The 114111-nt window shown below is 40.0% G+C and overlaps 2 protein-coding genes across 4 annotated transcripts; one reads left to right on the top strand and one right to left on the bottom strand.

The window, feature by feature from the left end:
* The first annotated feature begins 3316 nt into the window (after positions 1-3316).
* Positions 3317-16747, top strand: OXNAD1 (oxidoreductase NAD-binding domain containing 1). Of its 3 annotated transcripts, XM_009873284.1 has the most exons (8): positions 3323-3480; positions 3747-3810; positions 5956-6062; positions 9449-9590; positions 12595-12631; positions 12737-12837; positions 15680-15788; positions 16373-16747. In XM_009873284.1, exons 1-8 carry the CDS (start codon positions 3350-3352, stop codon positions 16525-16527), a joined length of 846 nt encoding a protein of 281 aa, XP_009871586.1. In that variant the 5' UTR covers positions 3323-3349; the 3' UTR covers positions 16528-16747. The 3 variants fall into 3 exon arrangements, 2 of the variants coding, with proteins under 2 accessions (XP_009871585.1, XP_009871586.1); XM_009873283.1 differs by having other exon boundaries at positions 3321-3480; positions 12595-12837; positions 16373-16736; XR_717844.1 differs by lacking the exon at positions 3747-3810 and having other exon boundaries at positions 3317-3480; positions 12595-12837.
* A 6860-nt stretch (positions 16748-23607) lies between these two features.
* RFTN1 (raftlin, lipid raft linker 1) lies at positions 23608-105002 on the bottom strand. The gene is made up of 9 exons (XM_009873285.1): positions 104845-105002; positions 76221-76407; positions 64012-64120; positions 49954-50368; positions 45755-45958; positions 38953-39068; positions 28720-28823; positions 27273-27354; positions 23608-24048 (listed from the first exon to the last, which is right to left on the bottom strand). The coding sequence occupies exons 1-9, from the start codon at positions 104987-104989 to the stop codon at positions 23608-23610; spliced, it is 1803 nt and encodes a 600-aa protein (XP_009871587.1). The 5' UTR covers positions 104990-105002.
* Positions 105003-114111: the final 9109 nt, after the last annotated feature.

Below are 114111 nucleotides of genomic sequence, written 5' to 3'. Positions count from 1 at the left end.
CCCAAGGGTCTTTTCCAACCTGAATTCTTCTGTGATTCTATGATTCTCGGAGGGCAAGGAACTGCCAGAGCGCTGGGTGAGACAAGAAAGTCGCAGAGATGACAGATGGCAGAGATGCTGCTCACATTTTTTTAAAGGCTTATGTGTGGTAGAAGTGAACCAGGACTCATTAAAAGAGATTTTGGAATTTATTACAGAGTAGGAATAACAGCTGATTTTTATTGTGATTTTTGGGATTGGAAAGTGGTTGATGATGGTGTAAATGGAACAAGTATCTTGAACTGCCATTTGAGAGTTGTTTTTGACTTGGCGTAGAGTCTCAGTTGTAAGATAGTTTGTATTAATAGGATCTTTCAGCTCTCACTTCAAAGTTGTAGCTGCTACACTAAAATAAAGCTGACGTTTACTTCCAGTATTATGTATTGATACAGAATTTTTGGGTGGTTGGTTGTTTATTTACATTTTCAGAACTGACCGTATTTGCTTTCTAAAGTGGTAGCAATGAAAATAAGAACGATACCGGCTATGATTGTCAACCTTAGCAGCAGAATTAAACCAAGTTAGTAAAATAAACAGTTGAGAATCTTTGATTTAAAAGTGAGGACACTTGTTTTACCAGCAGGTGTCGCTGTGCTTAGTGGCAATTCATGGCAGAAACCGTTTTGAAGGAGGTGAAGCGATTTTGGAAAAAAAACCCCAAACCTAAAAAATATTAAATCTTTGTTCTCAGTCCTTGGCCTCTGAAGCAAAGTATCAGACTTTATGTGGTTCATTTGGATGTTGTGGTGATTTAAAGTCAGCTACTGGAAAAAACAGCTTACATAAGCATGTCCACTTTCAAACAGCCTTCATTGTCACTTTGATTTAGTTAATGTGGTAGAGTGAAAAGCTTGAAAACATGTATAAAAAAGCAAGAAGCCTAAAGAAGGGACTGTAGATGATTATAACTAACATACACTATCCAAAAGACTCCGCATCATTACATGACCTCATAAATTTGAATAATGCAATGATTTTTGAGCATTCTGAGTTTACAGACTGAACATGCTGAGGTAGAAGAATGTGACTGATTTATTAGGTGTGTTACTTCATCTTCCTATATTATTTTAAGATAGTTAACACTTTTGTTATCATTACCTTCTAGTGCTGAAGTATTTTGTTTAAATGGAGTACTCTGTGTACAATGTAGCAAAAAATTGCTCACTGATGGTACAAGAGTTTTAAAGAATTCCAGTTTGAAAAGTTGCAAGCTGCTGTGGAATTAAATTCTAAGAAGCTATTTAAAATTACAGATGGCTAAAAGCTGCAGGAGGTATTTCTTACGCTCGAAACCGGGCATTTTGAGTAGTTACAGTAAATGTATTCCATTTCTCATCAGCCTAATTTATAAAAGCTCTGCTTCCCGTTGGTACAAGAATACAAACAGGACAGATTGCCAAGTGACCAGCCAATGCAGCTGTCTGTGAAAGCCTAGAGAGTCTAGGCTTGATTAGTTAAACAAGCTGGGTTGTTGCCATTTCAAAGGATTCAAAATAAAAAGCAAAACCATTTTGAAAATAAATTGCGTGCCTTAAAAGAATGGAGGAGATGTAAATGTAAGTAAAAGATTAAGAATGCTTTCAAAAAGCAATGGACTGCATCATAGAAATAATATAATTTGATAGGTGATGATAGCATGACAGGGAGTTGCATCAATCCATTTTAGGAAAGACAAAGGTGGATTTATCAGTAAGGAGGAATACCTCTTGGCTCACTGTGAACCTGTTCCTACACTTTGTAAATGAAGTGCATTTCTGACTTATTTTGAATATTGTACGTGTCAGTTTCTCTCGCTCTGCCATAGCTCCATTCGAGCCTGTGGTTTTGAAGCTTCACACCATGTAGTGCCTGTGAGTGTCTGCTACTTGTTTAACTGCCCAGAGATGTAAGTAGTAGGTAGGATGTATGGAAGTATGAGGGGTCTATGTGGCTTTAAATAACCCTGTAAACAAACAGTTTTATTTAATGGCTACAAAATTTTCCAACCAGAACCCTTTCTTTACCAGTAGAAAGGGACAGCATGTTCAGCGTTTGGTCTTCTTGCAAACATCAACACTGCTTGAGCATTTAAAATCACAGATATGTTGGTTGGGAGGGACTTCTAGTCGTAGTCGGAGGGTCATCTTGTCCAAGCTCCTGCTTGGAGCAGGACTGTTGCTAGCATTGGATTAAGCTGGTCCTAGCTGTAGACCTTTGTACTTCTTTAAGTCCATGAGATTTCAGGTTTCCATTCCTGGTGTTTCTCAGTCTCTTTTTTAGTGAAGCACTCCCAGTCAGCATGTCACCCATCCCTCTCATTTAGTATAATGCACAAGTTTGCTGATGGTACCTTCTGTCTCATCATCCAAGTTAGTGATAAATTTATCAAACTGTATCAGCCCCAATAGCAACCCCAGGGTACTCCTGCTGTTACTAGCCTGCAGCTCAAACAACTTGAAGCCATCAAGTCTTCAACCACTCCAGCAGGCCACCTGGCCTCAGCTTCCCAGTGTGTGTGCTATGGGGGGCGATGCCAAAAGCCACAGGACAGTCAGGGTGTATTGTACCCACTGCTGTCCTCTCAGCTGCATGACCAGATGTTTCATCACAGTAGGCATTAAAATTTATCAAACGTATTTTGTCCTTGGTAAATCTGTGTTCAGTCTCCCTAATTACTTTCTTAGCTTTCACACGGGGAAGGGGACAAGCTCTGAGCAGTTTATTCTAGAGACTGAAGTGGTGCTGACTGGACCTAAGTGCTTATGGCTGCCTCTTTTAAAAATGACCATGCATTAGTCTTTATTTCTAGTCAACTGAAGACTTTGTCCAATAATTGGTTTTTGTAGGTAACAGGCAGTTGCCTCACAAGCATGTCAGCTGTGTCTCTTAGCAACCCTGAGTGTCACCCCTCTGGCTCGGTGTGCTTGAGACCATCCAGCTTCTCTCAGCATTTGCTGGCCCCACTCCTACTTATCCCTCTTCCCAGACGCGACTGGTAGACGCCGAGGTCTGGACTGTGCCTGTGTCATCTAAGGCAATAAAGGTGTTGAGTGCTTCTGCCTTTTCCATATCATTTGTGACAAGGTAGTTTTCCCCTTCAGTCGATGGATGCACATTTTCACTGAACTTTATGATACTTTCATGCTTTTAAAATTCCTTCTTGCTACCTTATATGTCTATTGCTAGTTTTAGCTCCAGCTGAGCTTTGGCCTTTCTGATTTAAGAGAAATAAAGGGTGGGAGCAAGACGTGTCAAGCAGTGACTGTTTTCTTTAGCAAATATTTATATGGATTTTTCAGGAGCTGGTGATTCTGCAGACGGCCCAGTCATCATGGCTCATGCTACTGTTTGTGTGGGATTTACTCTTTCTCAATTACTGAGAGGTGCGAGCAGAATATTTCCCACTCCTTCTGCATCGGTGGGTTTGAGGCACTCTGCTTTTTGTTACTGCACAGCAAACGGGTAGGTTAGCCACATATAAAAACTTTTTTTTTTTTTTTTAAAGATAATGTCATAGTAACACTGTCAAACTGAAGCTGACAAATTCTTACAGATCTATAAATACTTATTTAGCTCCCAATCATGTATTTATATTTGATTCTTATTTAGGCTTAAGTCATCTGTTGTCTGGATTACACTGGTAAATTGTTATGTTAATAGAAATTCGTATCAGTAAGGGACAGTAGCACAGCTGTTAAAAGGACAATTATCTTTTCTTTTTGTTGCAGCACAATAAAATCAAAAAGGAAAATGGATCATCTAGAGAGGACAGCAAATAATTTTCGCCAGGAGGTTGGTGTTCTGTTCTTTAGGATGTTTGGTTTTTTTGGTTGGTTTTTTTTTGTGTGTCAAGAAACTGGATAATTGTATTTGATTCTTAGACTGAATTTTGTCTTCTACTAGAGTCTGTTTTACTTCTTCTCATTTTTCATATTTGATATTGTTATAAGACATGGAACTCTGTTAAGGCCTGAGGAAGAGAAGGAAGCTGTATGGGAGACGTGAAAGAGCGAGGCTCAGTCCTTGCTACTGTAAATTCTCTGCATATCAGAGGATTAAGCTGTTTCTTTTTTTTAATGTTTGATTTATTCTTTGTTACTTGATTTCTGACCACTTTAAAATCAGTTTATTTTAAATCCATGGCTTGGTTTAAATTCCGTCTGATCAGCAGTTGGCTTCCCTCAGTCTGTGTTGCCTTATTTGGCCATTTCAGTCCTGTAGAAAGATGAAAGAATCGTAGGTCTGTGTTGCGTTAGTGTGCGTGCTCCACAACATCCATCGCCTGTTGAAGAGTGGCCAGGGGAAGGACCAGGGCAAGAAAAAGTGCCTAACACTGTCTGGAAATACAGGGGCAAAGCAGGAGTCCTGTGTCCTCCTCCCTCTCACTGCAGCCTTGCTCTGGGTCAGCTGGATACTCTAGTGATGGTCCAAAAAACCAGCTGAATGTCTGTGATCTCCCTGACTCAAATTCTAGTTTTGTACTAACTTCACACAGATTAAGAATTAAATGTTCAGTACTCTGTCAGATGTATGAAGAGAAGAACAAGTTAGGGAGTGTGCTGAAAAGAAGGGAATGAAGAAGGTCCAAACTTAATGTCCATTTCCTGCACTTAAGGTTTTTCCATCAGAACAACTATTTAACTCATGTGTCTGACATTTCTGTTGTTAACTTAAGAGAGATTGCATTTCCAATATTGTCAGCTAAAGCTGAAAAGAAGTGTACGCTACTTTATTTTAAATTGGCAAATGTCCTGCTGTTTAATGGGACAGTGGACGTGTTCAGTCGTTGCTTTATGAATAAATTAATTTCCTGACATGTGTTTTAAATTAGAGCATAGTCGCTTAAAGTTTTTAATTTTTTTTTATCTGTTTGATCTTACACAAATGAGAAATGGTAGAGTTGTGGTGGGATTATTAGTATTTCCTAGTGTGGTGAATGACATCAGCATTTTTAACACAGTAAAATCTGTATATTGGCCTGTGTAGAAAGAAATGCCTCATATATTTTCTTTGTAGGGGAGAAAGGTTAAAAATTATACGTCAGAAATACATGAAGAGCAAGGGCAGGGAGGAGAGAGAATGAAAATCCACATTGTACCGATAGACATGGAGAAGTTTAAGTGGAAACCTCCTCCCCAATGGTCCTGTTGCAAAATGTGCTTTTTATTTAGAAAAGTATTGTTTATTTTTTATATCTTTTTTTAAATTCTCTTTACAAGGGGTATCAACTATAGCTCTAACATCCCCTCCCATCTGGCTGCCAAACAAAAATGTTTTCTGTTAACTGGCAGTGAATGCTGGTGGTGCAGTTTCCCTGTGCTCATAGATCACGGATGTGGTCAGATGGGTACGTGCCTAAAAGCAGTAACACAAGGCTTGTTGGTTTCTTTTCATTAATGCCTTATGCATTAATGCATAATCTTTCAGTAATGCATTTAATTACTTAAATAGAACAGATCCAGAATTCTCCCTGGGACATCAAGAGCAGCTGATCTTTTAGGAGTTTCCTTTGTGGGTCTTTGTATCAGAGATCTTTTTACTTTGTTGCTGAAAGATACAGGAGTATTTGCCATGTAGAGATGTTGAAAGAATCTGAAAAGTGGTAACCAGCAACTGTTATGTTCCCTTCAACTGAAATACAATTCCAACAAACAGTGACAGGCAAGGTGGACTGTAAGTAGAAAGCCATTTCCCCATTCAGTGACTATGTGAGTGAATTCATTTTTGTTTCTCTACCCCAGTGAAAAAGATATTGCTGCTTTAGGTAATAAAATACCACAGATGACATGCGAAGCCATAGGTGTCTTGTACACAGATTCTCGAGTGCTTTTGCTGCAAATGATCTCTGCATAGCATAACATAACATAACATAACATAACATAACATAACATAACATAACATAACATAACATAACAAACATCTCTTTTCCTTTTGTAGGTAATTTCACAAGCAAAAGTGTGTGGAATCACCAACGAATCTGAGACAGTCAAAAGACTTCGTCTGGCTATTGCAAATAAAGATTTTACTTTCAAAGCAGGACAGTGGTAAGATCTTCTGGTATTTGAGGGGAAAATTACTACCACAAGTGCACTGCAAGGAGATGTTAAAAGGACTCTGATACTTGAGCCTTGGGAAAAAAAGTTATTTTACATCATGTGATATTTTATTATTGGGTGCTCTGTCAAATAGCTGATATTTGGGATGAATTTAAAATAGCCATTATTAAATATACTAATATTAATTTTTAAAGGGCAAGAATGGGTATTCTTTAAATGTAGTTTGATCATTTCTGTATTTTCCTCTGGTTTATGTATACTACATTGTTTCCTCAGGAGTACTTTGAAGTACACCGCACTTTATTCCGCAGCCTGTCTTTACTGTCTTTATTTACTTTTTTGGTTACACTGGAGACAAGACTGCTGATTTGCAAGTTACTTATTTTTAGTTTATAATTAAATCAGAATTACATGTTAACTGTTATTTCTTCCTCTCTAAGTTTCCACTCTGAAAATTAATCCTGTTAAGTCAGATTAATATATAAATATAGATACGCAAACATGAAAATAACAAAAAACATTGCGTTATTAAGCTTTTGAAATAATTAGTTGGTTGTTTAAGCAACCTTACAGCTTTTTTTCCCAGGGAACTAGTGAATTTTCATGCTTGTCTACCTTCCTTGTTAAAAATACTTCAACTCAATCACTGTTTTATTTTTCCTCTTACAAATTAGTTTAAATCTCTGAGTAGTTGCTTTTGGCATTGGGCATTTAAATGTTCTTAAACTTTTTATTGGCTTAGGCCATCTGAAAGCGGTTTTGCTGGAATCAAAGTATAGCTGCTACGGTATTAACAGCGTATGTTACTCATGTAGTGTTAATACGCTGGCTTTTAAATTTAGAACCAGAACACAAGATGCTGATTGCAATAATTTGTTTGTGGAGTAATTTGCTGCAGTTTTTGCACATGTGCAGTGACTCATATGGAATTCTTGCTTGCCAGTACTTGGAAAGTGCATTTACCCTCCAAAAATGTTTTAGAAATTATCATGCTGAAAACTGAAAGCTTTAATTATAATTACTCTTCTTCATTTTCTTCTTCCTTGGAAGTATTCTAATGCTATTGTAAGGTATACAACAACTTTTCTCTTCTTGTAGCTATAAACTGGTTGCATTTTTTTGATGAGTAATACAAAACACCAGGCCTCAATTTCCTGAATAGAAAAGGCTAACTTGTTAGAATTTGCTCTAGTAAGATGTTACAGCCAAAGACTGCCACTAAAATGTATATGTTTTTTGAAAGTGCTCTAATTATCACGTTTTTCAGAAGCAAAAATTTGTTTTGCAAGCATGCTGGCAGATACTGGCCTTTCTCTGACTTCAATTAATAACGAAGAGACTTGTTGCTGTTACTTGTGCATTGAGGTTTATGAATGTTAGAAATACTTTGAAGAAGTAGCTTTATGGTTTTAATGTTCCTGATCCCTTCCTCCAGCAATTGCTAATTGTTCTTTTCTTGAAGATTTGGCTTAGGTAGCCTTTAAAAGGAGGGAAATGAAAAACCACCTTAAGATGTCTCGTTTACATCTTTTTACACCTCTCCTTGTTGTGAGTTTCTTTTGGTGGTTATCTACTTTTCTTTCCCCTAAAACTGCCCCTTCTGCTTAGTCTGTTGCAGATGGCATTTCTTCAGGAGTCCCCTTACGCACAGCTGACCAAGCCATCAGAAATATAAACCAGTCCACTATAACAGTATACTGTGGCCTGAAATCTCTCATAATTGGGAAAGAAATACTAACACAGAAAGAAGGGAATGCCTACGTTAGTACTTTAGAAGGGTAAAACCTACATTTGATTGAGTTTGGGTTTGTATGTATGTTTCCCCACCAGGAGCAAATGTTTCCCTTCTGCGTCAAGGAGAACAATTTGACTTGAATGTGATTGTTACTACACAGCATAAATGTAATATTATTTTTGTTGTTAATGTAAGTTGTAAGGTTATTTTCCACCAGAGGGTGGTAAAGAGCTTTAGTAGTGCCTTGAGGTGTTCTTTGCTACAATAAATGCTGCATTACAAGAGTCCTTGTCTCTGATCTCTGAGGTCCTTACTGCCAGGAGAGGTGAGTCCTGGGGTCCGTGGGGCTGCAGGAGCTGAGGACAGTGAAATAAGCCCTCTCAACTTTTTTTGGTTGTTGGCCTTTCATTTGCAGTTAGATACCTTTGTACACCATTACGTTTGTTAGCATAAAGTTAGAAATTATATCACTATAGCATTGTATATATGACTTCAAGAGAAAGAGGGCATATTTTTCCTTCAAGGGTGAAGCTTTGTGGGAAGTAAGCAGGCAAGGTTTTTTCTTTGAAAAATATCGAACCATTCCAAGTGCTTATCCCTCAATATTTTGTGATGTTTGTGAAGAATACGACCTTGCTGTTTAAAGAGACTATCTGCAGTGGAAGCCAGTCTGTATTTCTTGTTGCATTCTCACTGGACTAATGCTGAGCCAGCCTAAGTCAGGCTTGAGTTAAATACCTGACATTGCTTACCGCTATAGTTACTTCCTAAGGGGAACAGCACAATTAGTTTTAAACAGTAGTTTTCTTCTGGAATACAGGGATTTTATTGTGTGCCATGGAAATTTGAAATATTTAAAGCTTAATGCAACACAGAGGAGTTTAAATGTTAGATCATAAGTCCATTTCTTTTTCTGATACTATTTGGAGTATCAAAGCCTTACTTTTACAAAAATGTAGCTGATGTGTAGTAACGGCTTGCCTTCCATACTCCTGGTGTTGCAAAAGCTTAGCCATGTGTTACCTTCTAATCTGTAGAAACCCATGTGTCGTTTAAGTTTAAAAAAATTGTAGCAATTCAAGTTCATCTCAGCTAGGAAGTGGTATCTGCCACCAGAGGGCACTGCAGTTCCAGAGGTAAAGCAGTATCTGCCTCTAGTTCACAGGAGAAATTTTTTACAGATTTTGGATTTACTTTAGATATTTCATCTTCTCAGGAAAAGAAAGGATTTAATCGAAAGTCACTTCTCTAAAATTAGTTTCCCAATCTTCTTATATTTGAAAATTGAAGAGCCCATCAAAGGGACCAAAAAGAATGGGATTTAAGCCACTCTATCAGACCATATTGTGTTTTTAATACGTAAATAATTTATTTAAACACTCCAAATTCTAGTCTGTAGTAAAATGTCTAAAAACTGACTGGCCTAAAAAACTTGTAGTTTAACAAAAGTGGCACGTTTCTAGATGAAAATAATTCTACTCAAGATTAAGTCCTTTTCTGGAAAAGTTGTGTCATAAAAATGAAGATGTCTTTGTAAAGGAGGAACAATTGACACAAAGACAGCTGTTTTGGTTATCACTTTCCATGTTTGGGGTTGCTGGGATTTTTAAAAAACTTTTTGTTTCTGGTTTATTTTTAGGGTTGATTTCTTTATTCCTGGAGTATCTGTAGTTGGGGGATTCTCAATATGTTCAAGCCCTGGCCTGCTGGAAAGAGAAAGAATCCTAGAGCTGGCAGTTAAGCACACTGCTCATCCTCCTGCTCACTGGATTCACACTGAGGTAAATGACATTAACTGTGAGATCTATGTTTTGGTTTTTATTTTTCTCTGTGTTGAGGAGGTAGAAGAGGGTGATGTGTGTGATCTCAGACCACTTTTTGCTGTTGAGTGCAAAACTGCTGTTGAATTGTTCAGCCATTTTTAGTACAATGTAAATCTTAAGACCTTTTGTGCAGTAAGGCTCTGAAATTGATGTTTAGGTGGCAATACGGGTATTGTGGTCTTCTGACTCCACTCGAGCTTGGTGGACTTACAGTGATATTGTATCTGGTTCATGTAAGGATTCTCATTGCTTTGGAATATGAACTGAAAAATGTTGAAAAGCCCCTGTTGTATCTTGTGTCCCTGTGAACAGGCTGTGTTGCACATTACCAAGTTACACCTGAGAACCTGCTATATCATTCCTGGCCATTTCTACAAATATAAACTGAGAATCATTGTCAGATAAATGTAAGTCTAGATTATTGAGGGGGAGCAAATGGAGATATTTAGATCAGTTTTCCTGAAATGATAAAACAATAGAATACTTTAGAATTTAGAATACTTTAGAATTTCTGCAGTATTCTTTTAAATGTGCAATATTTTTTTAATAACGACATCACCATTTTTGCTGCATTAAGAATGACGGCTGACACTTTGGCCTCTTGTAGTGTTTTGTTCATCCATTTGCCCCGTTTTAGTTATAGTCAGAAAATTCCCATTTCTGCTGCTGATCATATTTCATAAATCATCTGTCCTATCAACTTCTTTTCACAACCCCCAGTGATCCATCCTATTTGTTACTCTCTGCCTGGTGGCTGCAACGTGGCTGCAAAGTTTAAATTGACAGATTCTTCTAGGTTTACAAATAGTGCAGTTTTGTTCAGTGGCCAACAGTTACGGTAAAGACTGATGCAGATTTGCAAGAATTGGGAATATGCAAAATGATGCTAATCTAGTAGTTAGCATGTGACCATCCATGGTATTTTAATTGGTGTCGTATCAAGTTATCTCCATTGGAACATAAACAAAATAACCCTCTTGACATGTGTGTAGAACTTGCAGTGCATGTGCCAGCGGACCATCTGAGCACAGTGTGATCTGTAGCTTTAGCAAAACACAGCCTTTTCTTTAGAAAAATGTGTATGTATCGATTGCTTCATTTCTGTGCAGAAGCTGTTTCAATGCTGTATTTACAAACTAGGCTAAAGGACAACACTTTGTCACTGTATTACACCAGAATGTTGTGGGCTTATTTGTGAATGCTGATTTCTGGTGTCCATGCCATGGCTAAAGCACTGAAATAGGTGGGAGACTGCTGGTTAAAATCGATGCTTCCAGTGTCCTATGTTCAATCTTGAAGAGCTATAGCTGGTTAAGGAGGCAGATTAGATGATAATGAGATTGTTTCTCCCTAAAAATGCTAATTTCCACAAAGAATATTATATTCCATGTCCTCCTCCTGCCTCATGAATCTGGAACACTCCTGAATTCATGCATCTCTAAAACAGGGTAAAACATGTTGGGAAATCTTGGTGGTGTAGAGTGAAAAGGGAGAAATTAGTTTCAGGTTATGAATACTGATCATCTTACGCTGTAATTAAGAGATAATCATAGAACCATAGAATGTGTGGGGTTGGAAGGGACCTCTAAATGTCATCTACTCCAACCCCCTGCCGTGAGCAGGGACATTTTCAGTTAGATCAGGGTGCCCAGAACCCCGTCAAGCCTGACCTTGAATGTCTCCAGCGATGGGGCTTCCACCACCATTCTCGGCAATCTGTGCCAGTGTTTCGCCACCCTCATTGTAAAGAATTTCTTCCTAATATCTAATCTAAATCTACCCTGCTCTAGTTTAAAACCAGTGCCCCTTGTCCTGTTGCTACATGCCCAGGCTGGACGGGGCTTTGAGCAACCTGGTCTAGTGGGAGGTGTCCCGTCCCAGTGCGGGGGGTTGGAACTAGATGATCTTTAAGGTCCTTTCCAACCCAAACCATTCTGTGATCCCTCCTGGTGTTTAGACCTTTGCTTACTATATGGTTGTCATTGATGAAAATAATTTTGGTTCAGTTTTTGCTTCCTGATACCAAAAGGGTTTTTTGGAGGAAGCATTTTTATTCTGTGATTAACTGCTAATTTTTTAACAGTTCTTGTAGCTTTTTTTTCCCCACCTTCCTTGGTTTCCCTAAGCCTTTTGTTTTATCTTTCACAGCCTATATACGGTCTGAAATGAGTTCTCTTTTCTGCTCCTATTTGCTCTGTTAGCTTGCAGTGATGTGGGAGAACTCGCCTGACTTCTCTGTGCTGCTGTTTCAACCTTCATACCAAGATGCTGTACTAGTTTACCAAGAAAATACTCAGATGTGCCTTTTTTGTTGTTGCAGATTTGGTTTTCACATATCAAAGAACAATGCTTAGGCAAATTTCTCTTAAGAAGTAATTTCTTATGTACAAATGAAGGAGAGAGAAGGTTTTCCCCTGCTTTTTCTTCTGCAACTCTGAAGTAGCAAACACAGGAAAACATTCTTGTGGCTACTTGCTTTACTTCAGGGGTTTTGTTATTTTTTTAGGAATGGGGATGGAAAAACCCTCTGGGTCAGTGCAACTCATTTTGACTTCCTTCTGTGACCTCATAGCCAGGCCTCTTTGGACTTGAGACTGGATTTGGGTAGAAGTGTGATCTCACATGTTAATCCTGGGTTTTCACGACCACATACTGCTGTCAAAAAACTCTTGCATGAATCATTCTTCTTTCAGCTCTTAGGGAGGCAGGAAGGGGCAGTCACTATCCTGGCTTATCAGGAGACTGAGACTTCTGAGAATAGAACTAGATCTCTAGAGACACTGAAACAGATCACCTCTGCTAGCTGGAAACTGTGCATTTATTTTAAAGTACTTCAGTTTTCCCTCACTGGTCAATAAAAGTAAAAAAATGCAGCCCAGCAAGTCTTGTGACTGTGGTGCAAGAAGAATATTTCAATTTTTGGTTTTAGTTTTGAAATTAAATATCTTGTTTTCCATCCTAGTGTACTCTTGACTCAGAAGTGGCTCTTCGAGTGGGAGGTGATTTCTTCTTTGATCCTCAGCCTGGTGACTCCCCTGTAAAACTAGTGCTGATAGCAGGGGGTGTTGGAATTAACCCATTGTTTTCTATACTGCTGCATATAGCAGATCTTCATGGATACCAAGAGGGTAAAGGAAATGGATACAAAATGGGAACAGTGAAGCTGTACTACAGTGCAAAAAAGACAAGCGAACTCTTATTTAAGGTAAAGTTGTTTTTTTAAAAAAATATAGATCTCAGATACTCAGCATTAGAGTATCATTTTGTTGCCAAATTCCAGTGTCTGTGCAAGACACTGCATCAGGAGAGGCAGAAGTCACTTCCTGCCTTCAATTCCATGTGTTTCGTTAAGTACTTACACCAGTATATAAATTAAGGCCGTTACTGGACATACCTCGTCTCAGTGACTTCACTGCTAAGTCCGTTAGCTCTAAATGGTTACGTTTGACTATAATCTCACAAGAACATCATAGTGTGCTTAAGGTTATATATACTATGATAGATGTGTGTTATACACCCACTAACAGTGTGCGTAATGCTATATGCTGTAATAGTGTAAGCACATAGTCTCGGTATAGATTGTATTGAGCAATTATATCCAAAGCAAGAGCAATTACATCCAAAGGAAATACTTTCCAAAATAGTATGGGAGCTTTATTGATAATACATTAGTTATTATTGGGCACTAGTGTATGAGTGAAGGATGTGTAACCACTTGTGAAATTACTTGTGTTGTACTTCATCAACATTTACTTAGCAGTTAAAGATCAGTTGTCAAACTCAGCCAGTAAGGGTCACTGAACACATTTTAGGATCCAATTAGCACAGCTTCTGTAAAGAAGCATCCCTAATGATTTAGGATTCTTTGAAGTACCGAATGCTTTTGATTGTAAGATAAAGATGAAAATCTGTCATGATTCTAGAAATTGCATATAGGATCCATCACTAGTTTTTCTTCTGTACTTCTACCGTATTTCTAGATATGAAGAGGTTTGCTTTCTTTGAAAAGCCATTTGTTTGTTGCTAGAAGCAGAATAATAATCTGGAGCTTACCTACTCCTGTATTTGGCCAACTCCTAACCTCCCAGTCTGTTCTAAGGGCACACAATTCTTGTCAGTGTAGGAGCTGGCAGTTCCCGAGTTTCACTTCAGCAGTGTTATGACAGCAGAGCTTTTGCATTAGAGCTCCTGGGACGGAGGAGAACACAATGATATGTCACAGAGCTTAAAATATATCCCTTCCCTTCATTCTTCACGTGTCCCTCAAATCCAGAACATGTACATGAAAATTCTTTGCTTCTGTGCAGAGGATTGAGAAAATAGGGTCAGTGGAGGCTTTATGCTGTTGGGAGCTGCCTCTGTACGAGTCCCTGTGAGGAACCGCTGGGTGGTCGGGACTGGTTTGGAGGCCCCTTCCCTGAAGCAGCAGCAGCTCTCTGTAGCCTGACAGGGACAAAGGATGACAATAATGCAACTGGTCTCACCCTCGTTTTGGACGTGCTCTCGTTTCTTAGGCAGATGCGGTGCTTTTGAAAATCTTGTCATTTAAAATAGTCTTGTAATTTAAAATAGCCTTAAGGATACAGTGTTAGAGTCATGAAAGCTAACATACTAACTCTGGTACTTCAAGATGCCAGTGAGCTGGGTCTTCCTGCCCTCGTGAGGTTGGAAACCGTGACCCATATTTCCGTAGTGTGGCTGGGCCGCTGGCGATAGGTCTTCCCCCTTAGTCTGTGTTGCTCAGCTGTGTGCCTGACTGTGTACACAAACTCACTGGGCTGCAGCAAGCCCTCTCAGCGGCTGAAATTCTCCTTCATTCAGTTAAAAGAGAGCCTGTCTCTTCCCTGAGTGTACTAGAAAATAGTAGTTTGGTGGCTGATGTCACATGTATGATATTTGCCACTTTGTGTCCGTGCCAGTGAATTACAGTGATAAGGTTACAAGTAGGTGAAGGACTGCAGGATTATTTAAGCAGGTGAAGTCCTGCCTTTAGGGATGCTTTCTGCCCTGGCCCTAGGACTTCAACACACCAGGCCACGACCAGTTTCAGAAGTGCTATCAAACCATACGTGGTTCCATGTGAAGGGGACAGACGTTGACAGTCGCGTCCAGAACCACGAGAGCAGCCGGCGCCAGAGCTCGCAGTGGGTTAGCACACAGCAGCGCTGCCCGTGCTGCTCTCAGGCAATCAGAAAGCAGAATCTGCCTGGGTTGTGTTTGTTTGGTTTTTTTAAGCAGCCCATGGCTGACTATTCAGTGTCCTAACTAGTTAGTAAGCCAACATGTAACAAAATGAGCTGATTTATCTATTCACAGAATAGAAATTATTATTTCAGAATATTTTAAGAGAGAATTTCCAGTGTCTCTTCCAGCAGTGAAAACCCCAAATAGTACAGAATCTAGACAGTAACCAAATCTTAGTTTCAGAGCTAATTACAGCATCCAACAGATTTTTTAATTTATTTTTTTTTTAACTATGATTTAAACTGAATCTGCTGGTTTTTCAGTAGCAACTATCACAGTTGTGACTTAGAAACTCTGTAATTTTCAGTTCCCTACTCTGGTAAAAATAGCATTAGCATTATACTACAGTTGATTTTACCTGGAGGACGTGAGAGAGTAACGGGTCCAGTAATCATACCAGGTAAAGCAGACAAGACTGAAAAAGTTCCTAACAAATGGTAAATGCATACTGCAGGTTTTGTGGGTTTTTTTTACATGGAAAACCCAGATGGAAGTGGAAAGAGGAAATCATGAGAATTTATATGGGGAAGAGATCAGGAAAGGACAACTGGTTTTTAGGTCCAAATCTTACAAATTGCAACCAGTTGCAAAGGAGGTGAGCACTAAGACCACAGCTGGTAGCATGTTCACATTCCAGGTGCGGAAGTTCTGTGCACGTGTGCCAGTCAAGCCCATCGAGTTCTCAGGGCTGAAAAGCAAAGGTCTTGGTGCTTGGTAACGGTCGCCGGTGTCCTGGGACCCAGTGTGTGCGTCTGCTCTCACTTAAGGGCCTGTGCTGTAAGCGTGTGTGTTTAACGTTGCAGAAAAATATTCTCAGTTTGATGAATGCGTTTCCTGGAAAGATCATGTGTCGTTTCCACGTTACCCAGCAGAGCTCACAGATCTGTAAAGAACTTCAGCCACATGTTACAGGTAAACAGAATGGCCACGTACAGAGATCATAGCTAAAGTCTAAGTCTGATTACATCCTAAAGGATGATGTTGTACACATACTTCAGTATTTTTACATTTCAAGATTCAAAATGAGATGTGAGTTAAACCCAAATAATGTCACTGTGCATGCCATGCTTTGGAGAGGAACCTTTATAGTGGTATTTCCCACTGCAAACATTATTCCAGAAACTATTAAGCAAAGTATTTGCTTAAGGTGGGACTGATGAAGGAGAAACTGACTGCTCATGAGAGAGATGCTTCATCACGTTTCCATTTGTGTTAGAGGTAGCTATCTTTTTCATCTGAACGTGGGATTTTAGTCATATATAATCCATGTTCCTCCACAGGGACTAACATCCTCTGCATTTTGACTAGAGGTACTGATCTAAATCCCCAGAAGAACAAATAGTTTTGGAAGGCTCAAATCTTGAAACTTATTATCCTTAAACAGGCCTGGCATTTTTAAGAAATCAGTGCTTGAGATACTTCTAACCCATCATTCTTTTTGCAGTTACTTTATGATTAATATTCCTTTTCTCATTTCCTCCTTTTTTCTTTGTCAGAGGGAAGAATATCTGAGAAGGATCTAGAAAAACATGTATCTAAGGATACTTTATGGTACATCTGCGGTCCACCTCCAATGATAGAATCTATATCCAAACTACTGTCTAACATCGGTGTTCCTAGAAACTGTGTTTTCTTTGAGAAATGGTGGTAGTGACACAAGCTGAACAGAAAATATATTATTTGATTACACTGTATTTTCACAAGCTAAAATGTACAGGAATGGACTGTGAATTATTTGGAGATTTTACTTCGTATATGAAGATGTCTTCAGTCATAATGGTGTTCCTTTAATTTACCTATAATACACCTGTAATACCATGCTGCTGCTTTTTGGGAAAGAAAGTGATCTTATATTAAAGGTATTACCTGTTCTGGGTTTTTTTGATGGTTTGCTTGCTTCTTATGGGTAGCAGCCTGTTTTCACTGTATACACTTCCGTTAGTCAGCTTTTAAAAGACTTTCAGTGCCTGATTCAGCAGCGTTGAGTAGTAATACCATGTCAGTTTATAATAAATCGAGCCACAACTTTTGAATCTGCTCCAAATTGTGCCCGTGAGTCAACACACTGCCTTCCCCAGTTCTATATAATAAATTAGTATTTTTATAGAAGCAGAGTTGCTGTGTTGCGACTTCCTTCTCTCGCCATTTCTTGCTAGAAGAAAAAACAAGCGATCTTTTATGTCATTTATTTCAGTCAACTGTGTTGACAGTAAAAGACATGTTTTTTCACAATTGTATTCAGACCTGCATTAGAAGTACTGAGGGTAAAAGTGTTAAGACTGTTCTCCTCTGGCAGAGCGGGACAGAGGGATTCACATGTCCCTGTGCTGAGGTGGCCTGTCCAGCTCGTGCTCGCACCTGCCACATCCTCAGAAGCAGCAACGCCCGAGGTGGGAAATCTCCATAATCCTGGTGCAGTACAGAGTTTTTAGAAGGTTCCAGGACATACCAGTTCTGTGTGGAAAAAAAAGTCTTTTCTAAAGTTTCCTCTTTAAAAGTCTGAGTGTACCTCTAGATGTAATGGCTGAACTTAAGCATTTCTTGAATGAAGCTTCTTCCCCCAGCTTGTAGGAAAAAACTCATCATAGAGATGATGAGACTAACAAAAAGCCAAAATTAGTTCATTAATTATCTGTATAGACAGCTCAAGTCCTTAGGTGGTAGTGATTCCCCTTGTACCTTTGAAGACCTCAATGAGGAACATTTAAATTATTTAAAAATACTAAATTATCCTTGAATTATTAAAAACGTTAAACAAGTAAGGCCTTCTCTTTGTTAGTGTCTCTTTTCCTCAAGTTCCAGGTTTCAGACAACAGTCAATTAGGTAATGCGGCGAGTTTCCTGCCACCACATCCCTCTGCCCTGCCTCAAGCCGAGGCTGCAAAGCCAGCGATCCCAGCACCCAAGCTCCAGCCCGCAGCTGGTTGGTGGACCCCTTTATTTTTCCAGGATTAAATACCCCTGCTTGGCCAAAACGGCCCTGAGCCCAGCTGTAGTGCTCTCCCAAGAAATCAGTTTAACTTCAGTAGGCTGAGTTTAGCCTCTAGTCATAAACTATGTACAAGAGCCTCTGGTATGTTTTACAGCTTGTAGGATACCTCCGGCCACTTCCCCATTCACCTCCTCTGCAAAGCCCCTCCAGGCGGCCAAACCAGGGAAGGCCAAGCCCTTGCTTTTCTTGCTGAACGTCAAAGGGAAACCCCGCTATTACTGCAGCTCCCGACAGACAGAACGCACGGCCATGAGCTCTATTTTCGGCCAGGAAGAGGTGACTCTGAATGATGGACCTTAAAAGAGTTGCCTTTGGGGGCCAGAACCACGATGAGGGTTTGCCTGTAAATTTTCTTCTGCTGGTGCCTGCAGCAGCCTCAGCCACTTCAGTTTGTGCCTCTTCAGGGTGCAGTGCCACTCCTCGCTGGAATTCCCGCCCTCCTCAGCTGTCACTGCAGAGCCAGAGGGCATGTTCCTGTCTCATCAAATCCTCTCCCACTCACACCAGAGGAAGATTCTTCCTGAGTTAACCCTATTCGAAGGAACGGTTCATTGTTTGTACACTCTGGGATGTAAATAGGACAACATGCCTGTCACAAAAAATAAAACCAAGGGGTTTTTGTGTTCACAAAAATCACAACTGACATGCCAGAGCTCGATGCTTGAAGGAAGCACAGAGCTTTTTTCCTAGAAAAGTGCAATACGTTGCTGTTGGGAAGTACTGGTGCCCTAAAATAAACCCATGCACTAGGCTTCTGCATGTTTTAATAGTGTAATGATAAAAAGATTCTAAGAAGCCTTTAAATGTTACTTTTCTTATGACTTTTAAATCATTAAGTGAATTATAAACTGGTTTACCTTTTTTTCCCTTAATGCACAGGCTTCCTTCAGCCCAAATGACATCTCTTTCAAAAACCACTCCCCAGACTTGCACCAAAATGCTCATTTAACAACAGGCATTTCAGAACCCTTCTTCTGTAATCATCCTCTTTTCCCTCTAACCTCTTTCTGTCATCCCCTGTTATCCTCAGATTGAGCGCTATGGGGCAAGGACACATCTCTCTTAATTGTAGGGGCTCACCCGCCTGAAGAGCAGCATTAAATGCGCAGGCGCATACACGCACCAAAAGATGGAGGAGAAAAAGAATTTCATCCTTCCCCACCCCCGAACACCAGTAACCTCAGTTACTGTTCACAAGAGAGCCTGTCTTACCTTGGACAGGGGATAGAACACCTTCATTCCGTAATGCACGGAACAGTAAGAAATGCCATTTCTGAGCCAAGAAGCCAGGAAAGTTGTTCACATCCCCTTCCTCTGCGGCCTTTTCCTGTTGACACTTAAGAATCTTAACGAAGTCTTGTCTCTCTAGAGTTTAGTGGTTTTGTAGCGAAACATCAGTTTCACCCTAAAGTCTGCAACTGGGTCTGACTCCACCACAGTTTAAGTTAAAAAAAAAAAAAAGAAACAGGAAAATTAATGTGTATGAACATATGCTCTACAAATAAATAAATATATGTGATCTTAGCCTACACTGGTGGGAACAGAGAGCAATCTCTGCTGTTCAGCAGCTACTGGGCTGGAGAAATATTCTCATCACATTGTTGAATGGTAATATGTAATCTTAGAAAATGTTTATTCCTCTTACATTTGTGTCATCAGCTAAGGAGTAACGTACGGAGAAAAAGGAGACTGATTTTTTTTCTTTCTGCAACAAAATAGGAGTGAGATGATACATGTCCATCTCTACATTTAAACTTACTTGGTTAAACGTTACTTGGTGTTACAGCCTTATGAGACTGAATCTTTTTCTTCTTCCCGCGACTTTTATTTTACCAGTTTGCCAGTGTTCATCTGGTACAAGGAATATGAAGCGTTCCTATAGGACTCGCATTAATCAACTGGAAGAAGAGTGGCTATTCAGTTATCATGACATCATTTTGGTTAGTAGGGTGCTTTTAGATAGAGTAACAGAAAGCACTTAAATTGAAAAGCCTTTTCCCCTCCTTCAGCGCATCGTTAAGGTACTGATTAGAGCCAACTGCCACATTCAGCACCCCGGGCACCTTCCTGCTGTTTCAAGGCTCTGGCAAGGATCACTGTGTAAAGCCAGAAGCAGGTCTCCCCTAACAAACTGCCTTGGAGACACACGAATCACATCTACAACTCTCATAGGTGCGCTGGTATTGCTGGCCAGCATTCTTCATATTTTGAGAAGCATTTATCAGCGAGAAATTAGTATCTGCTCTTCTTACACTCACCAGTTCTGGGAGGATGAAATTCCTGCGTGAAAAGTGGATCGCCCTTTATTTTCTGCCCTATAATTGGCTCCCTGAGGCAAATGCACAGTCAGGGCAGCTACAAAGAAAAGCTGGGTATCCAAATGCAGAGCCTTTCCTCTGCTCACCTCAGAAACTGAGGCTGATGGAGGAGCCAAATTAGGAAAAAAAAAGTATATTGTTTTGTACTTAGCTTCATTCCCACACACATGTTAAAGCTACTGTGAGCTATATGAATGATACTGTTTTCAAGTGCACAGATCCAATAATCAAAGAAATTGTGCCAGATGAAGCGCCAGTCAAATCATTTGTGCATTTAACCCCTCCTAAACTCAAACTATTTTCATGATGATGCTTCAACATTTTGGACAACCTACCCATCTTAGTTCTACTCCTCTAGCGGGGCTCCGACTCTTTGTTTCAATATAAAAGCCCTTTTTCATCCTTTGTTTAGCTCAATCACTCCTCCCTGCCATCTTCATTCAGCCTTTGACATTTCTTCCCTTGTACAAGCTGGACTTTCTCCTTTGAACTCATCCCACTCAACAACTGTGGTCTTGTTCAGGTGAAGGCTTGCTCTGAACACCAGCAGAACTCCTTCTCCTGACGGGCTGGCCCGTGTGCTCCTCTCTCAAAGACAGGGAATTCTTGGGACTGCTCTACATGTGAGTCTTGTTGGGCTGTCCTACAATACACCAATGTGCTGCATGTGGTGTTGTACTTCACTGTCGCCAGCCAGAATCGGTAACGTGGTAGCACTCTTTCCCTCAGCACCCCGGCAATACTCTCTGCTGTCCCCTTCCCTTGCACAAGAGGCATGGTAAGACCAGTTTGCATCCTTACTGGGAAATTCTGCTTTGTTTTGGGGAAAAAAATAGCCTGGGCTTAAAATGGTGGCTCTCTGCGGGAAAGGGAAGGCCCCAGCTTCTCTCTCCACCTTCTGCTGGGGTGTGACGAACGCTGCTGCAGAGCTGGTGGCTCACGGTAGCTGTGGCTTCTCTGGCTGAGAAGTCAGGATGGAGTCCTGCCCTCCCCTCACAAGTGGCCAAACTCCCACTTCAGCTTTTCCCAGAAGCACCTCTCCACTGCTGGCGTGACTCTCTGCGCACACGCAGCTCCAGGCAGCTGAACTCACTCCAAGTAACCCAAAGTCGCAAGCTGGAATTGATCACATGACTGTAAACCCCAAACCATCTGTCCTTTTTAAACTGAAAAAACATGAAACTTCTCTTCAAATCTTCCCAACTCTGAGCTTTTACAGGAACAAAGTTTTAAACCGAGCTTTCAGTTAAACACGCGCAACTTCCTCAGAGACCCCCACGTGCTCTGTCAGACTGGTGAGGAAAAAGCAAGGAGCCAGTTCTCCAGCACTACTAACTACTGCGAATTCAGTACCAAGGAGCTTCCTTTCACCACCACTTAAGAGACCCCAAGTTCCTCTTTCTGGAGACAAATTACCAACAGTTGTGCAAGTACCACAAGTAAGAAACCTCCTCATGACCTTTGTTTTTCTTCAGTTTTGTAAGCAGCTGGGATCCAGTTAAACAAAGTCAAATTGCAATCCAATAAACGCTTTTTATTCAAAAGTATTTCGAGATTTCTTTCTACTGCAACACTTTCTACTAGTAAAACGTTCATTAAATATAGTGAATTTTAAAACAAGATTAATACAAAGCCAGTCTTTGAAATAGAAACCTTCAGTAGAAGAATCTTACGCTAATAAAATTTGCAAACAGGTACTTTAAACTGTACAGAGCAGAGACCTTGTATTTAAGTAGAACAACTGAACCTATCTTTGAGGCTATTGGAACTCCAGTCTAATCTCAAGAAGCAGAACGAAACAATTGAAAAACACCACCAGAAATTGAAGCTACTTATAATCCTGTCGTTAAAGCACTGAATTAAAAATAAGAAACTCTTTAATCAATGAAAAAACCACCCCTGTGCTTTGCATGTGTGAAATCGAATAGCTTGAACTTGAGTGCCATTTTGTCCCCGTTAGAAGAATGTTCAAAGCCCTACAATTTTTCCCTTATCTGCATTGTTCTGCCAACTGTAATTTTTAGGTGCAGAAGATGCTTTTGAACTGCTCTAGGTGCACATTCGATACAGAATAAAGTTCTTTGTACAGCATTTTCATTTGAAGACAGAAAAATTATCAGGCACAGATCAGTAAGGGGAAAAGAACCAGCACATGACTTATGGAGCTCTTGCTTTACAAAAATAAAAGCAGGGGAATTTAGAATGTATTTCTCGCCTTCTTACCAGATTACTTGACCACTTCTAAATAGGAACGAAGGCGGTTAAGAAGAGAGAACTAACTAATTCCTACATTTTAAGAATACTGAAGTACTTGGGGAACATTGGCACAGAAACTATAATACACATGTACATTCACTTGCAAATACTTTAATGTGGCTACAAACGTAAAAACGTTGGTAATTTTACAGATTTCTGTTAGTTATCACTCCCATAATATGGACACTTGTGTAAAAAAGGCCCTCTGTTACGGTATTTGCAGTTTGCAAGGTTGTTTAGTGACATTTGTTGGCCACTGACCGTCCACTATTTGTCTACAACTTCAGGTCTTTTTCACAACATATTTTATGACAGGAAGGAAGCAGTGCAAAGTCACCTGGAAGGGCCAGAAGGTAACACCTAATTCCAATTTTAGCGAAGATAGCACCAAAAGTTCATTTTACCTGCTTGTTTCCTGTTTTCTATCTTCCAAAGCTCCCACAACTACTGAGAAATTGTTGATTGGCAGAGAACAGAAATGTGAGCGAATAGGAAACTGCTTTTATATTGTAATCATCTGCCTCACACAAATGTACCACAAGGTTTGTTTACCCAGTGTGCCTAAAACAGATACACAATTTGCTTATTGCTTAAAGAGCTGCAAGAGTTAATACATTCCGAAGAGAGCATCACCAGGAGGTACGCTGAGATAAATACAGATACCAGCCATCTTACCTAAGCTTTCCAATTTCAGCCTGTTTAAGCCCAAATACCTTTTCATGACGCTACAAGCTTAATGACAAAGTAACATATGGCACAATAACTTCTCCAGCAGAGATAAATGGACGAGAAAGTATTATAAAGTACAATCTGACCAAGGGGAAGGTCTGCCCTGACCTAGACCCAAACTTAGTCTGCTAAGACTGGTCACAGAAAAAACCCGAGTATGTTTTCTGGCCCTACTTCTTAATTTAAAGTGTAGCTCTAGGAGACAGTGTAGGGCATTTCCCACTCTGTACAGTGGATGGAATTTTTGCAATTAATTTCTGTGGGTTAAAAAGCCTGGGCCATGTAGTTACTTAAAACATCAAGATCTTGGTGTGCTAAGGAGCAAAGTAAGTACAGTGTTGAACCGAGCAGTGGAGCTTGCAATGGCGATGAGCAAAATCTGTTCTTTCGTCTTGGCAAAGTATCAGCAACTCACAGGATTCCCAAAAGGTTGGTCTTACTCGCAGGAGCAGTCCACGTCCGGCCCTGCCCCATCGCTGCTGCTGCAGCCCTCCGGCTGCGCTGAGGCACAGTCTCCCTGCTCTGTTACCTGGTCCCCACAGCAGCCAGGCGGACTCTGGCCGAGGCAGACCTGAGTGTTGTTGTCCTCGGCATCGTCACTGGCAGGGCATGTTCCTTCTGATGTCCCGTTGTGATGGGTCCCTCTGTCATTGGTCTCAGCTACCTCATCAGCCAAGTCTATGACATCATCCAGCTGCTGTTCAGGATCCGGCTTGGCTTCTGTTGAGATTCGTGCTTCTAAGTTTCTCGTGTTCTCTGTGACTTCAGATTCCTGCTTCTCCTCTGCCATTTGTTTCTCCCTAGAACTTAACTTGGCCTTTGTGGAATTCTTCATTTGTTTGTTGTGCATGTCTTCTCTGGAGAACCTCCAGTGAAACTACAAATAAGATCCAAGTGTTAAAGACCATTAGAGACATTCTCATGTGGATCTTTACTTTCCCAAGTAGAAATGGTTTTACTATTTAGTATTAATCCAAAGACTAGTTTGACAAGAGACCTAAGATTTTTTTTAAAAACACATGACTAAATCAGATGGCTTAAGATCATCTGTGCCTACACGTATACATCTATCACACAGAGAAAAGAGACCATGATGCATTCTCCTTCTGCCGTTCCTGATGCCTGGTGGGTTCCTCTCCACACGCAGTGTTGGTGCTGAGGCCCTGGCACATCCCTGGCAGCCAGGAAAGCAAGAACATGCAAAGCTGCACAGGCCCTGCTGGAGGAAGCAATCCTACAGCATTATGCTAACACCATATCCAAAACTATACCCAAACAGTAAAATATTCTGAACTATTCATATGAATGTTTTTTGATGAGAAAGCATGAGGCTGCCTCTTACAACACTTGCCACAGGACTTACCACAGCTGCCATTTCAGAAGAACTGTTTTAACTACTATTAAAAAGAAAAGTGAGGAACCCGCAGTACCTAGAAATACTGACTCAACAGGTATAAGATATAGAAAAAACTGATAAATATGCCACTAATACAATTGCTTCATTTGTCAAAAAGTAAACAGGCCTTCCCAAGGGAAGCCAGACCATGTTCCAAGCCACTGCTGAGCCACCCTACCCAAGTTTGCTAAGTGCGTGTGAAGGTGCCCATGAATAACCACATCGGGACATTCAGCCAGTTTAGCTGTGCTCCAGAAGCCCTTTTCTCTAGTGCAACCAGGCCTGTGCCAAAGTTGGTGAAAAGGACTCATGTTCATAAATTTTTAATCTAGCTATTTATTCCTTAATCAAAAAAGCCATTCAAAACCTATTAAGTTCATTAGATTGCAAAGACAGAGCTATGCTCTTTCCTTACGCTAGCCAGAACTTAATGTAAAAATAAAGTCCCTTTCACAAGATTCTTCTTGTTTTTACTTGGAGGAAGCTATCTTTTACTTAACTATCATTACTATTTTGAGAAAGAGGAAAGATAACATCTCAGTTCTAGAGCCCAGCTGTTTAAATTCAGAGACACCTGGATATTTTCCTCTTTGACTTGCAGAAGTGCTGAGCACCCACAGCTCCCCTTTAACTCAAAAGCTCTCTTTGACAGAATGCGAACTCAGGGCCCTAAACATGATAAAGATCAAACTGTAGGAGACTGTGTGGATGTGCAAATGTAGGTATAGTGAGTCAGGTACGCTGTGTTTCACAAAAGCACACAGCCAGTTTCTGCTGCAATAAGCATCACTTTTGTATAAAGCAAATGAACACAATTACCTCATCGCTGACTGAATTTTGCACTAATAAGAGTATTTCTGTCTTACTGAAGAGAAAAATAAGTTGCACTGTGCCTTGCATATTTCCTTTTGTGTTCCTCTGGCTGAACTGAACAGCAGGTGGCTGGTGTGCACAGAGAGGATGGATCAGCTTCCAACGCTGCAATGTCCTTGTAATTTTATCAGCCTATTTCCCCCCTCTGAGGAGTTATCTGTAAACATTATAGACCTGCTGTATCACAAGTTAAAAAACCCCTGAGATCCTTTCATGTTGTATGTGCAGAATATTCAGCTACTTAAATGCTAGTTTGGCATCTTTGATATCTCAAAACAACCACTTACAGATGCTGAACCAGTCTTAGATTTCTTTAAATAACTGTCATCAACGTACCCCATTTTTCCTTGACCTTTGGTATGAAAATTTGCTGTAGCGATTTTTGCCCTCAAATATGTCTGTATATTTAATCCCTGCAATGAGTATATCCTTTGTTTTGTCAACCAGACATTGTTAAATATGTTTTTCTATCCCCGACTGAAAAAATTTAAACAAAGTTTTGAGTCATCTGGATGGTATGCGTTTGTTATTATAATACCAGAAATCAGCATCATACTAATTTCTCTATTTGAAGATGCACAATCGCTCACAGGTTCCCAGCCCTTCCATTGAAACCACACACAGCGGCAGGAAAAGAATGACCAATTACAGGCACTCCAACTCAAAATCCCTTTAATCACCTGAAAACAAAGGAAAAACAAACAAGAAATATGGGCTGCGTAACATGTTCACAGAATACTCTGGGCTCCAGCTTTGCTAATGACAGGGTAAATCCCAAATCACAGTCATGCTCCCAGGAGCTCTCTCCTGCTTCAGTCAGTTCTGGTTTGCCCTGTATCTAAAAGATGACTTTCACAGAACCGGGCTCCGAAAACAGTGAGGGCTTTATAGGTGACAACTGTCTGGACGTATCTAAAATGTTGGGTAAAATACTCCCAGTGCTCAGCTCTGAGTAGCGTTTCCAATCTCCCACTCTAGCTCAGCTTCTGCAGGGCCCTGAGCACACAGGCTCCTCCAGGCTGACACTGGGCTGGCCAGCACTCATGGAACTGCACAGAGCCAGAATACAAATGAGTCCGTATTAATTAGCAACCTTTTCATCACGTGGTTTCAGAGATCCCTTCCATACCTGATCCCTCTGCAAACTGAAAGGGCAATGCAAATCCGAGTACTATAGGAAGGTCAGCACTTGCTCATTTTCCAGTTTAAACCAGTCCTTGGATTTCCCTCTTAGCTGTACAGCGTGACAGGTTTGGCAGGGGTTCCCACAGCTACACATTTGAAAATGGAAATACATATGTGTATCCACATACGTACAGCATTAGCTGTCACCTAGGTTCTCAGATAATCTATCTGGATTCAGGGCCTTTTTTTTTTTTTTGCCAAATTCTAGCATGATTCATGGACATTCACACAATAAATAGAAATGCTAGCCAAGATCAGGCCTGCACCATGCTAGGCTCTGTCAAAACATGTAGCAAGAAAGAGAAATTTAAATAGAAAAGACAAGCAATGGGTGAGAGAAAATAGTATTGGTTCCACCTTGCAGGCAGTGAACTCGGGTAGAGAATTTTAGGTCACGTATGGAGGTTTATGGCCCAGCTGTAAAGAGAAATCTACATCCCTTCTGCTGCCATGAGTTCAATGGAGAATAAAATAAAAGAGCTTTCACATCATTTGAGCCTTTTTTTTGTTTCTCTCAATTCCTTGTATTTTGCTACTGCAACACAGAAACATTGAATAGGTCGTTTTTACTTCTGTGGGAAATTCAATTACAATATTAAAATACCTCCAACAAAACCCAAAGAAACCAGGAACTCAAGGTTATTTACCTTCGATTCTTTCTTCTTTGCTTTCTGGGGCAAAGAAGGTCTCTGAAGAAATACAATTTGCTTTGTAGATAAATTCCCTTCCCTGAAAAGAAACAAATGCACACTCCTGAGAATGAATTAAATTCACATCCAGTATCATTCAAAGCAAAAATCCATCTCAGTCATTTACTTCTGCAGGTCAAAGAACAACGAAATGAAGAATGACCTAAACATTGCCTGTCCCCAGTGTCTTTGAGCGGCCTGGTATTTTTGGGGGGAGAAAAAAGAGCAACTGTTCAGTCTGATCAGGCTGTGACACACTTTTGCAGAATGTTTTAGCATTAGTTTGTAAACGTAGAATAAACTGGAGCGAAAAACAAGACACGTGAGCCCCGCAGTGTGCTGAGCCGCAGCATCTCAGCGACAACGGAGTGCAGATTTCGGAGGGGCCCAAGTGCTCCCCTAGCTCTGCACCCCGGCGGTCAGCACAGCCAGCTGCCGGCAGTGGTCACACTGGGTGGGTGCCCTTCTGCGCTGTCAGCCTGACCCGTGCTACTGAAGTTATAAACGGGACACAGGAAGCTGAAAGAGAGAGAAAACCATATATACCTTTAGGGGACAGGGCTTAAAAATCATAATTGTGATTTTATTTTCATTCCTATATTTAAACATGTATGGAAAACTTAAATAGCCATTTCTCCCCCAGCACAGATGGCCTTCACTTTTTAGGTTTTTATGTGTAGGAGTAGTCTTCATCTAGATCTCATAAAAAAATAGGCATATTTTTACTCCTTAAAGATAAAAAATCATGACTGATTACATTTGTGTATATATATAAATAAGTTCTTGACCAGTGAAAATTCAGAAAGCGCCATCCTCACGATTAACAAGTGGGACAACTGTTTTTCATCACAGTTGCAATTTTTAAGCTACATGCGTTTACAAAAATCAGAGTATTAATAGCAGAGTAGACCGCAGATTGATTATATATGCAAACAAGGCTACTAGAGTAATGATACACCAATCTCCCATGGTTCTTCTCAGCTAGACTGTGTAGATCAGCAGCATTAGACAGATAGTAAGAATAAAATTACTCTTCTTCAGAGAGGCAACACCTCACTCCAAATGTCATCACAGGTTTTTTCTTTGCTCTAAGAGGAGCTGCTGAGAGATCCCAAACAGGAATTTTATAGTCAAGGAGTTTAGAGAGGCAGAGATAACACACAAAATTTATGCAGACACCACACCAGCACCGTGCAGTATTTTGCCCGCAAGACACGTGCTTCCTGCCCCACGCAGCTTGTGTTGCTCAGAAAACCCCGAGAGCAGCTGCAGCTGGGTTTGCAAGGGCAGCTTCTTGGTGCGTGCGAGGAAATCCATGCTCACGGCACGGGGAATCACTTGTCCGGGCTGCTGTGCTCACACAGCCACTTCCCTGGCCGAAAGGCAGGGCCTGCTCCCTCCGTACCTGTTTGTCTTCACAATGGGAGTGGGAAGCACACAAGTCAGCTGCCAGCCATACATGGCAAGGGAATTCAGCAGCGGGACGTAATCTGTCTGCACTTCAACTCCCTGAGAAAGAAAAAATCAATGGTTAGCATCCTCACTTGGAGTGTGACACTCATTTGACACACATCGAAAAAAAAATCCCAAGAAAAAAATACATGTGTAGGGTTTACAGGAGGAAGAATGGGGTTTTGCACGGAAGTGGGTTATTTTGTATGTTCAGCTAGGCAGGAAGGAAACATTCGAAAACATGTGACACAGGACAGATCACCCGTATATCGCAAACCATTCCATGAGTTTGTTTAAAATTGTAAACATCTGTGATCCTGTTTTTACACTGCCTCAGTAATCCATCCAGCTTTAGATGATTCCAGATCTGAACAGGACAAATTCATTGCATTTTATCAATTATCTCCTCCCAAGGAAAAAAATATTCAAGTATTTAAAAAATGACAACACTGCTTTGCTCCATTTCTGCTCTTGTGTAAGCTAGAGTAAACTCTCAAGCTCTGTGCTTAAATCAGTCAGGTTACTCTACTGCAGTGGATCAAAAGCAAAATAGCTGACAACAACAAAAATAAAATGTAAGTACAGGTCTATTCCTCTCATCACCACAAATACGCATTGCTTCCCTGTTCTTTCGAATCAGGAAATCTGTGGGCGAGACCAAAAGCTTTGCCCTTCAGTGCCCAAGTCTGGCTCCAGCTGCAGATCTACCCAGCAGAGCCTTGCTAATTCTCTTTATTCGAAATGGCAGGGCCTGTAATTCGCAGAGGAGGAACCACTGGTGGTTTCAATGCAGACTGCTCCGGTGAGGTGTCTAGTTGCCAAGATTCCCAGTAATTTAACAAACAGACGCTAGAGCATATTTACTAGTTTTTAGTTTTAATAAACACAAAGCAGGCAAATGGTAACTACTAGTCTCTGAAAACACGGCTATATTCCATTGGAATAACAATTCTATTTGCCTAAAAGCCAACGCACTTACACAGGTTTCATGTGCACACAAGAAGTTTTAACTGCCAATTCTCAACACTGAGCGAGGCACAATAGTTTTATAGCTCCAAAAAATCCATTTATTCCACGGTAATAAAACAGTCATTTGATCAGAACTAATCCAAATCCTCATGTAGTTATTTGAAGGTATTTTAGTGAATTCCACTCTCAGCTATTCCTTTCTTCTAACAAATGTAATTTAGGTCACTCGATACCTTCATAGCTGAATGACTGCCTGACTACACCTATTAAAAACCTGATCATGACTACAAATGCAAATCGCTGAAGAAGCTGTATTGCTCCTGCTTAAGAAGGAGAATGTTTAAAAACTCAACTCCAGAAAATGCATGCAAAGAGAACACTACTAAGGTTACTTCTGATTCCTGCACAGAGGCTTTCAGGGACTTACAGGTGCTGCTACTTTACAATGTCACAATGTACAGACCAGAACTGCGAACTCCAGGAGAGGAAAGAGATGTCTTGCAAGAGGAGAGCAATACCACGTGGCCTTTAAGTCACATTCTCTGCAGCAACTTGGACTTATCCTACAGGTGTGACTGTGGTAGATTCAGAGTCCCATTTTCCTCTGTGAGGTAAATATTTCTGCCCTCTTTCCAGTTTTTAGAATAGCATTATAACACCTCTTAGATGCCTTTAAGAGCTAATATCTCAACAACACATTAATAACACACTGAGATTTACGAGTTTGGCCAATGATGCCTTCCAAAAATAAAGATGAAAATATGCAACATGAGCCATTAAGAATAAGGTCATAGCTATGAAGTGCCTGAAAGAACACCTAATAGGATCTGACCAGAACATTCCCTCCATCAAACAGTGTTTGTAGAGCAAAAAACAGGAGTTCACTCATTTAGAGGGTAGAAGACAAGCAGGTGAGAAAAGACTGGCACAGCAGACCTTGTTTGTGCCCCAAGCAACACCTTATGTTGCAAAGAGGATTTCTATTTTGAATTCATCGCCTAAGGTTGGCGATTAGCAAGGAGAACCTTCTCCTTGCATCAAGATGTGCAACAAATGTCAGAAATGAGAGGGAGATTGCGGCGATGAGGAAGGACATCAATACCACGCAGAGCTCATTTGGCTGCTGCAGAAGCCAAATTGTTTCAGGGACGCGCCGTCACTCCCGCCACAGTCCACTGGCCCTGCAGGCTCTGAGCGGCGAGACAAGGCTGGCTTTGGACCTGTCTGACTTGTCGGGATTAAGCATCATCTGCAGCAGATGTTGCTGTATTTCACAATCCCAACAGTGCAAAAAGGAAAAGAGCAGGTAAAGCACATTCAAAAGTATGAAGTTGTTGGGAAATGACTTTTAAGATAAAAGGCAATCAAGCTTAAAGAATTTTTAAAAAAAATCTGGAAATGTAAACTCTGTTGAAAGAATGCTGTACAACTGTTACAGAAATGTGACCTCTTATTTTTCATATGTGCTGGTACCTGACCCCATCATCTACACGTGAGGCTATGTGGAGGAAGGACGTGTATACCTTATGCAGAGGTGCCCCACACCGAGCTCCACGTGCTCTTTAACAAGCTCTCTCCAACTCTGCAAGAAGCTTGGCTGGAGTCAGACACAGCGCCTCTTCCCCAGGTCCCCGGGGAAATAAACTACTCCTAATAATTAGCTGCTTTTGAAGATGATAGACAAGAGAAAGGAATCACTTCTGAATAAACAGGTATAATTCATATGGGCTTCAAGCTCCTTACTTGCAAATACAGATAACTGAAGCTTTCTTTAAGACCACAAGAAATGACCTCTCTCTCCCCCTCCTGAATCGTTGGTTGTAATCCTAACCCACGGCTGGAATTTGTGTGCCAGCAGGAGTCACGGTTATGCAGACCTTTAATTGGTGTCATATTAAATGCTTTTCAAAGCAAAAATGCTTCTAAACAAACAATACACTGGGGGATGGCGCAGAGGAAGTGAGTCATCTTGTATTCATTTTATATTTAATACAATAAATAAAATTATTTTATCTACTATTATTTGAGACAATAGAAATAAAACTTGAAACATGCAGATCCATCAGATGAAACTGCAGTGCTCCTTGCTAGCTAGCAAATACTGGATTTGAACACCAGAAGTAGAAAATGCGTGCCAGAGCTCTACTGAAAAAGAAGTGTTCAAATAATACATCTCAAACTGGGAGACATTTCATTCAGTGAAAGGGTGGAAAATTTTAATTAACTTGCTTCCCACTCTCCTGTGGATGATAAGTAATCTCTGATCACACCTTGAGTGTCAAGAAGCCAGAGCATATTGAGCTAGGTTTTTCCCTTGACTTGCATCACATGAAAAGAATTCATTTTATTTATAGTTTTACTGTTTGTTTCCAACATTTTCTCCTTTTACAGTTGCTTTTGCTCATTAGAAAAAAAAAAAGATTGAAAAAAAAAAAGATTAAAAAATGCTAACGATAATATCTAGGGCAAGCCACACAAACAACTGCATTAACAATTTTTCTTTTCTTTTCCCCCCCTACTGTGGCAATTTTAACCACAGCAAGATAATAAACAAGACAACTACTAAGCTCTTGCTAGACAGAACTTCTTTGGAAATCATTCTTCCCTGGGTTAAGTGAATGTGATTTACTTACAAGGCAGCTATGGATTGTCACTATTTAATATTTTTTCCAACATGGATTAAAGAGTGGAAGATTGAAAATCCCATTAAATAAATCTTAATAAAACCTTTACAGCAAATCCATCCTAACAGCCTGAATACTAAGATTTACAGACAGATGGCAAAGAGGATGGGAAGTGAAAAAAAGGAATCGCTTTGAAAGTGTAACCTACAGTTTGTTTGGGAAAACGGGCAGGGCGTGCAAACCCAGGACCTTACAAAAAGCAGAGGGGAGAGCCCACGAGGGCAGCAACGTGTGCCCTCAGCCAGAGCCAGTCACCAGTCTCCACCAGTGCCAAAGCCAGAGCTTTCTGTCCCACGGAACTCAAGGGAGGAAGAGGCAGGACTTGTGCCTCAGTAGAAAACAAAGGAAATAAACCAAGAGAAACTGAACAGGCTGTGCAAGAACTGCAGGAATGACCCGATAAAAGCGTGCTGCAAATGTTTTATGTTTGCAGTAACACAGCTGACAGGGAGTCTAAATCCAAACTCTACATTTGTGAATTATTTGCCTTTTTCATTTTCAGACTTCTTCCAAACAATGATTTCTGCGAACAATATAACATTATAGATCCATTAAAAACATTTACTGGAAGCAAAAGAGAAATTTCACAACTGTTTCAGCAATAAAAGTTGGACTATGGTCCTCTACTATCGAGCTGCTCCTAAATTTCCAAGATAAAACTAGCAGGCACTTGCTACCCATCCATTAGCCGTACAGCAGAGGGGTGGGGGCTCGTTTTCAGCTAACTCTTGCCAGTTTTTCTGCCGTTCCGATGTATCCAGTCACGATTTCAATGCACATGCAGGCTGCTGAGTAGATACAAATCCTACATTCTAGCCTATGTATAAGCTTACAAAAATGTCTGAGTGCTCCTGATATTGCCTGCACCTGTAAAACAGAAGCCATTTGTATCTCAACACAATTTTTCATTTATTTAAGAACAAGGTAGGTAGTAAAAGCTCCACGAGGTGAGTGTGTTGATACAGAAGGTTCTTCACAAAACAGGCAGAGAAGCACCTTATGAAATGTGTTGAGCTGACCATGGTGCAGGCAATGTACGTGTCATTGGACACCTCCCCATCACTGGCCGTGGAGCACAAGAAATAAACATCATCTAGCAATTCACCAGTACATTTTCTTAAATGACTGGCATTTTTAGTTTTACAATTCCTACAACAATTGTGCACCGTACCTTAAGGTGAGCACTGATTTTACTGTTTGTCTATCAACTGTTTTTTGGGAAAAAAATCCAAACCAATATAGAAAAACGCTACCTGAGAACTTGTATACTCCAGGGTGCCTTGCCACAACACACCTTAATCATCTCCACACAAGTTTCCCCAACATCATTTTCTTCGATTATAATTAACTCTCAAAAAAAAAAAAATTTGCCTTTTGCAAAAAGGCTTTGTGCACCACTCCACCATTATGGAACTAATAACTTGCTTTCATGTGAAAAATGCTGCTGAAGCACTACCCTCCACTGCCACCGGTTCAGGCAGCAGGAAAGCTCTGGCACATCCACAGGCTGTGCACGCGATTCGCGGGTCCCAGCACCTGCTTCTCATGCCCCTCAAAATGCTGATGCCTCCTCCCCCAAACTGGCCTGGGAGGGTCAGCGAAGTGCCTTAGCCAGGGTGCTACTGCTGAAAAGAAAAAAGAAATGTGACTCGGGCCCTGTGTGGTTTTTTTAGAAAGTAGAGAAGAGAACTGAAATACTTTTTCTCAGTTTGTTCTTAAGCGGAAAGTTCAGATCTGGTATGCTCACTTCTTCCTGAGAGATTTTACGGGTGAGCAGAGAACTAATCATTATTTCTGATCTTGTCACAAACCTGAGCAAACCGTGACAGATAGGAAATCATCTTTTTTATTTGTATTGTTTTAAATCCTGTGCTTTTTGGCCTGTTTACTTCAACTGCCTTTTACTCATGTGGAAGAAGTGTTCACCTTGTTAGATGTTCAATACTGCCAGCACCAGAAGAAAGTACCAGAGAAGTTCCAAGACCATACTGTTAGATTTTATCACAAAATTTATCAACAAACCCAAGAAATATTAGCCCGTGGACATATTTAGAGCACACGTCTATGGAGTTCAGTAGTCAAATATATACATATATATGCTGCTTTCTTATCTTACATAAAACAATGAAACACAAATTACAAAAACATTTTGAAGATAACAGGCTCTTTAAGGTTTTCGTTCAGCTTTGCTTAAAAAGCCACAAGGGGCAAAATGATGAAATATTACGCCCAGGCAACATATATGTCCTTTAGGTGGGTCATGCACGAAACTGCTTTTCATGTCCGCTGTGACAAGCTCCTTTGCCGACCTGGTCACTCCTCTCCCATGGCCAGAGACAGCAGAACACAGCTTAACTGACATATGACCTAAATCAGATTTACTGACAAATCAAATCCTCATTTCCAGAGAATTTGTTTCAAGGCTTACATTAAGGCAACTTGCAACCTAGGCTCAGCAGAGATCATTTTTAAATCTTCGATATGCTGCACTTTAAAAGGTTTACCATGTCTACAACAGACACTGACCCCATTCAATTCTGCCACGGAAACGGCAACACCATAACATTTTCAGATTTTAATTCATGTCAGTACACCAAAGACATGGTACAGCAGAAAATAAAAAAGTGGTAAACTATCAGCTGAAGATTTTCAATGAGAAAATACTTGTAAACTGCAAACAACTTTTTTTTCAAAATGAACCAGGCTTCAGAAGCAGAGTAATGCAGAAATCTAGAATAAAGGTTATAGCAAATAATTTTAAAGAAAGAACTAGCTATTTTGTCTTGGGCAATGGGGAAGAGAAGGTGACAGATTAGAGTAGGGGAGAGGAAAATCGTGCAGGCTCTGATTAATCAGAACTGTCTAACCACATTTGCCTACACAAGCAGAATTAAAACAATCAAACAAGTTTTAGGGCTAGATCTCAGAGGCTGTGGTGGAAATAATATGCCCTGACACTTTTAGAGTTAAAGTGATAAGGATGCAAGCAGCATTTTGTCATTAGAAGTCCTGTGGTCATTTGCAGAAGACGCCACAGCTCTGCTTTGAGAAGAAAGAGTTAAATTACTCAGAGTTATTACATCCTGTCTGCTGCTTGGCGGGACCACATACTGTGACAGCTGCAGCTTTACATCCTCTACAAACTGACATTTTACACACATAGTGAGTGCATCACACTGTTCAGCTTGTTTTCTCTATTAGCCTTAGAAATTAAAAAGGCAGCATTTTCTCTGCTAAGAGGTGTGCCAACCCCTCTCTTTTGCCTTTACAGTTAAACAGCAAAACTCCACCTTTTCATTTAGAAAGGTTCTCTTTTTATCACCAAGGGCATCGATACACACTACATGTATTCCTTTTAAAACCAGCTTTCTTTAGCTGTGGGTGGGATTTGTCTGTTAGTTTCTCCTCCTTAACTGGGATACAGCAAAATAAATTTACATTCAGTTCAGTCTACATCTGTACAAGGCCACAGGTCATCCAGATAATCAAATCTGATACAAATTTAAAATAAGGATCCATTATACACATTTATGTCATGCTGTCTATCAGGACTTCTTCCACTGTCTTGGTACAAACGAAAACAACAAATGGAAAAGACTAAGCTAAATCAGAGCTGAACCCATACCAAAGAAAAGAAAAAAAGAAAGTCTACATTAATGAGTCATTCCACTGCTCCATAATTATCTCTGTGATAATTATACTTTGAAGTACTCATAACAGAAACAAAGCCTTTACTGGTTTTCAGACATCTTCTGTCACTACTGAACTCCACCTCCTTCCCTCTGCATCCCCCATTTTACTGTCTCTTGTTCTGTCACTGCATTATTCCCCATTTATGGTAAATAAAGGTGAATCCTGTTGGGGCTTAACAGAAAGGTGACTTACAGTCCTCTGGGTACAACACTGGACAAGACACTGGACCTACAGATCCCCCCAGCTTCCAGTCTGTCTGTCATTCATCCGATGACTTCACCTACTTATGCCCACTATGCCCAGAAAGCACGAGGCATGGAACACCCAGGCAACTGTTTAAATGTCAGGAGAAGAAAACAGAGGTGGTGAGCTCTGCTCTTCCTCTAAATAGGTAAGAGCTTTGTGGGAGTTCCCCAATACCCCAACCTGCCAGAGAATAACCTGATCATACCAACAAGGTGTGTATGTGCCATCTGTCAGATTCAGAAACTGCACATACCAAATCTTATGTCTGGAACAAGAGGTTCTCCACGTCAGCCCTCACACAGAGACAGTTCACAGCAGCACAGCCTCTCGTGACACACCAGAGGGCATTGGGAGGTTGATTCCTTCATCTGCTGACCAGCTGCATCTCCAGCATGGAATTGCTAGGATTGAAGGCAAATGGTACTGCACCTACCAGGGCTCTAACGCTTCAAGGGGCCCTGCTAGAAGACAGTTCTCTGCTGTGTCCCAGTGTTCTGGTCACCACTCCGCCACCAGAGTATCCCCATTACTAGATGCTGTCCTTGTCAGGCAGCTTGAGACAAACTTTCTTGTGTGCACAGAGAGCAAACTAAGAGATGTGTGGCAGCCATTACACTTAACTTTGGTGCAACACCCTATTGAGACAGTAGGGATGTCTAAGAGGCAAACTGGTTCAGCCTAAGAATCCATTTAACTCAGAAACCTGTCTCCAAAGTGGCTATAAGTGGCAGCTGAGGAAGAGTAATATATATCAGGACAGGCACATAGGATACTTGCCCCAAATATTTTGTGTACTTCCTCTCAGCATGTCCAGTTTAGTTTCTGCTGAAAGGAATCGAGTTTGTGCAGTATGAAACCCTTCCATGATGTGAGGCATATTAAGTGATCTGAATTAAAATGCTTGTATAAACACAAAGATAGATAAAGTAGAAGAAAAAAATCAAAACACACTGCTGCCACCTGAACCCATCTTAACTTCTTGAACTCACAGCACTGTCTAAAAAGGAGTTCCACAGATCTGCTGCTTGCTGCATAAAGAATTACCTGAATTATCTCCATTTTTACACCTGGCTCCAACTAGTGCCATGTGACAACACTTAGTTCTTATACTGGAAGAGATGGCAAACAGTCAATCCCTACTGACGCGCCTCCTATGATCCAGGAGGCCTCTGCCTATTCCATTCCCTGCAACTCTTCTCTTTTTCAGGCTGAAAGGACACACTATGTAAAGTCTTCCTAATATGGAAGCTGTCTGCATCACTGATCACTGCTCTCCTCTGAACATTTGCAGTGCTAACACAACCTTCTGAAATAATGTGCTGCCAAACTCCGCCTTACGCAGTAGTATGTAGTAGTATGTGCTTGCTGTTTCACCCTCTATTCTCTTCCTAACAGTTCTGAACATATGGTTAACATTAAAGCTTCTTAACATTTGCCTTCTTCATCAGCACTGACCTAATGCACTTATAGAACCATCTGTCACTACTCCAAAACCTTACTCACAAGCAGCAACGTCACAATTGGACCCTAAAAATGAACAAGAACTTCCACTTAAGTTTCTAATAACATTAAATGTAACTATAAGAATCATTTGTTCGGATTCACATTAGCACAAGAAAAGCTGCTATTAACGCATTACACTGCTCTTCAAGAAGTTTCTAGCCATTACTATATGGCCATTTCCTGATACACTACAGAGTCATCATCTAATAACCAGACTCTTAATGCTAGTCTCCTGGAATTTTACATATTTAGTCTAGCATCTGTCCCATTTTCCCTTAATCCATCCTTCTGGCGTATGTGGGTCTATTCCAAGCAAAAAGATCAGGCGTTGCCTCTATAGATACAAAACATCTACTTCCGGCAGACTAGAGTAATCAATTAAAGCAAAAAAACCCCACCTTCTAAGAGTTATGCAACAGTGTCTTCTTTTCCCCCCATGCTCTTTTTGCTTCAAGTCACAACGAAATTTAAGCACATCTTCTCAAACACCTGTCTGTGTATCAGATCTGCTGTAGAAGAAGGGTGCTGGCCGATCTGATCTAAACAGTGTTTCTACTGACAAGCATGCAGTTGGATCACTAAACACCCAATCTGTGCCACACGTGGTTTGTTTATAGGGACCTATCCAGAATATGCAGTTGAGTGTATGAAGGAGGTCAGACAGAAGCAAGTGCAGTTCTCTGTGCATCTCTACTGCAGCTCAGCTTACCAAATGGGCCTCCTTCTTTAGAACTGCAATGTTACAGTGACTTGTGTGATCACGTTGCCCTGACAACCAATCGAGACCCTCTTTACAAGTTAATCTAGCAGACATCTGTATTTTTGGGAAAGATAGCCCCGAGTGTCATTGTTCATCATCACTCACATTTCCAACCCCTCCCTCACCAATAAAGCATGAAGATTATCAAAGGCAAAAGTGCATCATACAAACCCAGAGTTAACCAGTGTTACTGTTACATTGCAGTTCTTTACCTCTTGGTTGCCTGTGTGATCCTGCTGAGGCACAGATCAGTACACGAAGAGTCTGCCTCATGGTCTTGGAGTGTTCTGAGTTACAAAAAAAAATCCCAGAAGAAAAACTGGATACGTACCTTCAAGACAGTCCACTGCTCTACAACAATTGCATCGTAGCCCTGCATGCTTTTACTGTCTTCCACAGCAACATCTTCAAAGAGAAATACTCCATCCATTGTCCCATGTAAAGAATCTGTGAAAACACAGGGTTACCTGTAAGCTTTATGGAAGGCACCCCACATGCAATGAGGCATTTGAATTTATTAATAACAAATTCTTCCAAGGATGTTAATAAAAAAGTGCACAGATCTTCCTCTCATAGTTCAGCTCTATCAAATGAATGAGATCAGTATCTTTAGCAGTTTTATTCTCTAGTAGCAAACTTCACTGTCCACTCTATTATTCTAGAGTTTGTCCTCAAAAAACACAGCTCTCCCATTCTGAGCAGGCAAAATTAATTCACTCCTCAGTCCAGCAGTACTGCTCACCTGCCTGAAGTTATATGCACACTTTGGGTGCTACAGAATATGTACTATGTCAATTTTTCAAGGGCTTCTAAGGCACGCTGGTATTAATGCCTAGACCTATTCATTCACCCAAGTCAGAACCCTGCATTAGGATCAGCCTTTCAGTTACAGTCATCTACATGGACTAAGGATGATCTGGCATATCTGAACGGTGTGAAAGAAAAGATACATTCATAATTATTTAATCAATTTATGAAAGCATTTTGACCATCTGGCTTAGTGGCTCACTATTCTCATTTGTATTCCCAGCACGTTCAGCCTTTTTTCAGACAACACGTATTATTAAAGTTACTTGAGCAGCACTTTCTCCTTCAACTTAGCCGTATACTCCATAATCAGCAATCACTTCCATAAGCAAGAACTCAAGTTTTGTCACCTCCATGACAGAACAGAACCAGAGTAACTGAAAAAAAAAACCAACTTACCTTTCCTTGCTAAAATAAGCTATAGAATTATATTTAGAAAAATGGTAAATAAGCATCACTTTATGTACACAGAAAACTCCTCTCTCATTGTCACAAAGCACGGTTTTCAGCCTTTCTAGTTTAAATAGCACACTTACTCAGTATAACATAATGTAGACCTTGCCCATGCTCTCCCCTAAGTGTTGTATTTTGCATGATAGTTTCTTTACATTTTCAGGAAAACTATGCTCCTTGCCCTAGTATGATATAGCTCTTTTCGAAATGCACACTCCTTTGCTTCTTTGTGTACTGCCTACTACTCTCTCTTGTTGCAGTTTCAAGTAAGTCATTGAGGTGTAAGTGAGAAGATGAGAATAACCTGTATCTACACTAACACAGCATTTTTTTTTTTGAGTTTGGTTGTGAAGGAGAAATGTTGCAAACCGCTCACTAGGGACTCTTTGGGATTCTGTTGAGACACTCAAAGAAGCAGAAAAATACACTGTCTACTTTCTGGCAGGTTTCTTGTAATTCTCTTTAGAATAAAGAAAGACGAAGACTTCTCGCCACTACAGCAAGCCAGTGTTACACCTTGCTCTGAGGAGGCTGAGCTGGACTACAAAGCAGTAACTACTCTCAACTAGATAGATTTCTCATCCAAGTGAGGAGAACACACATTTTTGCTGTGAAGTAACAGGTCAGACCACTAACTAGTTGGGTTACAGGTTAGAAAGCACAAGGAGAACAAGCTTGCCACATACAAATGGGTACATAATTTAATTACCATACTTCATTTAGAAATGGCACTTTGTTAGACCCTACATTTCAAAGTGGGAACCAATTCAACTTCTGTGCAATATATCACATTCCAATACACAAACTCGTGCCCAAATCTCTTTTAGGATGCAGAATGCCCAAATAACCCTTTAAATTTCCAAACCATGGATGACAGGACAGCACCTAAGGCTCCAAGTAGAAACCCAGAGATCCTTATTAGACACAGACATTCAGATCTTGCCAGGGAAGCTTTATGCAGCACCAGTGCACTGCTCCTTATCGTGAATTCTCTTAATGAAATTCAGTGTCACACTGTTGGCACAACTGCAGCTTGAGCTCGCCCCACGCGTTTGCCAGCTAATTAATAAGCGATCAAAACGCAATCAGCATGGGTGTGTTTACACTCACTCATAAATCATCCTTTATGTTTCACTCTGCTGCGCGTTCCACTCATGCAGTTTACAGCTTCCACATATGTGAACATTATGGCACATATGTAATGTTTTAGAAACTAAGAGCTGAGCCTGTGAGACCCTACAGGCAGAAGAGAAACTTGGCACTGTTAGGTTTATGGATGGACTCAATGGCCTTTAAGGTCTTTTCCAATCTAAATTACTGTAGGATTCCTTGATTTTGCTTCCTTGACAGATATACGATGACTACTGTTGAATGGTACATCTAGTCAATCCCAAAATCCAGTAATTTTTTGGCCAGGAAAGAAACCTATAGAAAAATGAGAAAACCGCAAGGGAAAAAAATTCTGAGGGAGAGACAGCTGCTGCATACTGGCGTCTGTTTCAATAGAGAGATGGTGGTGAAAAACTCTGTAAGAGAAACTGGTTGATGACGCTCATTAAGATTTTTCCTTTTAACCATAATCAACCTCCTTTTCTACCTGTCATGCCACAATGTTTAAACTTTGATCTTCTTCATAGTCTCCTCAAAGGCACTGCTGAGTACAGTCAGGTTCTCCAGCTTGAAGCAACGCAGCTCCTTCAGCCTTTATGCACAGGACAAGTGTTCCAACCACTGATTATCTTTTGGCCGTCTGCTAAACTAGCTCCAGTTTGCAAACCTCTTCTTTGCCCCCTTTGTGGGAGGGCCCCAACCTGGACACAGTATCTGGTCTAGCTGCAATCTAATGAGAACCAAGTAGAGCAGGATAATCTCAGTCCTTTATGTACCAGCTATATTCTTGTCCTTAAGCGTCTACACCGTTGCCTTCTCTACTGCCAGGGCATGCTGCCGGTTCCTCCTCAGCTTGCTCCCCAGTAATGGCCCCCAGGACCTTTTCCACAGAGCTGCTGCCCAGCCAGGCAGTGCCCAGCCCGGACTAGTGACAAGGCCTCTCCCTTCCCAGAGGCTGAGTATTTGTCCCCATGCAATTTCAAAAAACTCCAAAAAGCTCCTACTGGCATGTTCTTCCAGCCTACCCAGGTCCTTCCAGATGGCAGCCCAGTTCTGAAGCACAGCAGCAGCAGCAGCCCAGGGTACGGGATCATCTGCAGATCTGACAAAAGCAAGCCCCGTTGCCTCCTCTGTATCACTGATAAAGTTATTAAACACAACAGGTCCCAGGAGGGATCTCTGTGCCACTCCACTTGTTACTCCAGCTGAAGTGTGACCTATTAACCTCAGCCATGCAACCAACTTTTTACCTATCTAGCTGTCCTCCCATCTAGGCTGCAGGGTCCTAACTTGGATACAAAAATATTGTGGGAGCCAGTGTTTATGGCATCATTTCACAATCCCTGGTCTTAAACTGACATAACTTCACTCTTTCTTAAAGAAAAGGCTCTGAAAGTAAAGGTTACAACCACTGTCCTTCCTCTGAAAATGTTCCATTACCACTGCATTTTTTATTAAGGTATCCTACTGTGAATAAAAAGCTATTTTCACTGGGTTGTATAAATATTTGATGTAGCTCGGCTGACAAAAAGCTATTTTGATTTTCTTGCTTCTGATTCACAAGAGCATATGGGAAAAGATTTCTTTCTTTACCATGACAGTCTTCCTAGTGGGCAGCAATTTTTCCCATTACTGTCTTTGAACTACAAATCTCCCTTATCTAGGAAACTAACCTTTAGGTTGCTGTTGCTCTCAATGAGGAAAACTAGCTGTCTGTGGCTTTATCTGGCATGTGACCTGAATGTTGGCCTTTGTTTCATATTTATATTCCTCCCTCCTCCTGAATCTTTTCACCTCCAGTACACACAGTGAAAATAATTCCATATGGATGATAAAAATCCCAGCTACTTCAGTGGGTAAGGCAACTATAATTGGCCAAATGTCTCATTGATTCATCTTTCTCAGAGGTTATGTGAATATAACAGAGACAATGAACCTAACCCTCAAAAACCTGACTACTTTCGTCTTCAAGGCAACTCACGTTGTTTCATTTGCTTTAAGTATTGTCAATGTTTTCTGGTTGGCTGGCTGGCTTTTTCTAAGTTTGAAAGGCAGGAGATTCACAGACAGAATGATAAATAGAAGAATGCCAGGCACTTAAAGACCTGCAGTTCAAAACAACTAAAGATAAGCAAGCTTGTAGTTACTCTCTCAAGGCATAAAATACAGCCTTAGCTTTGACTCTTCCTCCTTTCTCATGCTGCTGATTGAAGATGTGCAGTTAGAAAGGAAGAAACTCCACCTTTCCACCTGTAATGGTAGTAATCTGTAGCTTGCTGCTACAGTCTCCACTTCTCACACGAAAAGGGCAAGGGTGAAGCCCTACAATCGCTTCATGTTACTAAGCAGGATCAGTTTGCCCATGTGGAGTGATGTGGAGATGGAGTAATGCAACAGGCAGATTTGCAATGACATGAATTGGATGAACAACAGCAGCAAGTAAGCGAACTCCAAATTTATTTGGACCTAGCTGTTGACGTAACAACATTCAAAGACCAATCAATCAGCTGTTTATAACTTCCTAGCAAAATCCAAATACATTTTATATATGGTATAACCCTGCGTGGTTTACATATTGTAATTCACAATTGTCTTATATTTCTGTTTATAATTATCTAGTACAATAAGCAAAAGGAAACAATTATTATCAGTAAACTTTAAAACTCTTTTAAAGACTCATTATTAAACTGTTGGCAGAAGGAAGAAACAGATTTATGACTACTGACAATCTGGAAATCTTCACTTCACTGGGCACTCCAAGGACAAGGGGGAAAAGAAGAAGATAATAACTCTGCTTTTAAGTCTAATAAGCAAAATAATGAATTCATACTTTCAGCCAAACAGAAAATCAGCCCCCAAAACAATAAAAATGTGATATAACCAATTAAAGAAAGCATGCTAGTATCACCTTAATTTCGAAGAAGATTAATTAGTGAATAAGGAAACCAGCTATGGAGAGTTGGACAGGCTGCCATAAAAGACTAGAAAAAAGTAAAGAGCTGAGCAGCGCTCAGCCCCGCCTTTCTTCCCTCTTTTCTACCCTGGCTTGTTTCATACTGGTTGGCATACGAGTGAAAAAGCAGTTCGTTTCTATGCAGGATAGGAAAATTTTAGGATTTAATTCATAAACATTTAACTGCAAGCTAGTGGCAACTTACAGATGTTCTTAGCAAACGTTCTTCTAATAGCATGGGCATGTTCACAGTGTTCTAATGTAACTGTTCTAAGTAATACACTTTATAAACCTTAACTGAACTTTTCTGAATCTGTCCGCTTTTACAGAATTCACTGCCCTGTTTGCGCTGAAACTTTACTGTCATCATTCAAGCCTACTTTATCTTTGTCTGCAGGCAGTTATCCAGCACTCCTCACACTGGTATCCAAGTACATTAACTTCCCCCAGGCCTCTGTTATGTAAATGAACTTCAGAAGTTTAAATAACAGAAAAATGCTGTGTTTAAAGCATTTTAGAGTGCACTGATAAGCAATTTTTGTTAAAGAAAACACTGAGCCCGATAGAGCCAATTACACTTGCCTCTACGAGTTCCAATTTATATACATAAGTAAATGACCATTTGTTTTTAAGCAAGTTAACTGGCAATTACAAAGCTTTCCAGGAAGCTATGTGAAAGCATTCCACAAGCTGAACTTTAGACCTTCCTTTTTTTTGCTACTTGCTTGCAAAATGAAAAAATAGGATTGCCTGTAAATTTCCTGATTGACTTTTCCAGAACTGACTCATATTACTGTTTGGTTTATATGAGTTGTGGAATTCTGACTAGCAGAAAAATGGGAAGAAGATGCTCTGGAAGCAGGTCCCCTACAATTTTGAGGCACAAACCCCTTAATCTCAGTAGCAGTGCCGATCTACGGGTTACCACATTCTTTCTGAAGAATGCAAAACAAACAAAAATTAGGTGAAAGATTCAGCCATAAGCACTTTAGCCATGAAGTATACTAGTCATATAATTTTCCAGTAAAATCAATCTGGCTGTAACATTTTTATGATCAGGTAATTCCCTTGGTTTGTTCTCATAGTCCCTTGGTCATGTTTCTTAGATCCCTGCTATGCACCAAAGTCTTTCTTTGTACAGCAAGCTTGTCTTCAAAGTCATGGTGGCCAGAAGTCGAGCACAGACTGGCTACAGTATTAACCTGGCCTCAGTGTCTCATTTTCAGCACACGCAAAAATCTGACTTCTCATCTTCTCTGATTAAATTAAGACCAACATTTACCCATCGCTCATATGACCACACTAGCTAGAATAAAGCCAGCAGCGAAGATGGTTAGCTAACATGCTGTGCCACCGAGGTGGAAAAGGGTCTCTGCTAGAACTGCACTCACCAACTCTACGTGGGCCAGATGAAACTGGAGGATTTTTACCCTGACCTGCAGTCAGACCCAGATGCAGTGTGTGGCCAGTGAAGACGAAAGCTACTCTTCCCTTTACGTCCTCTGCTTTACAACCTTATTAGTTGAATTCCTTTTACTTGGTACTGCTTGACACCTCTGTATGTTTCTGCAACTACAGGACCATCTCTAGTATGTTTACAAAATACAATACATGATCTGTTTTACTTATTCAAATGCCAAAATATTTCCTGTGCTTTCATTCCATTTTACTGAAATAGGCTGATGTAAAACAAATGTGCCCCAAGCCTGTATTAAAGCACCTCCCAAATGCCTTTTCTTCAAAGATAATGACCTCTATTAGTGGAGAAAGGAAAATAATCACAGCATAATGCTTTCTGTAATTTCCATACCATTTACCATTCCAAGGCTGAAGATGGCGTTTACCAATGAGCCTCCTTTCCTGAAGTGATCTGTCATGTGCTCCAGCCAATTTGCTTCCAAGCTGTTGACAGTCTGCCCATTCCTGGAGATCCTCATCGGGATAGTCACTGTGTAATACTGGCTGCATCTTTGTGGGGTTTTTGGCTTGTTGAAGAGAGCGAAGATTTCTGCTTCTACCAAAAAGCAAAAAGATGGAGTAATGTAACAACCTTATAATATTTCAGCTAAAGCAATGCATAAGCCACTGTTTGCTCTTGCCTCCTCACACTAAGTAAGGCAAAACATACTTTGGGATGTGGTTATCTCCTTAATATACATTTCTGCAGTGTCAAACACAGTAAGGTCCCAAAACCTAGTATGATATTTTGATTGCTGGTACAACATTTGCTGTTAATAATGGATTCACTGTTGATAATAGAACATTTAAAGACAGTAATACCCAAGTACTGATGCACAACCCCCCCACTGGAGCTGTTAAGTGCAAACCAAGATAAGAAAACATTCTCTGCAAACCACTTTAAGTACTGCAGCAGTCACAATATCACTCAAAATTAATGCACTGAGTACTGTCATTTTTCTACTGAATGAGTTGTGACACTGACTGCAGTTCAAATACAAAATCTTACTGCAAATTTAGGAGGAACTGCATTCTGTAGATCAAGGCCACTAAAGTATTAAACAGCTTGGGTTTGATAATACAATGGCATGGAACTAGCAAGCAGTAGGCTCATCTAAAGGAAATGCAATGAATCACACAGGTAGAGACTGTGTGAGCTGGTTTGCTGATTTACTCTGGGTCTGAGCCAAGGTGGGACACACAACAGCAAATGAGTTTCGAAAGTGGAATTGGGAAGGGTCTTACAGCTAAGAACGTTTTCTAGACTCTGCTCCCTATGTCATCTAGTATATCGTAGAAGCAGTTCACGTAGGTGTGACAACACAAAAAAGTCCTCGTTGACAGCAAAGCTCATCTTTCACATTCCAAAACTGGAATCAAGTTTACTTTCGAAACTCTCACAAGGGTACAACCATCAACAGAACTACTGATATGGCATTTTTTTTATTTTATTTTATTTTATTTTAATCATGGTAAAATTTTTATTGATTTCTAAATGTCAACAATTCTCCCAAAATAAATTCAGATAAAAGGTAAAAACATCATAGGAAATTAATTTCCTGAATAATCTCCTCTTGTTTCCCAGTTATTATATTCTAACCTCCAGCATCAAAGAAAGAGATGTCAAGAGAAATGTTAAGATTGCTCTCTAACACAGGTCACTGAGCAAGAAGTAGTGCGTAAACTGAAAAAGATATTAGACAGAAGATGCTCAGAGACAGGCTGGTAGCACTTGAAGAGCAGGAAGCTTATGGTATAACCAAACATGAAAAAGACACCTAATGATCTCAGAAGTGAACCATGATCCAAATAGAGTAAAAAGAAATAAATTCTTAAGAGAAATACTCCTGTCGTTTATCATTTGTGTAGAAAGAACAAAATCATGATAAACCTAATTCAGAAGAGCGTAGACAGAAAACTTCTATGATAATTTTGATTCTGATCCTCAATATGGACTCCTGAAGAAGATCTTTCTGGTGCAAATTAAGACATTATATGAACAATAGGAAATTGTGGAACTGAAAATCCATAGGGAGATGATAACTCAGATGTGACGCTGGGCTGTTGACAACAAGCTTTTAAGATAATGTGAGAGTCTTTCAGTGGCTGACTTGGTTTGTCACCACTGCCAAGTGTAACACGCAACACCCGTCGGGATCACCGCTCCATTCACTGTTGCCAACAGTTCTCCTCGGTGAGCTTGACTGCTCAGGCATGGAACGAACACAACTTGGGTTCGGTTCTAGGTCGCACAGCACTTTTGGATATACCATTGGAATAGCCGTGCCTTGTTCACAGGCAAATAATTTTTGACACTGCTTTGAAGAGTCTTTTAATATAAGGCAGAATGAAGGAATACTACAAAATATTCAGGAAAAAAAAGTGTAAAAATAATGCTTGAATAATAATATAAAGCCTAAAATAAACCCCCAAATTTAGACTCTACGAAATAATAAGAAATACTGCATTTTTTCCTGAAATTTTATGTAGTAAAGAATGAGTGGCAACTTCCTATGGAATAAGCAGGCTAACGTGAAAAAAAAACCCAACATCTGATGCTTTCTATCTTCATCTTCTCAAGGACGGATGGAGAATGAGTGCCAAAGACTGAAAAACATTTTCCATGGGAGGAAAAGGGAGTGCTGTAATAACAAAAATTCATACAAAAGTAACAGAGAAATCGGCAATGCTGTACAGGCAATAGATTTTGGAAAATCCTGTTATATGTGAGCTGTCACATAAAACTGCCTTCTCAGACCTTCGTCTTGGAAAGTACTTGTATGACTCATCAATTATAAAAAATTACGATAAACAAATAAATCCAAAAAGCACTCAAAGAAAGAAAGATAAATAAGGAAATTAAATGCATTTTTAAAATAAACCCTCTTATCTGGCAAAACAGTAATTGTAGTAAAACCCTGGGTTATTACAGACAGAGAGAAATTGGGATGAGTGGAGGTGATCAGCTTCACAACATGCAGAAATATTAAGACCATGGTTACCTGCAGCGGTAGATTTTCACTTTTCAGTGCAGAGAAAAATAGCATCAAAAAGATGGTGAGACATGCTAGGTTGACTCTCTCAAAGACAGTGTATATAAAAGAGAAAGAACCGGTCTGTTTAGACTTGGAGATACCTAATTTAGAACTATAAAACTAAGATTCTAGTGTAAACCAGAAAAAAAATTCAAATAATAGCTCTGCTCTGACCAAATCTGGGTGCTCTTTTGCCCAACACAAATTCAAGAAAGTACAGTGAAAGTTTACTAGAATGTGATCCAAATCTGATCCAAATTTGGCAAAAAGCTAATTACACCAAAATGCAACGGAAACCAAGACAATAGCCCAAGGAGGGTACAATGCAAAGTCATTTTTGGTCCTACATACAAAATCCCCAGAGGGGCAGGATTGTTCGATTGGATCTATGTAAGACGTAAAGAATGGCGATAAATTAAAGTCAAGGACAGTACCAGCTAAAAGGAATGCAGATGGAATTTCCTTATGTAGATTTGTAGCTTGGAGGGAAAGTAAGCAAAGCGATAAGAGAAATGAGAGTATATTCTTTTTTTCTAGGATTTAAGCAATCGTAAAGAAAAATATTTTTAAGTTTAATTGGAAATGCGGCAAGAATATTTTTTCTGATGACTTTTCATTTTCTGAATTGCTGTGGTCTACATCCCATTTTGTACTACAATTCCCGCTACGAAAGTAAATTCCCAGTAACAGACACCTGAGGAGGGTATTTCGAGACCTCCGCTTTGCTTTTTTGATGGCATAAAGTGACATTTAAAAGTGGAAAGCACATCTGAGGACAAATACGTCAAGGAAATTAAAGAAATAAAACTGGTATATGAAGAACAACCTTACAAAAAAATGAAGACAAATTATTAGGAGCACCATTACCAAGATGGACATTTATTATGAATTAGTAAACATGAGCCATTAATAAAAATATCTGCTGTTTTCCAGCAATTATAATTCTGTCTGTAGCATTGACCCCAGCCTGAAAACAGGACTCTAGGAGACTTCAGAGTCCAAATCACTTATTTTCCTGCTGTTCTTGATGTGGTTTAGTTTCAGCTATCCGGTCACCTGCTACAAAGGGGCTAACTGTGGCAAAGGCTTTGTAACTTATTCCTCCGATCGCAGCAAACCCCTGTCAGGGAGAGTAGCAGGGCTTTTTATTCAAACAGACAAAAGGAAGCAAAGATCAAGAGCTCTCAGGGTATCGTACCAAATACAGAAATGAACCAATTCAGCTGAAGAGCAGACAGAAACAAGTCTTTACACTCAGGCACACAAACGAGCCATAACAAAGTTGCACCCGCACTCATCTCATCCCTTCATTTGCCACCTGACTTACACTCAGCCATTGTGAACTGCAGAACCACGCTGAGACCAGGTTAAGTGGCTCATTTGGCGCGTCTTCTCTTCGCTATTACAGTGGTAAGGTCCTCCCCACAGGCCCACCATCCCCCCTAAAGGAGTTGGGAGCATAATCGAGGCAATTTTGACTTGGCTTTTATCTATGAGAGGTCACCACAATACTTACTGCCAGTAGGAGGTTTTAAGCATCGTGCTGGTGTTTCATTCTCCGCGAGTCCGTTGGGCTTGTCTCCCACTTCTGGGTTTGCACGCTGAAGCTGTTCTTCATTCCCCTTCGCAGACGTGAGGTTCAGCTCCTCAGCCGCCGGTCCTTCACCTCTCCAGCCCTCCCTGGATGGGGCACACTGCTCAGCACTTCCCTCGCTCGGCGCTGGAGTACCGCAGCCATTAATGCCATCTATCTGCTCGTCATCCGGTGAAGCGTGATCCGTGGGGCAATTTGAAACGTTTTTATTATCTCTTGATTGCACGGAGTTGTTACCGGCAGGTGTCGAGGAGGCGCTGACATGACAGTTCTTTTGGGAATGGTACTGAGGTATAATTCCAACAAATTTCAAGCCTTGACTTGCAGCATCTTGAATCTACAAGTTGAAGAAGATTAGATTTTTAACTGTCAAGCTGCCTCAGCTAAATAGAAAAACAGAAAATAACACCCTTCAAGGCAGCTAGCACGTCATTTTGCTACTTTTGTCCACTACCTCAAGAAATAATGTTACATTTACATTAAAAGTTACATTCTAGAGTAGCGGGGTGAAAAATATCCTAAATCATCTGAAACAATGTGAAAGTGGAGGAAAAAAAGAAAACAGAAAAAATAAAGACAGAGAAAACGCCTACATATTTCTTCAGAAGGAATAAAGCACCTGTTTGAGAAGTTTATTTTTGCTAAATTACCAGAAGGGGTATTGCTCACAAGAAGTTTAATATCAACCTTATGAAGTTCGGGACTTAACATCACATCTTCAGCTGTATTAGGTGGGTGATTATGACATTTATGCAAGGGAAACGTTATTAATTCTCTCTGTTATATGCATCATTATTACAACAGTGGTTGGTTGTTCTATTTTGGCTTGAGATACAAATGACAAACTCTCACAAAATGAATACCTAAGAGCAAAGCTATTTTAATATGTCACTTTTGGGAAGATACAGAACTTGGAATAGAAAAGGGCAGTGTGAGATGAGCTAAGAAGAACAACAGAAACTAAGGGGCACTGTTATTAATCCTTTATACTTTAGGTGAAAGAGGAAAATAGAAGCATTAAATCACAAATATCCTAAGAAAAAAGCATTGGGCTAGTCGTAATGACAATTAGATAAAGCTAGAATTAACTAAGGAAGGTTTGAGAAGAAGCAGAAAGAGAAAACTCTTTTAGGCAGACCCTGTATGATGGATGCACCACCCATTGGAGGCACCAGCCTCACACTCCTCAAACCCAGGAGAAGCTGCAGTGAGAGCCAGACTTCCGTGAAAACACGAGTGTCTGCTGATTCATTTATCAAAATCATCCATCAAAAAGGAATGGTTTCCATTTAATGTGTAGTCTTCACGTAATATAAATTCTAAACACACATAAATATTTCAAGAAGAAATGCCTTGAGAAAGAAGTAATTTCACTTTCTCTGCATATCACGTAATGCCAGAGAGTTAAAGTGTCTTAATTATTCTCTGAGGCTCAATTTAGCGTGAATTTAACTGAAACAGTTCAGGTTTTCTTTTCAATAGCAAGTAAGCAGGAAGAATTTTGTACTTTTTCTTGGTTTTTTTTTTTAACTTTCTTCTCCCCCGCCTTTTTAAATGATTCATGTACTTCCTGCAAACATGTTACTGCTCTGAACACAAAAAACCTAGGGCTAATACCTCATCAACAACAAGAACTTCCTCTTTCAAACTACTATTATATTTTCCATGTTAAATTAACTCCTGATTTTGTGATCACAGGAACTTAAACAGAGCTCTTCAGGAAACCAGGCAACGGTCTTCCCAGGTGTTTAGCCTGGCAAGCGTGGGATGCTGACTTAACTGAAGCTCATTGCTAAAGAGGACAATAACCTCCCAATAAAAATACTACTAGCAGTGTCACTATCAAGTGAGTATGGCTACAGAGAAAGTTAGCCCTGAACCAGCTTGCTCAGAAATGTTTAACGGAATGTCCATGATAGATGCAGTCATAGCTTGCTTAATCGTCTTGACGCCCTGTTGTAAGTTTACAAACCCTTTTTCAATACAGCCAGTGACAGAGTTACAAACACAGTTTGTCTCTCACCACTAACCTAGATACACCACTACATTTGATTAGTAGGGTGCAGTTCAGCTAATTATAGAAATTTAACTGTTTGAGGATAGTACGTATGTAGTAAATATATTGGTCCTACTCAACAAAGACTGCTTGTCAATCTACACCAGGCTCTCCCACGCTGTGATTCGGATGTGAACAGCTTTTACAGCTATTGTAGCCATGTTTGACAGACTTGGTTCAAAAAAAAAACCCAAAAAGTGTTTGTCGTAAGGAATTCCCAAACTTGAGTTTTTTCTTCTGAGGCTCTTGTTCTCAGAATGGAAACAGGAGGAACTAAGGACCGAATGACAATCTAAGTCGTATTAGCCTAGTAGTTTAGCAGAAGGATTGAGAGAAGAGACTGCCCTTTCCCAAAAAGTTAATTGACAGTACACAGAATCTTATTTAAACCTGTATTTCATTTGTTTCCAACTTCATAAGGGAGAACCTAGCAGCCCATTATTTTTAATAAAGCTAATTTATCAGGAAATGTTACATCAACAGTGTAATGTAAGCAGCAGAACGACAGAGTGATGTATCAGCAGACGCAAACATTCTTTCCTTCCAACTTTCCACAAACCGGTGAAGCGGCCAGCTCTCACCATAAATAAAGCATAAAGCCTGAACATTTTCTAACTACAATTTGATTTTTCAGCATCCTGTTGAGAGCTTAAACAGCACAAAATTTTAGTTGCCTTCACATCCAGAATGAATTATGCCATCCAGTGCACATTCACATTTCCTGTTTCCTGTACTTGAAACATTGAATATTTGAATTACTTAAAAAAAAAAAAAAAAATCCAATAAAACCCCCAGACTTTAACAAGCCTGAAGATCAGTACCTGGACAGGTCATGCACAGGAGCTAGACAGGCAGAAGAGCTGTTTCCACCAGCCACCAGCAGTTTTTGGCACCCTCTGAGGCATCCTTTGCTGATAGCCCCAGACAGATTTGTCTGTTCCAGCCTTTTGGGAAAACCCCTGAGCGGCTGCTGTGCCGGGAATCAGGCAGAGGGCAGCGCATGGGGTAAAACAGGGGGAAAGCTGGACTCAATGGGAAGAACATGATGCCCCTTGACAGGCTCACCCCAAACATAGTCCAGATCAGAACACTGCAATTACTTGTCATTATGTGCCAGTTCAGAGCACTACCAAAGGTCCTTGTCATACTACATTGTACGACAAAATGAAAGGAAAAAGTGTAAAAAGCAGAACAACTGTATATCTCCTACTTACACGTTAGAAAAAAAGAACCTAGATGAAAAATCCCCTTACATTAGATAGCCATACTAATTTCAATCGTTTTCCTGACCTTTTTTGTATTTTAAATATGATACACATTTACTCTTTACATTGGCGGAAATTTTTAAAAGGAAAATTCCAACAACATTCAAAATAATAAAAAAAATAATTCTTTGGTTCTTTCCTCAAATAGGAACAGAAATATTTTTATTGCCTCATAAAGTGCTGCTTGAATGGTATTAACCACAAATACAAGAACAGGTCTCCATGACAGAAGAAGTTATTGTTCAACAACAGAAGCAGAATTTAACTCATTTATTTCAATCTGGATAAACCCCCAAGTGGTCGCATCCAAATTCATTTATAACTGACTTGTAACAAATTGGATTTACACCAGTTTAAAAATAGAACCCGGTTAAAGAAGAGGTGAAATTTCATGTGTACAGAGGGCCGAGGCAGTTAAAAAATTTAATGTCATTCCTATAATTTGCTTGATTAGGAACCTGACATTTTCCCCGAAGGGAAAAAAAATGACAGATTTAGCTTTTGCTATCCGTGAAATAAATACAAAATTTCCCACTAACTCTACCAGGAATAGGAACAAGCACCGTGTCCAACCCTGATGTCACTACCTTAATTGAATTTTAGCTGGGGCACTTGTGTTAACATTCTTAACATTTGTGAAGTGTTATTGTTTCTTTCAGAACTGACCGACTGCTATTTTTATAATGCATTTGGAAGAAAGGAACTGTCAGCAGCATAAAGCAGTGTCACTAAACGTTATGTTGATGTTGCAAATTTACGTGCCATCTTTTTAAATACCTCTGATTCTCTTGAAGGCTCCCTACCTAAACAGAAACTGGCTGGCAGTCTAATTTAAAGATCTGTAAAGCCACACCTGGCAATAGTATGGCTGAATGATTAAATCCTCTTTTCTGGAAGCTTCTTGTTTTTAAACCAGAGGCCTCACAGCTGTGAAAGGAGCGCAGACATTCCAGATTGAAAGCTCATTTTGAATAGCCACATACAGGTTTTCCTTGCAAACCCATTTAGAATAAAGACACTCGGCAAGTTCATTGTACCATCCACGTATTGTCCAGATATTGTTTCTGATTCTGCATTTCTTGTTGCATTATCAGCTCCACAATAACGTCCTATTCACAGTGAGTATAATGGCACTACTTATAAATACAGAAGCCCATATACTTCTGTCAGCTTCAGTAATTGCTTACAGAAAGATTCTGCACATTCCTCCCATGGGACGGCACCGCAAATCAGACATGTCCCACAAGCCCACCCACATCAATGAACATGGGAAATAGCGCACAGCAATTCAATAATGAGGATGTCTCTCTTGGATCAGGATTTTCAAACAAATGATTTAATAACATAAGTGTTAGGAATTTCTTTTAACTCTTGTATGTCAGGACCTGGACATTTTTAGGACACATCCAGGGGAAAAGCAGTTTTAGTAATGTTATCAGGGCACTCCAGTTTACAGCAGTCTTAAATGGTCTCAAGGCTTTCACTTCCTGATAATCGGGAAAAAACCACATCTTTGAAACCCGGGCATTAGGACTGACCCATTCATTAATAGGTTTGCAACACTGTTTGTGCTGTAACAAGGCACTGAAAGAATTTCACAGCAACCCAGTAACGAAGACTGCTGCTAATATAAGAGCAATCAACAGAAACCATTTACCAACAGCCAACATAGCAAAAATGCGGTTGGAGGAAGGACAACATTCTCTAGGAGCAATGAACTGATCTTCTGATGGTCAGATGCATTTAGTTACGTCTGCAGCGAATGAAGGGAAAGGCTGCTACTTGGTCCTACTGACGGCCAGACATATGGCCTTTGAAACAATAGCTGCTTAATTTCGCTCAGAGCTATCCCCTTAAACCAAGCATAAACTGTCTTAGCCAATAAAACGAATACTTCTCTGTTTATTTGGTTCTTGTTTTTATGAGAACAATGTTAGAGGCATCAGATTCCATAATGTGCACCAGAAACAAGATCACTGTATTTGTCCACCTTCTTTTAAGGATTTGATCAAATGTCCTTTGACAACAGACAGAGCACCAGGAATCTTCATGCAAACAACACGATCTTGCGGTTTAAGGAGAACACGACGTGTTACATATGAGAAGTTGGAATTGGAAAAGGATGTTCAAGACTACAGTCTTCCAGCTATGCTCGCCATTAACACTTAGTGGTACATGTTTCATCACGAATGAATACTGCACATCCCACATCCCCCTTCTAGTTCATTCATTTTGAAAACAGATGTTTAAAATTAAGACAGGTTTTTAGTTTGCCTCCTATATTTTCTGCAGGTCTCACATGCTCCTTCCTGAGAAGACAGCAACAGTCACCAAAAGATTACTGCTTATTTTAAAATCAACTAAGCTTAAATAATGTTCTGAAGGAGGGGTTTAGTTCTTTCTAAATGACTCAAAACTTTTGCAACTTTGGCATTTTTGCACCTCTAATACTACATTACCAAAAAAAAAAAAAAGAATCCTACCAATCAAACAGCAAAGCAGCAACTACTAAGAATTTCTCCGTCCTGTTACTCTGAGCCTGTCTCCCTATTTGTAGATTTCCAAACTACACAACCTTTCTAACCAGGATGTTCTGTCACATAAGCCTGTACTTCCCCTACATTTTTAACCTTCTCCAGTTTACGCTCACCAATTCTGAATTTGAGCTAGATAGTTCATGGTCATATAAACGTTAAGTAAACACAAATGCAGCTTTTAGAAAGTCAAATCCCATTTTGCACTCAGGCTTTCAAATTACCAAGTATTTTCACCGTCAATTACATCAAAATAGGCCACAAAATAGGGACAAAACACTGGAGGGATGCCTTGAAAAACATTGCCATAATCCCAAATCACAGAGCCATCCTTTAAGCAGCGCTGCTAACAGTATCTATAGTGATACTTCCATTGAAAATCTTGACCAGAATTTTACCATTCAGAAACTTTAGACAAGACTATTAGATTGAAGCTGACAGATCTAAGGGAAGATAATAGAGCCCCAAAACAAACCCAAAAGCTAAAAACTGCTCCGTTTCTTGAAGAAACAGTCGTACGTTGCCTTCCCATCCCTGCAGCACACAGCCTATTCAAACACAACCACTGACGTGACACTTTAAGCTCTCGTTGCATTTGTGGTAGAGCACAACAAGGCACCGATCAGGGAAAAGCCAGCAAGCTTGGCAGGTTTACAACACGCTCATTGGTAGCAAACTCTGCACAAGGGAACTGAAAGCTACAAACAGAACAGGGAGAAATGCAGAGAAGCCAGTAGCTACTGGGACTTACTGCTGTGCTGAGTAAAACAAAAAATAGGCTTGTAAGACAGTGCTGCCAAGAGATATTAAGCTACAGCAAGCTGTATGTCTCCTGCTATTGGAGCCAAGGCAGGGATGAGTGTAACAACCTGAGATTCCTCTTCAGCTTGTGTTAGCTATACACTCGTTCCTGAGAACAATATAACCACATAGACATAGAATCAGAATTGTTGAGGCTGGAAAAGGCCTCTGAGCTCATCAAGTCCAGCCTATGTCCCAACACCACCTCACCGGCCAGACCATGGCACTAAGTGCCACATCCAGCCTGTCCTTAAACACCTCCAGGGACGGTGACTCCACCACTTCCCTGGGCAGTGCATCCCAGTGCCTGAGCACTCTCTCCATGAGGAAGGGCTGCCTGAGATCCAACCTGAACCTTGCAGCATGGTGCAAGTATACTTGGTCCCTTCAGTATGTCTCACTAGCTGACAGCTCTTGAAACCACACTATCTCATCCTCTGTGGTTGTGGGTGCAATGATTCTTCTCAAGTTATCATCTCGTTTTAGCGTCTGTTCCTTCACAGAGCTGGCAAAGGGCAAACATTGTTGGACACAGGCTACAAAGGTTCAATGACTGCAGCACCTGTCATGTAAGATACCTGTGTCCTCCCATCTTTGCCCTAAACTCTGAACAGAAATTCTGAATTTGTCCATGTCATCTAAGATTTATTCCCTAAAAGTTGCTTTAGATCTGGGATAAACTGCTATAGAGCAGTCAGTTATGCTTGCTCAACCCAAACATTTGATATACACAGTCAAAAAAAAGCACCTGCTCTAGAGAGCAGGCATTTTCAAAACGCAGACCATGCCTCCTGCGTGAATCTGTTGAGAGGAACTCTTACACTAGTGGGCGAATGTAAGCAAGAGGAAAATAAAGGTTTACAGAGATGGATGGTTGAGTGTTGTATCCAAAAACCGTTTTAGCTGGATGAAGGCAGTTCAATGTTCTTTGTAGAACATGAGAAAAGAGTCACTTTTTTGTGATCAACTAGCACTGAAGTGATTCAGAACTGGGACACTTGTTTAGTCCATCTCTGTCCTAAGCAATGAAAACAGAAAAAAAAAGGAGCAGGTTAATGGGAATATTTTTTAAAAATAAGAATTCAGTCTCCAACTTACAGACTTTACATTTAATTTGCAGTGAACATTTTTTTTATCTTTATATAAACCCAAGAGCGTTTCTTTAAAATCACATTGTTTCATCAAGCCATCTGTTACTCAGAGCCAAAATTAAAATTTGAAAAATTTGCCTGTATTTTTATTTTAGCACAGTTAAAATCTTATAATATTTTTTGGTTTTGTGTTTTTTTTTTAAAAGCCATTTTCCCACCAGACAGAAGCTGGATCATTAAAAACATCAACTACATACTTTATAATTTCTATTTTTATCTTGGTCAAGAGGATGACTCTGAAAGCTGCTGGGGGCAAAGGATTATAAAAGCACAACCAGGCTCCTGGGAGAGTCCTGAAAATAGTTTTGCAATGTCCATGGAAGATGTATATCAACACTACTCTTACAGGGCTTAGTCAAAAGAACACAAGTTGAAAGAAGCTTAACCAGGAACAGATGTTTCCCTTCACACCAGGCTGTTCAAAATACAGTAATATGCTATTTTTTACCCTCTTGTTATATACACACTTACAAAATGTTAACAAAATGCACTTTAATAAATATTATCACAGCAGATCACAAACAGCTGAACTATTGATGTTGAGTTTCAACTTCTGCTTCATGACCGTATCTACTTCTAAGATCCAAATACTTAAAAATAAAACAGGGGCTCTGTTTGCACTGAAAACATGCAGAAAACAAAGCCGTCAGCTAAGTGCTCAGCAATGGTTTTCATTACAATTTGCTAAAGAAATAAATGTTGTATTGTTCTTTTGCAAATACCCTGGAGAGTGAAGGTTTTGGAGTGGGATTTTTTGAGTTTGTTTTAAGGATGGAAATGATTTTAGAAGAGGTTGAGATCACATCTAGATAAGTAATCCTAGGTAATAAACTGTACTCTAGAGGGGTCATTTTCCAGCCACAGAAGTAAATTTCAACTGTTTAGTCTTTTGAAGAATGATCCTCTGAACAATAATAAAGACTCAGTTTTTCCTCTCTTCTATCTTTTACTGCCACCTGCTCTGACTGTATAACCTGCAGGAAATTTCTGACCAGGCCAGCTAAAACACATCTAAAGTAAAGAATAACACTTAGGATTACAATAACCATCTAAGGAACCCTGGCACAGACAGAGCAATCAGAGTCATCACAGAAGAGATCCTTGTAAGGCTGCAACCATGAAGTCAAGAAATCCACCAACAGTCAAGTGCTCTTCAGAACATACAAGCTGCATCTTTGTTCCTTCTGAAAAAGAAATCTCAATGCAAAGATAAAGAGATGAAGAATAAGAAATAACAAAAACAGACAAGAATGTGAGAAATAGTGGAAGAGCTATCTAAAAAAACCAGTATTTTTCTTAGCATTTTTAAATAAAAATGAAAAAATTACAAGATTAGTGACTTTTATATTCATTTTTTTCTAGAAAATTGCAGGCTTTTGTCTTCTCATTTGCTTGTCATACTGTTAGAGCCACAAATAATTATATATATAAAGTATTTATTATTATGGACAAATTTGTCCTATGACACATTTCTCATTTTCCATATCTTTTTGCTGTTTCACAGATAGATGCTGAAGAGAGTTTTAAAGCGCAGAAGTTGAGAGTTGAAAATCATTTAATATCACTTTCACACGCTCTATGGATATGTGAAGTCTGTTGTTTTGTTCATGTAAGACAAATGCTCATTCTAATGTGAGTAAATATGTAGGAAATAAGTAAAGAGCCAAGTCCGAATCATTCCCTTGACTAGGAACATCTACAAAAATGATTGTAAAAGCTCTTGAGAATTCATACGGGCATTCAGGTTTTACTTTGTCAGAGAAACAGAAGTCTTCCTAAATACTTGTTTAATCATTTAGTAGGTTGATATGTCTGGGACAAAGTCTGGACTCGATCTTCCAGGTCTCTTCCAGCTGATACAATTCTATGATTCTACTCGAATGATGCTCCCCTTATTTCCTGTAGGATCCCCTTTAAGTACTGGCAGGCCACTCTAAGGTCTCCCTGGAGCCTTCTCTTTCCAGGATGAACAAACCTCAGCTCTCTCAGCCTCTCTTCAGACATGCTCCAGCCCCCTGATCATCTTCTTAGTGGTCCTCTGGACCCACTCAAGCAGGTCCAAGTCTTTCTTAAAACAAGTGTTAGTATCATATGGCCCTTCTTTCAAAACAATCCAATTGCCTATATACAACTTACCTTCGTACCATGGAGAACTGGTGGTGCCTGTTTCAGATGCCAACTCTAGAACAAGTACGTGGGTGGCAGCATCCTTGTCAGGTGTTTTGTTGTCATATTCCTTCCTGAGGTCCCTCTCGGTTAAGCCTGAGAGGTACCATCACTTCTTTGGCCCAGCAATGCTACTGCTAGTAAATAAAAGCCAACAAACTTGCAAAGTCCCTGCAGGAGTCAAGATTATTTCTAGGGGACTTTGGACTACAGATGTTGTTCAGAGAACCACTTACGGCAGCTTTTGAGCTAGTGCTGGTGATGGCATCTGTAAGTTCACTGAACTTCACCAAGACTATGAACAGAGGGAACAACAGATTTGACAAGCACCACCTCATGCTGCAGCTCCCATACGAGACAAGCATTACAGGGGTGTTTCAAGACAGCAGTTGTGATCCAAGTTGAACTGGGCCACTTCTGAAAACGCAAATCCAATTACCCATCTGCATGGCCTTAGGTTTGTTGGAAGAAATTAGACTAATTTCTGAGTCAAGTAAGGACAGACCAGCAGGGAAAGGTCCTTGTCCAGCCAAAAACATAAAGATGCGGGTTGTCTGAACATCAGTTAAGCTGCAGCATGTTTAAACCATGCTCTTCCACGCTTATCATACCTCCCCAGGGAAGGATAATGAGTCCACAGGGACAGGAAGTGTGAACTCTGCAATCAGATCAACCTGAGAAAGAGTTAACATACAACAATTTCCTTCTGACAGAGCATTATCAAGCAGGCAACCAAAAGGATACAAAGATATGATTCCTAAATTTTAAAAAAACATAACTGAGATGAAATGGTACGGAAACTATCCTCCCTTCACCAATCACAAAGATATGAACATCAGAGTAAAACCTTTTGCCTGTGACAGTTCTTCTAGAGCATATAACTCAGATTGATGCAGAAAGCAAAGGTCATGAGAAACATATTTGTCATTCATACATGACTGCATACTCAAAATAACTCTTTTCTTGGGACGTCAGCCTAGCTTCTATTTCCCTTATTTATCTCAACAGATTCAGGAGAACACTCTCAGATGAAAAAAATGGTAACAGGATACACAGAAATAAAGAGTAACTAAGGAAGCAATTAAAAGCTACCCTATCCGACATGAGGCACAAGTCAAAGTATTACAAAATATAGTATCTTAGAAGTAACATCCCTGACCTACAACATCTTCAGAACGATCCGAGCCACAGTGATCAGAAGTTCAGAGGCGATCTTTGCTCATTAAAAAGCAGAGGAACAAATCTTTAATCTCTGTTTTACCTGAGATCTAAAGACAGGAGTGGTAATACCAATATAGCAATAAAGTGCACATATTACAGCTACTTCTTTCATTGCCCAGGAATTAAATGACAAAGACACCGGGACTGTCAGAGCTCTTTAGGATGTGTTGAGCTGCACTAGACCCACATTTATATGAAAGAACAGAATGATGTCAACATGATTTTAAGACACAGGAAGAATGTATCCCACGCAACACTATGGCCCTGACATTTAACTGTGTCTTGTCTTCAGTGACTCTTACTGTGGGCACAAACCACAGTCGTGGCACAAACGTGGAGAAGAGAGTAGAGAGTTGTGACAGAGTCCCAAAGCATAGGAGGATCTCGGCAACTGAACACAGGTTTGGCCAGTGAGTCTTCTTTGGCATTTCTTAAATATTTTATAGTCAATGTTGCACTGAGGCACTTTGTTTCAATATGCAGGGAGGACTGTCAAGGTGAAATAACTTCCTTGTTTCTACTGAATTACTCCTAAACATTTATATGAAGTCATACAAGAAGGAAGAAGATATTACCTGTGCTGTATGCCATTGCAGAATTTTTTTTGTTTGCCAGGAGCAAGCAGTTAATATTCAATGGCACACATTTTCAATGCAACAAAAAGTCAACTGAGAAAAGAAGGTTTTAATATTGCACCTCTGTTCAAACTTTATACGAACAGTACTTGCTCAGCAGTGCATAATAAAATTAGTAAAGTTTTCTCAGGGTAGAGGAATTTTCTCTAGTAAATTCATCGTTGGAGAAAATTTTGACTTATTACTTTGTTTTGAACATATGGCTACTCTATTTGGCATCTCTTTCTAAAATACAGTAATTTGCAATGCAGGAAAATGGCAAACCTGGGCTAAAAGTCTCTGTAATGAAAAGCTCTGTGATCAAGGATTCACCTGCAATACTCTATTAACTTCAGTTGTATTCCACAGTTTGAGAAGAATTATAGGGTTGTTCTTTTTTTGAAAGCAAGCAGTTGTCCTCTCTAATAGCTTTTTGTTACTACTTTCTTTGAAGAAAATCTTTATTTTTCATTTAATTTGTTTGTAAACATCTGGTTTATATACCTTTAAAAGCAACGGCCATTTTTGTTGCTGAGACAAATTAGTTAATACAACAATTAATTCCTCCTCCCAAACAAGTCCTGTTTCCTGAGTTAGATTTACATAAAAGTGTTGAGACTGTCACAATGTGTTTAATCAGATACAGTGACACAATACACACTTGACAGCAACAGCTTCAAAGAATTTCAAATTCTTCTACATCAAATAATGTCTGAGGTTGAGCGACATACTCAGCCTACAGAGAAACAGTAAACATACATTTTAGCTATTAAAATTTAAATGATTATATTTCAAAAAGGCATCTTCATAACTCCATAATCAAATGGCTTCTACCAACAGGAACATTTCCATGTCTAGAAAAGCATTCTAAAGAGTCTCAGAATTGGATATTTATGGAAATAAGCTCACTCCTGGATTGTCATTTTGTTTTCATGTTAGCCATACTCTTTCTGAAGTTACAAATACAGAGAAATTTTCTGTTGCAGTGATATAAAATTTTGCTACCAGTTGTGACGGATAAGCCTTTACTTCTACTCTGACTCAAAGAACTGAATAAAAAATCAAACATGTTGAAAGTGATACGCAAGAACTACACCAGCTTTGCCTAAGTGTGAATATACTGAAATAATCAAAGATAGCATCAGAATAAAAGTGCAGTAACACAATAAACCCCGAAATGAAAATTCAGACTCAAACTTTTGTACATTAGTAAGCAGGCAGAAAACTTCAGTTTGTTCTGGTACCGAAATCTATGTACCTTTGAGTATGATGATGATGATCAGATAGTCATAACCACACTATTGTTAATCCAATTTTTACAACTCACAGTAAAAAAAGACTGAACATGAGTGCAGTCTGTCACACTGAGTCCCTACCAGGCTCATACAGCCTGTGCTGAAATTTGTTCTACAAAATTTTCTGAACTATTATCACTGCAAGATGGATTAATTCTAGGGGAGTATGCCACTCACACTATTCCTACACCATGTGGCTAAGTAAATATAGTGTTTAATTTAGTTTTTATAATATGCAATAGGACACAACAGATGCTGCAGAATTTGAAACATGCACAATGAATCTGTCTTCACTAAAATGGACATAACCTGCTAATTTCCAGTCTGGCAGAATATTACAGCATCAAAAATAACTTTAAAAAGAAGGCAACAAATAAAGAAATGCAAGGTTCTTTTCAAATTCTGCAGTATCTTTAGAAGTTTATTGAAAGCAATACTATACTGGATGACAAAGATATTTAAGTTACCAGTACCACCTCTAACTGCTAACATCATGTGATACTGAAATAAAACATAAATCGTCTGGGGGATTCCAGGCTTTTTAGCTGCAGTACTACCCAACACAATACTTTGACACTAAAATGGAAACTACATATATTATTTCAACTAAAAATGTTTACACCATTATAGCACTGTCTGCTACACTGGTAACTTAGTTAATTATCATCTGTGAGAGGTAAGTCTCCTGTGATCAAACTTGTTTCTCTCAATAACTGCCCTTTAGGTCCTTACAATTACAAACCTCCCAATTGCAGTGCAGTTTCAATTGCGCAAAGTGTACACATACACCTACTGTCAGACTGACAGAAATAGAAGCAGTAATTATAGTGCAAATAAAACCATGTTGTATTTTGCATTTTGCCTTCTTTTTACTCACTTTCTTAATGAAATCAGGCATTTCCTTTTTGTCTGAAAGCTGGTTTAAAGAGGAGCAGCACTCTACTTCCAACACATATCCTTCACTATGGACATCACCTTTTGGAGACCTAAGAGACAGAAAAAAAAAAAAACCAATCAGTTTCTATTCTTAACAATGGATACCCAGACACTCTCTTTATAAATATTCCCCACGAAGAGCTAACCTTCAGAAAAAACTTTGGTTCCAGCACATTCACTCCACTGAGCTCAACCCAGTTTTCCCAAGCGGCAGCTACAGCATCTCACCTACTTGCTAGGGAAGGAAATCACACCAAAGGCTGCAGATCGTCAAAGGCCTCGGGGACTCCTAAATCTCTTTATGTGTCCAAGAAACACACCGTCAGCCCAGCATCCATGGCAAATGTCAAGGAGATGCACCAGTGTTGTAACTTACACAGCAGGTTCCATTGCAGTGGGCTGACAGATGCTCTGGGCCCCACAGGGCAGCCTGAGGTAGAGTGTCTTGGACAGCAATTAAAGGAGTCCTTCCTCTTATCTACCACCACTGTAAGCACATATTTAAAAATCAGAGGCTAATCAAAGCAGTCTATCCTTCAGTCTTACCTTACGCTTTATTGCTGAGAAATGTAAAGCTATGCGTGAAATCCCTTCTCTTGCAGACGACATTAACTCCTAAAATAACCCAAAGGGTATGGCATCTGCCATATACGCTGCTGAACACATCAGGGCTACTTTAACATGGCATCGGTCAAAATATGCCAAGGGAAACTTTGGGAAGTTACCCTGAACAATCTTGAGAAATAGTCCGTGGGTGTGCCCTGAAGCTGCTGAAGGCATTTTCATCTCCTGCAGACTCCCATGAAAGGAAACTGATCTGCTTCATTAACGGAGGAAATGTAGAGAATATTGTTTTAATCGGTTCTTTAGGAGAACACATGGAGGAAGGTAGGAAAATAAAGGCTAGCCTGTAATTCTTGGGATTCCCAACAAAGTAGTTATCTTTACATCCCACATGGAGAATCAAAAGATCTTGTCTGAGGTAAGGAACTACTCCTGGCCAGCACTCGCTCGATGCACCAGGTGCACCTGCAGGACAGGAAGAAAGGTGCAGAAGTTGGAACCAAGAGCGTTGAGGAAGCAGGGAAACAACCAAACGAGGGCTTTGCAGGCTTCCCACGCTGGCAAAAGCAAGTCTGCGTAAGAGCCCTGTTCTGGGGACTGAGACTGGGTGACATGTAAAACACACTTCAGCTACAGATGGTGCCAGGGGCCTTCCCGAGATGTGAACAGTTCACTGGCGCCATGAGATGTGTCGGCTGCTTATCACAAACTGGCAGCGTGTTTCCTAGTCAATACTGCCCAAATTTTCTCAAGTATCACAGGACATTATATTCTGTACTTGATCCTCCCACTTTCCACAGGCTATACTCTCACTTCATTTCTCTGATCTCACTTATCCATGGGTCACATGGTACCAGACTGTGAATTGTTTGGGATCACTGAAGTCCTTTTCCCATTTGTTTTCCCTCTCCTTTATAGGTTCTCCTCATGCCTTGGGGTCCCATTCTTGATCCTTGAAAAAAGTTTTAAAAAAACATCGGTGTCCAGGGAAAGTCTGCAAAAAATCTTTATGGGATTTATAGAAATCATTAGGGGGGGACCAAAAGTGTTCCACCACTACTCCTCTCTAAGACAGGTACAGAAATTTATTTAAGCAGCAAAGAATGACTTTGCCAAGAAAGCAAACGAAAATCAAAAATCATTTTGTGAGGGACAACACATGAACTGCAGACAACAACTTTTACTGCTGTAGATACTTGCTCTGAAAAACAGAAAACCTTACTATTATAATTGCTCCAAAAGAACAAGAAATACTGTATTTTCACGTTTAAACCCACCGGCTACCTGTAAAAACAAATTCTTTTCAACCTATATTGGTGAGGTTTATACACAGGTGTAAGGAAGAGGGAAGTTTGCCCTTGAGCCACTCTCTCCTAATTCTTCTCCTCTCCCCTCAAGAGCTCCCCGGACTGATTTTATGCAGAGCTTATTTGAAAGGAGTGTGAGTTATGTGACATACAGATTATGTCCATAAAAATACAGTGATTCTTACCGCAACTGCTTAAAATGACCTGTTTATTTTTTCCTCCTTTAACGAGCACTTAGTTTGAAATACACTTGCTGCTTGTAAATGCTTGTAAATATTTAACCAAACAGGAGATAGGGAATTCCTCCTCTTAAGAATCTCAGCTACTTCTGCACTAAGGGTCATGAAAGAAGTTGCATCAAATACCACTGCACTCTGTTAGGAACATTATTTTCCAGGACATGTGTAACAGATCCTGTCTAAAGGCCATAAAATCTTAGGTTAGAATTTTCCAAGAGAAGTACTCTGCATTACCAAAAACTATTTTCCCATGCCTTCAAGTAAAATATGTCCATATATGCTAAAGGCAAGTCTTTGCACTGGTAGTCTTCACCTTTTTAGGAAACACTTAAGAGCCTATTATTCTGTCAAAAGCAAACAAACAAAACAAAATCCATAGCATTTCACATGAAAATATTAAATAATTGTGGATTTCACAGACCTCAAATATAATTTTCTGAGCAAATCCAGGTGGCAAGAAATTATTTCCAGCCTCTATTATATGAAAAAAATCATCCATTTCATAAATGAATCACAAAGTGTTTCATAAATATTGTAAGTGTCTCTCACTAAACTCTTTAAATATAATTAGTATAGCTATACAGAAGTAGTCAAATACAGGTGCAGGTAAATTTTATACTGCACAGAAATTATTATGTTTTTGGTTTTATTCATTTAATGGGACTACCTCTAGGACCACTTTCATTAGAAACTATGAATTAGGACCCTCAAAATATGCACATCTATCAAGATCACAGAAGTCAGAGGAAAAGTCAAAGGCGGAGCCCAAGTCTCCAGACACTGGTCTTGTCTCTGCACTTCTTCTCTTTTGAATAACTGATGTCAGTCACTTGAGAAATAACCCAGTAATCCTTACTCTGGAGTCTCTTCTTGTTTTTATAACAGAGGAAGTTACTGGGAGTCCAATTTATAAAGTATTTTTAAATTAAAGTCAATTTCTACCTCCCATCATAAAATATTTCTCAACAGAAAATGAAAAAGAAACACTGACATCAGTTTAGTTAAAAAAAATGTGTAAGTTCCAACAGTTTGAAAGATCTTTTCTTCTGAACGTACAGCCAGCAATTTCTTCCTCCTCCTAGGTTGGAAAACTGTATCTTCTTCCCTTCATTGTCTTCAAACATTTGAGCTTCTTCTGTTACCTTTGTTCCTCTAATTAAAAAAATCCCTAGGTTAAATAAAAAATGTCCTAGCCCTGAAAGAAGCACGCCTGGATAGAGCAATGCTGTACCCTTCTTGGAAGTCAAGACAAACAGGAGAAGCTGGTTCTCCCTGACTCATCAGTCTCTTCTCACAAGTTACAACCAGGAGGACAAGAAGAAATGGCCTTAGGTTACACCAGGGGAGCTTTAGGTTAGACGTTGGGACAAACTTCTACACTGAAAGGGTTATCAAAGACTGGAACAGGCTGCCCAAGGAAGTGGTTGAACCACCAGCCTTGGACGTGTTTAAAAGCCCTCTAGATGTGCTGCTTTGGGACTTGGGTTAGAAGTGGCCCTGGTTCAGTTACGTAACGGCTGGTTCCAACCAAAATGATTCTATGATTACAACGCCCTTTACTCTCACTATAACACATTTTGGGATACCTGAGAAGGAACAGATGGGACAGTGGGAGCATCAACAGCACTTCGCCTGCTGTGAGGAAGGGCAGGCTCCTGCTCACCAGTCCAGGACATGATAACCACCGGTTCATAGTGGAGATTGACAGAAAATGTCACTGTTATCTTACACACAGTGGGCTGCCATTTGTTTTTCTTTCTTTGTTACATATCTCACTGTTACATATCGTCTCTACGTGCAGGGCTGGGCCCCTCACTGCAAGAATGATGTTGAGGGGCTGGAGCGGGCCCAGAGGAGAGCACCGAGGCTGGGGAAGGGACTGGAGGGAAAGTCCTGTGAGGAGAGGCTGAGGGAGCTGGGGGTGTTCAGCCTGGAGAAGAGGAGACTCAGGGGGGACCTTCTCACTCTCTACAACTGCCTGAAGGGAGGGTGTAGTCGGGTGGGGATCGGGCTCTTCTCCCGGGCAACCAGTGACAGGACAAGGGGGCACAGCCTGAAACTGCATCAGGGCAGGTTTAGGTTGGATCTCAGGCAGCCCTTCCTCATGGAGAGGGTGCTCAGGCACTGGGATGCACTGCCCAGGGAAGTGGTGGAGTCACCGTCCCTGGAGGTGTTTAAGGACAGGCTGGATGTGGCACTTGGTGCCGTGGTCTGGGCAGTGTGATGGTGTTGGGTCATAGGCTGGACTTGATGATCTCGGAGCTCTTTTCCAGCCTCAGTAATTCTGTGTGATTCTGTTTCTGTATCAATTTTACTGAAGAAGGATTTTTTGGTCAAGGTAGACATCCTCAGTGACCACCATGGCCAACCTTATCCAGGAGGTGCCAAAGAGCTGAGAGGGAATTTCTATTCGCCTGGTGCCGTGCAGAGGGATGGTGTTTGCAGGCCTGTTTGGGCTGGGAGTAGAACCCACCCTCAAGTGTTGCTGATACAGAAAAGGCTGAGGATCACAGTATTAAAAAGAGCGGTGTCTTGAATCCTAAACAGGACCTCTGGTGCCACTAAAGAAGAAGAAAACGCATAGAATAAATAAGATTTTCACTTATAATTGGAAGTTCACTGGCCAAAAATATTTTACGATGGTTGTTTCAGTAGGCTGTCATTTCCTGTACAGCTGTTTCCACTTAAGTGCCATTTCATGGTAGATAAACCATTACCAGCTGCAGAGTACCAGTAACTCACACAGTAACTATTAGGGCTGACAACTTGGTGTCTGTTACAAACTGGATTTCCAGTCCTTCTCAGACACAAGAAGGAAATGAGAGAGGCAACATTTGGTCCCAATCTTCCTAAGTTCTCCATGCCCATGAAATCCGAAAGCCAAAAGCACCCTTGCAAGCGGCACTGATACTCTAAAAATGGCTATTTGATTAAGATGATGCTAGGAATAGAAGTACAATTTTTGAGATTTCTCCACTACGTAGGAATAACTCTACGGTTCAAAATGTAACTGTACATTTACAACGAGCTGAGCTATGCTACCAAAAAATAAAACCACATCAAGGTAATTAACATGAGCAGTTAGTATCTGTGCAATTCCAGGTTAAAAATCTAGCAACATCAGAGTCCCTGAAAACCAAGATGGCAGCAATTAATGCCCACCCATCAAGCACAACATTTTTTATAAAAATAAAAGTGGGTCTAACAGTTTCAAGTCTAAGCCACATGACACTGTTTTAATTTTACTACCTAAGGATTATCTTCACTAAGATTTTTCTTATACAGGAAACGTTATCACTGGAATATATACTATTTTTAGTAAAATTCATAAACTTTTTTTTAATGACACAATACAGAGATTCTTGGGAAAAGCTCAGGCATGTATGGGGTACATAGGCACCTTTCATGTGCAGTGTTTATAATCTTGAGAACACAGAGGAAAGAACATTTATTTTGGGTCAATGTTAAAAGTAGTTGCAAGGAAATATGTATTTCTTTGAACTCAAACCAAATAACAACCTTCAAAAAACTCAAACCATTGTCCCCTGAGCTAAAGGAAGATGGGTATGGAATAAACATTATTTTTTCTGCAAGCTGAAATCAGCCTGCTGAGAGCAACAACACACACTGCTTTTGCATACAAAACTGTTTGATCCTAACGCTCACGAAGGCAAGGTCAGACATTTGCCTTCTTCAGGCCTTCCCTCACGCAGCCTTTCCTACACGAACACCAAACACAGACACACATATACACACACGTGTGTGCGCACGTGCTTTTACACTTAAATTAAAAATATATCGCACCAACACAGAACATCCACTTTTACCAATTCAAGCAAGCACTGTAGGAGGTCACGGATACTGTTTGTCAGACTATTATTCTGAAATGCCTTCAAGTGGAATTCTGGTATTTCTGCAGAGATCTTCTGTGGCACATTTCAGGGCCCTGAAGGAGAAGGGTGCTGGGAGCAGTCAGCATGGATGTAGCAAGGGTGAATTATACTTGGCCAACCTGGCTGCCTTTGATGTTAAAACAGCGGATGTGTGGGCAAGTGGTGGGAGGGCAGTGGCCTGCCACTGACTGAGATTTTAGCAAGAGGTGTGGCACCTGCCCCCGCACTGTTCTCGTATGCAAGTTAGGGTACCACAGTCTGGAAAACCAGATGAGTAAAAAAACCCGTTTCACGGTTGTTTTTTTTTTCAGGAGGTTTTTTTTCACGGTTTTTTTTTTTTCAGGAGGCCAGTGGCAGGCGGAGTCCCCATCCAGGGGTCTGCAGCCCAGGACCTGTCATGTTGAATATTTTCATTGATGACATGGAGGAGGGGACAAGGTGCGCTCTCGTCAAGTTTGTAAATAACTTCAGAGCGGGAGATACAGCTGATGTGGCAGAGTGCGTGCTGTGAGAAAGCTCAAAACCACTGTGCATGTTTAACTCAGTGATGTGGCACTGAAGGTTAAATGTGGCGTGAAAAATTTTCACGTGGAAAAATGAAGAAATACCCCCAGAAAGTCAAGGACAGGCTTGTAAGGCAGAGGCACTACTTACAGCTCAAGCCTCTATCCACTGAATTCTACACCAAGTCAGAAGAAGAACTCCCTGCTCTGAGTGTCTATCAAAAAAGCCTGAAGAGAAGGAAAGCTTTTGGGGGCTAGAATGTGTCTAAAAGAGCTAAGAATCAGAAATTTGATTAAATGTCTGGATGCTTTTAGAACCAATTTCCTTTACCTTTGGAAGGCAAATGCGCAAATCCAAAAGCCAGAGGACCAAACCAAGACTTCACAAAACACGATGCTTCCAAGGGCTGCTGCTTCTATGAAAAGACAATTATGTCTTCTCATACTTCATCGGTTCCTTGGCCCAATACAGTTTTCCTTTCCTTTATTGGAAATCTATTAAAAGGGGAGTGTAATACGACTGGAAAAAGAGTGCGAGTTGCTTTTCAGGACTTCCCCTGACTTAGCTGCTCTAAACCTTCAGTCAACATAATAAAGCAAATACCGAGTGAATACCAACAACTGGAAATGCAAACACACCATCAAAGAAACACAGGGACTGTTGTCTTAAAAGTCATTTCACGTTGCACGTTTAAGCCATTTCAATCTTTTGCATTTAAATCACGCTACTTTACATTTTCTGTAATTTCAGACTCATTTTCTATATTTTCTAAAAATCCAGACTTTAAATGACACAGAGGACACAAAAATTTAATTGTACCTCAGAAGATGCCATTAATCAAAATCACTTGGAATTAATGTGCATACCAGCAAAATAAGAAACTGTACAAATCCAGGTTTTAATAGTAAACTTTTGAACCCAGTCTGTGAAATTTCTTTGCAGATAAATAGAATTATTTTTGGCAAAGTGATGAAAGTTTGCATTTCATGAGGATTAATGGATATAGGGAAATTATAGAAATAGAATCAAAATTATCTCATCAAATGAATCACTAGAACACCTAATATCTCATTATTTTACAGAAAGGGAAAACAGCTGCAAAGTTGGTTGAAGTAAACACCGGAAGCTTACTCTCAAAAAATTATTCTTAAATTATATGACTTAGTCTGCTTCAGCACAATATTTCCCTGCTGATTGCTTTATTGATTGGAGGCAAAACCCATAGAAGGGTACGTCTGGAACAACAGAGAGAAAGATCTCTGTGGAATTAAATGTATATCCCCTGCTTCACTCTGCTGTGGTGAAATGGAGCGTTGGCAAACAGTCAGAACTGTTGTAAGCAGACAATTTATGAGCCCAGATCACGCATCTTTCCCAGTGGAAGAGAATGGAGCTTGTTTTCTGGTGCTCAGTATTTAGAAAGGGAAACTAAAATGTTTTTAATAGACACTGAATTGTGAAACTTTAAGATACCAGACAGGGGTGTCACACCACAGGGACCTGGGAATAAATTAAAGCAACTTTGTGCTATGGTTCTCTTACAGTTTTGTTCAAGGGCTGACTTTGCAATTTCTTTGCGGGGAACAGGTTATCTGCAACAGCCACAAGCTGTCCCAAATAGTAAGGCACACAAGGCACCTAAACAGAGATTGTTAAGTTAAAAAATACCAAGTATGGAAATAAAAAGGCAAAGAGAGAAAGGTTATTACATGCACAAAGAACTAACGATCTCTGTTTCTCAGGGGAACATAAGTGACATTCATGCTACTCTCCTTATCTCGGTCAGCCAGAACCTCCCAGACGTACAGACCTTCCCCCCTCCGTCCCTTCCACCAGGAGCGACAGGCTGTCACACACTTGCACTTTCCAGGGTACCCTTTTCCCGAAATCCTTGTTTTCAAGTGTAAATCAGTGTGAATCAACTTTTCTCAAGCGTGAATCAATGTGAACCAGGAGGCGAGGGGCTCTACTTCACACCTAAAGTCTTCCTCACATTCAGATAAAAAAACCACACCAAAAAATCAGTAAAAGCCCCGGTTTTAAGATTTTCCTTTGCGTTTTTCACAAGATGCCTTCCCTGAGAAACTCAAGTATCTCAAGAACTCATCACAGACAGTAAAATAGCCCATTGCTTTTTAATTAAGAAGGCCATTTAAATTTAGAGAGAGAAAGAAAAAGTATTCACAGGAGCACTTAACTATCCCTATCAGACATCCAAACTGCTTCAAATCAGCTGGTTAGTGTGCACAATGCAATTAGGTGCCACAGAAATATATAAATTTATTATATTAAATTTCATGAGAGCAATGGCAGAGTCCTTCAGCTACTTGGCAGACTACCTTCATGCCCAGAGCCTCTAAAGAATTAAACACTTCTATAATTACTTCATTTACTGTAACTGAACACAACATCTTCTGCAGCGCAAACAACGGTACTGCTGATTTAAAAAAAGTTTAATCTATACTATTTTCATATTCTCCCTAACATTTCCAAGGGACAAATCCTACTTTTCAATACTTAGAGCTTCCATATACGTTAGGAATGTATTTCCTCAAACGTCCTAGGAGCAGGACTGACTCCTACTTCCTTATTTATCAGAAATTATTAGGTAGCCAAGATAATGCAGTCGCAGAGACAGTCATACAGATTAAACACTGAACTATTGTAGTGACCTTAAGAGTCACCTTAAATGCACAATAGCATTGCAAAATCACACCGACTATTTTAAAACCCCAGGACAATGGCAAAACAGGAGGAATAACACTAATAGGTACTCTTCCCATGAGTTTTAATGCGTAACATGTCAAAGCACTGTATTTTCCACCTTATTCTTGAACAAATTAAGGAACTGCAAATCCCAGCGATAGCAGCAGTGTGTAGCTCTCAATGCACATCATCTGCTGGAACTGGAAGAGCTTCTTCCTACTTTGGCGAGGCAGTGCTGTATAACTAAGTGCTCAAAACATGAGTCAACAGTACTCATTTTAAAACACAAAACTGACACGTGAAGGTGCCACACTGATTGAAGTTCAAGTGTTCAGTTCTGTCTCTGTATATACAGAATTGGCATTACTTGCCAAAAAGGCACTAACACAGCAATTTCATTTCTGTTCTGTTCAGGCAACAAAACCAGCAAGGTGAAAAGGCACACCTGGTAGCTGCCACACAAATGACAGAGGAAGTGCACAGATATTGGAGCCAACCTGCAGTTAAGAAAGGAGCTACAGCCTCAGGTGTTTTGCAGAAAGTGCCCGGGAAGTGCTAGGGTGGAACCCATACCACGGCGGGGAGCTTTTTATGTCTCCTTGGCTCCCCATGATCGCCTGGTGCCACCACCACAGAAAACAGCAGGAGACCACTTTGTACTTCAGAGCATAAATGATGTTACCAGTAATCCTGTGGCTGGACTACTTACACTCTTGAAATTTTACAAGAGAAATAAACACTCATCTGATCAACAAACATCCTAAGCAGACCTTCCTTACCTTCTACCCAAAAGTTCAACTGTTTTATAGAGAGACAGCCCACAGATGCCAGAGACCTGTCAGTCCTCAGAGAATAGAGTATCATTTATTCTTTATCAGCAATGTAACAAGAAATTAAAATTAATTTAGAAAAATTTAACAGTACGACTTTTTTCCCCTACTGTCGCGTATTTTTTCTCCCCAGGTGTTAGTGGCATGGCATAAAACACACGGTTCAAATACAACTGGTCTCTATGCAGGCCACAGTCAGGCAAAATCTGTCCAACACCCATCTCTCTTCATTGTGCTTCGCAACTGTCCTGGTCTGAGCAACGCAAACATTCATAGCACCCACACACTACAGAAGCAACTTCTCCCATGCTCTCAGCTGAACTTGGGCACATTTAAACTACATGAAACACCAAAGTCATGTCATTTCCCTTTCTGGTACTTGTCTGCGTTTTTTCCTTGCTGCACCAAGTCCCTTCGGCTTCCCTAGGCAGTCAGAAATGACAGGTCAGGGAATGCAAAGAAATGGAGTGTGAATGTAAAAGAACTGTAATTGGTTCAAGGCTCGCTACTGCCTTCAATTTTGTACAGTCACTCACAGATGTCTGAAGCGTGTGAAACACTGGCACCCAAGTGAGTGAGTAGGCAATTAAGATTTTTGTACTTTTTCACTATCGTTCCGCACAGATGTAAACTGTGGGGTACAGTAGGAGACAGCAGCAACACACTGAGTGCTCTCCCTTGAAGACCTAGCGCTCTGCTGAGGTGGTGCTGCTTTTCCCTGGGGCCTCCTCACAGCTCAGTTCTGGAAGAGGCTGAACCCTTGGACCCCAATTCAGTAAGAAATGCTTAAGTGCTTACTTAACATTGCAAACTCATGCACGCCAACAGTCTTCTTATTTGCAGCAGGGTGTTTTGTAGGCAGGGAAAGCAAGGTCCCAAGACCAGGCAAGCTCAGCCCAGTATTACTCAAGAAGTGCACTGTTCAGCCACACATCTCATGTTTTGACCACGAAACGGGAAACCCTTTAAACAATAGTATCAGGCAGGCCAGCATCAAGTTCGGTATTAATAAACCGAAAACCAAGTCAAAGTCAAGGTAAATTCATTTATTTTACAACCTAAAATTGCCTGCAACACCTAATGCCTACGTAACACTCACTAATGAAATGCAAAGCTTCATCCTTGGGTCACAGGCTGAAGTTTGACTCTGTCTGTAATTGCTACCGACTGATTACCAGGCTGTAGCAAACGGAAGGGTCATTTTACTTCAGTTTTAAAGAGATGCCTAAAACAGTTACATCCTTTCCTTCAATCATCAGCATGGCAAATGGAGGTTTAAGTATCACCCCAGCCTTCAGTATAAGTCACTGTAAGAAGGGGTGGACCCGGGAGTCCAACTGATGTAGGAAAACTGTACAAAATGGGTACAAGAACACAGGCAGCTGCAGAGTTGTGGGTGGTCAGATAATACTAAATTATGTTTTCAATCATTAACTAAAAATCATAAATACATGTTTAGAAATACATATTAATTTTCTTCTGGGCTATTTAGCAGCATAATCTTGTTTTTTAATGAGACTAAAACAGAAGAGATCATATTCCTGTTTGTTTATTCATCTTCAGACTTTGATTATGTAAAATATTCTTGATACATTTCAGAGTCTGAGCAAAGCAGGAGAGTCATCCTTTTATTTAAGCACTTTACACTGACCGAAAAACTAAAACAACTTGTATTGTTTAGAGGAAAGAAGGGCCTAAAGTCTATACATAGATTTAAGAAGTATGCATTAGTACTGCAGCTCTCAAATTAATTGCATTAACTGTAACTGTCTTTTCTAAGCAAACACTTATTCTGTCTAATCTAATAAATTCTTGAAGGGTACCAATGGGACCATCCTCACAAATTGTCAGGCATAGGGCTTGTTTGTTTGTCTCTCATGACAACACGTCCCAAAATACTGAGCATATTTCAGCTTGTTATTCTCCGAGTTGCCTGCCAAAATGCAGATAAATTGTAAACATGAAAAACATGCTAAGCCTATTCAAGCCACCAAAAAAAAAAAAAAGTCTTGCACAGTGAACTCCGCTATAATTTCTTGATGTAGGTCAAAACTCATCAGGAAATCACACTGTCTATTTTTATCCCAGTTCACTGGAAGTGCTTTACCTTTCTGTTTTCTTGATAAGCACAGCCCTGAAGATTTGTTCCTGGGGAGTTTTCTCTTTTTCATCAGTTGGTTGCACGAAAGGGTGGACAGCAGCCAAGATGAAGCCCTGCTGGTACAATTCTTGCAGCTGAGCAGGAAGATCACACAAGGAGGAGAGCTTGATTGCAGATGATCCTGGCAGCTCAGCTGGAGACAAAAAGAAATTGGTCAATAATCCCACACCAGACTATCATGTTTTTTTAAACCCAGGCTCTTCAGAGTGAAGTAAGCTTCACATCGATCTACAGTATTAACGCAAAAATTGACTTTACTGAGGCCCATTTTGTATTTCAGATTTTAATCAGGCTGCCTTGGCAAAGGACTTGTATCATGCTAGACACTGCTACAGTTAAACAAGTCAGATATATTAAAATGCCAAATTCACTACATAGTCTGGCAGAGACAGAAGTTTTAATAAAAACAAAGCAGTCGGTCAAAAGATACCCTAAGTTTTAGTAGTTGTCATAGCAATGCAAGTTGCGGGGAGCGAGTCATGAGTCAGAAACATAAAACAAGAGAAAGGGGGTACTCAACGAAAATAGAACATGTCAAATTCAAAAGCAGTAAACAGAAGTATCCACCTACACAAAAGCTGTATTATCAGGCAGATCATTGACGCAAAATCCTGTCGAGACCAAGTATCTACCAATACGTCTAAAGAGTAATTTGCAGCTACGCTGACAACAAGGACACCCAGTGCAATGCATACCGGTACTGATGAGAAACCTTTTAGAACAGACACTAAACCTTACACTTCACGGTTTAAGCAAACCTATAGATATGAGATATGAGGATGAGACCTAGTGCATAAAAATAATCCTTTCCCAGTCTGCTTACTGTGGGGTTTTATGCCTTCCTGTGAAGCTCCTGACGCTGACTCCTGTGAGACGCTGCACACACACCCACAGACCCTGCAGTCAGTCCCTGCCAGTGCCCCTGGGTCCTTGTAGTCTTGGGGACTTCGAAAGAAAAGCCCATGAATCATCTAAAGCAACCTTCCATTCTCTTTGTCTCTATGTCAGTAATTCTTCTTACGTTTTTCATAACTTATGTGAAAAGACACCTTTCTTCCCTGCCCTTTGGCCTCCTAATTTCCATCTCTCTTGAGGAATATTTATTATTTCATCCCTAACCACGCTGGAGCATGCAGGTGGTGAGGTGCTGGATGCTTTCCACTCTCGCTGAAATCAACAGAGCAGAGATGCTGCAAGAAACATGATGGAGGTTCCCAGCACCTTGCGGGCCTTTGTTAAAAAAAAACAACACTGAAGAATAGCTTGTATGAACGACGGCAGCTATGCAAAATAAGGGCTCATTGTACTGCTTTTTTCATCAAACTGTGTGGCTACCCTTTATGAATAATGAAAGAGGTTATCAAAAAGGCTAATAAATATTCAAAACCAATAACACAGTGGAATAATTTAAATAATGATATAATAGCTGTACTTGGTATGCTTTTTCTTTATATAAGACTATTCCAGAAACATATAATGTAACTTTTTCACCAAGAACTGTAAGATTTAGAACCTGTATTATTTTGGCAAACAAAACGAGAAATCCAAGCAACGTGTACACTGACAGACAATAGGCACTACCTTCTGCAACTGCATGCAAATCACTTCAGAGTCATAAAAAGACATGCCCCAATGAATAATGAATAAAAAATAAAACTGACTGTTACATACTGGACCCTACCGGTGATCAAAATGGGGAAAAAAACCCAGATGTTAGAACAACCTTTTCCCTCTTGTGGCTTAGAGACACCAAAAATTTTAGACCAGGTAGCCCATAGTTTATTTAATTAAAACAGTATGAAAGCTGGCATATCATTCTAAGTGAATATTTTACTTTAATACTAAATACTAAATACTTTAATACTAAATACTATTCAGTAACATTAATTCTTGTAAAGGCACTCCAATTTTTAACAATCATCTACGAAAATCGAAGCTTGTCTTGCATATGAACCTAGTATCAAGATTCTCCTGAGGATGCCTTGGTAAAAATAGTAGAAAGTCTAGTCATTGACATGGCAGAGGGATTGCTTCCTCCTAAAAGCTACATACGAAGGGAAAGCATGAAAATGCACATAATTAGAACTTTGGGATGTACACCTGATGATTAAATAAGAAAGGTAATATAAAATGGAGCTGGTAGGGATCACTCAGCTAGTCCATCCATTCACCTGAAGGCAGGATCAGTTCTAGTTTAGCTACTTCTTACAGTTTTTCTCATTTATTTTTAAAAACCTTCAGTAATGAAGATTCTACAAGCCTCTTAAGTCATGTTTCAGTACTTCTCTATTTGTACTATTCAAAACCTTTGCCTAGCACCTGGCCCAAACTTCCCTCTCTGAATTTCAGTACTGCTACTTTCTCACTAGAATATTTCTTTTCTGTATTAGCATTTTACAATTCCTAATACCTGTCACACCTTAATCTTACTTTCTTTAGACTCAGTCCTTTCAATGTCTCCTGTTCCTCTGTTTTCTATATTTCTAAATAATTTTCAACTGTTCTCTCCTGATTCTGCTCAACTGGTCCACATCTTTCTTCAAGTGTAGCACCTAAGCCTCACCACAGTGATCCAGCACGAACCTCCTCAAACCTTACTGTACATCCCATGTCAGTTTAAATCATTTGGAGGGGGGGAATGGGTTTTATTCCCCACAACTTATGGTGGCCAAATGTCCCCACTCTTAGTGAATTTTAGTGGGTTTTTTATTTCAGCTTTCAAAGGCCGTTCTGGATTCTGGTCTCCACAGTGTGAACAGCACTTCGCAGACTGGCAAACGTCAATAAACATACTCTGCCGCCCGTTGCTGGAATAATTAGTGAAAATGGTGAATTTTAACAGACTGGACAGAACTATTTTAAGCCTTACTGTCAACATATCTTCTTGATTCGATGCTGAAAAGACTACTCATTTCTCTCATTTCAAGATCCTTTAAAAACAAAAGACAGTTCTTGTTATTAGGGTCTACATGAGTTTCCTGTTTCCATTCTTGTTACTCTCACATAGACCAGTTTGTGTCATGCAGATTCCTCCCCAGAAATCCCTGCTATTCATCATCCTCCAGATATTTTATAAATAAATTATCTGTTTCAGTATCTTTCTGGGCACTAAGTTAGGCTAACAACCACACAGTTCTCTTTAGAAGTAGGCTAAAAAATGACAACACACCTTCCTGGGGAGTTGCATTTGTTATTCAACAGTCTTCAAAATTAAGCTATAAGATTTCAATTACTTCTTCAGCTAATTCCTCTAAAGTGCATAACCACAGGTTCAAACTACTTGAAAATGCCTAATTTATGAAACTCATTGTTGACCTAGTCTTCCCCTACTTTATCTTACAAAAGCACTAATATTTTCAGAAAATCTTGTCTCACTTCCAGTAAAATCCATTAAAACTTCCATTTTAGTTCTTAAAGAGAATTCTAATCATGTCATTTTCAAAAGAAAAAGGAAAACCAGAATTGTGTACAATGGGGACTTGTGTAAGGTAAAAGAGCAAATGAAAAGCCAGTGCTTATTACAAGCTTCTATTTTGCCAAAAGATAAAGCTGAATTATTTTAGCAGCCTCTGTGTTGCTCTTGAAATGCACTTAGCTTTAAGTTTTATATTCTGCTCCATGTTTTCTCATTTATTGTCGCACTTCAGAACCTGACCTCAAAAGAGTCCTTTGTTTATTCTGTCTGCATCTTAGATGAGTGTGTAAGGAACTTGTAAATGACAGATGCTGCGTTTTTCCATTTTGCTAAGGCTGAAAGTGGAAATAGAAACGCTGGTTGCTTTTGGAACTTATTACCAGGCAAATCAGTCTGTCGTCTGACCGATAATCAAAGCTGAAAACACTTCCAGCAACGCCCAGATACATACAGAGAAGTACGGTTTAGAAATCCTTCAAAAAGAAAAGAAGTGTATGTTACGCAACTGGTGACTGTAGGGTAACTTTCTTGGATCTAGGGATCTGTGCATTCTTTGCTGCTAATGGAAAATCCTAACTAAACACTCAGACTGTCCCCATCTCGTCGTGGAAAAATCAATAAAAGGACTGAGTTTACATAAAAATCTATAGGTTGAGTCACGTACATACAAAAGAGTCACCTCTGCAGGTCAAAAAAGCACTTTATGGGAAACAGAGGAAGGTGGTACAGTTTGCCTCGGGGATCCTGAGGACTGAGGGCAGGCTAATAAATACTGTTGGGAAGACAGGTATTGAGAAGCGGCTCCTCCTGTGCTGAGGAGCTCCTCTTTCCATCCCGACAGATCATCCAGGGCTGCTGCCACAGGGATCAAACATTCCCCAACCACCTTCAAAGTGAAGCATCTCATATGACCTCTGACAACTGTGCTATGGTCCATGCTAAAGAGGTCGATGTATCCTGATCAAATACTAAGAGAAAAGACAGCAACTGTCTACACGTAGGCTAATTTTTCTGTAGTGAAATAATAGATTTAGTTATCTTTGAGATGCTATAACCAAACACTTTCCAATAGGAAAGGTATATTGTCCTTTATAAAATGAAACATGGATTCACCTATTAGCCCATTCTTCATAACAGCAACCATCAGCTACAGTATATCTTTATGCAATAGATATATTCAACAGAATCAGATGCTTTTAACTCCCTTCTACTTGATAAGCAGCAATTTTCCCTGCCTGCTAAGTTAATGTTTATGACAAAGCTAAAACTTTATTGTTTTTTTATTTCTTTCTACTTGAATGCTAGATATGCCCCAGGAAAAATAAAATGTTAAATGCCAAAATGGCATTTAATTTCTCTTTATTGAAACGGTCAAATTCAGGGTCAAATTTAGATCCTAGTTTCTTGGTGCTTACTCTTAATACTTTATTGAGAAAGGAAAAGCATACGGTTCTACTCTAAATTTCTATTATCCTGTGTTAGGTGTTTACTTAGTTTGCTTACTGCAACAAAACAAATTAACTGCTGGGATTTTTTGGTCTTAATTTTTTAACATGTTTTTCTGATTAGGCTTTTATGCTCTTATTACAGTCACAGCTGTTAAAGACTGATGGAGCCCTTGATGACAGTTCACATTACACATGAAAACGTTCCACAAAAATATTGGACTCCCTTTAACTAGTTTCCGTTCCCTTTTAAAGTTTTCATGTTCATCTGCACTTTCCAAGTAATGTTCCTCAATTTATTATGAAACATGAAACAAGCCTTTTTCCTGCATTAAAATTACGAAAGATCAAACTGGTGTATATATAGATTGTACACACTCTCTGTTAATACTGAGTATAGAAAAAAACACCCCACTTCGCACCAATAAATGCCCCAAACCCAGCATATAATGGGGTCTAAAACAAAAGCAAGGCAGACTGGTAATCTCAACAGACCCACACGATTAAGTTTCCTGGTAGTCACAAGCACAATACTCCTATTTTACAGAATCACAGAATGCTTTGGGTTGGAAGGGACCTTTAGAGGTCATCTATTCCAATCCCCTTACAATGAGCAGGGACATCTTTAACTAGATCAGGTTATTCAAAGCTCCATCAAGCCTGACTTTGAATGGTTCCAGGGATGGAGCATCTATCACCTCTCTGGACAACCAGTTCCAGTGTTTCACCACCCTCATTGAAAAATTATTTCTTCCTATGTAGTCTAAATCTACCTTCTTTTAGTTTAAAACCATTACCCCTTATCCCATCACAACAGGCCCTGATAAAAAGATACTCCCCATTTTTCTTATGAGGCCTCTCTAAGTACTGAAAGGCAGCAGTAAGGTTTCCCTGGAGCCTTCTCTACTCCAGAATGGATAACCCCAACTCTCTCAGCCTGTCGTCACAGGAAAGATGCCACAGTTCTCCAATTATTTTTGTGGCCCTCCTCTGGATCCACTCCAACAGGTCCATGTCTTTCCTGTGCTGAGGACTCCAGAGCTGAACACAGAACTGCGGGTGAGGTCTCACCAGAGCGGAGTAGAGGGGAATAATCAGCTCTCTCAATCTGCTGGTCACACTTCTTTTGAGGCGGCCCAGGATACAGTCAGCCTTCTGGGCCGCGTGTGCATATTCCTGGCTCATGTCCAGCTTTTAATCCACCAGCGTTCCCAAGTTCTTCTCAGGGCTGCTCTCAATCCCTTCATTCTCCAGCCTGTACTGATAATGAAGCTTGCCCCAACCCAGGTGTAGGACTTTACGTCTGGTCTTGTTGAATCTTGTGAAGTTCACACAGGCCGACTTTTTGATCTTGTTCAGGCCCATCCTTCTACCTTCTTCTTCCAGCACGACAAACCGTGGAGGTCCTTCGGCAAAGCTACAGCTGCTCCAGGTGACTCACAGAAAGGATAATGTCCTCGCATCTCCTACCCAGGAGAGCTCAGGGCTTATGGAACCCTCCCCAGAGGAACGACACGGGCAATCACAGTGCAGCTTTCCCTCTCCCTACTGCGGGCTCAAAAGACAAGCAGTTGCCCCTGAGCAGCGTTGTGCCTGTGAGCTAGAAAGGAGCAAACACTCAGGCAGGCTACACAGTCACTCCTATTTGCTACTTCCACACAGCATGAATTTTTTACTTCTGTCCTTCTAAAGTACCTGAATCTCCCTCCTTCACCTTGCAAGACACAAAATAGACCACCTCAAAGAATTCAGGTAGTGGCCAGGCATTACCATCTACAGTCCTTCACAGATTTAGCAACAAGCATGAGAGATGAAAACAAGGTACAAGTAAAATCATGGTGATACGGTAATGCAGTCATTACCCCAACACCATCCACTGACGCCCTGCAGGGCTGTATAACAGATCTGGCTATTTACCTCCCACCTTCAGTGACCGCCTCATGGAGAAGGGCATTAGCTTGCTCTGTTGCGCCTCACGCATCCCACCAAGGTGGTCGTAATTGCATGTCTGCTGGCAGAAAACTAAATAGCAACAACGAACGGAGAGAATAATGTGGGAAGAGAGTCTATCACCGAGCACGTGTGTGAACAGACGCATAAATCTGGCCCAAGTCCACAAAATTTCCGATGCTTTCACACGGGGCATTTCCCGAGCATGTTTATGATTGTTTATAACAGCCTCGATCATTTTGTAGAATACCAAAACTAGCACACTTCCTCTATTTAGTATGAGGATTGATGCTTCTTAATTTAATTCTTTTCCAGCCACTTTAATTTAATTTAAATAAATCAAATCCACAGCAGACTAAGTTCTAGTAGAGTGAAACACTGTCTTTGCATTAGGGCAAGCCAAAAAATGTAACTACAAAGTTTACCATCAGAAGACGCAGTTTCACCTACATCAAAATATTTCATAGGAATATGTCAAACAAAGTTTTTCATTTGAATAACATTCAGAAGTTTAAACAGAAGTAATGCATTAATGTTCTGCATGATCAAAGTGGTTAAACAAGTAGCATTTTTTTGGTGGCTCTGTTAATTTTTACTCCAAATGGAACTTCTGAATTACCTGTATTACTGGAATTGTGATTTCTGGCTGGAAGGCACAACTGCAGGGACAGAAGGTGTGCACTCACCGCAGTTAGGAGATGCAGACAAACCAGTGCTGCCTCGAGCAGCTGGTTTCGGCAAGCCAAACGCTGACTGTTAAATGAAGGACCATCCTGTCAGGTCTCTTTCTGATTTGCCAAAGTCCTCAGGTTTATCTGTGCAGGCCCTGAGGGCTCAGTGGTACTGCAGCTCCCTGCAGAGAGGTGGGTGAACATCAGAATTCACCCAGAGGAAGGTGCAGGGTAAAAAAATCTTTGGGAAGTACTGGCTTTCACCTAACAAGGCAGCACATGCTGGAAAGGATGCCCTCTCTGTACTATGAATAAGAAAGTTTTTAAGGCACTTTTCACTGACTTATTTAGCAGTTGATTCTGAACAGCTGAAGGAGCCCATCATCCTTTCCACCTACTAAGGCCTGGTAAGGCCAATTCGTTCTCTGGAGAACTGAAAGCAAACTGTTATTGAATATTATCAAAACACTTATTGACAGATTGTGGGAGAACAGAGTTATTTACAATCAGTGTCAGTCTCAAACCAAATAACATTAAGGCAGCTACTGCAAATTTTCATTCTTTTTTACAGACACTACAGAACTGTCTTTTACACAGCACGAATTGTTTGCATGGCAATACAGTGCCGTCATGTTACTCTCAACTACTCTTTCCTCAGGCAACCCACAAAAAAGTTTCTTGTCAATGGCAACAACAAAAACCTATCAGAGAATCAGAGTACTTCTAAAGAAAATAAAGGCAAACCTACTAATAACGTAACTTAAAGAACACAAAGCAGTAAGTAGATTTCTGCCAAGTTTTGTGAGGAATTTCAAATAATTGTTTCTGAACTAAAAGCTACCAAATACTAAAGCATTATGACTAATCCAGCCGAAAATACAGAGTGCTTCTGACAGTATGGTGCAGCTTTAATTACCTGAAACGCAATAACGCTAGAATTTCATGAGTTAAAAGCTCAAGCTTTTGCAGTAACAACTATACAAGGTCTACTGTAGTCTCTTTTCCTTTCCAACAGAGCTTGAGCTTCCATGAAGCGTATAAGGAGGTCCCTTAACTTCAAAGACAAGACAAACAGTGTGGGTGCATTACAGTTCAGGCCATTGGCAGAGGCAAGACACTGGATGTTAACATATCATGTTGCTTTTTTGGTCATGTTGAACGACATTCTCAGTGTTTTTTCTTTCAGTCTTCAAGGCAAATATAATAAATGTCCCTGTCAAAGAAAGTAAAAATGAATATGGAAGAAAAATTCAGACTTTAAATGAAAGATGACTATTTAATAAGCCCCTAGTGTTTATTTTTAGAGAAAATGTAATAATGGAACTTAAAAATGCTTGAAAGCAAAGCACTGTATCTTGAGAATGTAGGGAGGACAAAAACCACAAAAAGACTGTGAAACTGCATACATACCTTTGAAAAGTATATATCTATACAAATATCTGTATATAGATACAGGTATACATATGTATGCACATATTTGTGCAAGTATGCACAGACACCAACATCGTCTCCTTTAGGAAAAAGAAGATATGGGCATTAGTCAAATCGAGAAAGTACTAACACAATGACATTAGCATTTGTCTAATCAATTGTGTTACCTAATTTCATTGCATCTGTGAGTTATCTTGTTTGTCATCCAGTCAAAGTTTCATTTCTGTACCTTGCAAGCGTATGATAAATATCTTAAGAACTGGGTATGTTTGCCACAAACATGTGATTACACATGGGATGGTTTCTCTTTTGGTGTTTCAGAAAAAAAAAAAAGAAAATACCCAGGCTATCACCCCAATTAAGTGAAAAAACAACCACAGAATAATAGGTACCTAAATAAATTGACACACAATTTACATACACCAGCATGTGGGCAGAGGTATGCAAACGGCCAAAACTAAGACCACCTACTAGATGCAAGAAGTGTTAAGGACTGTGCAAAGAGTGAAATGAAAGATGATGAAGGGGAGAGACTTCTGTGCACAGAAAAAAGAACCAAATCCTGTCCCTTCTGCACTTGAGCAGCTCTTTGAAATACTTTTTTTTTTATTTTTGCCTTCCTCCCGCTTGGTTCTACTTCCTAAATTGATGAAGACAAAACACCAGACAACAAAGAAAGATAATTTACATTTCACAAATCCAAGAAAACTCCAATTATGTCTAACTAAAAGCAGAAAGCGTTCAAAACTGCAGTATTTTATTCATACAGACTTGTTATCTGCATAAAGCTCCAAAAGGCAAGTATTATACCAAATTACAGAGGAGAGAATGGGTTAATTCTGAATTACAGGAAGGGCCAGCATGTTAATTCACATTTCCAACCCTTCCCCTAAAACACACTGGTTCCCTGCCCTAAATCCTGTAGACACCGAGTTAATCTCCTGATGGTAATATTTCAGCTGTCAAAGTCAAATTGAACTGAATGCTGCTCAGTTTAACAGCTTAAGCAGTAGTGAAATAGGACTTCCCACCAGGCCCACCAGTGGTGCAACAAGTTATGTCCTCTCACATCAAGCAGCCAGTAATCAAACATTTAAAAGGCAGGAAAGGAGGAGCTACCCAAGGAAGAAAAAAAATAAAATAAAATCTACTGAAGAGATCTTCTGATATCTTAGAAGTTGCAACATAAAATTAGGTGGCAACATAACATTTGGAGAGCTGATGCATCTTTTTTGCTTTGACCCCTTCTAGCTAACGTACTCATTGTTTTTCTTAGCAGCAACAGTAAAGAACAAAAGCGAATTCCACAGCTAACCCTGCAGCCTACAGGATCTTCTCATTCTCTCCCTCTCATACTTTTAAATCCATATGTCTTTTCTTCCTGGTACAACCTCCTCCTTTTCCCATTCCTCCACATCTGTTTTATGCTTCACCTTGATGTTCATTTCATATTTCTGGCAAATTTTCATTTCAGATTTTAGAAATGCAGAGTATAACACAGAAGTAACACTGGATTCTTTGCAAATTTTACAATACGCGAACAGAAGAGTACCAAAAAGATGTCTCTTATTAAGTTCCAAATTATACAATTTTTTTTCCTTTTATGCAATACCTTGCTAGATGAGAAAAAACTGCCAACAAAATGGAATTTGTAGCATTTCTAAGCTTTCTGAAACACTATATCCTATCATCAATAAAACACTGTACTGACTCTTCAAGGAGTTAAAAAGCCGAAAGGTTGGTATATCAACCTACATATTTCCATCCCTACCAACTGAGAACCTTGAGGTTACTGGTTTAATTCTTAATGAAGCACAGATGAAGAAAGTAGGTTGTGTGCATTATATTAGGGGGTTTTTTTTCCATATTCACGAGATAATTAATAAGTAGAAATCTGACTGAAGCCTGGTTTCCAAACTGAAAAACGCCAAGAGCATTCGAAAACTTTTAAGGAAGAGGAAGGAGAAAGAAGTCAACAGTAGTAACTCTGGCTGAATACCTGCACTACGATCTGAAGTCTGTTTCTCATGATTAAATGGAAACTGTGATTAAAATCAAAGAGCAACTCAGACAAACAAGAAAACAAAATTACCATCAAAGTATTAAAATAAAGGTGTTTCATCTTCCCCCTCCAATTCACAAGATAATTGCTGCATATCCTAAGTACACACCAGGAGAAATAACTGGAAATTACAGAGAACATTTAAAAGTTTGCATTTTATGAATTCCGCTTTCAACACAAAGATCTAAATTACTAACATATTCAATAAGTTCATTTTTATTTATCAAGATAGCTCTTATTCTCCAAGCCAACCTGTGCAACAGAGAACTGATAGTCTCCAGGGAAACCAAAATCCTCTTGGCAGGTCATGCCCGTATATATTTTATACATAACACTTTGCATTATATATACAGAAAAGGACAGACAGTTTTACAAATGCTTGAAGGCTTTATTGAAATGTTACCTGCTGGTTTCTGTTTCTTTTCACTGTAAGTCTCCTGTGTTTCAGATGCATTTTCCCCTTCTGTTGTAATCAGTGTTTTTAGTCTTTCTTGTAAAATCTTATTTAGGATGATACGGTGTGCCAAGTTTGTCTGATTCTTTTTAAAAGCTAGAAATGGATTTTTTTCCAATCCTGTCACTGAAGTCCATATATTACCTTATTTCAGACGTTCTCATTTCTTGACCGCATCAACCAGTAACACTCCCTTTCTTCAAAAGGCAGCAGTGCCTACTAAACACTTAATACTTGAAATCAGAATAAGTATCACAGTGACTTTCATCTGTTTATCTTTTTCCTGGCTCAAAATATTTTACTGCTTAGATAAAGAGAATCCATTTCCAAATCATGTGTGGTTTTCATTTGGAAGATAACAAAGCATAACTTTTCAGTGCTCTTTTGGTCCTCTTTTAAATCAAATTTCCCTATTTGGGAAACTCTGTAATTTTTCATAAATGTCCATTAAACTGTTTTCAGCTTCACTGGCAAAGCTAAATAAATATTAAAGCACCCAAAGATGTGATATGCATCGTATAACTAAGCAACCAAAGCTACTTGAAGGTATACTCAGTTAGATTTCAGCCCCAGGTTTGGTCACGTTTGAAGAAAAAAGTGGGTAAAAGACTGTTACATGATGAAATTCAATATTAATAGGAGGTATTGAGGGGAAAGTAAATTAAATTCAGAGGAAAGAGAGATACAATGCATTTAGATTTTCTTTTACAAACACATTACCCGGGAGTGATCCTAAGACAAACACTTCCACGGCCACCTAGACAAGACCCAGAAAACACACCAACTGTTAGCTTACAAACAGAAACAAACTGATCCATTTAACTGCACTGAACTTTCTACAAAAACCTCCAATTTTAGAAAGCGGTAAAAAGTAAATTAGATTTATCTTCATTTCCAATTGCTAGGCCTGCTTAGCAAACTGCAACGAAAAACCAAACACAAAATATTGTCCGGAAAGTATCTACCATTCCTCTCAGCACTCCCACCTCACACTGACACATTTTGTTTAGCTGTGCTGATAACGGGAAATGGTCCCATCACTGCAAGTTGTAAGAATGGTCCTGTCAGGTTATGTGCATTTCATATGAAGAGTCTGTGTCTGTACATAAGCAGGATTTCAATTTTACTGTTGCAGTAGACCTCCTATCACCCCCACAAGATTTGCTCTCAGTGCTAGCGTTGAGCTGTACTTGCAGATCTCAGCTACTCCACAGCACCAAAGAGAGCAAACCAGTCGGAACTAAAGCTTTTCTGGTATTTGAAGCAAAACAGGCCTGAAGAGGAAGACCTTGTGATCCAAATCCTTACTGGTCAAAACTATCACAAGGAAACTCTCTCTCCGATGACATAATTAACATGCAAAGATTTGCACGGGAAAGTATGAAAATACAGAGTGGCAGTAACCCCTATCGAGCACTTTCCCCAGTGGCTCCTGATTAACTTGCCATGCAGAAGAGCCAAGTATAACCCCATCTGTGATTTTCAGAATGACCACATAAATGAAAGATAGAACGCCACCAAATGGATCAGCTACTTTGCAAGGCATTAGGCAATTGCGTCCTTCACAAATGAGGTAAGGGAGAGTTACGTCTACAACAAAGAGGACCTACTTTACAGTCAACACATTATTGGATTTGCCGACTCTATTGGTACGTAAAGGTGGTTAAAGATCTGGTTAAGACCAGTACTGGATAAAACACTTTTTACTACCTTCTACTCATGTTTTTTTTCCACTAGCACAGCTAAGGAAGAGTGATTTCCACTGATGAGCCTTTTGTTCTCCAGCCTCAAAGCTGCCACAGCCTCCAATTTTCCTTCTTCCCCTTCCTCCCCGTCCCTTGGATTCCTCAAACTGATGAGAAACACTGACCCCATGGCTGTGTCGGAGCGAGGTCCTGGCCTACTGGCCAGCGAGCTGTCACCAAGGAGAGCGCTCATGGCTTGAGTCTCCTCAGCTTTCCCCAATCCGCACAGGTCTCTGTCCTCTACCCGACCGCCAGCCTCCACAAAATTAGGTGCAGCCTAGCTGTCTTAAAAACCCTCTAGCAAATTGGCTTGAAATTGTGCGGTTATAATTATTTGGAGGAATGAGACAGACAGACTGTGAGCCTTTTTTAACTCTCGTTTCCCTAGGAAACCAGTTCAGAAACAAAACAGAAAAACCCATCGCACTACCACCTCCAAACCCTCTGAAAAAAAAAATTCTGTCAAAAATAAGGACCTGAAAAGAAAATCCTGCAAAAGGTATTATGGGATATTGCCTTCTGTGTATTTAACAGCAATAAGCCTTTCACAGAATACTGAAAACGACTAGCAAGCAATAGTTCACCACTGGCACCTAGAAGAAGCGTGTCACTGCCAAACGCGCCACATCACTTCAACTTGGCAAGAACGCTTGATAGAAAGCCAAAGAGTAGTGGAAAAGGCTGTTAAAAGTTAACAAAGCACTTCCCAAAAGTACTGGTTTGTTTTTTTAAGCAAGTCTGCTAGAGCATGGGTGATGGATTTACTAAAGAAAAAAAGTTTTTCTTGGCAAAAAAACCTGCTTTTTTTGCCTAGAGCAAATTTTCCTGTCACTCTCCAGAATGTGAACTCCTACTCCCTCGTTTCACAAAAACGTGGCCAGTTTTTGTTTTTCAAATGAAGAATTCCCACACACTAATATCGATAGCATGCAAATCTATTGTTTAACATGGGTCATGGGAAAATGGACACAAATTCAAGCATCATTAGAACAGAATGACCAAAGCAAAATTATATTATTTTTTTGCAATAAAATGCTTGTTGATGCCATTTTGTTTGCAAAGAGTAGCAGAGTCTTTCTCCAAATGTTTATGAGAAGGCATCATTTTACCTTTATTTCTTAGTGTAGTTCTGTCAGCAGAAGTGCTTTATTTAAAACATTTATTGGAAAGGAAAAGGCAGGAAGCAGAGACACCTTACCCTCAAAGCTGCCAAAGAATGAGCTTGATGAAGTTATTACAATCTAATCCCAAAGTAGTAAGTATATGCAATAAGGATATAACAGATGTCTTGTCCAACAGGGACAGAATTCTTTTATGGTAAGAAGGTGGTAATTAAAAAGCATTATGCCGGCAGTCTTAAGATCTAAGACCTTCCTTACCCCCAGATAGGGTCCCTTTCAGGTCAGTAACATCAAAAAATCAGTTTCATAACTGCACCTTATTACTGATTAAATAATAAAGCACAGAAGCAAAGAAACAGGTCAGTTTCTCAGTTCCCTTTGCAACGGAAAAAATACACTTTATAGGTGGCACAGTGGCATATGAGGATGCACATTCACAGCCAACGCACCACAACAGAACCGTGCACGAGCGTTCTTGTCAGCCACAGCATCGCCTCAGGAGCAAACCCGAGCACGCTCTGCCTCTGGGCCCTCTCACAGTTCCTAACAACGCAACCCAAAGAGAGGTCACAAGCAGCCTCACGGGGCTCCAACTCCTAATCATAAGACAGCCCACGTTCAAGACACTTGCACTTCTCTCCATTCCTAAGTGTACTCTGCAAAACAGAGAAACATTTCTAAGTGCTTCTCGGTCAAGAATTATCAGACTCACTCGCTTGCTAATAATGAAACATCATTGATAAATAATCTGACTTTTCTCTAACAGTCCTAGAAGGGTTCCCTCGAAGTATCTGTTGAAGAGCAGACCAAATTTTCCCCAAAATTTACTATAACAAAAACACCTAAACCGACAACAAAATCGATAAGTAGTGCAAGAGTGAAGCTTGAAAACAATGTCTTACAATTATAAAGTATTTTATTCTGTGAACATGTGGTGAAGAACAATAAAAATAATCCCACAGAATATGTACAATTTTATCTATTTGATCATTTGAAAGGCTTCATCAAGGCATTCAACCCAGCTGGAAAAATTGGGTAGAAGGATGGCAGAGAAAGACAGATGCAGCATCTGAGCTGAGCATTACTAAGTAAATAAACAACAAAACCAAAACAAAACAAAAAAGCAATTCTGACACAGTTCCAAACTTTATGAGACAATAACTTAACAAAAGACCATTTATTCTGTCATTCTTTTCGTTCTTTTGTTTTATGATTTGAGACAAAAGTAGATGCTATTTTTTTTTGCTTACTAATAATCTGTACAATAATTGCTAGTGAATTAACCCAGGCAATTTAGCACTATTTGTCAATTCTTATATCAGTTGTTATTAAGAAATTCAGGAAACAATCGTTCAAGAAAAAGAACACCAATAGAGGGCTTAGCAACCAAGGAACAACAGCAGTAGGCTGCTGTTTATTTATATTTCACCAGTAACCACGTCTTGGCATATATCTAACTTTCTCAAAATTCCATCTATTTATTTATAAACCTCATACCTCATTCTCTTTCAGATTTAAAGCCTTTTATCAATTCATTTGGAAATGCGTGGCATCTTTAGGACTTCTCGCATCCTTGAAGTCTTTAATTTTTTATGTGCCACGTAGTATGCAAAAGCCTCTGTATTCTCAGACTGAGATGAACTCTTTCAACTGAGGACTGTTTAGCAGACACAGGCAATATTTTTGCCGTTCTTAACTCACCTGATGACTGTCAAGCTTATCTTTCATGCGTTGATCAAGAGCTGCAGCTCACAGCAAAGGCTTAATGAGATTCTCTTCCCCTTGAAAGGACTGTTTCTTTCAAGAAGAATCTGTAGCTAATCACTGCAAGTCTCAAGTTGAGAGGACGATTATTTGGGGGGAGAAGGAAAGGAAGGAAGCCGATAGTTCTTTACAATGCCAACTAAATAGAGCTCCTTTTACGTGAAATAAACAGAGTTTGCAAAAAACAATAGGTTGGAAAGCTTTAAACTTGCAGTTCCTGTACAAGGCCTTATCACTACGCATGGGTTACCATTTACCAGTAAGAGCCATGCCAGTTAGCCACAGGAGCTGAGTAAGCATTGGACTCGCCTGAAATTTCTCATATACCACGTCGTATCTGGGAAACCCCCTGACACTGCTGCTGATCCTATGTTTATCATATAGCTCAGTATGTCACAAGTACCAAATCATTTGTAAAAGCATGACTGCACACAAACCAAGACTGCTGGGTGTGCAAATTTTACCACAGCAAGCAAGTTGCAATTTCATGCAGTAATTATGTCAGTGGACTTCTCTTAAGTTCAGGGTATCACATACTTGGATGACTGCAATAAGATGAACCCAAGTCACTTAAAACCTGTGTTTAGTATTTAACTTACAGGCAAAAATAGACAACACCTGCCAGGGTTTTGCCAAGATACCTGAACGAGCGCCAAAGGAGCCTGGGAACTGGAAGCAGGACTAGCACAGTGCTTGTCCTCCACTTGAGCCATGAACATTCTTCCAGACTGCCTCATCACTTAGAGAGATGGCCACCATCTGGAGGCCCGGATCAACCTTAATCAGCTTTGTAATATGTTATGGCTGCAAGACAGTAACGTTCAAACAGCAGTTCACCAAGGAATTGAAGAGTTCAGAAATTGCTGCAGACTGGCCATGAACAAGCAAGCAGGTGTCACGAGCATGTGGAATGCAGCACTAAACTGAGACCTAATGCAAAAAAGCATATTACACCAGACCCACTTTAAGATGTTCGCTTGGCAGCACATTTACATCTTGTACAGATAGAACACTTATTAGACTACCTATCACCTGTGCATGTACACACAGGCACCGAAAAACAAAACAAAATCAAAGGTCTCATGCAGATAATGCAATATCAGAGATATAGGATCAATGCCTTTCTCTATATAAGTTAGGGTAAAGAAAACGCAGGTCTGGTATTGGCACACAAAACACGAACATGCCGTAAGAAGACTAACCTGAAGAAGCCTTAACACTTGATACACAATCATTAACGTTTGCAACCTTCACTGTTTTGCTGAGTACAATATTCACAACCTTCATTTAAATTGCCGTCACAATTACGCTTGTTGCTAAAGCAACAGTTCTACCTATTTACAGAACTGGGCAAAGAAAATGAGAAATCCTTCAGTTTCCATGCACAATACATGTGATAGATTTAAACTACCTAAATGTTCTCAGGTTATTCTTCAGATAAAATTTAAATCAAACATTGATCTTTCCTAGAAATGATGGCATTTTAAGGTTTAAAGGAACCTTTCCCTGTTCAGCAATGAAATGTCTAACACACTCAGGGGAGGTTCTTCACATCACTTTCAGGTTCAAAAAACAAAACGAGTTGTCATGAAAGACCCAAGAGGGATCTGAACCCAGAAACTTAAGTTGTCTTCTTCAGTACAAGACCATGTGCCTGCCTGTGCACACTACCATGGGTTTTACTCAGGCAGAACTCGACAGCAAATCTTGTCAGAATGACAACTGCAGTCCCTGCCGGGCTTCCTTGATACCAACACAACAAAAAGGCATCCCTCCAGCAATGGAAAGCTCCCAAAAACACTGGAAAGTCACGTAATGCCACATCTTGTCTTCCTTCTTAACAAGTCAAATGGTATCTGTCCCTCCATTTTTACTGTCACACATCAGCCTCAAGGTTTTTCAGTTTATATGTTCAGCTCCTCCTGTCCCTTGACATTATTTCCCTATTTTATCTGCTCTACTTTCTCTTGATGCTCCCTCCTTTCTGAAAACCTTGTCTCCTCTTCCCACCATGCATGAGTGCTCACATCCATCCTGGCAACAAAGCAAGCAGAGCATATGAAGTGTCACCCTAACCCAGCCCTCTTAGGCTTCCAGGTGCAGAGAGATGATGCTGTGAAGCCCTTTCCTTGTCCAGACACACAGTGCCTGGTACCACAACAGTGGCACTATGCACAGTATTTGAGGTCTCCATGCCCATGACCTACAGCCATGGGAACAGGCCAGGGTGGTTCTACCTCTCTGGGAGACATAGTAATAGGTGGCAGAGGCCATCAGGGCAGTGCCCTTCCCTTTCATACACACGGAAAGTCGCTGGGTCATGTACTCCCTTAGGGGAGCAGCAGCAGCAACCTGGTCCTTCTCCTGAAATTCCTCTCAGCCACATGTGTGATCCTCTACAGAGAGCCCAGAGCACGGGTGAGACACTTTGTACTGGGGGGTGGGGAGGAGTTCAGTGGAAGAATGTTGGGTGCAGGCTTCAGCATGCAGCCTACAAACAGTGTGAATACTTCTCATGTTCTCCCCATGACTGTAGGTGCAGCATCAGATGCCCAAGATGGGCCCTGCTGTCTAGTTTTGTGCTCCGGTTAACCCTCCGGACATGCTGGTCCACTGCAGAATATTTCTGGTATAGGCCATATCGGCACCCCATCACCCTTTTTCCTTATCTTTGTCCCTGCTGCAAAAGTTCCAGATACCACTTTCCCTCCCTTGCTTTTCATTTGCTTCTAGCTTTTGGGTCATGCTGGTCTTCCCTGCGAAAAAAGCCATCAAAGGTGTTGCTGGAACTCTTTTTCTGATCCGCTGCCGTTTTGCTGCAGCTGTACCTTCCAATCCGCTTTTCAGCAGAGAAGCCTAAAGAGCCCACGTATTCGGGGGTGCAGCAGCAGGAAAGCGATGGCAGGAAGCCTGGGCTAGGGATGTTACAGCTCATTACAAGGCTGACAGACATCTTGATTGCTGCATTTTTTGTGGGCAAGAGTGTGGAGGCAGTTTCTAGGCTTTAAGTATTCTGGCTATGAAGACCCCTTGGAGCTTCATATAAGCTGACATGTCAGCTGAGTGTTGACAACCTACCCAGCAACTGACAGGGCATGGTCCTGCTCGGAATGGGGTGCAGGCCATTTCCTCTGTAAGCCAAAAGGAAAGCAGAGAAGGAACAGATGCTTCCCATGGAGAGACGCATGTCTCCTTGCTGGGTACAGGGGAGAGATTATCTCCATACTGCACGATTTAATCAGCCTGTACTAGCCCCTTTCTTGTCCTTAAAAGTCTCTCCTCTCCAAACCAGTGAAGCAGAAGGGCAGACTTTATCATACTCTTCCTTTTGTTAGTTCCCTCAGTGCAGAGACGGAATCACTAGCTCTACCAGTCCAACCTACCAGTAGCATCCCCCACCTTCCAATGCACGTAGGGCAGAGCACAGAAAAGACTGAAAACTCGAGATAGTAAAGCACAGTCCACATCTTCCTCCTCAGACAAAAGCAAGGAAGGAGCATGTTTAGACAGTAGCTGCCACAGCTGCAGAAGACACTCATCGTTTTTGCAAGGAAGCCCGAAGTCATCAGGCAGTAGGTGCAATGGTGGCATGTATGAAAAAGCAGGAACAGAAAACTAACTCAGAACAGAAGTAGAACAGAAATTACTCTTGTTTCTGCATTTCTTCGTGCGTGACACTGGCAGAGGCAATGACAAGCTACAGTCATCTGTGTGAGACAGATGTTAGGACAACACGGCACATCCTAGAGCAGCCCCCAGAAGGGCTTATAAGCCAGTAAACATTTTTCAGCTACCTGCTTTGAAACATGTGCAGTGGGATGTTCAGTGTACAGGAGGACACTAACCTTTGTCCAAAGTAAAACCCTCAAAATTTAATGCAGTGTAAACTCCCTGGAAGCAACTACTCCACCCTGGCGGTCTACTGCACCGCACAGCCAGTGCTGAGCTATGTGGACCATGGGTCGGACTCACCATGACATTGTAACAGGTTATGTAAAAAGAACTCGATTAAAATTAGAATATTGCATGGATTTTGTACATCATCTTTTATCTGGCTGATGTCTAGGAATTTGTAGTAACAAGTAATAAAAAGACTAAGCAGGTTACTAGAGAGATGACTCCTAATTGCTCCTCTACCATAATAAAACCATAAGGCATTTATTATTCGAAGTTACAACCCACTGTGTGATATCCTGTTCCAGTTAAACACATGGGAGGTTTTGTTTCTGAGAAAACAGGATTGGGCCCCTGTGGCTTGAAGAATTTCGCCATTCCATCAGAAATGCCTATCAGTCTTGCAGACTGCCAAGTCTGGCTCCTTGGCTCTTGAACAACATCAGGAGGACGAAAACCACATGAAGACTGGAAAAATGTGCAAAGCCAGCGGCAAAAGAAAAGACAGGGCCGCTCAGAAAGATTGCGTGCAATTCCTGAGTTGCTGAAAGAAAAAGTTTCTTGGGAATTCAGAGCTCTTTTTAGATCTGTAACTATTTTTCCATGATGCAAGTGAACTACCATCATTCATGTATACATCACGTACAGTATGCGCCTCTTGTAAGAATTCAGTGATTACATTAAGAAGAAGCTTCAGCTAACACAGTAGATTGGACCAGTGACCTCATGGCAAGGATGGAGTATTACAGCTATCAATTCTTTGGTCTAAGAACAGGTACAGACTAGGAAAGTTAGCGCTAATACAACTATTGCAGCTATTTTTCCTTCCCTCCCTAGTCCATTTTTCATTGGCATACACCCATTATTCATGCAGAATCCACGTAGAAAAGTTGGCTATTACATACTGAGGTGAGATTCCATAAAAGTAGCCAGAAGAAAACTATGTTTCCAATCACAAGTTGAAAATACAGTTCCAAAATGCATCATACACTTTCTCTTTTATATATTTAAGACTTCTAATACATGTACCATACTGTATTCCAAGCTTTCACCTAGCCTATTATGTATTATTCTAACACAAAATAGCAGTGCCACAGGTCAGTTGGATCTTGAGGAGATAGGTAATACCAGCAATATTTATTTTATTTTTTTTCATTTTCAAGTATGTGAAAGGTAAAGCTTTTTTGCATATAACTGTTAAAGATACAGGCTAGGAAATTTAATTCATAATATCAACCAGTTTCTTGCTTTAGATTCAGCAGAAAGGGCGCTCTGAAGGCCATCATCTAGCTGGCAGAGCACTGGACTACCTGGGACCTATTGCCAGTTCTGTCACAGTCATCACGTGACTTCAGATAAAGCTCTTTGTCCTTTCTGTTGGAGTGCAATTAACTGTAGACATAAAGCAAAACACAAAAGATTGAATGTTCATATCCTCATGAGTTGCCCCTCTCAATAATATAAATGTATATGCAATTACTATATGTGTGTGTGTATTACACATTATTGATGTACAGATACGCTTACACACATAGAGGAGAGAATGTGTGCCTACAGTCCACCATAACAAGGATCTAAATACAGCAATTATGGAAAGCAAAGTTTGTACTTAGAAACTGAAATACCTCTAAGAGGTTTTGAGTTGCACATCCTTATTAAAAAGGCAACTGTGGTAAAGAAGTTCAAATTATTCCTAACAATTCATTAAAGCAATTACATTTATGATGTAATTTATTGCATTTATTAAACCAGTAACATATGGAATGCTCCTTTTACGCAAGTTTTCCCAAGACACACAAATAAGCTTTATAAACTGCTACAGCATGAACGTTTCATTTTGCTGTGACTTACAGTGGCAAGTCCGAAAGGGTTACGTATTACTGCAGACTGTAATTCACTTCAGACAGAACACCAAGAGAAGCCAGAGGATTTCATTTCTTCATGTACGCACTAACAGAGAGGACTGAAGCCCATATCCAGCAAACCCTGTGCCAATTCTTTTTATCATGTGCATATAATCAAACTAAGCTGAACAGGACACGTACATGGACAAAGCTTAAACAAAGGGGAAGAATTAGCAGAATCTGGGCTACGCAGAAGTAATCCACTGGCCTCTTCTGCTCATTGTCTTACTGCTCTGAGCCTGGTACACGTTAATCTCCTCCAAAGCAGTGTTTCAGTCTGTGGCAGACACTCGACACACAGTCTGTTTCAAGCTCTCACATCTCATTAATAACCTAACAATATCTTGCCGTGTAATTTTATTTCATCACTCCTGAAGACAAAAATGGAGGTAACAGACTATGGCAACTTGAAATATAAAACTCGCATGCTAATTTCATTTATGTTCTTTTGCTTACAGAAATGAGAACAGGAAATTAAATAACTCCACCAATGGGAAAACAATTGCTTTTACTAGTCTTAAATCAAATAATAACAACACCTGCAAATGCAGGGTTGCAGGGTTTGTTCTTTTTTCAGACGCACAGCCACTTGCTCAGAGAAGTGGGGGTTTTTGTTTGGGTTTTTTTTTAAGTGAATGGTGAAGAGAACCAGAAAGCAGAAGCCAGGCACAAATAACTGCTTAATGTAATATAAAGATTACTGATAGGAAGAGACAGTCAGCTCTGAAGTCAACAATAAATAATTACGTTCTGCAGCAAACAGAATTTTCTGATAAAAATATGCATACATATTCTATAGGAAAAATGCCTTCCTTATACTCAACTCACACACTTTCCAGTGCATGACAATTGCAAGTTCCAATTAGATTTCTTCTTTCCCTCCTCTGTGAGGAAAATTGACAACATTTTATTAGCTTAAAAGCCTAAACACAACTAAAAATTAAAAAAGCAAAATTAAGAACACATCCATACTGAAATGTTTCTTTACCTATTGATTGTAACATAATTATGTGTTTTATAAAGGTTCATTAACACATGATTTGTGTCTCATGTTAGGAAAAAAGCAGTAAAAATCAAACAAAAGCCCAGCCACAGCAGTAACAAATGGGTTTTGAGCATTATTAACAGATTCCAAAACATTACTTTATAGTACTTAGAAGCTCGTCAAACTTGAAAAACAGATACGCTTTTCAATTTTATACATATATGCATACATATAAATATACACACACATACACACAAAAAATGCCTCCAACTAGAGGCATTTATGTGTGTAGTGAATCTGTTATACTAGTGGTACTGTCCTGGTAAAATGTATGTCCTTAGACAACAGCAATTAAAATACTCAAGACAAAAACAGGGAAGAAATACTGGAGTGTAACTAATTACCTCACTTTTAAAATAATTTTATTTATTTTTATTTTTTTACTGAAGAGACAAATTCTTCACAACAAGGATAAAAACCATAGGCCCTTGTATTCATGTTACAACTTAAGAACTTCTTTGGGACATGTGGAGTATTGCTATTTTTCATTCCTTCAGTTAAAAAATCTGGATTTCAGTGGTTTTATAGCACAAACGGCTTGTTCAGAGCATAGCCTTTCCCCATTTAAAAAAAAATTATACCCCCATTTCATTCTCATCACATGGCAAGCATATGTTTCATGCCAGCTTTGTTGAAGGCCAAAACCCGTCGTAACTCATCAGGCCAATGAATTACCATAGGAATGTAAAGCAAAGCAAAAAAAAGACCCCATCAAGTCAGTAAATAAAATTTTTTTTAAATCCCTAAATACTATAAAACTCTACACTATTCTGAGGAGAAGGGAAGAGATAAATAACTATCAGATTCCAGGTTTCGCTCAGAAGTTCATTGTAACTGAAAGGTTGTAGGAAAAAAAAAAGGATGAAGAAGAGGGAGAGCTCAGTTTCTGTACGACCTGTCATTGCTAGTGAAGTTTTCTAAAATAAGTAGATCAGATTACAGCACGCAAGGAATGCAGGTTACTGCAATATTTATCTGTTGAACAAAATAACAAAATACAACAAACCAGTTTGCCCCACAGAGTCACTGTTAAAAATATGGTTGTTTTAAATTAAGGATATTCCATTTGTCAGCCCATGTTCTGCTTAGGTTTGCTTTTGCCTCTTATTTCCAACAAAACTTGGAGATAAAAGAGGTACAAGATGATCGTTATTCAGCTCCTTTTACTTACATGGAGACAGATACAAAATAGATAACTTTTTTTTTTTTCCACTTTTGGGCAGGCAATATAATCTGTGGGGGTTTTTTATCTCAGTTAAGGCCTGAAGTATATACACACATAGACCCTAATTTATCTCTTCCGGCTTTGTAGCTAAAGGTTTGGTACAACATGAATCTAATGATACGGCCTTTACTTTCCTCAAGTTTTTTATCGCGATAAAATACAATCATTGCGACTTAGCGTTAGTAGCGTCTCACGGTCAGTGGGAAGGCAACCAGCCGAGCAGCTCTGAAGTGAGGATCAGCCAACAGAGAGCGAGAAGAACATTCAAACTGCAGATGAAGGCTGTTGAGAGTCAGTTGTTAGAGCCTCCACCCCCTCCAAGGCACGACCTGCCCCTGCCACACGCCACCTGTGGGCACGGCGGGTCTCTGAAGCAAAATGACTCCACAGGACAGCAGAAGAAATGATTGGGGGTAGAAAGCTGTCAGAAGAAACCAGTTGAAGGTGGAGAAGATGCAGGACTGGACTGTACAGTGACAGATGACCTGACTCAGCGAATTCATGAGTCTTATGACAGTGAGGTGGGCAGAGTTCAGGAGCTGGATGAGCACACCAGGAATGAAGCGAAATGTTAGTCAGGACAACCCAGCAGCTCAGTGCTGTCAACAGCAGGAACATCCTGCTCTGACTCTGCACCTCCTCTGGCATTTTGCTGACTCAGCAATGAGACACTTAATATAGAAACCTATTAATGTTTTCTAGACAAGTAAAAATATGTGATGATTTTGTCAATTTAATTTGGGTGAAATCTGGTGTGATTTCACCTGAAGGAGAGCAGCCCACAAGCTCTGGACAGTGCAGATGACTAAAGAACAGAGCACAGGATGACACTGTCAAGGGACAGCACTGAAGACAGACTGCCATTTCTTGGAAGAAGTCACCTGAGCAGAAACAAGAAGGGTAAGGCTTGCAGGCCGACATTATAAAGCAAACAACTCAAACTAAGCATGCCCACTGCTAGGTTTTGACTTGCCTTAGCAGAGTGCTCCTTATTCCTCAAGTGCCAGTCTACACTAGATGATGGCCCTTTGTTACTATCAATTTTCACACTTGCTCAAGGGGTAAAGGACAGTGGCAAATCTAACAATTTCTTTATGAAGAACCATGTAGATTATCAGTGTTGTGGCACACAGTGGAAACTGAAGGGTCCCTCATTGCCTGCTTTCCTTGAAAGTTTGGGAAATCTTTCTGTAGACAGTTTACCTCCAAGTACGTCAATCCCCCACCATTGGGAAATGTCAGAATGAAGTTCAAACTTCCAAACTTGATTCTGTCTTTGCATCTATGCATTATTTGTACAGTATTTAAATAAGTGATCAAATACTATTTTTCACTGGACATCTGCATCAGTGCAGAGCAAAGCTCAAGTTTGGAAATTAATAAAAATGTGTAATAAAAGAGTGTATTTCTCTATATTCCTTCAGCTGTGTATGTCAGAGGGTAAACAGTAACCAAAGACAGCAAGCAAGCAAAGTTAAGTTTCTGACTAACATGGCAGAGAAATGACCAGCAGGACAGTATTTTAACCCTGTTTTCAACAGAGTGATGCTAAGGGAATGAGATCATAACAGTGAGCTGATTTGAAGAAGGTCCTATTTCTTTTCCTGACTGCATACTCCCACCACTGCTACCAGCTCCAGCATTCCTCTGAGCCTTCCACAAACAATAAGACTGACCAGATCCAGGAGTTATTCACAGAGCTGACAGGAGGCAAGAGAGGGGAGCAGTATCTTCCCACGTAGAGCTGCAGAAAACTTAGGTCCACCCAGCTGTCTGTGAAACTGCAGTTAAAACATACACCATATTCTGGAAGTGATCTCTCATTATCTGGGTATCAGATATGAGAATACATGTTATTCCAAACTGCAGACTGGACCAGCATCCACCTTTATGTCTAAAGTCAAGGACAGCTGACTTTGGAACACACGAAGGAACACTAAGGACTTGGAAAACTTCTGGCAGTAATCTGAATATTAGCTCCCACTTGCAACATGAAGATAATCACATCATTCTCACCATTAAGATTCAACATTTGTGCGAGAGAGTTATTAGAGCAGTAAATGTTATAGAAAAGCCCCAGAGAAAAATGAGTACCTGTCATCACAGCCAGGCTCACTAGTGTTGTAAATAAGGCTTAGAATAAGGAAGAAGTAAAATATGATGCAGCCATTCATAACTTAGCATGGCTTATTCTAGAAACCTAATGAAGCAGAAAACCTGTGGAAAAAATCATGTCCGGATATATATACACGTTGAAAGGGCTAAAGTAGATTCACAGAAGATAGACTTCACAGTCCAAATATTCTTTTTACACAGCTGTGAGCATTTCGTTTTCAGAAGCCTCTGAATCCACACAGACATAGGTGAAATGCTCATCATTAACTCTGGTTATCTGCAGAGGCTACTTCTGAACAAAAATTTAAATGAACCAGTGATGCTGTCATCATTGAGAAAAACCTGGAGCATCAGGCTCCTGTCACTACATAGTGTTCTACATATAGCCAACTACTTGAATAGGGAGGGACCTGCAAAACCGCAAGTCGTTCTTCTGCCGATCCCAGGAGGACATAGTTGTGGGTGATACTAAGGAAAAAGAGCAGGAGTAACAGCTCCATCCCCTTATCTCACTATCCACTGGCATCTTCAGAGACTCGAGTGATGAGGCTACAACACGCCAAAGTAGAACTCAGGGGCAGCTGTACAGCTTACGCTCTTCGGTGAGCCAAAGAATTTGATAAAAGTACTTCTACTCACACTCTCTAAAACCATGCTTCCTAAAATCATAGTAAAACAATCTATGATGAGTAAGAAAAACGTACAAGTATGTTTTACAACAAACCTATCCATTCAATCAGACTTGGAAAGTCTGGATTTAATTTTTTTCTCTGTGCCAGACATTCTCTGCGCCTCAGGCAAGTCACACTGCTATCACACGTAGTGATTCTTCTCCATACAGGGACAAACACGGGACTTCATGAGGTATGATAAATGCACATACTAAAGCTCAGGAAGCAATCAGAACAGTGATGAGCATCCCAGAAAAGTCCATAGAAGGGTGTCCTCAATGTCAACTCATTTTCACTACTGACACAGTCTACAGTACATCTCAGTAAGAGCTGTCAAACTATCAATAGATATAAACAGCTCACTCCAAAATAAAAATATATAAACACAGAAACAACTTCAATACATAAAGAGGGAAAAAATTCCTCTCCTCTTGTTTGATGCTCTCGATAACTGAAGTGCCTCCCAGTTAGTGTAACAAAAACCACTAAGAATCCACAAGTGCGGGAGACAAGCACTAAGAAAAGTCAGCAAAACCAAAATTTCTCAGCTCCCACACGGCCTAAAAAAGCACACTCCTGCCCAACCACCTATTCCAAAGCCCCACCTTTTTCCAAACTTGAGTACTCTTGCAGCAAAACAACAAGTTCACATTACTCTGGGTTGAATATACTGAACAGCTAGAGGTGTCGCACCAAGAGATGCACCAGCAGCTCTTTGTCTCACACAGTGCGAGACACTCCGCTTTGGCTTCTCCTTTGACCTGACTCGCAAAACAAGAGAAGCAGCCGCACACTGCAGGGCAAAAGCACAGAGGCTCTACCTGGCCTCCTGCCAACCAGCTAGAACAGATTTTGGTACTGTGTTGTTTTATATATAGCAAGAAGCAGGTCCCAGCCTTCTGCTCAAGCTTCAGATTTCCAAATGGTGTGAGGAGTAATCGCTTGTAGAACAGGCTAATTTTGAAGTGAAAGAGGGCACAGGCGATGGTGTGAGCAATACTGGCAGAGATGCTTGATGTCAATCAGGAAGGAAAGAAATGAAATATCTGTGGATTGTCGCGCGAATTAAAGCAAGACTATTTCAGACAGCAAAAAAAACACCATGATATAAGTTGCATGAGACCGGACCTTCACCCCTTTGATGCTTCAGATCTTCAGTGTCTCCCACTATCCTGTTTCAACCCACACGGGTGCACCTGTAACTGTTTGCAACCACATAAGAGTTATCTAAGTTAGCAAAACTGAAAACACTAACTTCAACCTCTCAAAATACTCCTGAGGGAGAACAGGAAGCAGAAGGGTAAGAAGAAAAAAGAGCAATGAAGTATATAACCTGGCAGACCTGAATAGCTTTACCATATGAAAATTGGATAAAATGCAAATTTAGGAAACAACCACCCACATTAGAGTAAACAAACAAAAAAAAAGAAAAAGGTGAGGCATTGAAAGAACCTAAGATCTAGTAACCTACAACTAGCTCTAAGGTTACAAATTTACAGAAAAAACCTCAGTAATATCTCTGCATGTAAGCATTATGACTGAAGAGAAGAAACGAAAGACAATCCAAAAACTTAACTACGATTCAAAAAGCATTATGGAGCAATTAACATGTTACTCTAAATAGAAAAAAAATCTAAGGAAAAATATTGTGTACTTACTATCACTGAGTGTCGTAAAGTCCAAGAATCGATATTCGTAGCAAACATCTATCTTGGTTTCTACCTGGGGCCTCTTCAAAGTTGAATAGATATTACCAGGTCGTTTTTCATCGTGCTTCTCTAGTTTGTTCAATCCACAACCCATTTCAGCAACTCCTGATACAAAGAGGCAGAGAAAAGGAAAAGGGAAAATGCATAAACACCACTCATTTTTTCTTTCCAGGTTCACATACCACACTAGCATATTACTGTGATTTTTTTTTTTTTGCTTAAATACAAGCTACCCACAACTTTACAGAATGGTATAAATAAACACTCAGATAGAAATCGAAGTGTATACTACTCGTACCAATCCTCAGGCATGCTATTATTTTATTGGAAAATTGCCAGTTAAATGCATGTATTTTGCATCTTTCAACTATAATCAGTAGCACGCTCTGGAAGACAACATACTTCATTATATAAAGTGGCTGGAAATGCACAATAACTTGCTACTATACAGGCTGACAATCTAATAAGAATTTCTACATATGAAGTTACTAAGAGAGGAGATTATACTATATTTTACACAGATCTTTGTACATTCAAATTAATATCCAGACTTGTTATTCAATGGAAAAAGCAGGTTTGCAGAGAACTACCAGCATTTAGAAAAATTATCTCACTTCCTTCCACCTCCTTTTTTCAGGTAAACCATAGGAAATAACGGCACTTCATAGAAGCCATCTTCAAACCAGAAAAGGCACACGACCACAGAATTGGACTAGATACATCTAATTCTCCTTAATAGGCTGCCAGTCCACAACATTTTAAAGAATTATTCCTGACAACCATTGCTGCTACACAGTAAATGTTTCTCAATATTCTGCGTATTATGGTGCATCTGAGCATGAAAGAATGAGGAATTGCTTAGTGAAAAACAGTCAAGATGATTCAAATCCTTTCATTCCTGTTCAACAATGCTGGTCAGACTGAGGCAAATTATTTCAACCAGCAGTGAGTATGAAAAGATAAAGACACACTAGGTAGGCACCTGAGACTGTAAAATAAAGGCTCAGTGATTAAGAGGGGCCCCCACAGGTCACCCCAGACACTTGGAGGCATGCAATCCATTCGGTGTAAACACGCTGCAAGAAGCATCACAGAGATTGGTGTTTTGGCCTCGCCGCAACCTCTGTCAGACAGCAACGAGTGCCTGAAAATCTTCACTCTCAGGCTGGGGCTGCCTTTACCTTGACCGTTAATAAAACTAAAGCAGAGAATGAAAAGCGAGTTCAGGTTCTCTGTCTCCAAAGAGGTGCTTGTAAGCTTATGTCACAGCCCCATTGCCTAAATGGTTAGAAAGCCAGACAAACTTCCAGCCCCAATGTATCTGCAATCTACTCACAGAAATTGATTCAACTTATATTTCACTTTTATAATTTTCATCCCTCGCTCATATTTCCCTGTGAAATAATTTTTATGAATAGTTACCAAATCCCTTCCTGTTTCTTGCTAGGATAAATGTGCTCAAGTCCTTTCCTGCCACTTACAAGACAAGATATCTCTGCTCCCTTTATCATCCCACTCTCTCATGTGCATCATTCCTGTTTTCTTTTCTCTACGTGAACACAGGTGACCATCTGCTCAGAATGAGATCCTAACAAGGACCATTAAAATAACATCAATGCTTCTCTGTCTCTACTGCAAATAACATGCCTTCTCCACCGAAAATCGTCATTCACAGTTGAATCACATTCACAGTTTACCAGTAGACAAAGAACCCATTTCTCTTTATTTTTATCTAACACAGCTAATTAAGGGGTTTCCAACTCATTCCCCATAACTTTGCTCTGTTCGTCTACATTTTGACTACTCAGTAATAATCTCATCCCATTCTCCGACACCCCTGGAAGTGCTGGAAGTCTTCCGAGGCTCAGCAACAGCCACCCACGTTCATATCACCTGCAGAGTCCATTAAGTGCACACCTATATCTTATTGTAAAGTCATAAATTATTAATAAATAATACATCAAAATAGCACTGACCAACACATCAAACTTTAAAAAAAATACCACAGTATAAAAGCGATCACACAGAAACCGGAAGCAGAAAAAACATTTGCTAGAAATGTTGAAATGGTCCTGAACTCTCAATATTTGGGGGATTCATCCAACAGAAAACAAGCTCCCCTGCTTATTCTGACAGAAAAGTAGAAACTACTGGATTTTAAAAATTTCTGTGAATGAAAGCTAGGGGCTTTTTTCTTTTGGCATTTAAGGTTTAAAATCTTCGAGATCTTTTTCTGTTCCCAAAATGACACTTCCTAATTTTTTTTCTTGTAACAACTACTACCATTAAGGAAAAATAAAAGAGGGGAGGGGTATTATTTCATATATACAGCAGCTTCTTTCTTTTGCTTATTTTAACTTCCAAAAGTGAAGCCTCTTTGAAAAGACTGATTTGAAAAGTAAAATCACTGAACAGAACTGGTTCTGTTTAGCTCAAACCAGGATATCTGTACAGTATGATTAACTTAAGTCTAAAATGTTATTTAATATATAAATGTATATTGTATATTAATGTGCCTAACAAGATACTATGAGTATTTCCATGGACTGTAATGGAACACATCTAGCAGTATGCTTGTGCTTCAATATATTGTAGAGCGAAGAATTAAGATAGCAGTGAGCGTCAGCAAGTGTATCAAATTTCCTGTTTCAGCAATGGCCCAGTAATTCTTACACATCCCAAATACCCAGTACGGCATTTCGTAAGGAAAAAAATTCCATTTCAGAGGTCATTACACCACAGTGCCTGCAACCCTTAGTTATACCAAGGGTCTGAAATCCACAGGACTCTTCAGACAGTGATGACTGCAGAAGGAGGCCTTAGAGACTCAGTATTTCACATCACAGAGTTATGCATTCTCTCCTCAACTGGGGTGAAAGTGCTGCTCCTCCATCAGCAGCCACAGACACTTTCCTGTGCTTCTCTAGCAAACATTTCCTCTGCCCTTTTGAGACAAGCCCTCCACTCTCGCTGCCACTGTGAGCAGTGATCTCTGCAAACTGTCACTCAGCAGCGAGATACCTGCCCGCTCGGGGCTGGACTGAAAGCACGTTGGTCGGTATCGGTTCCCTAAGTGACTGCTCACCTTCCTGCTGCTTGGCCAAAACTTCAGTTAGTATCACTGAGGATAAATACCTCCCCACATTTCATGAAGTATAGACAATTATATTTATGTTACTCAAGCACATATACGGAAAAGAATGCTCTCACTTGAATAAAAACAAGGTATCAGAAAGAAAAAATCACAACATGAGTGTCTGAGGTGATGCTGCCTTAGCAGAGGATTAGATGACCTCTACAGGCCCCTTCCAACCCCTAACACTCCATGACTCTGATCACTCCCTTTGCCACGGTAATTAGGATGCAAATGCTGCAGCAGTCAAAAGCACATCTCAGGAAATAAAGTTCCGACTTTAAGACAGGAGTCTAAGTATTAAAATATTCCAGAGATGTACAAATATTTCATTTGCTCAAAGATACTGATGACGTGTGTATGACAAGTAAGCACTGAATCACCAAATTCTGCTCAATGTTACCCCAGCAAACTTTCTACTGGGACAACTTTATAATCTTCCAGAGATTTTTACCATTTGTAATTAACCTCTTCCTTCCTTCCTTCCTTCCTTCCTTCCTTCCTTTCCTCCGGAGCAAAGTTAGTTCTGTTCAGAGATTTTCCACCCTCATCTGAAAACACGTCCTTGCTTTTCAGTTACAAATCTAGGTATCAACAGGGAACTAATTCAGCTTAATAATCTTCTACGTGGAAGTTACCAAAGAGCCTTGGAAGAAATGTTCATCATGGATGCACTCAAAGTAATCTAAACCCACTTCAATCCCCTTTAGCAGCACTTATCTTACTATTAAGGATACTTAAGGTTACTGTACTACATATATTCATCCTGGCTTTCAATACCTGTATGTGAATTTTACATTTTTTTATTAGTATTAAAATAAAATGTTAACAGCAATATTCAATTTTTAATAAATTAAAAAACAATTCTTAAAAAACACTGCAAAATTTTCAAACATTTCATGTTCTGCAGCAGGTTTTAAGACATTTTTTCATTAATATAAAAATTAACTATCAACCCACTAGTTCCATAATTAGAAGAAATACCTCAAGTGAGAGAAAAAGTAACAATTAGCCACAAAAAATAAGATTTAGCTATGGGCTTTTACAGCTTCACATGCTGGAAAAAACCCAGTTCTGTCTGCAAACTCACTTAGATTAAGAATTAATCTTACATGTGCTTTGTGATCTTGGTAGTTTCTAAAAATCTTTTCGTGTTCAGCTACGTGATGACAAAACTAGAACTGAAACCTAGATATAACAACAGATTGAATTTTTTTTTAGTCTATATCTTGTTTTAACTTTGTGAAAGGACAAAAAATGGAAGCTGTGATGAGCTGTGGAACAACAGCAAACCCTACAGTCAATTAATTCCTAAGTCTGTCCCATGAACAACAGCAAAGGCCCCCATTGGTTAGGAAAGGAGCAGCTTGCTTCTGCAAATCAAGTTCAGAAATGTAACCCGGGATTCATACAACCCAAGCAAATTCCCAAGATGCAAGTCACAGATTAAGGCCCTTGCTGCCACCTCCTCCTGCCCGTTCCTGTCCTTCGTCGTGTATTTTAGGACTAAAAGAGCTCTGGGGAGCTTCTGGAGGAACAGGGCAGAACTCCTCTGCTCCTGCCTGGCCAGTGACCTGCCCCTGAACACCCCTATCCCACGCAAGTACTACTGAAACCGATACCATCCTTTGCCATGAAAACCAAAAAAATTACAACAAATTATATGCAGGAAGGGAAAAAACCCAAACCAAAACAAACAAAAAACCACAACCCAGTATTTGCATTTTTAAGCACCCTGTGATCCATGAAAACATGTGGATCTTGAATAAAAGGTAGAGGTTTTACAGTTCTTTTGGAGGTTTTCCACTCATCATCTCTGAACCTAAGCTTTGTTAAAACATACTCTGCAGCTTGGGTTTGCTATCTCGCTTGTATTCAGAGTAATAAAATACAACAGGTTCAGAATTAGCAAAGAACAACATGCATAAAATAACACCATGCAGCTAACAACTTGTTTTCTTGTTAGTAGTGGTTCAGGCCCCAGGATTCCTTTGAAAAGAGTACAAAGAAGAGAAGAAGAGATCCCTTGCTTTCTATCTGATTTTCTATTTGGGAGTTTGGGGGAACAAATGGGGCTAATCTGACATATCATCCCCTCTTTTTATGAACTCTGGAACAATTTATCTCCAAGGAATAATAAGGAAAATTACACTGAAACGTAACAGAACCACATGGCTAATGGCAGACTGCATAGATTACCAGACTAAGCAATTCAAGCAATGTTTATCAACTAAGTATATACTGGTTAAACAGTTTATTTCAACTATATCAATATTACAGGCAGCACTGTGTCAATGACTACTTAAACGGATGATTTGAAAAGAATTCCTAAACAATTCTTTTAAATACTTTGACTATTCGAGCCAACTGCTAGGTATATAGCATTACACTGGATATTTCAATATACATGCAAGCACAACGCACTATCATCTGAAACAGAAACACAGTAATTTTAGTATTTACAATGGCATCCCAAGGAAACATGCTATATAGGTAAATTATGCTACTGTCAGCTTGGTTTTAAGCTGTAGTGAGAACAAGCTAGCACACATTAACAAATTTAAAATGTTTATTCTCCAGAACCAGTGACTTCATTTTCTAAGCTTTATCATGAATTAATTTATTTTCTAAAATACCTAAGTTACTGCTTAAGTTCTTTTAACAAAATTATGGAATATAGCATTCTTGAGTGCAGCAGCTGGGAAACAAGATAACTGCAACATATTAATAGGTTTTCTCTCTTGATTTTGGTTAAGTCCTTTCATCCTGGTTCTTCCTTCCATGGGTAATACTTTGCTACCTCACAGGGATGCTGGAAGGCTTTTACAAATAATTACAGGACTTCACATTTGTTGTGCAGTAATGAGACACACTTATTTCCCTTAAACCCTCACTCCTGCAATCCTGACCTTTCCATTTTCAAAATAATAAGCACTTCATGCTCAGCTCAGTTCACTTGCTGGCATGTGGTCACTTAATTCTTGCCTCCTTCCCAGTCTACAGAACACTAGTGTTTAGTCCCGCATTCAACAAACCCTGAGTGTGCAAATTATGGCCAAATCCCTCTCCTACCACAGTTAAAGCAATGAAGCAGAAGAGGAATAACAAGGCAAAAAAACCCTCAGGTGGAAAAGCATAACCAAAGCAGAGGATTAAAAACACCAGATCTGACAAACTGGGTGTACAGGTAAACAAAGAAAGAACAGCAGGCTAGGGATCCTTCATAGCTTCACAGAATAAAGCCACGCTCCTCACAGGTCCCTGTTCTTCCCTCTCTGGCTTAACACCATATAAGATTTTTTGTGAGATTACACTTGTCAAGAGGGACATTCTGCACCAAGAGGTCACTTTTTGAAGAGTAATACATACAGGTAACTACATAAGCATATATTCAATAAATACCGCAACAATTTGCATTAGTGGGGAAGAACCAGTTGTTTAAGTAACTAATGTTTACCAAGCAATTTAAAAGATTCTCAAAGACTTATTTGGAAAATACAAAGAACGATCAGTCCTACCTATTACTGGATGTCACAACTGACCAATTTTTTCACTGTATACTTATCAATTTGACTAACTTTTAGACTTGCAGCTGATAACTACATCTCTGCTTGCAGAAAGGTTGGTGAAAGAATAATCCCAGTTTTATTTTTTATGATTGATTTTATTTAAATTAAAAAGTAAATCTGCAATTAAGGTTTTCAATTTCAAAAGGCAAATCTCGAAAACTAAGGGAACTCATTAGTGAGATGAACACGAATGAAAAGTTGGAGGACATGAGCACAGGGGAGGTCTGGAACATGTTTAAACTACAATAGGAATATCTGCACAATTTGTAACTCAAGGAAGTGACAAGAGGATTCATAAGAAAGTTTCCAGACCCAGCAAGATGAATTACCTAATAAAGAAGGAAAGGCAGAATAAGCAGAGAGCTTTCAATGGACAGGAAAAAAAGTTCAGCAGAGGAAACTATGGTCTTGGATCACGAAACACCAGCATGAAGTGAAATGTGCCAGAAGTCAAGCCCAGTTAGAGAGGCCAAAGATACCACAACTAAACAGAAGCAGAACACAAATCAGGACGACTAATTTGGACTCATCCCAAGAACTCTGGAAGACGTGTCATGATGAACTGCAGATTCAGTTGCTAGAATGAAAAAACAAAGTATTGCACCAGGTTTGGTATCATCTCACCACGAGACAAGAAAATGTATTGCCTACATGAGAAAAGAAGGAAAACATAATTTGGCCAATTAAGATCACTGGTGGTCTAGCCTCAAGAGTTTGCTACGGTTTAGGAAGCTTTAAAAAGAAAAAAAATACACTGAGAAATATAACATGGATTCACTAAACTTAGAGCAGACTGAGAGGTCTTAATCACAAGTGACGGAAAAAGCGCAGCCCTAGCAGGCAGCACGTCAAATAACACGCCACCGCGGTAACACCATTTCAACAAAACATTCTTAGGTGGTGTTGCTTTTATTACAGTGTTCACACCACTACCCTGCATAACACACTCTCGCTTTCCTCTGCGCTGTCCCAGGGTCTGCAGCCTGGGCTCTCTGCCCATAACCAGGGGCTGTCACCAGCGGCACTTACCCCTCTCTTGGGAAACCAAGCTTGTTTGTGTGTGCGTGCATGTGGGCGAGAGGGTGGGAAGAAGTAAAGCAAAAGGATCAGAGAGAACTGGTGGAAGGGTAAGGCAAGTGTGCTGGTGCTGGGGAGCAGTCTGAGGAACAGCAGGCTGGTGGGAGACCCTTGCTTCTTGCCCCACTCACACCACCCTGCAACGCTCATCCAAAAGGTTTAATACTTTGTGATACATGATGCTTGACTTTCAGCACAGTAAAAGATTCAGATGGTACCACATATTTCTACAGAATACTTTTAGGCAGGGTATTTCTAGTCAAGATAACAAAGCGTTAACATCACTGCACAAAGCACAAGTAAAATTTCTTCTGAAATACCACAGCTGCAAACGCGCAAGCAAGATGCCTCCATGTGAAGACAGGAGACTACTGAGATGCTAAGAAGGACGAGAACTACTCGCAGGAAACTATAGCAGCTATCATTTATTGTCTAGCAAATTAAAGACTGCATGGAGGAGACAGAAGCATGCATAGGAATGTTAGACAGGAATGAAACTTTCCTTTCAAGTTAACCCCACGCAACTATGAATGTAAAGAAAACAGGCAAGTAAATCAGATGCCTATTGCAATGCACGCAGAGTAGCTTCAAGGACAGTGACTAAAAACCAAGGTAAAACACAAAGTCAGACACACTTGACAGTCTCATGCTTACTGTCCTTTGCTAGGTTGCCATGGAGTAAAACCCTGGCCAAGGTAAAAGGGACCACTGAAGCCAGGTGTGAAGCTGTGAGATCTCACATGAAGCTGGGGGATGGAGCAGTAGCTATGTATTTTTTTTAAAAAATACATCTTTCATCAATTTTGATTTTTATTCTTCCAAAGGTGGTGGCTCCAGCTTTTTAACCACGGATTCTAAGGCCACTTCATTATAGCCAAAATGGTATCTGCATTTCCCAGTACCACAGCCCAGAACTCCCCTAGGTATTTAATCACAGCTGTATATACTCATTTTGTGCTACATTCTCGCTCTCAGACCAGGGGAATGCCAGCATTCAAGCAGTGGAAAGCCCCTTGTCTAATGTAACTAACTTGAGGTTAAGTTAAGATTCCTAAAATAACCCTTCGGTCTAAGACTTTTTTCTTTTCCTTAGAAAAAACAGAAATTAAATACACAAATGCGACCACTGGTATTGTGAAAAAGAGAGGCTTTTGCCAGTAAGTTGTTATTCAATACCAGAAGCTGGAATGGATTGCATTCATTAAATATAATACATGGCAGCAGATGTACAAAAATATTCCCCCTTGTAAACTAGAGATAAGCTGTGTCTTGACAACTTTACGTATTCTCCTACTAAATTTAAAAAAAAACCAACACAACATAATTCGCTTTTTAAGTAAATAACAATAGAAACAGTATACAATCGTACCACAGCTCCCAAACTTTGTCTGAAAATAACGTTTTGTTAAGTATAGTTAAATGTTGATTATTTGCCAC

This window comes from Apaloderma vittatum, unplaced genomic scaffold (genome assembly GCF_000703405.1).
Source record: "Apaloderma vittatum isolate BGI_N311 unplaced genomic scaffold, ASM70340v1 scaffold3017, whole genome shotgun sequence".
Taxonomy (NCBI): domain Eukaryota; kingdom Metazoa; phylum Chordata; class Aves; order Trogoniformes; family Trogonidae; genus Apaloderma; species Apaloderma vittatum.
Note: the sequence above shows the minus strand (reverse complement) of the source record. Positions and strands in the feature narration are given on the sequence as shown.

Excerpts from the sequence above, each read along its gene's own strand:
- OXNAD1 (XM_009873283.1), top strand. The coding sequence starts at position 3,350 with ATGGCTCATGCTACTGTTTGTGTGGGATTTACTCTTTCTCAATTACTG. Across the intron at positions 3,811-5,955 it reads CAAATAATTTTCGCCAGGAG|GTAATTTCACAAGCAAAAGT; the intron begins GTTGGTGTTCTG and ends TTCCTTTTGTAG. Across the intron at positions 15,789-16,372 it reads ACTTCAGCCACATGTTACAG|AGGGAAGAATATCTGAGAAG; the intron begins GTAAACAGAATG and ends TTTCTTTGTCAG.
- RFTN1 (XM_009873285.1), bottom strand. The coding sequence starts at position 104,989 with ATGGGTTGTGGATTGAACAAACTAGAGAAGCACGATGAAAAACGACCT. Across the intron at positions 50,369-64,011 it reads TGCCTGATTTCATTAAGAAA|ATTCAAGATGCTGCAAGTCA; the intron begins GTGAGTAAAAAG and ends TTCAACTTGTAG. Across the intron at positions 45,959-49,953 it reads CTTAAAACCTCCTACTGGCA|AAGCAGAAATCTTCGCTCTC; the intron begins GTAAGTATTGTG and ends GCTTTTTGGTAG.